We start from the raw sequence: 138878 nt of genomic DNA, 5'->3' as shown, positions 1-138878 counted from the left end.
GCACAGTTATCAGTTGCCACTGGCTGCCATAATAGTTTAAGACTATGTACAGTGCCTCTTTGTGCTGGATGTTAATTGTTCCTTACAGTCAAGAGGGACTGTCTCTCTCCAATACAAATTGATGTGGTGCTAGGTGAAATACACTAATTGCTTCTCAGTGTAAGGGCAGTTTGTTTTCTGATACCTGCTGGTTTTGGTGTTCAGAGAAAACAGCTTCTCTTTCTGAAAACTTTTCTCTACACAAATATTAGCAGCTACTTTCAGTCTGACTAGGGAATTTTAAATAGCCCAACAGCCATCCCAGTGATCTTTCCTCTCAAATCATACTTTGTGTTAGTCTTCAGAAAACCTGTTATAAATAACTAGAGACATAATTGAAAATCAAGCAATGAAGAACAATGTTGAGGTTGAATTTGATGGAACAAATGCTTGAAATAATGAAACATTGATGAAACACTTTCCTTGCCTCTGTAAAAGGATTATCAGAAATATTAAATGCTTTCAAGTATTACCTTGGATATTCCTTTGCCATCTTAATTTTTTATGCTGAAAGCCAACAGGGTTTGTGTAACAGCCTAATAACAAGCTGCCTTGGAGACAGGTGACCTTTAGTCTCTTGAAGCCTTTCCTATTTGACCTAATACGATCATAGAATCATAGAATAGTTAGGGTTGGAAAGGACCTTAAGATCATCCGTTCCAACCCCCCTGCCATGGGCAGGGACACCTCACACTAAACCAGGTCACCCAAGGCTCTGTCCAGCCTGGCCTTGAACACCGCCAAGGATGGAGCATTCACAACCTCCCTGGGCAACCCATTCCAGTGCCTCACCACCCTCACAGTAAAGAACTTATTCTTCTTTATATCAAATCTAAACTTCCCCTGTTTAAGTTTTAACCCATTACCCCTTGTCCTATCACTACTGTCCCTAATGAAGAATCCCTTCCCAGCATCCTTGTAGGCCCCCTTCAAATACTGGAAGGCTGCTATGAGGTCTCCACACAGCCTTCTCTTCTCCAGGCTGAACAGCCCCAACTTTCTCAGCCTGTCTTCATACGGGAGGTGCTCCACTCCCCTGATCATCCTCGTGACCTCCTCTGGACTTGTTCCAACAGTTCCATGTCCTTTTTATGTTGAGGACACCAGAACTGCACACAATGCTCCAAGTGAGGTCTCACGAGAGCAGAGCAGAGGGGCAGGATCACCTCCTTGGACCTGCTGGTCACGCTCCTTTTGATGCAGCCCAGGATACGGTTGCTTTCTGGGCTGCGAGCGCACACTGCAGCTGGCTCATGTTCATTTTCTCATCAGCCAACACCCCCAAGTCCTTCTCCGCAGGACTGCTCTGAATCTCTTCTCTGCCCAACCTGTAGCTGTGCCTGGGATTGCTCTGACCCAGGTGTAGGACCTTGCACTTGGCATGGTTAAACTTCATAAGGTGGGCTTCAGCCCACCTTACAAGTGTAATACGCATCCTTACCACATACTGATGTCTTTGGTTTACATTTAATGTCAGTTGAGGGTACAGATACATCTGCCACAGCCCACTGAGAGTGTAGCAAAGTTGCATTATAATTCCTGAAGGCAGCTGTCTTTTTGGATGAGTACTCCTAGAATGCTATTAGCTGAAACTAGGAGAGGAATCTTCTTCCTGCCTCCAGAACTTACGGGCAACTACAAAGAGGATGGAGGGTTTCTTTACAAGGGACAATGAGCACAAGTTGAATCAGGAAAGCTTCCAACTCAAGGTAAGAGAAACTTTTTTACTGTGAGAACAATCAGTCACAGGAACAAACACCCCAGGGATGTTGTAGGGTCCCCATCACTGGAGGTTTTAAAGATGTGATTGAACAGGGTGCTAGATAAATACCATCTATGTTCCTTTTACTATAAAAGTTGGACTAGATAATCTTTTGAGGTCCCTTCCAACCTGGGCTGTTCTGTGCTTCGATGAATTTGACTTGGCAAAAGTCTTGTTAAAGAATAAGGATATTTACTAGTGACACAAATCAGGTTGTGATAAGTTGACAAACCCGATGAGCAAAAGCAAATGCACAAGTCCACTATGTACATCTTAGTCTCAAAGCTGTGTTCAACCCTCCTTTTACAATAACAAATATCTCATAGGTTAATGTTTTCACTTGTACAAGTGGCTCATCATCTCCACAGAACTTGAATGGCTGTGAGTGACAGTTTGTGCCATCTACTTTTTTCCACTACACTGCTTAGTTAGTTTTCAGTGATCGATCTCAAGTGTGTAACAGTAAATAAACCTGCCTTGTTTATTCAAATTACAGCTCCCAGATAGTGCAGATACAAGTTCATGTATTCAAACAAAAGCTCTTCTAGATGAGGCAAAAGACCAATTGCGTGTGAAAGTATTACAGTAAGAGTGTTACCCACAGCCGTGGCTTCTTGCTAGAGTTTTCCATAACCTACATCATCCAATGGTGGATTTTGTTCAGCTCTTGGCTGTTAGTGAAAGGACTTCTGTGTCTTAAATTTGCATGTTTAAGTCATAAAAAATGTCAGTGGTTATGGTTAACTCACCCACCCCCCTCACCCCCCACCCCCCCGATGCAATAATGGTTCTTTGGGCTTTCATATATGATTTCCAGGACTTGAGCAATTAACTTTCCTGCATTATTTGTCTGCCAATATACTTCTGACCAGAGAAATATAAAAGCAGGCATTTCTCATCTTCTGTGCTGCTTTCTTATGCGCTTGAGGGCTGTATCTGCTTTCATAGTAATCACATTGAGCATGACCTCAAAGATCGTTTGAACTGCAGCCTCCCAAAATAGTTTCCCATGCTGTAAGTGCAGCCCATGCTTCTTGTTGCTACATGTGTCTGCAGCAATCCCAAGCTTTGCTCTTCTCAGACGACTTTTGTTCCAAACAGCTTGAGATTTTTCTCCCAGATAACTGGTGAAGAATATCCCCATGGGACTTGCAAGCATCACCAGGATTTACCAGTTAGACATACATTAACCAGGTACTTGTGCATTCTGTAAGAATGCTGTATGCTAGGGTAGGTAGTTGTACTGGTTCAAGCAAAAGGTAAACCCGGCCCAGGGACAAAAAGTGGATGGGTGGACAAGAATGTTAGATGAGTGCACGAAATAGTTCCTCCTTGTACCATTCTAGCTTGTATCCCTTTCCAGGTCCTGAAGAGATATGTTTTCTGTGTGTTAGTACTGCTCAGCACTCTTCAACATCCACAGTTATTCAGTCTTTCCCTGCTAGAAGTAAAAAGAAATCTGGCAAGAGCTGAAATAGTTCGGTGGCATGTTATAGGAAAAAACCTGCAACCTGTTCTATTTCATTGGATTCTCATTCCTGTCTGGTCTCATTCTGATGTACCTTTCTACATTATACAGTTCCTGTCCAATCTAGTTGTGATATATGTTTGGCATATTTACTTTTTTTTTCTTCAGATTGAAGAGGCCAGGCTTACCCAATGGTTCCTTATAGGGAAGCTCCTTCATACCTTCCATCTTTCTTGTTTTATTAATGTTTTACTGATCTACCTCTTTGAGATGCTGTTGTCAGAAGTGTGTAGTGTTCAAAGTGGGGAAGAGCTATGTATTTACACAGTGTCACGAGCTTGTTACTACTTCTCCTGATTTCTACCACATCTTTCACTTCTGTACTGCTCATGAGCAGTGAGCTGACTCCTGAATAGGATTAAGACTATCATAATCTCAAGATCTCTCCCCAGTGGTAATAACTTCAGTTAGCACTAGTGTCGTCTCATGTGTGATTTATACTGAGATAAATAAAATGCCAAATGAAACTTGGCGTGTTGAAGTCTCCCTCAGCAGTTCATCCTCAGCCATGCTAATAACTTGGTATTACCCGTAAGCTTTGCCACCAGTCTGCTTTCTTCCTTTTCGGATTGTTTATGAATATGGTGAACAGCACAAGCCCTGGTGTAGGCTTATATGACATGCCTTGTGAAACAGTAATTGCACTAAATCAATACAGCCTTCAATATTTTGACAAGCTTATTTGGTTTTTATTAAGAAGTAAGGTCATTTTGTGTAATGCCATGTTCATTGGCATTCATTTTGTATTCTATTTGAATCTTTATTGCTGATGGGGTTTCCAGTCTTCTAAGACTTAAATGCCTGAACACTGGAGCTCAAATTGCAGGCTAAGAGCTTCTTAGTCAGTCTCTTAGATCTTGTACAGAAATTATCTGTTTGTACAGACTTAACCTGGCTGCTGCAACCTCCTACCACCATTAGTGTTAACACAGAAAGAATATCATTGTCTCTAAAATATATTCTTAATTTCTTCCAAATACAGAACAGAAATAATTACAGAATATTTCTGGCTCTATTTGATTGCAGTGCTAAGCATTAAAACAAGAGATAGGACAAAAGCAAATCCTTATAAGATCATATATAAAGCTTTTATTCAAAATGCTGGTTTTACCATCTGTAACAGATGTTTTTAATGCAAAGACAGCTCCTGAAAACTGCACATCTTCAGAGTTCTCTTTGATAATATTGGGCTGCCTTTTACGCATTTAAAACCAGTATACTGAACCTTCTTTGGTAACTAGACCTTGCTAAGACAAACAAGATAAGTAAAGGGGAAGGAGGATTAAGTAGGAAAAGAATCTTTAACATGTGAAGGTTTCAATAGCTGTATATAATTTTCTGACCTATTTATTGGTTTGTTTCCCTCTACTGTGCATGAATGCAGTTTCCCAGCTCTCTTCCTTTGCTTTTAAAGAATCCCTGTGTTGGTGTGGGCTTGAGGGAGTCTCTAAGCGGCTGCTCTCAATTCCTGTTTACCTGACTGTTGCACATAAACAGTTGGAGGTAGGGAGTTTTGAGTGTTCTGGTGCTGGCCACTTGCTGGGCCTGAGAACCCTGGGCTGAGCCATTCCCATATATGAGCTCAGGGGAACATGTAGGAAGGCTTGGCCACAGCTGCTTACAGTAGGTTCCTCAAGTGTGAAGCATCTTCACTCACAGCCAGCAAATGTGATTGAAGCTGTGCTATCTCACTGCTGTAGTGTAGAGCAGAGCACCTGATGGCACTAAAGTGAAATGGGCTGTTGTGTCCTCAGCTGCCCGTGCTGGTGCACAAGGTGCATGTGCACCCCTCAAATGTGGCAGACCCTGAGCCTGAGGAAGGTAAGACTGTTTCTGCTGCAGATTCAGAAGAGTGGAAAACTGTGGAAGGAGTCTGTTAATCCTATTTTGCCATGAGATTAGTGGTTGTCATGTGCTATTGTAATTTTAATGCCATAATTCCTACCTCCTTAGGACACAGATGTCCTTCAGTCTGACTGGCTCTGTTCCAGGATTCTGTCTGGTTTGTCTTGCCCTACTAACCATGGCATTGCTAGAACATATGCCCCTTTCTTTGTAAGAACTTAAAACTGCAGAATGGAGGCACTGTTTTCCTTTCCTGATCTGGTGTTGCTTCTTTCTGGGAGAATCTGAGATGACATGCTTTCTGTTTGATACTGAGAAGTTATAATATTCTTCGTGCTAGAAAACCAAGAATTCTGAAGTGGAGTCAACAAGGATCATAAGGGCTTGTGTCTAGATGCAACTTCCTTTTGAAATACCAACTTGCTTTCACTCTATTCTGTGTAATGGAATGCCTTACTTGATTTGGAAACCTTAGGGTATAATGTGCAAAAGCAATCAGCTTTTCCTGATTTCTGGCTAGGGCGGATGTGCTGCTGCAGAGGATCCACACCAGATCCCTGTCCCACCTGTAATTTTTTTACTTTGTGCTTTATGCTACTGGCCTATATGAAGCATTAATGGAACAAATGAGTCAATTCCTGAATGTGAACTTTGGAAAACTAGGAGCACTACAAAGAAAATAAATTAGCTACCTGAAGACAGTTTCCTATTTTTATTTTAAACCAAATTAATGTTTTAACTATCATTTGTGGGGATTAATTTTTTTTTTTGGGGGGGGGAGGGTATGTTTTTTGTGTTATATAGACATTTTAAGGTGAGATGTTTTTCCTTTGCATCAGGTTGCAGCAGTCTGCCATAAACCACAGGTCATTGTTCAGTGGTTAGTTACCAAGGGGTAAAATCGTGCCTCACTTCTAGCTTGAATTTGTTTATTGTGCTTTCCAGCTACCATATTGCATTCTGCCTGTACCTACTAGGTCTGAGTTCTCTTCTGGAAGAAATCTTATTACCTGCAGCTGTCTTCTCACCTCATAAAGCATTCTGTTGTGTAAGCAGGCTAATTTTGGGTGGTTTGACCTCAAACAATGCTTGTAGCTGTGTCGGGATCTTTTCAGTTTTAGAATCTTGGAATCTGCCAGTCAAAATTTAAAACCCTAGACAAGATCAAAATAAAACAACCAACCCAACAACAAAATGGGGTGGTCTTTGTAATGACCACATCACTGATCACGGAGTTACTCTAATAGCCTGAAGTACACCCACAGCTAGCTCTGGACGCTGAGCTGAGCCCATGGTGCTGTTCTCAGCTGTGAAGTTACTGCTTCACAGTTGGCTGCTAGAATGTAACCAACATTACACAAGCCTGGTGTAAATTTCCTGCTCTTGTTTGTTTAGTCCAGTAGATAGATCAATGCTTTGGTACTAATCATGAGTTTCAGTTAACAAGTACTGTGTTTTCTCGCAGGTAATCTGTTCCTTGATAACAGTTACATGACATTCTGCTAAAAATATCTTGAACAAATATTGTTTCACCAGCTGTCAGTCTTTTAAAACTGATTTAGAGGGTTCCAGTATAAGCTAACAATCTTCTAGACTGTGTAACTGTTTTCTTTCTGCCTGACAATACAGATTGTCTGTCACAAACCTGTCCTTGGCTGCCTGAATGGGCTTCCCCACAGAACCAGGAGTCATAGTCCAGATCTTGACACTGGCTTCAGGATGGTTTATGACTTGAGTTCAGAGATAGGATTCCTCCTAAAACTGCAGGGTATAGCTTATGATAAACAACTCTCTGTAGCAGTGCTATGCTGCGTGCATGCAATCAGCACACATAGATGTGATTTCTTGGAGGCTAAGATCCTATGTGGTCCAGTGGTCACCACAAGCTCATTACTTGTTTTGTATGGAAGCGTTATTCTTTGACCTGCTGTCTCTAAATGGAGTACTATAGGCATGCATGTTCATTAAAGAAAAATGTTCATTGCAACCAAAGATTCCTGCTGTCTTGGGGGGAAATAGTAGGGAATGAGCTATCTGCTGCGGGGGGAGTGAGGCTCATTTGCTGCAGAGAGGCCATAAGACACTGCTGCAATGGGAAACCTAGCCAATCCAGGCACACCTCTCCTTTCTGTAGTCATCACTTAGGACTGGGTGTGTATGGGAAGCCTGCTAGCAAAGCTGTCAGCGCAGTGCTTGTGGGAGAACTCCTGATACAGATATAATTTAGAATAAAGCTTCACAAGCCAGACTGTTGATATAATTGTTTAATTAGAAACAAACTGCTATAATTATCTTCAACTCAAAATTAGTCTTTACACAAAGCACAAACTAATGCTTGATGAGGTTTTTCCTTTGTTTTCTGCATTTATCTCCACAGATAACTAACCTTTCAATTTTGTGAGCTCCTTAGATCAAAGCTGCTAGCATTGAGATAGCCACAGTCATGAATTCACTGGTAGCTTTTCTGAAGTTAGAACTTGCCCTACTAAATAATTAACTCTTGCTTCTAAAACAAGGCGTTGTAGTTAAATGTTGTGGGCAGTTCATGGAATTAAAGTTCTTGAAGTGTATATGAAGGCAAAGAGTAAAGAGCAAGTGGGTTTGTCCTGGAACAGTCTTTTGGACACTTCAAGGAAAGTGGAGGCAGTGTATTGTACTAAGCCTGTTCTGCTGTACTATCTTTCATACGTAGAGGTTTGAGGCTTCAGGATCTGTTTGAATGGGCCTTGAGAGTAGAGTAACCCTTTAATTATATGGAAAAAGAAAACAATGATTGGGGAATGGCTGGGCCTTTTTTCAGGATACAGTAAAAGTCTGTTTTGTTTTGTTTTCTTTAGTACTTTGTGTGGTAAATGTGAATAATTCAATGATTTTCAGTCCTTTGTTATATGGATTTAGTGGAATGAATTTTAATCCATTAAAACAGTAGGGGTTTTCGCCAGTGATATTGGTCTTTATCTGTAGAACTTTCCAGGACAGACAAGCTGGATGAGACTTAAATTTCTCATGGTTAAAGAGGAAGAGACAAGGGGGAGGAGGGGGGGGAATCCCTAAACAACTCAACAGGACAAGGCCATGTTTTTGTTTCAGATGACCCGTTCTCAGTAGTTTTACTCATACTTTCCTGAAGTAAGGCCTGTTCTGGGTTTTGTCTGCCTTTGCTTTTGACAGTAGCTAGTGTGGAAGTGGTTATGGCTATTCACAATGTTACTTTAGGGTAGGTGAATTGTCTGAGTTTGACCTAATCCTTCCTCTTTGCCTCTGAAACTTTACTGAGTACTCATGATTCTGCGGGAAAACCTGCAGTAGACAGTTTGACTCCTATAGAGAAAGTTCTCCTGGAATCACGGTTCCAAATATGGCATTTGTGTGCAGTTTTGTTCCTGTTTCGTGGAGATGAATAATTGAAAGTGGTTACTGATTTTCTCCCCTCCCCGCCCACCCCCCTCCTTCTCCTCTCCTCCATTTGTTTTTAATTTCTGCTTGCATCCCAGCTACATCCTTCCAAGAAATCATGTGCTGCAGTGCTGGTATCTTACAAGAGGGCATAAACCCAGGAGAGAATAGTGCCTAAAATGGATGTCCTATTTGATCAATGTCTAAAGAACATTTGACTATTTTCCATCTTTTCTGTTTCTTGACTAGTTGGTCTTGTAAGCAGGAAATGGCTGGTAACTGTAGCATTCAAAACATACAAGCAATTTACTAGCACTAGTTTGGAGGGACTAAGATTTTCTCTTTAAATTTAAAATATGCCTGGAAGAACAGTTCCTGTTCTGTGATCACAGCATTCGGTTATTCCTTGTGGTATCTTTGCAGGTAGCAGCAACTGGCTCCTGTGGCTGTTAGGTTTTCTTAGGTTTTTTACTTCAATTCATTGCGAGAGAAGCCCCCATACAATGCCAGTTAAACTGCATGAACCTGACAGGTTATGAGTTCTGCAGCTTCAAAAAATGTGGCACAACTGTTCTGCATTGCTTCCAGAAAAATTCCTGCAGTTCTACATCTTTATTTCCAATTCTGAATATCAAACTGAGGAGAAAAAAGAAGCAAGATTTGACTGAGTCACAGAAGCATGGCCCTGTAGTCAGAGTATTGTCAATGTAGTTTGTCTTAGAAATTTTACCTGTGCCAAAGCCAATTCTAAATCTTCCTCTACCCTCTCCTCAGCCTTCATTTTGGTTTGTCTGCCAGACTTAGCTCCCTGCCTTCCATTTGCATCATCTTCACAGTTGCCACTGATGCTTGTTACTCGTCTTGTAGGATCCCACTGTGATTTTCATCAGAACTGTCCTCTCTGTAAAGCAGCATGGCATCTGTAACCTGGATAACAGGGCATCTGGTGAATCTATGCCTCTGGACTGACACACTCTTCAGAAGGATGTTAGCAGCCTTTTTGCCTCTGTTCAGGTGCTGGAAACAGAGTTAAACCAGCAAGTTCCAGGCATCAGACCCTTCTTGGGGCAGCTGTTGCCTTTTAATAGAGATTCTTGGCTGGTTCAGAGCGAATGTGGTCTGAGGCAGCTTAACGTGTCTGACGTTAAAAAATACCCTTTGAAAGAAGAGGAATGTTGCACCATATTTTGGCTCTTGGAGCTTCACTCACATGGCCTTGGTTGCACTTCTTTCTTGCTTTCAGTGCTAGATCTGATTTGTACCTTCTCCTTCATTCTGTGTGTCTGTTGGGACATGTGGAAAGCTTTGCTGTGCCTCTGGCTGGAACAGTCCTGAGCGTGCTGATTGGGAACTAATGCTGGCAAAGGCATCTGAGCAGTGAAGTCAAGCGAATACTGTGGAAGGCACAGGTTTTTCTTCAGGGAGATGCATGCAGCTTGTTTGAAACACTTTTGGAGAAGTCTTTCATTGAACTCAGTGTTAGTTGTGTTAGGAAAATATGAGGATTTGATTCCAGCGTCAGTAAGAAATCACTAGCATTAGACCCTAGTCCCTCCTTCTTCTCTGCTGCATTAAGCCACCCCTTTGGGTGCTAAGGAGTCATGCTGCACTCATGCAGGGGACATGTGGCAGTTCTTGCTGTGCTCCAAAATTTGCCTCAATCCCTCTTGTCGTGTTCCTTTTGGTCTTTTAGTGCTGCTCATGTTTGCTCCAGTTTTGCAGCCTTGATTTATAAACCTCTTTGTCCTTTCCACCGAGAGTTCTAGACAGGTCATCTTCTGTCATTTTCCCTAAAGCTTTTGAGTTGCTGAGTTAAATTAGGATCATCGTTTTTAAAGCCTTATTTTCTGGGACAAGAGACCAGCGTTGCCACAGAAAACTTGCACCGTTCCTGAATTTGCTTAGAGTAGGAATTGGAAAAGAGGCTGGTAAGAGGTGCTGACAGCCTCTCTGCTCCTGCATTAACACAAAAATAAAACCTTACTTGGAGGTGATAAAGAGCTAAAGGGAATGGATGACTTGAGCTATCTACCTTATAAACCTGTCGAATATCACAGCAAGTTGAGAAGCTAATTCCTATTAGCTCAGATAATCACTCCTTTGTCCCTGTGGTATGAGAAAGATGAAAATATTATTCTCAATTTAAGGAGCAGAAGCCTAAATATGTAGTTGTGTTGGACCTGCAAACCAGCTGAAAGGATAAAATACTTAAGGCATCAAAGGTTCCTTGAAATAGAAATATACGTACAACTAATAAGGTGTCACTTCATTTCAGAAATGGTTGTTTAAAAAAGAAGGAAACTTGGAAAAAGTGAAAACCAAACATTTAGTCAGAATTTAACCAACCATAAAGAATAAAAATGGTAAAATATCTGTAAATAATAAAGGAGCTAGGAAGTAGGGAAGCCTTATTAAATAGTTGAACAGAAAGATGCACAAGTATTCAGCAAAACCAGGTATCCTTTAAAAACCTCCTAGTAAAGCTGTAGAAAAGAGTAAAAACTGCTGTATCTAGGTAGAATAGCCAAGAGGATTTTATAAGTAATTTGCCAAATACTTGAATGAGTAATCAGTTCTTTTGATTTACTGAAAGCAGATAGCCTGTGCAAGTCAGTAACTAGATAGTCAAAGAAAAGAAATCCATCCAAGAGGATGGATGCGAAGAAATCTCTGCACTTCTCTGCAGTCTTCTCTGCACAGCATGCCGTGATGACAGCCTGCTACCTCTTCTCTTGTAGTTACTATGAGGATTTTATGTGATGAGCTCTCACAAGCCTGGGGTGCTGCCTGCAGAGGTTAGAGTTCTGTGCATTGAAAACTCTGTATTTTTTCATGTAGAGATTTGGGGAAATATCTGTTCTTTCTCATATAACGATATCAGGACTGTAGCTGGGTCAGGCCATGGTTGCTCTGTCTTACCACTTTTCAGAAGCTAGTATACTGTCCATGAGAATGTTCTTGTTAAAGCCTTTGGTCGGTAATTGTGAAGAAAACGTAGTGTATTTGGGTGGAAGACAGTGGGCAACTCAGAGCTATTGTTCAGAGAAGCACAACCTCTAGACTCCAGATGTATTGCAAGTCCTATTCAGTATTCTGGTTTAGCTGTAGTTCTTGGAGGCCTTGTATTTCATAAAGAAAAGACCCACAGGCTTCACTTACATGAAAATGGTTTAAGTGTCATGGTAGAGAAAAGTATGGAGATGTGACCCTGGCTGCACCTTCAAGTTTGAAAACAGCAACTGACTTCTTAAAATGTTTTTCTGTGTTATTTCTGCAGGCCTGGGGCAATAGCCAGTCTGTGGTTTCTTAATGTTTATGGTCCAGAACATCCCAGTCAGTGTGATGCTGACTCAGGTGTGCAGTGATGAAGTAAGTGTTCACACTGCTAATAGTGTAATTCCATACCCTGTACCCAGGGAGCAGAATTCCTCAGCCAAAAGGCAAGATCTTTGTTTCAAACCACAGTGATCCAGTGACTGTTGTCTCTCTGACTAACTGGAGAAGTTTATCAGGTTAGCACAAGTGGGGAAAAACTCCACCTCTCTTCTTTAAGTCAGTAGTGGAAATAAATCTTTCCTTGCATCAGAGGATAATAGTGTATTTAAATATCAATGTTTGAGTGGTTCTTGGAATTGAACATTAATGAGCCTTTACCTCAAAACTAGGAAGAGTACTTTTTCTCTGGGGTATGGGTCTTCTGGTTTTTGCGGGGCGGGTTGTTGGTTTATGGAGGGCAAAGCATGACCGATACTGGGTTTGGTTTGGTTAATTTTTTTCCCCTCTTAAATTCTAAACCTCTGTATCTCCTGTTCCATGGTCCTGGGGCCTGATCTGTGCTGCCCTGTAACTGTCAGGTGAATCACCTGATTTCTTGAAGAACTGGAGAAATGAAAATGGTTTTGATCTTATCTCTGTAGGTCTTCCTGGCTTTAGAAAGTAGCACTTGGGAGCTAGAAGCTCAGTGCCCTCCCTTTAGGAAAACTGGGAGAGACTTAAAGCTCCGTAAGTGCTTCCCTCATCAGTGCCCCTTTTCTTCTGCTTTTGACACTTGTTTTTTAGTTTTTTTTTAGTTTTTTTTTCTTAAAAAGCTAAAAAGTTACCTGCAACTGATGACACAAAGGCAGGCAAGCTGCTCTGCAGGAGGCTTTTTAGGCCAGTTATTTAACTGGTGCATGGTAAAGGCAATAGCTGTTTTAAGGAGTTCTTCAGTTCTGAGTCTTGCTGGTTAAGCAGTACTTATATGCCAAAGAGCCGTGCTTTGTGAAACCACCCTGCCATTTACAAAGCACCAAGAGCTACGTTCCTGACTGCTGGGGCCTGAACATGTTTCCAAGGGCAGAAATTGAGAGGTAAAATAGGGGCGTTGGATGCGCCAGGCTTCAGCCTGCAACCTTCAGGCGCTGCCGGTGCCCGCGGCGCGGGAAGGGTTAACTCTGCCTCCGGCCCCCGACGGGCGGGGGGGGGGGGGGACCGGCGGCTCCTCCCCCGCTGTCGCCGCGCTCGCCGCAGCTCGGGCTGTGCCGGTGCCTCCGCGGCGCTCCCGGCGCCCTCCGACGGCTGCTGCTGCGCGGGCCGCCGTCAGCCGCGATGGTACGTGTGCGCTGTGGGGATGGGGGCTCTGGGGGTGCCGGTAGCGGACAGAGGTGCCGAGCCGCTGAGTTCAGCTCGGGGGCGGGTGCGGGACTGAGCCTTTAGCGCTGGCTTTGTCCTTGCCGGGATGCTCTTGGTGGCTTTGGAGAAAGCGGCTCCTTTTTGTGCGGGAGTGACTGTGAATTCCGGTACCCGGAGAGCGGGCGCAGCCCTGCTCGGGCTCTCCTGCTCTCCTCTGCCTTGTCTCAGGGGCTAGGGCTGCTCTGCCCTTGTGGGGAGCAGGTGAAGAAATCTGTGCGGAGCATTCTATGACAGATGCGGTTTTCTTTCCTTGGAATTTGATCCTGGGAAGGTGGGGGATTGTCATTGGTGTTTAGGGGAAAGGACCAGTGGCAAGAGGGAAAGGTGACTGCAGATGGAGTGTTTGGGTTGGTTTTTTTGTTTGTTTGTTGTTTTTTGGTTTTGTTTTTTTTCCTTCTTTCCTTTATGATCTGAGGACCTCGCCTCTTCTCAGCTGCTTGTGTCCCAAGTATAGGGACAGAATCCGAATTCCCTAGCTGCTCAGCTGTTTACTGCACTTGTGGTGTTAGCTCAAACAGGGGAAGGCTGTATTAAGGTGGGTCTAGAAAAGAATCTGGAGAAGATACTCTGCCTGCCAGGGACTTATGGAGTCCTGCAGCATTATGACTTATCCCAGTATGGCCTTTCCTGAAGGTGGTGTGCTCCTGGAGAAGGGAGGTGGTGGCATAAGGCGTTTCATGGATGCTCCTTTTGGGCAAGGCTTGGTGAAAGCAGCATTAATGTCTGTATCACTGCTCAGCTCTGCACTGATGCTGGAATGAGGCTAATGCCAGGCAGGAGGGGGGAGGGTTGTTAAGGATGACTGCTATTCTGCTGATTAGATGGGAGAGAGCCCCTTTCCAATTCCTTTTTCCTTTGGTGCTGCACACCCACACTGGATTAGTCTTGAACCAGCTGAAGTCTGGCTTTGAGCTGCTCAACACTACGTTCTTCTGTTACAGGAAGACAGAAAGTATCCAAATGTGTCCAGTTAATGGGGGAGGAAAAAGAGATGGTTCTTGTAAAGTGTGAGTGATGTAGCCTTTCTAGAGAAACAGAGAAGATGTGGCCAGGCTTGGAGCTGATTTGCATCGTAGTAGGCTTTAGGGAGGGATTTTGTGCTTTAGAAATGAGAGTAGCAAAGTGCTTTGTTTTTCCTAGCAGTGGTCCTTTGTCCCTGCTATATTTCTCATGCAGCACAGAGGTACGAGGGGCTAGCTTTTCCCTTGATGACTAGCCCTCCTGCATCAGAGTGGTCTAGTGTGGCGACAACACCTTTGCAGCCCGCAGACACACGGGGTTCTATTTTCATAGGGTATCTTTGGCATTCTTTAGTGTTGCCACCACCAAGCATGTTGTTGAGACTGTGAAATCGTCTGTACAGGAATACTAAAATGTATTGAAATGTTTCAAAATAGGGCCTTCTACCTCCAGGGTCCAGAGGAGCTGGAGCAGGGCTTGGCACGTTGCACAGACCAGGGTATGTGACCATGAATATCTGCTGGTTTGGGTAAAAGGGAGAAGGAGGAGAGGCAAACCTCATTGCCCAGGGAGGGAGCAATGAAAAGAAGTCAGTAGTGGTGCCAACAAACCCTCTCTTAATAGGGAAAAGAGGGGGCTGAGAGTGGTCAGACTGGGGCTGTAAGTGATGTGGGGAGGGGAGGAGGAGGGAGCTGAAAGGGAGGAGCATGGCTGCGCGCACACACACACACTGCGGCAAATTCTGCAGCTGGTGCCTGCTGGCTTATGACTGCAGAGGAAACAAGCTCTGCTTCAAACTCTGATCTCAGACAAGGCTGTTTCTGTTCCAAGTAGCTCTGGTTCCACTGTGAAAAGCCCTGCAGGCTGGGCACTATTCCAGTGTGATGGGGATTCCTCTTTCTTCTGATGGGGAAGGGGCTTTCTGCTGTATAGGGTCAGTACCCTCCCTGTCTCCTTGGTGGCTCCATACTGGTTGGCTGCATCCAGACTGCATGTCTGTCCTTACACTTTCTCCAGCAAGTAGCTATCACATCTAGGCCAGGAACCCTTTTTTAACTCTCCTTCCTCTCCTTTCCTGCAATCTGACAAGGTCAGGCTGTCACATCCTCCACGCTGCTCACATTCTGCAGACAGAGAAGTGTAGCTTTGCAGTAGTTTCTTTCATGACAAAACAATCCACGTCCTGTCATGTCTTTTTGCCACTCTTCCTCATGTCTGTGTTGCTGGCATACCTGAGTCACATCCTCAGCAGATATGGTGATAGATGGATGATGAACTTGAGCATGGGAGTATGGTGAGCAATAGCCAGGAGAGGCTGTCTTTGGTGAAAGCAAGGAAGCCATGTGTACGTGAATAGCAGGTGCAGTGTGTTTCATTCAAAGGAGCATGCCCAGACACTAGAGTAAGGATGGAAGAGGAGTTCCTCAGCATGAGCTTCTATGTGACATGGTCCTGTGTTTCCTGTTTGTGTTCATATTCAGCCCATTCCTAGGTAACTCCTGGGATGACTGCATCTCACAAACCAAGAAGAAACTGAGAGTCAAATAAGGATCCAGAAATATTTCTTTGTGATAGGTATGTGAGTATACAGATCCTTGTGGGTGCTACTTCTGGCCCCTTGGCTAGCACAGCCAGTGTACTGTGAGCATTATCACAAGCTGTCCACTACTAATTGATGGGAAGAAGTGAGAAACCTCCAGGCCTTTGAAAGAGATGCTATGGGAGACCAAAAAGGCCGGATTGTCTGGTTAGCCCACAGGGACCTGACAGTAGTAGCTAGCTCAAGATGAAGGGTGTCTCTACTAGCCTGTGAAATCTTCAATAGGCAGAAGTACGTGGGGAAGAAAGGGGGGTGGCAGAGCATATCCAGCAGCCCAGTAACCATGTATGAGGAAAGAGATAAGTTAAAGTTATGTATAAAGAAACAATGCAAAGTGCAAGGTCCTACACCTGGGCTGGGGCAACCCCAGGCACAGCTGCAGCAGGTTGGGCAGAGAAGAGATTCAGAGCAGCCTGAGGAGAAGGACTTTGGGATGTTGGTCAGTGAGAAACTGAACATGAGCCGATTCAGTGTGTGCTTGAGCCCAGAAACCACCTGAGTGCTGGACTGCATCAACAGGAGTGGGAGCACCAGGTCGAAGGAGGTGATCCTGCCCCTCTACTCTGACCTCAACTTGGAGCACTGTGTGCAGTTGCACTGTCCTCAACATAAGAAGGACATGGAACTGTTGGAGCAAGTCCAGAGCATGCCACGAGGATGATCAGGGGAGTGGAGCACCTCCCGTGTGGAGACAGGCTGAGAAAGTTGGGGCTGTTCAGCCTGGAGAAGAGAAGGCTGCATGGAGACCTCATAGCAGCCTTCCAGTATCTGAAGGGGGCCTACAAGGATGCTGGGGATGGACTGTTCATTAGGGACTGTAGTGATAGGACAAGGGGAAATGGGTTTAAACTTAGACAGGGGAAGTTCAGGTTGGATATAAGGAAGAAGTTCTTTACTGTGAGAGTGGTGAGGCACTGGCACAGGTTACCCAGAGAAGTGGTAAATGCTCCATTTCTGGCAGTGTTCAAGGCCAGGTTGGACAAAGCCATGGGCAAGTATGGTCTAGGGTGAGATGTCCCTGCCCATGGCGCTGGTTTGGAACTAGATGATCATAAGGTCCTTTCCAACCCTAACCATTCTGTGATAATTCCATAACTTGCTGTGCCTAAATTCTGTGCCTTGTTTTTACTTTTGCTTCATACTAGAGAAATGGAGATAAATTTCTACATGTGCTGACTGGTGACTATAGATCAGTTCTCCTCTTCTTGCACCTTCCTCTCCAGGATCTCAGGATTTAGTACTAATGGAACAACAAGTTGTGTATCCAGGTCTTCAGGAAACTTTGTCTGTCCGAGGTTTTATTCAGAGATGAACCTGAGCCTTGGTGTCCTGGGCCAGCAGGTTCTTGGTTCCCCTGAGACAGGCCTTTAAGTCTTGCTGAACTGATCCCTTAACTGTATAGGATAGCACTGGGTTGGCTTTTTATTTATTTATTTTTTTAATGGTCAATGCCATTTCAATTCATTTCTGTCTTTCTGAAGAGCAGCATCCCAGTTCCTGGGGTGTCTGGAAGAAAATGAGTGAGCCCTTTCTTTGGTTTTGGAAGTAAAGACTTGGATATTTCCTCTAAGAGAACAAAGGTTGAGGATCTCACAGGAAAGGAGGCATGTAAGTCACAGAGGGGGTAGGATTTAATATGCACATCTATCATCAGTATTTCCTACAGCGTAAATTGTGTGTCTCTGTGCACATGTTTCTGTCTTTCGTGAGCCTTCTTGTGAAGCACCAAAGTCTCTGGCAATTTACTAGAACCTGCCTCAGGGCCCTGGATTTCCCGATGTGTTGGTTCCTGTGTCTGGCATTCTGCAGAGCAAGAAGTCTTTTGTAAGTTTGTACTAACTTCTGAGATCCTGGAGAAGAAGGTGCGATGGGGAGAACTCATCTACAGTCGCCAGTCAGGCATGTGGAAATCTTATCTCCTTGTCTTTAGTGTGAAGCAAAGGTGAGAACAAATCAGAGCTTAGGCACAGCAAGACAGTTTCAGACCCCTCCTGTGGGAAAGGCTGAGCCTCTTCTGACTCTCCTGGTTGCCAGCGAGACGCCTCAGGCAGCAGTGGCTTAATAAACAGTTGTTATTGAAAATGTGCATAAAATACCTGACCTGAAACTCTTGTAGTTTTAACTCTTGTAGTTTTAAGGTTGGAAAGGAGGGTCCATTCCTGCCTCTGGGATACTGGACATGATAAGAGAATAAAAATACCAGCTGGCAGGACATGAGTGGTACAAGCTGCAGTCTTAGCTCTCACCTGGAGATGAGTCCAGAAGCTACACAGTACCACTGTATGGGTGTGCTGGCATTTGCCAGTTCTGCTTTGCATGTATTTTGGTAGTCTTGAGAAAAGTCCTTTTGGCAGTTTCCAAAGAGAAGATGCAAGCTTTAAAAGCTCAGCACTGTTTTTCACAGCGTTCTATAGCTACAAATATATTGTGCTAAAACACATGGCAGCATAACTGGCAAGTCACAGTATCACAGTATGTTAGAGATTGGAAGGGACCTCAATAGATCATCTAGTCCAATCCCCCTGCCGGAGCAGGAACACCTAGATGAGGTTACACAGGAATGTGTCCAGGCGGGTTTTGAATGTCTCCAGAGAAGGAGACTCCACAACCCCCCTGGGCAGCCTGTTCCAGTGTTCCGTCACCCTCACTGAGAAGAAGTTTCTTCTCAAGTTTAAGTGGAACCTCTTGTGTTCCAGTTTGTACCCATTACCCCTTGTCCTATCATAGTTTGCCATTGAGAAGAGCCTGGCTCCATCCTCATGACACTCCCCCTTTATATATTTATATACACTAATAAGGTCACCCCTCAGTCTCTTCTTCTCCAAACTATAGAGACCCAGCTCCCTCAGTCTTTCCTCGTAAGGGAGATGCTCCACTCACTTAATCATCTTAGTTGTGTCATTTGTTTCCATTATTGATTTTCAAGATAAGAGATTAAGTTAATTACTTTTGCACTTGCTGTAGCTAACCTTTATTTCACTGGGATCCAAGCATCTCACCTGTGCCACTCTCTGTTAAGCTCCAGTGCCAAATTCTTAAATAACTAAGGAGAAAAATGGAAGGAAAATGCCATTAGTATCTCTTTTCTGAATGTTGCCTAAGGAATATCAGTCAACAGGCACTGAAGCTGCTGATAGCTATCTTGGAGAAGTAAGCAAGAAGCCAGTGAGTTACCTAAAATGATTTGAAAGGGGTAAGTCCCAGTACTTGGACAGAAATGCGAACACTGCCCAGGCCATGTAAGATGTAAGTGGCTTCAAATAAATACGACTCCTTGCCACGAAGGAAAGCACTGGAGAGGGTGGTTCTCTGGCTTTGATCTGTGTGGCATCTCTTTGAAAAGGCAGCTTTCAGGCTGCGAGATGCGAGCCCAATGTGTTTTGGCCACTTCCTGGTTGCTAGAATTGCATGAGAGTTTTAATGGCTGTGGGGTTTGTTCTTGCTGTTGGTCCATATTTGAAGGCAAAGACAACTGTTAGGGGAGAAGGGGGCATGGGAGCATGGAGGAGTCCTGTGCCTGCATGGCTGTGAGGCAGCTGAACAAGTGAAAGGCCCTGAGACAAAAGTGTTAGTGGTGGTGGAGGCCTCTTCTCATCCTTTTTGTTTTCCCAAGTCAGTAAGTTCAGTCCCTGATTCCACTGTGCAATCTGCAAGCGACCTGGCTAGATTGGGCAGCATTAAGAAGCAGGGGCTCTTGTTACGAAGTGAGACTTCACTGCAAGGCAGACAGGTGGGAGGCAGTGGCTGAGTTGACTTATCAGCAGTACTGAGAGGAGGTGATTCCTCTCCTCTGCTAGAAACCTCCTTGGCTTCTCCCAAATGCTTCTCTTCAGTGCTGAACAGACAGGGCCTGCATTTGCTAGCAGAAGACACAGGAGGCCTTGAAGAACTTATAAATACTTTTCTGTATCACTGTCACTGTACCCCATGCTGTAAATCAAATCCCAGGAATCCAGACAATGCAGAGAATCTATTAAGTGGCAACTAGATCCAGGAGTGTAAAGCCAAAACACAGCGAAGGAAGATGTTGGCAGAGGTCAGCTGCTTTTTCTTAAGGGCTGGCAGAATAGAGTCATCCTGTGCTTTACTACTCCCAGGCACAGAGTCCATAGCTGGTTAATACCTGTATCTTAAATGGAGATGACGTTCAGCACATCATCTTCAAAACAAGCAGGTGAGAGGGAAGAAAAGCTGCTTAGAATGCGATTGCTATCAGTATGGAATAGGAAGGAGGTTGGAGGAGTCTAAATAGATGATAAAAACCAGAAGCAGGAGCTTCTTGCCAGAAATTTGGCATGTCAATAGGTGAACATGAGGAAAATGCAGAATCATTTCCTTATTTGTGGCAGACATCACTCTCTTGACACAGCTGAGTTCTGTCTGCCTCAGGCAGCCTCATTACACATTTCCTATCGATCAGTTGTCCAAAACAGCCCCCCAGAATAAAAAAACCCATCAGAACTAGGGCAAATGATGAACAGTACCTCCAAGTCAGTCAGCATTACCTAGAGACTTCAGAACTAGGAGAAATGCACAGTTTTCTTGAATCTGTGCTATGTCCTGGTTGTAAGAACATGTACCCTGTGATGCATATTCTTATTAAAATTGAGAAATTGGAAGCTCTCCAGCTCTGGAACAGGGCATCTGCCTCAATGCCAACAGAAACAGTTTTGCGGGAGCCTCTGTTGAGGAATGGGCAGCAAATCACAGCTGAAGTCCCACTGACAAGGAAAATGTGAAGCATTAATTTGGTTTCCAAAGGGACCATCTAGAAGTCTGCCAGGGGCTGCTGGAATGAGGGCGCCAGATAAGAGGGTATCTTAGGGTGGGTTAGGTTTCCTTTTGTGGGTTTAGCTGGAGACATTTAAGAAGTTACAGCTCCAGGTCTTCACAGCTGGAAATAGCACCTCTGTGCGGAGCTGCGTTCTTGGTCCGTGTGAGTGCCATATGCTGTTTCACAGCAAAAGGGTACAGGGCCAACTTGAGTCAACAAAGCTGCTGAAGGGAACAGAATCTCTCGTGACTGATTCTGCACCTGCCAAACTGGACAGAAGTGCTCATCTTGCCTGTTAATGTAGCTCAGTGGTGGTGTAACTTCCAGTTGAGGGGCATTTAATGAACAGTTAGGAACAGTAACTTCTGGAAATAGATACAGCTGTTTCCAAAGTGAATATCTGTGTCTTCAATTAGTGGTTCTAAAATGGCTGAGCTATCAAATTGCTCGTTAGCATAAAAGTGAGACAGTGTGTGCAGTTAGGAAACAATGAGATGGTTGCTATGGTTGGCACAGTATAGAAAGAAAAGTTGCGTGGGAGAGAAGCTGTAGATGGCATGAAAATATAACAGGGAGGAGGGAAGATGGGAAGACCCAGACAAATGGTTAGGAGGAGTATCCCTGGGGATGTGGCAAGTGCCCACAGCCTCCCGTATCTTAAAGAATGTTTCACCTCCTCCTGCCCTGCTGCGGGTTCACCTTTGTAGTACATGTCCAGGAGGTGGTCTGTCATTTTGCAGAGCCTGTTCTTATGTAGAAGCATTATTAGTTCTCCTGACAAGCAGTGACAGTATAGTAAGGTATGAAATATCTCCAGCTAGAGTCACAAAAGGAATCCTGAACATGCTGTCAGACACCTCAACCCTCTGTCCTGACAGACCCAGCAATGGTTCTGGAAACCAGACCTAGTTCACCATTCTGTGCCCACATGCTACTCATTTTGACTGTAATTAATAATCTGTTGTGCTTTCCCATATTCTTTAAAAGCTGCTGCTGTCTGGTGGTCCCAGAGAGAGTCTTTGACCATAGTGAGTGGTTACTGCTGTGTTTTTCCTTTCTCTGAGCTGCCTAGTGTTGTTCTCAATTTCACTCTGATTCTGCTGTTGAGAAACTTCTTTCCTTCTTGGAGTTGTCCTGCTGATACTGTCTTCTTCCTGTACCTTTTACACCATGTTGTCCACTTTCAGAGTTCTGCAGCTTCTAAGGCTTTTTTCTTTCTCTCTGAGCTATTCCAAAGTTAGTGCCTATTTTGTCCCAGATCATCTCCTCTCCTCTTTCCTGATCTTAGCACTTCACAGTTCCTTTTACACTGAGAGGGTTGGTTTATACCAGTATTTCCTGAAAGCACATCTGGGACCAGTTGTCCTGTTTGTCCTCCTGAAGAGAACTGAGTAGATGCACTGGTTGGAAAACTCTCCAGCTGGAGCCTTTGGAGGAGTACAGAACATCACCGGCTGTGCTCGGGCTCACCTAATGCTCTCCATGTGCTCTGTCATCTTCCGCTTGCTCCAATGTGTGCTGCATTGCCAAGTCAGGTTTGAGGCAATTCCTGTCACCCTTTTCTCCGTGTGCAGAGCCACACATCAGGAAACCCTTGAATTCTAAGGAGTTTAGTGCATGTGGTGGCATATTCCCAAGAGAGTGCTCTTCTACCTCTCTACCCAGTTTCAGTCTGAAATATAGTTAATAGTGGTAAGTATACCATGTGTGCCCAGAATTCCCATCATTCTGTGTCTGGCATGTTAAGTAAAGCTAAAACCACTACCTGGAGATTGGCCCTTGTTAACAGGCTGAAGTCAATGTGGGTATGTTTTCATGCCTACAGTCCCTAGGGGATGCTTTGCTTTGTAGAGGTGCTTTAATTACTTTCACTCACTCTGCACACTACTTTATGGTTTTGTATCCTTTGTAACTGTTCAGTTCCTTCAGATAACTTGTGTCTCCTATTGCATGTTCACAGGACTTTATTTCAGTGGTGCTATGCCCTTTGCTAGTATGCAGTGATTTTATCTTTCTTTAGCTAACAGAAAATCACTAAGGAGATAGATCTTTAGATTTAGTAATTAGTAAATATACTTATTTATTTCTGCAGTGTTTGAAGACCTAAAAATATGAAGTATATGAAATAAATCTTTACTGTAGACTTTTCAGACCATGAGAGGCAGAACACTTGCTGGTGGACCACAAAGCACTTTCTGAAGCCAATTCCTCATCATTCTCAGCCGTTGAATCACACTAGAAAGCTGTAACAATAGCACTTTCCTAACAACGTTTTAATTATAAGTAGTTGCTCTAGCTGTTGCATGTTGTGAATACGAGTTGGGGAACGAGGCTGTGGGACAGTGCTTTCGGCTGTAACGACCCCTTGAGCTGGCTGTGCTGTGCCCTTTGCTCATCTTGGGAAAAGAGCTGGAAGTGCTCAGAATTTCTGGGATTGCTGCATCACTTCAGGCACCCGAGTCCAGGCACTGGTTTGCACTGCAGCCGCCCACCCAGCACTCAAAATAACTCTTTAGTCTTTCCTGGGCAGTTTACATCAAGCTCCAGCATCACCCTCACCTGGCGAGTCTCCACTCATCTTGCATCTCATCTGGCACAACACTACCATTAACAAGCAGACAGCAATAGAGTGGGAAATGTCCTGTTGTTCTAGTAAGCACCTCCAAGTGTGTCCACTTGGAGATCATGTCCGAATTGCTGAGGTGGAAGCAGCACATAGATTTAGGACTGTGCCCAAGCAATGATGCCTCCCTAACCACAGGGTGCTGCCAGCCCGTGTGTCTCCTCCTGGGAGAGCCTTGCATAAATAACTAATTATTCCTTAGAGTTGCTGGGAGAGGGAGCAAAGACACTCACTGTACAGCCCTAGTGTTTGGGACACAGATGTGTGAAGATCCCATTCTCATCTCTGTGCTAGTGGGTGTTTCAACTGTACACAAAAGAGACAAGCTTCAGCTGGAGGGGTTGAGGGCAATGCTGCCCTGTCTCTGGCAGGAAGGGAGTCAGCAGTTACCCATCTCTCAAGAGATTGTGACAATGACCAGGCCACTGTGCCATCTTCATTTGGGTTCTCTGTCTTTCTCTGAGAAGGCTGTGACTGGATATAGGCTGCTAGCTTTCTGCATGGACTGCAAGTGAGGAGCTGCAAGACACAATCTCTTGTTTCTTGGAGTGCAGAAGTGATGCTGTAGAATTTGGGACCCAAGTTTTGCTTCTTGGCTGTTGGTTTTGTCCCACTGGTGGCTGGTCACTGCGCAGGGCCGAGCGTCCCAGGGAGCAGCTCTCAGATGAGCTCTGCCAGTCTCTTTAACACTCCTTCAAGCAGACCAGGGTTGGGATGTAAACAGCATGTTGATCCTAGGCATGAACAATAATGAATTGGTGTTTTAAACAGTCAAGATGAGTGAAAAATATACTCCTGAAAGCTCAGAGAGCAAAGTGGTCATGGCAAGAAAAAACAAAGAGATTTAAACTGAGCAAGTGCAGTGACCTTTTGTCTTCTCATCAAAACATGTACCGAACCCAATGCAGCCATTTTTGTCTGGAAGAAAAAAATAAAACAACCTGGGAGCCTGGAATTCTGTGTATGTACATCGAGTATCCTAAAAAGAATTTCCTCAAAGGGATAAGAAAAAGTAAAAAAAAACCAAGAAAAAAGTCTTGAATTTCTTCTATCAATAACTTCAGCTGTTATTTCACTCTACCAAAGATGTTCTGTTGCAATGTAAAAACCTTAATAATTTGCTTTGAAATCAAAACTGTTTTTCAAGGACAGTTCATTAGTAAACCCAAATACTGTTGTAGCTAAGATAAGCACTACATCAGCCTTGGAATCTAATTTACAGCCTGTGGAAACTAGTTGGGACCATGGGTTATCCTCTCTCTGGAGTCAGAGGAACTGACCAAGCTGCCTCCCATGTGTCTGGGTGACCTGGTTTGGATGTGGGCTGTAACTTGATGTGTGATGGTGACTGTCTCCTCGTGGAGGAGCTCCCAGGTGTGGGGATAGGCTTCTGCCCTTGGCCAGAGCAGAGACTGCTGCTGGTGTGTTCTAGACTTCATGGATCCTCTAAAGGTCAAGCCAGAGTGAGACATGGCAGCTTGCTTTGTGCTGTTTGTGGCAGTAGCTGCTACTGCTACTTGCACAGGGCCAGGCCCTGCTTGGATGCTCAAACCTCTGCCAAGAGAAGGAAATGACAGTTTTCTTTAGAACTGAATCTGGGCAGTCCTTCCTTTCTAGAACCCACCACAAATGCATTCATGCACTGTAGCACATTCCAGTTTATGCTGCTGGTGCTGTGGTTGTCCACAGGTTGCCCACACTTCTGCCCACAGCTGTGAAATTGCATAAGTATGTCTCAAGGGTTGATCTGTCCCTCTGACCTGTTGTAGCAGGTCAGGGCTGTTGCTCTCACAGAAATGCAAGGATCCCCAGGTACAGAGAAGCTAAGAGCTGATTCTGAGATGCATGAATGCGTGGATGAGGAGGAGCCGAGTGGTGAATCCACAGCTGCTGGCTGCCAAAGCAATCTTTGTGTTAATTTCTTTAATGCCCGAGCCCATGTGAGGGGCTGGTCCCGCCAGCTGTGCCCTGTCAGTGTGCCCAGTGAGCTGTGTGCCCCTCAGGTGCTGGTGCAGGACGCTGCTTCCAGCGAGTGCATCTGCTCCTCTCGCTAACAGCTCGCGGCTTTCCTGGTCTTGTGGAGGGCTGGGTCCATACTGCGGCAGGAGATAGGAAGGTGAATTTGCACAGGTGGGATAAGAGGCAAGACCCTGTTCAGAATTCTGTGCAGGACCTTTCCTTTGGCCCTTATATTCTCTGTCCCAAGGAGCTGTAGCTTGCTGTACTCGGTATAGTCCTGCAGTGTTTGTGCAATAATGCATTGTTTCAGTTTCTCTGAATGGACACCATCCGGGGCTGGATCCTTTTTCTCCCATTGGCCCAGAAGAAGCTGCAGTTGGAGTCTTTACAGCTGCGGAATGAAAGTCATTATCTCGGCATTGTGATGGCATTTCAAAGTAAAGGAAATGGCAGGCTTTCAGCTTGCACTAATTCATATTAGTTATGCAAAATTATATGCTCTGAGAACCCACATGCATAGTTTGACTGTCTTTAGGGGTGGTCTTTTCTCGATAGTCAGAAAGACCATGTTACACAATGCTCAGCTCTTCACTGAAGTGTAGCAAAAGTACTGAACCCTAGCAATGTCTAGGATCTTCTTGTAAGAAGAGTCTCTTCACAAGTGCCACTTTGAAGACATGTCCATAACACCATGCTTTGATCATCACTTACTCATAGAATCATAGAATCACAGAATAGTTAGGGTTGGAAAGGACCTTAAGACCATCCAGTTCCAATCCCCCTGCCATGGGCAGGGACACCTCACACTAAACCATGGCACCCAAGGCCTCATCCAACCTGGCCTTGAACACTGCCAGGGATGGAGCATTCACAACCTCCCTGGGCAACCCATTCCAGTGCCTCACCACTCGCACAGTAAAGAATTTCTTCCTTAGATCCAATCTAAACTTCCCCTGTTTAAGTTTGAACCCGTTACCCCTTGTCCTATCACTACAGTCCCTACATCCTAATCGTCATGGCAGAACTAGAAGAGTTTCAGGGATAGGTCACTGGATATGAGGGACTAGAGAAACTCTCATCTTCAGGAACTGATGGCAAAGACCAGAGGTCTTCTGCCTTGGTGGTGAGATGATGGATAGAAACGTTCGCTAGAAGCACACAGGCATTGTGATGACTGTGGTAACCAGAATGTGTATTCTGGTGCAAAGTGAAGACTTGTATGAAACAAAACATTCAATGCTAATGAACTTTGCTTGCATAGTTATTGGGGGAGAGAAGATTTCATTTCATGTAGCAGCTTGTGAGCATGATTTGAGAAGGCTGAGCAGGATCAGGGATTTGTGTCCAGAATGCACTTAGAAATCTGTGGTCAGAGAGGTATGTTCAGATTATTTGTTCCAGGCAAGTTGAAGACAGAATTTTTTGAGGGCTGAGAAGGATATTCCTTGTACGGGTGAACGTAATTAAGGAATTTTGCCATTTGGAGTGGTATTTCTGTGCATGCATTTTGCTGAGATAGGGCTCTAGTAAGGGCAAATATCTGGCAATGACCTGAACAGCGTGCTCTCAGTCCCTGTGCAGTGTCAGTCACACTGCTACTTGTTTCTGTTGCACGTAAGTTTTGTTTAGTAAGAAGAAGGATGTCCCAGTCTGTGTTTAAATCCTTTGTCTGCGCAGCTGCTTCTGCAGGCCTGTATAAAGGAAGCAGCCAGCAAAGGGCTCCTCAGGCTGGTGAGCACTTGGATTCAAAGAGACTTTGGGATGATGGGTATTCCTGAAGCTGGGCACAGCCTGGTGTTTGCTCTGTCACTTGCGATGGTGCTGCTGTCACTGAGCTGGCGTAGCAGCTGCTGACCATGAGCAGGGCTTGGGGCACTTACCCCTCACTCGGTTTGCATTTCAGCCTGGAGTTTGTGTGTTCTGCTTTATCTTGGAATTAAGTTGAAGAACAGTTTTGGGTTTCAGCACGTGTGAAGTGATTCAGTGTTCCTGGAAATGGGCTGTCTGTGTAGCTGTGCTCCTGTATTCTGAGAACCAACTGCTGCAGCTGAAGAAGGGGAGCCTGCCCAACAGCAGATCAGGAGCAAAGCTCAAGAGGGCTGCATTGCTTCAGAGAGTCACTGAATCGTAGATTGGAAGGGACCTCTTGAGATCGTCTATTCCCACCTGCTCAAGCAAGGTCAGCTAAAGCAGGTTTCCCAGGTCTGTCCAGTTGGGTTTTGAGTGTATCCCAGGATGGGTACTCCCTCAGCCTCTCTGTACAACCTATTCCAGTGTTCGACCACCCTCACGGTAGAAAAAAACCCTAAAAATGTTTTTTTGCATTCAGATGGAATCGCATGTGTCTTAAGTTGTGCCTTTTGCCTCTTGGCCTGTCACTGGGCACTGCAAAGAAGAGAGTCTGACTTCCTCTTCTTCCTTGCCTCCCATCAAGTGTTCACACATACTGATAGATCCCTCCCCAAGCCGTCTCCTTCCCAGCCTAAACAGTCTTGGGGTGCTCAGCCTCGCCTCATGTGAAAATGCTTCTATCCTTTAATCATCTTCACCAGACCCAGTACCTCACCATTCCTACCTTCCATCTGCCGGTAGCTTCTGGCCCCCCAGCTTGAACCCTTCTCTTTCTTTCCAGTGTGAAGGGGAGGCCCTGCGGGGGTGCAAGGACTGGGCAGAATGCGAACCAGCCACACTTTGTTCACCGCTCTCGGCAGTGGCAGCTCCACTGCTTCTGAGGTCTGAGCCTCTGAAATGGCAAAGAGCAGCAGTGCTTCCATGCGCATTCTCTCTGCGACAGATCCCTTGCCCTGTACAGCTGGCATGGTCCTGCAAGCGCTGCCCTGCCTGTCCTGCCTCTGCAGCACCTTGGTGCTGGGAAGGATGCCCACGTCTGGGCACCAGTGACTGCGCCGTGCCCAGAGCCCTCCTTTCCCATGGCGCAAGGAAGAGTCTGCTGGTGCTGGTTGTGCACACCAAGCTGTGTTCTCCAAGTGATGTGGGTATCGACTGCCAAAAAAGTCTTGTCTGGGATGTATAGGCAGCAAGGGGGCAGAAGTTGAAGCCTGAGCAATAGCACGGATTTCACTTTTTCCCAGACCTACTGTTGAAAAAAGGGAACAGATCACTTCTGTTTGCAATGCTCTGAGCTGTGTGTGAGTGGAGGTGTTTGGTGTGGGGTGAGCTGTGTGAAAACTGCATGATGCATCAGTAAGCAAGTGAGGTACTCCTTGTGTTTGCTGCTGGGATCTGAGCAATGCCTTTACAATTACTGTTACCTCAAGAATGAGTGGGTTTGTGCTGCTTTTGGCTGCAGTGCTCCAGAGCACTTCCTGGGCCCCCTCACACTGCTCCCTGTGGGCTTTCAGCATTACTTCTTTGAGCAGGAGCCTGGTTCCCAGCCTTTCCCATTCACACACCACATCCCACATCAGGTGGCAGAAATGCCACCGACATCCATGCAGGCATTTCCTTTGCAGAGTGATGATTTTGCTTTAGTCTGGAGGAACCATTTTTAGACAAACCGAAGGAACACAAGTTCAGAAAGCAGCTAGAGATGCAGACTATAAATAGTTCAGCTGTGAGCATACAGCCACTCTCATTTTGGGTTGAAAGTTGCCTTCTGGGCACATCTACCTAGTTTATACTTTATTGCTGGCAGCCAGGGTAAAACATCCCAGTAAACTGAGTTTGATTTAACTCAGTTTATTGTTTATGGAATTGCATGTGTCTTAAGTTGTGCCTTTTGAGTACTGGCCTTTCTCCGTCTTCTTTCTTTTTGTGTCATTCTGTTGGGTTTCTTTGAAATATAATTTTGATCAAGCTGGTAGAAGGATTGAGAGCTGCCTCGGAAGAGAGCTGCTGGGAGGCTGTGGAATAAAAAGGGTGGAAACAACAACATTTACAGAAAGCAGTGATTGTCTGGAAGATGAAAGCTAGAAATAGATGTCCATTTTCAGGGACGATCTGTGGCCTCCAGTCCACGGCTTAAAGCCTATGAAAGATTTAAACCCTACAAATTATACATTCCAACAGTTAAGTTCTAAGTGTCTGGCTTTCGAGTGGATATAATGCCCAGAGACAGGGATTTGCAAAGACCAGAATGCAAAAAGTCATGTGCTGCTTGCAGTGTGAAGGGAAAAGCTGCAGGAAGGTCCTGTACTTCGTCCTGCTTCACAGCACTGTTTGCTCTGGGTACACAACGGCAGTTCTAGTGCTCTCTTCAGGACAGCAGGCATTGCCACTCTTCTTCCTGATAATAAGGCCCAGGCATTATGTCAGTATTTTGCCAAATATCCATGCAATGCCTATGCCAAGGTGAGCACACGAACTGCTTTTTTGCACGGCCAGGGCCTTGCTTGCTCTTCTTTGGCTTTCTTTTTTGCTTAAATATATAGAGGGCAGAGTCCTGTCTGGGTGCCTGTTTGTGACTTCCTCAGCGGGGACAGGAGAATAAGCATTCTTACCAAGTAGGTGGTTCCCATAGCAGCAGTTTAGTTCTCGGAGTGCGCATCTGGATTAAAGAAAAATGCATCAGAAGAGAAAAAAACATTATTAGGAATGATGAGAGATTGGTTCTTGGTGCTGCATCACTCACTGAAGGGGGAGCTGGCATGCACCAGCTGGCTCACAGAGCCCTGTGGTGACTAAGGCTTGGACGGCATCCAGAGGCACCTCTCCATGGTAGCTGCAGTGAGGCGAGATGCTCCTGGCTGGAGGAGGCAACTGCGCTGTGCCAGCATTTATGGCACAGCTATGGCAGGGCTGCCTGGCACAGGCGCACAGCTTGGCATGGCTGGTGCTGTGCATTCAGAACACACTGGAGCTGAGCTGCAAATTGTGCTGATCCAGAACTAGGATTTTTTTTTTTTTTGTTCCTACTGAAAAGAGTTTGCTTTGTTCTACGAGACCCGGGCATTGGGTCTAGAATGCAAGTTGAAGCCTTGCGATCAAACCCATGCAAATACTGTCTCATCACGTTCTCCCATCCTGTTTAATCCTTTGCCTCTCCCCAGGCCAAAGAACCCTCCATCACCGGAGTGATACCCTGGAGACAGTGATCCTGGTAAATCCCAATGTGGACAGCATCGTGTCTGAGGTAAGGACCTGATGCCAGTGGGTTTTCTCCGTGTTAGCTCTCTCACACTTGCTAGACACAGAGGACACAATCATCACTTTGCACCTTCTGGAGCATTTGAGCATGCTGCTAGCCTGCTGCAAGGTGTGCAGAAGCAGAGAGGTGCTCTGGTCTCGTTAATAAGGTACACGCAGTAACCAGAATTCTGTGGCAGAATTTACAATTAGACAAAGAAAGATGTGAGAGTACACGGTTTCTTATGTGGTAGTCATTTAAGAATGAGCTGCTTCCTTGAAGAGTTAGTGCCTTAGCATTCCCTGATTTTAAGGATTTCTTGGGAGCTTGTGGAGTTTCCAAGCAAACAAGGTAGAGTGGCTTCTGAACCTTGAGCATTTTAGTTTGATGAGAGTCTAAATGTGGTGCCCTTTTGCACGGCAGTGTAACACCAAACATCTTCTCACGTTGGCCTGCTTTCTCAGTGTGAATTACGATGTGACATATGATGTGGAGCTGTGCTGGGCAGACAGTCGCAGTGTCTTCCCTCTTAAATAACCTGCTCTCTTGCATGTGGAAAACTTATTTTTTGGCTATTTGTGAATCACGCGTAAGTATTGTTTGTCCATGTGATTGGGTTTCTGGGTGCTGATGAGGAATACAGATAACTTTTTGGATGCAACACTTTGTCTAATGGCAACAGGTCCGCTCATTGGTGTGTGATTCATCAGCCCACAAACTACTGATCTTCTGCGGTCAGAGCTCAGATCAGGAAGGAGACTTGATCCTGCAGACGGGGACCTTCACTTACCAGAAGTTTGCTGAGATACTGTCAGACCCAGAGGTGAGTGTCAGCAGTAAGCCAGCACACCCCCTCCCGTTCCCAGGGTGCAGGACAGAGCAATGCAGCCTGCGCTGCTCCTTTGGGTGGTGGATCTGCTGAGGGATGGGCTTGAAACCCAGTGAAAATTTGCACTCCATAAATGACTGATGCTATGGCCTTGGGCATCTTGCTTGAACTCCCTGGCTTAAGTTTGATAAGGTGGCAGCAGGGGTGGTTCCACCTTTAAGTGCCTAGTTTGAAATAACCTTCCAGAGTGCCTGTGCAGAGGGCAGACACTCAACATTTCTTACAGCAGGTCTTAAAATATCTGTGGGAAGCTTCCAAGAAACATTAATCACAGGCCGTCACTGCCCTAGTAAATGTGGCTATTTCTCTTCATTTCACAGTCAGTTCAGTAAGCATAAGCTGTTCAGAAGGTCCAGAGTGTTCATTACAGGTGTCTGAAGATGATGAGGGGATTAACTAAATGCTGATTAAGTAACTACATGATGATTAGATGACTGCAAATGCTGTTATTTAATCACAGAACTGCAGAATCATTCAGGTTGGAAGGGCAGTTGAGAAGCCTGTAGCCCAGCCTCCTGCATAGAGCAAGGTCAGCACTGAATTTAGACAAGATTGCTCAGGGCTTTGTCCAGTAGGGTCTTGAAAACCTTAAAAGACATTTCTGAACCTCTGCTCTGATGCCGATGACCTTAGCTAGGTGTGCTATAGCTTTCTTCAAAGACTTTAAACACTCTCTCTGTTGGCACTTGTTGCCGATACAGGTATGCTGCTTCAGTTTTTGATAAGCCTGACTTCACTGATCACTGTGTGCCAGATGTTTAGAACATCTCTGATTGAATGTACAGTTGCTGCAGGAATGGCTGGGTGATATTTTGACAAGTGGTAATCATTGTTGCTGTAATTAAATCAGAAAATCTGCCCACTTTAATTTATTTTAGGCTGAGTGTTCTCATTTATTTCTGGTTCCTATTTGGATGCTAACTAGTTAATTAAGGGCAGTCTAAGAAGGAGAACACAGTGTAAAGCAGTGTAGTAATCTCATTCCAGATACTTAGGAAGTCTGAAGTTTAATGCTGCTTTGGTGGAGATACGTTCAGCATAGCTCTAAGGAGCCTTGGAAATTTTATTGACCTTAGTTCTACTCACTGGTCATGTAGCACGTCCCCAACCCTGTGCGTTACTGGAGACAGAGTCACAACTTTCAAAATAGGTCCCAGGGAAGCAAATGAGTCTGAATAAAAAAGAAAGTCCTATGGCACTGAAACTGCGCCAAGTGCTGTATGATCATTCACTAGCCAATGACCAAGGGTAAGTTCAGACAATGATTGAAAAGGGTATCTCAGGGTTAGAATTCACAACTCAAACAGAAACTTCCACTTTTGAGCCCAAGCCAGGCACTGATATCCCAGGTTACATAGGAAGAGGTAAGGAAAGAGGACAAGTTGGTTCCTGCTTTCCTTTTCTTTCCTGAGGTCTTGTCACTGTGCCCTCCCAACGGTCAGGAAGCGGAGCAGCCTGTCAACATTAAGAATTTCAAAGGAGGGCAGAACATGGCCCCATGCAACTATTTGCAAAGGGCTTTTGCTTTTGGACTGTTTAATCTATCCCCAGTGTTTCCTGTCAGCAAAGGGCTTGTGGTTTTTTTTTTTCTGAAGTGCCGAATTGGTCTCAGAGCTGTATTTGACCTTTGATTGCTTGTGTTTGTCTCATTAGGTCACCCAGATTCTCAGTGACACTGACTCAGATATCAAGGCCTCCCTTACTGTGTCGTGCTTGGGAGAAGGAGACTGGAGCAACCTTGGACATCCTCGATTTCAGGAAATCATTAATCTGAAACTGAATCCTGATCCAGTTCTGCCAGAAATGGATGGGGTGTCTGAGTTTGCAGAATATGTCTCTGAGACAGTTGACGTGCCATCTCCATTTGATCTCCTGGAGCCACCCACCTCAGGGGGCTTTCTGAAGCTTTCTAAGCCCTGCTGCTACATCTTCCCTGGGGGAAGAGGTGATTCTGCTCTCTTTGCTGTCAATGGGTTTAACATCCTTGTGGATGGCGGCTCTGACAGAAAATCCTGCTTCTGGAAGCTGGTGAGGCACCTGGATAGGATTGACTCAATCCTGCTCACCCACATCGGTGCAGACAACCTACCTGGCATCAATGGGCTGCTGCAGCGGAAAGTTGCTGAGCAAGAGGAGGAACAGTCCCAGGGCTCTACCAACTACAGTGACTGGATGAAGAACCTGATTTCTCCTGAGCTAGGGGTGGTTTTCTTTAATGTTCCTGAAAAACTGAAGATGCCTGAATCATCCATGAAAGTAAAGAGGAGCATCGAAGAAGCTTGTCTGACACTGCAGTATCTCAGCAGACTAGGCATTAAAGCAGAGCCTCTGTACAGGGTGTTGAGCAGTACCATTGAACCTATCACACTTTTCCATAAAATGGGAGTGGGTAAACTGGACATGTATATACTGAATCCTGTCAAGGACAGTAAAGAAATGCAGTTTCTAATGCAGAAATGGGCCGGTAACAGTAAAGCAAAGACTGGCGTAATTCTTGCAAGTGGGAAAGAAGGTGAAATTTCTGTTCCCTATCTCACATCCATCACAGCCCTGGTAGTGTGGCTTCCAGCCAGCCCAACAGAGAAAATTGTAAGGGTTTTGTTTCCTGGAAATGCTCCTCAAAATAAGATACTGGAAGGTCTTGAGAAACTCAAGCACCTGGATTTTCTGAGGTACCCAGTGGCTACTCAGAAGGATATCACTTCTGGAATACCTCCACCTGTGCTGAAGCAGACCAAAATTAAACAAAGAACTGACAGTAAAGAGAGTCTTAAGTCTTCTCCCAAGCCATCTGTGACAAAGCAAGCTAAGAAAGAAGAAGCAGTGGAGGAGGGGATTAAGGAGGTAAAACCAGAAGTCATAAAGGATGCTAAAATTGAGAAAAAGGTTAAAGAACACTCAGAGAAAATTCTTGAGAAACCTGTTAAACACGAAAAGATAAAGACAGAGACAAGTGATGCTCTGAAGGCTGAGAAAAGAAAACTGGCAAAAGACAAGGTTGGAAAAAAGCATCTCAAAGAGAAAGTATCCAAACTGGAGGAGAAGAAAGACAAAGAAAAGAAAGAGATTAAGAAGGAGAAAAAGGACTTAAAAAAAGATGATGGAAACAAAGAGTTAAAAAAGGATTCCAAGAAAGAGGATAAAAAGAAAGATACAAAACCAGAGCCCAAAAAAAATTCTAAACCAGACTTAAAACCATTTACCCCAGAAGTGAGAAAAACATTATACAAGGCAAAAGTTCCAGGCAGACTCAAAACTGAGAAGATCAAGATCAAACCTGAAAAGGAAATACCTGCTGACCTGAAGATGTCACCAATGGAGAAGGCACCTGTACAGGTGGAGCCAGAAGAGGCTTCCATAGCTGAACAGAGGTTAGTCCTATCTTCACCAGAAGATCTTACAAAGGACTTTGAGGAAATGAAGCATGAGGAGAAAGAGGCCTTGCAGGTGACGCAAGAAGGGTCTGATATTGAGGTCAGTGATAAGATCATGAGAATATCTGAAACTGAGATGAAAGACTCTGCTGACATGATTGCTCAGAGCTGCCTTGAAGTGGATCTGCTTTTGAAAACAAACATTTCCGATCAGGCACTGACTACCACTGATATGGAAAAAGCATCACCAGCAGAGGAAAAGACAGTCCCTCAGCTAGAATTGAGAGCAGGACTCGATGAAGAAATAGAGGATGAAAGAAGAGCAATAGATGAAAATCGTGACGTGAAGCACTGTGAGGCAAAGGCTGAGCAGGACAAGGAAGTTCAGCTGTTGGCAGACAAAGAACAGGTACCATCACAGACAGACCTCTTAGCAAAGGGTGTTCGATCATCAGTGCTCAGAGAGGAAGAAAAGAAGGAAGAGGAGAAAATCCCTTTGGACAGAAAGCAGAGGGAAACAGAAACAAAGACTTGTGAGGGGACAGAGGCACGGGAAGAGGGTGAGAAGGAAAAGAGAGAAGATGTGATAGAAAAGGCAGAACTGGAAGAAAAGGAAGAACACCCTGTGAAGGTAGAGGAGAAGGAAAAGAACAGAAACTTCTATGAGCCGAATCAGGAGGAGAGGGAGGATAAAATATTTACTACTACAGAAAAGGAAAAAGAATTTAGTGACATGGGTGAGAAAACCAAGTTACTTGGAAAGGACATAAGAAAGGAAGAGTCATATCTGAGCAGTCTGCCAGTCGCACCAGGGGCAACAGCAGAACATGTGTCATATATCCAAGATGAAACAATCCCAGGATACTCAGAAACAGAGCAGACCATTTCTGATGAAGAAATACATGATGAACAGGAAGAGAGGATCCCACACTTGAAGTACGATGTCAATGCCTATGACATTTCTGTTCCTGACCACCCAGGCTCTTTTGAAGTGATACATGGAATACAGGCCATGCCTACTGCTGACCTTTCAGCCAAGGGCTATGCTGGCCAGGAGTCTGAAATCCTGGCATATCCTACAAACATTGTGGCAGCACCTCTAGCTGAGGAGGAACATATATCCTCTGCTACCTCCATTACAGAATGTGATAAGCTTTCATCTTTTGCAACTTCAGTAGCAGAAGACCAATCTGTTGCATCTATAACAGCACCACAGACAGAAGAGACTGGGAAAAGCTCTCTACTTTTAGACACAGTAAACAGCATGCCCTCCTCTAGGACTGAAGCAACCCAAGGTCTCGACTATGTTCCCTCTGCTGGCACAATCTCTCCTACATCATCCTTGGAGGAAGACAAATATTTTAAATCTCCACCCCCTGAAGATTTCCAAGCGTTAGCAGAAGGAGAGAGAAAACTGGAAGCTCAAAAAAAGGATCGTCATGAAGAGGTAGAAGATGAAGAAGAACAAGAAGATGGGACTCCAAATATTGAAATGCCTGAGAAACTCAGGGGGCATTACAGTGCCCCCATGTTTGCTCACCAAGGATGTCCTGATAACATGTTAATCAACGATCCCACGCAAGTGATGCAAACTTCTGGTCTGCCACTATCCTCTGAAGAAACACCATTTCCCCAGGTTGATGCTGCAGAGGCTGAAGAACGATGCATGAGTCCTGACGACAGTACAGTCAAAATGGCCTCTCCCACCACTTCTGGCCCCACTAGTGCAGGACACACACCTTTCTACCAGTCTCCAGTGGAGGAAAAACTAGAAACAGTAGATTCAGATCTATTTGAAAAACAAAAAGATGATGCTGCCAAGAAATTGGAAGGCCAAACTTCTGCTGTGGTGGAGGGAACCAAGGGTGAAACTCTCGCAGAAGATGAGGTATCTGCAGCAAAATATAGACATGAAGAAGAATTGCCTGGACCTGTACAGCACAAGCTGGACCTGGGCAGTGACGTTCCAGTGTCTCCTGGAGAGGAGGTGCAGGAAGAACCCCTGGGGAAGGAGGAACTGCCCTGGCTCTCCTACCATAAGCAGGACACAGTGGTGATAGGGGAGAAGGAGGAGTGTCCTGTGTGGCTCCACCCCAGCACAGATACATTTCTGGAGCCAGAAAAAGAGCAAGGAACTAAATCTGTGACAGAAAGTTTAGTGGGATTTTCAGAGCACTTGTCCTTTGAGCCATTCTCTACCACAGAAACATCTCCGGGAAGCGTGGATCCTCCACAGTTCACAAGCCAAAGCAAATCTGAAAGTGACAAATCTTCACAGTTTTCACCAGATGACACCAAATCGCTTTCTTTTACAGAAGAAAGTATTGGTAAAGAAAAGTCCTCGGATATTTCTGTCAAGGGAGTGACTGCAGAAGAAGGAAAACTGCTGTATTTCATAGGAGACACCTCAGAAGAAGACAAATCTTCTCATGTCTCCATTAAAGACATTTCTCCAGAAGAGACTAAATCCATTTCTCTCACTGAGAGCCCCAGCAAGGAAATCTCTTCAGATGTTTTTGTTAAAGGAATTTCTTCAGAAGACATCAAATCTCTCAGTTTCACAGAAGAAAAAGCTATGTCTGGCTTTACTGCTAAATTCCATTCAGAAGCTGAAAAATCCCTGGATTTCACAGAGCGGAGCCCAGCTACATATGAAAAATCATTGAAAATTTTTGGCGAAGAACTCACAGAAGAAGTGTCAAAATCTTTTCCTTGCCCAGAAAGTAGCTCAGTTAAAGACACATCACTCAGAGATAGCTCAACTGAAGATATGTCTCCAGATGACAGCAGTTTATTTTCTGCATCAGAAAAGGGTCCATTTAGGGGAAGAACTGCAGGCTTGGACTCTCAGGAAGTATCTCCAGATGCAAAGGGCTTACACTTCACAGAATGTAGCCCAACTGAGGATAAAACATCCTCACACATTTCTGCTGAAGGTGTAAAACCTTGCAGGTTCAACGAAGCTCAAGAAGAAAAATCTCCGGAAATGGAAGACTTTTACATGAAAGATTTAAGTTGTGAGAAGAAAGTGTGGTTCCCAGAAGAGGTAGAGGAGAAACCTGTTCAGGGAAGGAGGCAGAGGTACGATAAAGAGCGAGAGAGCACATTCTTGGACGAGGTACCAGCATATGAAACAAAATCCTCTCCTAAAATGCGAGAGAAGGAGATCCTGTCTCCTAAAGTGCCTGCCAGTCACACCTGGAGGGGAGCAGAAAGGGAAATATGGGGCTCTGCATATGGGTATCTGCAGGAAGGAAGAGATGCTGGAAGACGAGGGCAGTTACCCAAGGAAGAGGATGAGAATCTCTGCCATGCTGAAGACAAACCTGTGCTACAGCAAGCAGAAACAGCATGTTTAAAGATAGAAGCATGTGATTACAAAGAAGACACACAGAAGAGTGCCAAACCTTCATCAGAAACAAAGAAAGAGGAAACAGTTCCTACTGACATCACGCTCCCAGAAAGAACACAAATGGAAAGTTCTCCTCTGTCTTCTCGATACGTCTTTGGTGAGGAAAATCAGGCCAAAACATCAGCTGGAAACAAACAAAGGCAAGAACTGCTCTTGACATCTAAACAAGATTACTCCTACTTAGATGATGATGAGAAAGCTGCCCTAGATATCTACGCAAAGTCACTAGACCAAGCACTGACAGCATCTCCCCTGTCTGTAATAGCTACCACTCAGGAAAAGGAGATTGACACACCACCAGAAACAGAGAGGCCTTACCAGTTAGATCAGTGCAAGCCACTTTTACAGGAGGAAGTCCCACTGAAGAAGAAATCAGTGAAATCAGACATCAGTGGTTTGTATCAGGAAATAGACTGTAAATACAAGTCAGAGAGAAAACAAGAGGATGACTGTAAATCCACTAAAGGTCTCTATGACTCTACAGGAAGAAAAGAGCAGATGGCAGCAGCATCTACTCTGTTGCAATCTACAAGACCAGCAGAATATGAATATATAGCAGCATCCCCAGAAGGAAGTGCTCCAGGGTCAGGGCAGCATGCACACCCCCTCCTAGGACAAGGCCCTTGTCAAAAAAGCAGTGCTGCCGTGGGCCATGCTGAGGCTGCAGGTTCTGCCAGCCGAGTGACATATCCTCCAGAGACCTATTCCATGAGCTCCCCTGAGCCTTATTCCTATGACGAAGGAGTCTGCAGACCCAGAGGTGATGACAGTTTTACAGGACAAGAGCAAGAAGAAAGAGAACCAACTCCCTACCCTGATGAAAGAAGTTTCAAGTATGCTGACATCTATGAGAAGATGATTGTGTCTGGCATTGGGTCCTCCCCATTCAAACCCAAGGGTGCAGACAGCCCGGTTCACACTGACAAGATGCCAGCAACAGCACTGATTTCTCAAAAAGGTCAAAGCTTTTATGTCTCTGCAAAGGAAGAGGAGTCCTGCCTTTATACCTCTGCTGAGAAGGAATTGTCATCTCCAGCATCCCCTAAAGATAAAGCAGATTCAGCCTTTGACTATACAGACATCCATGAAAGATACTTGCCCTTGTCTGAAAGAGATAAGCCTAGGATATCTGCAGGGCAGGAAAAATTGCAGGTGTCTTCTGCTTTGCCAGAAGAATTGGACTCTGAACTGCACCCATCATCTGCAAGCACAGCATTTGCCTCTCTCACAGACATGACTGATAGATTTTATCAACAAAAATCAGCTGCTTATGTTGATGCTGCTTGTCCAGATGAGAACATCCTTTTGTCCAGCCAGGAGCAGGTATCTCTGTTCCTGAAATCTGAAAGATCAAATCCCAAAGGCACATACTATGAGAAAGCAGGTCAAGGAGAAGAAAGCACGAGTGACTCAGAGTTAGAAAAAGGTGCTAAGGAGAAATCTGAGAAGGAGTCTAAACTGCACAGCCCTGCTGAAGGTACAGGCACAGTCTATGCACACATCTCAGAGATGGACAAGTTTCATGTACCAGAACCCCTTCTGCAAAGCACGCGTCAGGAGTCCATTTCACCCAGTTCTACTGCCTCGTCACCCTCTGATCCAGCGTGGAAAGAGGAATATGGAAGTAGGAAAACTGCATCAGCCACTGTTGTGGGGACAGGCGTTGCTGGTTACAGGGACCTGCCAGACATAGGCAGAGTTCAGCAGACTTTAGAAGTGTGCCAGCTAAGACAAGATTCTTCACAAAAGGGAGGAGTTGCTGAACATTCCACAAAAGAATCACATTTTTGTGTAACAGATTATCCAAGTGCAGCAGCAGCCTCAGAGAGCCAGCACCAAGCCATAGACTTGACATCTGCTTCTGGAAAACAGGAAGAGGCATTCAAAAAGAGCCCAACAGCAGAGGGCACGGCGACACACAGCCGTGCGGGATTTCAATGCTCCCTGCTAGGGAAGAGTGAAACATCCAGTATGCTCAGACATAAGCAAACCTCGGCAAGCCATTCTGGGGATATCTCTCCTCCTTTAAAGGCTGCTTGTGCTTTGCTGTCAGATCAGGGGAAGAAAGATGAGTGCTTGGAGGTTCCTGAGAAAATCGGCAGCCTTGACTCGTCTTTTGCCAAATTCTCACCACTGAGTCCATATGAAGAAGATAAGTTGTTCTCCAAAGCTGTGGAAAGGGAGGCTGTGCCCCAACATCAGCTGAAAGATGAATCTTCCAGCCTGTCAGAGGAACCTTCATCTGAAGCTACCACTCCTGTGATACCGACTAAAGCAGAAAGTTTCTACTCCCATATGCTTTCCACATACACAGGTGCAGGAGAGGAACCAGGTACCAGGAGTCATTGGGATGTGCCTCCACAGATTCCAGATAGTGCTGTGAAAACACATACAGCTGAAACCAAAGACTTTGTGTTTGCTAAAGAACACGATTCTCCATTCACCAGTGGCATGGGTGACAGCATTTCATCAAGCAGAAAGGAGTGGCAGAGCTCAGACCCCACACCATTCCCTGCAGAGAAACAACAGCAACCCTGTGTAAGCAGCCCAGAGCAGAAGACACCATTTGCAGAACACCCGATGACACTGACATCTCTCCCTGATGTCCTGACATCATTTCCTCATCATCAGCACAAAGATGAACCCACAGCCAAAGATGAAACCACAGCCAATGGTCCAACAGAGGTGAGCACCAGTCTGCAAGCTTTCCAAAGTACATACCATGCAGCACAAGCAAAAGATGAAAAGCCATGTGCCGATTCTGACAGCAGTTTTTCTCCATGTGCGAGCAAAGCGGACACAGAGAGGCAGAGCCGTCCTTCCTCTCTGATGTCCCCTGCACACAGTTTCCAGCCCTTTTTCCCAGATGTCCAGAGGGGTGGAAAAACAGAGGACCATGGAAATGCTTCCCATGAGATGGAGCCACATTTAAGGAGCAGTTCTGATTGTGGACAGAAATTCTCCTCATGTGAATACAAGCACAGAAAAGGAGAACTCTCTCCCTCATTCATCAACCCGAGCCCTCATGAGCTCTCTGAGGATAGTGACCTCTCACAAGAGGATGGTCATCCTTCAGTGCAAGGAAGACCACCCCACACTGGTAGTAGCCCCATGCAAAGTGCCACAGTGGAGGAAACTCCTCCAACATCAGTGAGTGATTCTGGAACCTCTCAGTCAGACTCGGATGTCCCACCTGAGACAGAGGAATGTCCGTCCATCACAGCAGATGCCAACATGGACTCGGACGAAGATGCCGATTTCCTCCCAGTGGACAAAGCTGTTGGGAATGCTCACCACACCAGTTCTAGGTCGAGCCATGATCCTCAGCCCGTTCCAATGGTAGATCCCCATCCCCACCCTCCTCACCCTGATGTCTGCATGGTAGACCCTGATATGTTGGTAAATGAGCAAAGCATGAGCAGAACTGATAAAATCTCCAAGAAAGACATTAAAGAGAAGAACAAAGGTGTGAGGAAGCCTTTGAGCAAGACCAAGTCTTCCTCACCTGCCCGTAAAATAGATGTGAAAGGGAAACGGTCCCCCACTCCTGTGAAACAGCCATCGGACAAATCTCCAAAATCTGTCACTGCCAAGAAAGAAAGAGATGGTGGAGAAAAGCCCAAACCACGCGGTGGAATGGTGCAGCCAGAGGATGAGTTATCCCGGAGCAGCCACAGCAACCCTGGCAAGAGCCTTGTTAATGGCATCAAAACAAACCCTGGTAAGAAATTCTTCCTTAAGCATGCATGTCCGTAGAATCAGAGAATCCCAGACTGGTTTGGGTGGGAAGGGACCTTAAAGCTCCTCCAGCTCCAGCCCCTGCCACGGGCAGGGACCCCTTCCACTGGAGCAGCTTGCTCCAAGCCCCTGTGTCCAACCTGGCCTTGAACACTGCCAGGGATGGGGCAGCCACAGCTTCTCTGGGCACCCTAAAGAATGGAGAAAATTGTAAACCAGCTGATGTCTGCGGTCTTAGCGGCTGCCCATTGCAGACACTGCGGCAAAGAGAGGGTGTAATAGAAGTGGGGGAAGGTTTGCAGGGGCGCTACAGGAAGCTCCTCTCACATGAGAACAGCTGAAGGGAAAGACAAGAAGAGAGCCCTTGTGCTTGTGTGTTGCAAATACAGCTCAGGAGAGGCAAACTGGTGTCACTGACAGATGGTGCCACTGGCAGCAGTGGTGATGGGCAAACCACATGGTTGATGAAGGGGCTGCTCATTGTAGTGGGGAGTGAGAGGAAAGTAGCGGCCAGAGCAGTGAAGTGGTCACAGTGCTAGGCCCAGGAGGGCTCTGCAAAGGAATGTGGACTGAACTGACAGCTGAGAGAGCTGATGCTCATGATCAACTGATAAGCACATAGGCTGCAGTCAAGAGAGAGCCTGCATCAGGGTATTAACAGAGTGCCTGTACAGAACAGTCATATCTTGGAGGTGCTGCACAGAAGAACTGGCAAGTTGCAGTGCCTGGATATGTGAGTCTGAAGGAAGGGTTGAGACAAAGTTATAGGATGTAGAGGCTGTGCGTGGAGCAGTGCTGTGAGTTGCCCAAAGCAAACTTGGGGCAAGGAGTCGGCATCCGTAAGACTGTCTGGGAAAGGAAGGGATTCTTTGTATAGCAGCCAGGCAGCACAATGAGGTGTCCATCCTTGTAGTTAGTGGCTTTTTGCTCACAGAAGAGACTACCCAGAGACCATAATATATGGAAGGAAAAAGAGGACAGAGGCCTCTGTGATTCCACAGAGAGCAGGAGGGAGAGGAGGGACAGTCCTTCTATGGGTTGTGTGTGTGTATATATGCGCATATATTGCCGAGTATAACAGCTCTTGTTTGACCATCCCTCATCTCATAAATGTAAGCAGCAGCAAATGAAGAAAAGAGGTACGAAAGGTTGGTAGGAAAGAGCAATGGAGTCCTTGGAATGGCAGCAATTCACAGGGATGGCAGAAAGCCAGTGTGGAGCATCCAGAAGGCTACTGTAATACCTTAGGATAGCATATAAAGTCCATCACAGTGGGTTTCTTTAGCAAAAAAACAACAAAATTCAGTACTAAATATTGATTGGAACGACAACTCTGCAAAAGCTAATAATGGAGATTTTTGTTTCCGTTCTTCAGGAAAAGCTTCTGAGCCTAAACACTTCCAGTCTCTCCCCACAGAACAGCAGAACTCCCTTTCCCTTCAAAGAGCTGTGACAGCAGTGGTCCAGAAATACACCCAAGTCACCTCTGAGCAGCAGATAAAGGGATAAATCTTAACTTTGTTGCTGCAGCTGCTGGGCAAATGCAGCTTTCTGGAATGCAAGTCCTTCAGTGTTAATTTGAGTGTTTGTCCTTTCCAGAAGGGTTTTGATAGCCTTTCTTTTCTTTTTTCTTTTTTTTTCTGAAGCTTCCAATAGTCCTAAGAGCAGTTTGCCTGTGCCCATGGGTCCACCTGTCTATGTGGACTTGGCATACGTCCCCAACCATTGCAGTGGAAAGAACACGGATCCAGAGTTCTTCAAGCGGGTTCGAGCATCATATTATGTTGTGAGTGGGAATGATGCAGCCAATGGAGAACCAAGCCGTGCAGTGTTGGATGCCCTCCTGGAGGGGAAGTCTCAGTGGGGGGAGAACCTGCAGGTAGGTCACGGGAATGCCAAGGAGTGTGTGTGATGCTACTTGTGTCGCAAGTGCTGGGAAGGAGGTGTGTGTCACAGAGATACCCAGAGGGAGTACATGAGGACATACTGAGAGGAAGCAAATGGTGCTGGGGAAGTATTGCTCTGCAATCTCAGAAGAGTAACTGTTTGTACCCATGATGAGGACACCCCCAAAGTGGTGTGAGTGGAAGCAGGTAAGTCCTCCTTTCCTTCTGAGGGGAGGAAGCATTTAGTGGTCATACAGTCCTCCTTGTCTTCCTCAAGCAAGAACAAGCACCATCACAGTCTGTATTTTCATCACAGCTTCCCACACTCAGTGGCATTTGTTGCTCACTGACGATCTTTCTGAATAGCAACTTTTTATTAGTGCTTTCAAACCAGAGTGTTCTTACCCATAGTTCTTCCTCAGTTCAGTTTGCAGGACATTCCGGGTAGGCACTCTTTCTGAAGCCAGGTACAAGAAAGTGTGTCTGTTCTTTCAGATCAAGCAACCTCAGATTTCAAGGTCCTAAAGTTGCACGTTGGGTCAGTAGGCACATAAAGCCTACTGTCAGGCCATTAACAGTGACACTTTCAGAATTGTTCATTTTCACACTGAGGGATCTTTCTAAGGATGTTTCAGGAGCTCCACAGGGTGATGCTTTCCCCTGCACTGCAGCTGTTTTCATCATTAAGATCTTAGTCTTGCCAGTTTGCAGCCATTGTGCTGGTAGTGCATAAAATAAAGCAAGCACCAGCTCTGCCTTAGAGAGCCTGACCTCTGAAAGACATTAAATAGAACAAGAAGTACCAAGGGTACAGTGTTCCAAAATGAAAGGGAAATTTTAGCCTCAGCTCCTGTGGGCATTGTTTGTCACTGCAGGTGTTCTCAGACAACCATTTCTGCTGTTTTCTTTTCCCAGGTGACATTGATTCCAACACATGATACTGAAGTCACACGAGAATGGTACCAACAGACCCATGAGAAACAGCAGGAGCTAAACATCATGGTACTGGCAAGCAGCAGCACTGTTGTGATGCAGGATGAATCTTTTCCAGCCTGTAAGATCGAATTCTAAATCTTCCACACTTTGCGTTCATCCATTGACTCTCCAATCACCGATGCAACATCAGAGACACCATCTAATCACAGTCCAGTCCTTCTCTGGTTTAGTCCTCTACATGGTTCCCATTTGTCAGGCAATTGGGTATCCATCTAGCTCAGCACTGGATGCCATGAGAAAGAAGTGTAGGGCTCTAATATTCTGGACTGAGCTGAGAATTTGTGCAAGAGCAGTTGCAGGCCAGGGGCACTTTCATTTTCCCTGCTTTATTTGGCTGCCTGTACCGTTTCTGTAGACTGTTTTGGCTGCCTTGCTGCTGTGAGAGCTTGTTCTACTCTCTTCCTGGCTGCCTTGCCATTTAACTTGTAGCACCACAAACCTCATCTTTCTGGTGAGGGCTGAAGTGCTGCGGCTGCATGTAGACAGTGCATGGGGGGTAGGGGGACAGAGAAGAAAACTAATCTGCAAAGAAAATGCACCTAGGAAATGAGGGAAGGCAAAACCCTCCAGCTGTAAAGTAACAGTGAAGGTAATTCTTTCATCTCTCATCCTGAACATACAGGTGGTGTTCTGAGCAAGGGTCCTGTACTCCTGCTTGCCAGCTCTCTCTGCGGGTTTCTGTCCCAAGTGTTTGGTTGTAGCATCCTGCTTCACCTGCTGGCTATGATCAAGGAACTGGGATGAAAGACAGTTTTGGGGACGTAGGTGGGAGGAGAGGGTTCAACCTGTTCTTTGCTACGACGAGCACATTCCTAACCTGCTAACTTGAGCTTTGCACTCACAGAGTGGCCGACTTACTCCTGCACATCAGCAGTGTGACAGTAGGAGGCACAGAGGGGCTGTTGCCTGAGGAGTCACACAAAGAGAGTATCCAAACGCACAACTACAGCCCCCTCTGAAGTAGAAGGGCTGAAACAACCCCGGCCACCGTTTGCCTAAGATGTATGGGAAACCTCCCTGTCCTTGTAAACCAAAGGCTTGCTTGAGGACTGTGGTGAGGCAGCTGAGGAACCCACCTGATAGAGGCTCCTGTCTGGCAGGTGTAGCTGGCATGTGACAGCTCTGCAGCAGCAGCAGGTCCCTTGCTGCCTGTATGCTACTGGCCCGACCTCTTAGCTGTGTTCAAGCTTTGTGTTGTCCCCCCACGTGTCCACGATGCAGGGAACAGAACCTGTGGTGTAAGGAAAGAGAACGCCTTCCAAAAACACTTGGGGTGAGTAGTTTAGCAAGTGTAGCTGCTCTCAGCCCTCCACACCAGAGGCAGGGACAAGCAGAGTCCTGTTGCCAGCGTAGCAGAGGTGCTGTCACACAGCGCTGTGTGCATCGCGCAGCCCGCTGCTGGCACACCTACTGTGGGTGTTGCTCGCTGGCCATCCTGGCACGAGCATCATGCCCCGAGTGCATCATTGCTACTAACAGTCACCCAGAGCCTCCTTAGTCTTCAGACCCTCCCCAGCTGTGGAGCTCCTGCAAGGAGAGCAGCAGGAATGTTAGAATCTGAGAGCATTGCAAGAAGGACTTATCACAAAGATGGCATTTGTCTTTCTGTAAGACAAAGAGTGGCAGTAGGGTGTGCTCTGGGGAAGGAGGGATGAGCTAGACAGCAATACTGCAAGGCTTGACATACAGCTCAAAGGTATTTCCATCTGCTGTGTCACCCACTGCGCTTGGCCCGGCGCCGAGGTCTGACTTCATAATAAACATCCAGGACCCTGTGTTGTGCTTGCCTGGGACCCATTCGTCTCAGTGCTTCTTTTCTGGCAGCTGACACAAAGAAAACGCTGCTTAGAAACTTGCTCCTAGGATTAAAATGGAGTTTCTAGGGAAATTGTTTATTTTGCATTTAATTTATATATTTATTTTTTGATGTTAAGCTGAGTTTTGTGTGGATTTAATGTTTTAATTTATATATGTTGACATGACACCATGTGCTCTTAGTTCAGAGGTTTCTCAGTGCAAATATTTAGGTGCTGCAATTTGAACAGCAACATACGAAGGCCACAGAGAACCTGCTGGCAGCAGCAGGGCTCTGCCGGCAGCCGGCGCGGCCACGTCTGAACCGCAGCGGCTGCAGCGCAAGGCTGAGGCTGGCTGCAGCCAGCCGTTCAGCAAAGCCCTTGTTAGGAGCATGTCAGCTCGCTCGGGGACTTAGCAAATCCCTGCCCTGTGCTGTACTCATTTTAACCATGGAATCACAGTGTGTCTGCCAGAAGAATAAATGTCATTCTCTGTAACCCAATGGGGTCAGTGCCCATGAGTGCTGGTTATGGCAAGCGACTGCAGGTGGTACCACAGCTGCTCCTGCTGCCCCTGGACACTGCTGGGGAGGGGGGGGAAGCTCTTGGCTCACCTGCAGTGGGCTGCTGCCAGCAGTGCAGGAACGAATGTGCCCCTCATTGACTGGATCCCGAAGCGTGGCTAGGTGTAAAAGCTAATGCACTAACTTTAGATAGACCCACACATGAATGTTTCTCAGTTTTAAACTTGAAGCAATTGTGACTAAGCAGCAGTACTAGTGAGGCTTTGCAAGGTGCCTGCGTCCTCCAGGCAGGAGTGTGGTCACTGGCACGTGTTCCAGTGAAAACCATGTGCTTGGTGCTGCTGCTCGCTGCAGCCGTGCTGCTTGGACACCTTTATCCTGCACCAGTTTGCTTCCGCCTCGAGGCGCCACACTTTTTGTTCAGTCCTTTGCGTCCGCCTTTTCTCCCTTCAACTTCCCTCCTTCCCCTCCCTCTCCTCACCTGCCCCTCCCCCCCTCCATCTTAAAAGACTACGGGGAAAAAAAACCTTGTAAAAATGCCAATTTGTAAAGATTCTGCCCCTGCTGAGCCTGCAGGAGCCAGCAGAACCCATCCAGAGCCAGAGGTAATACAAAACTATAGAGAGAAAGAGTTAAACTCTGCTTTTGCTTGTTTCTGCATGTGGGCAACAACGCGTAATCTTCCTGTATGTAATAGGTACAAAATACTATTTTAAACCTATAATTAAAGAAGTGAACGTCTTAACTGTATTGAAATGGCAACCTGTGCTCCTAGCTTCTTCTACGCTAAACGTCTTAAGAACAGAGCCCTGATTCTTTTCTTCAGCATCATGTTTCTTTTTGAATTCAGTTCCTCAAGTTCTGTCCTTTTGCTCATTTCCGTGTGAAACACTCTGTAACTAACTGCTGCCGAGAGAGGAGCCCAACACATTCATAATAAAGCCACATTAACTGCGAACAAGAACACTTCCAGTGGTTTCAAACTGTTCTTTGAGTGAGTCCCTGCAGGGACACAGGGATGCTGCTGCCTTCCCTCCCCTCCACCATCTGAGGTGAGCCCTGGCTTTGCCACTGACACCCCACCTGCACTGACAGAGGGGCATGGAGCCCACCTGGGACCCCCACCTCCTTCCCTGCCTCCCCCCCCACCAAGCCAAGGGCCCAGCCAAGGACGCAGCCCCCGGTGCTCCGGTGCGGAGCCCGGCACGACCCGTCCTGCGCTGCAGCTCCTGCTCACACCCTCCATGGTGGGCCTCTGCCGGGCCCTGCGCTCCTGACCAGCGCTGCCAGCATTCCTTGGACCGGACACAACTCTGGTCCTGGGGAAGGCAGGAGGGACTTGGCTCACGGCCTGTGGGCACTGATGGGGCATCCCATGCTGCCAATGCCCATTGCACCTCTGCAGCCCTCCAAACCGATCGCTGGAGCGGGAGGCACTTGATTTCAGCTCTTTAGCTATTGAGCAGCAAGCGAGGGCAGCGGCCCTGTGCTCTGCCGGTGCTGGAGCGCTGCTGCCTGCTCAGCTCTGCTCCTGCCTGGGCGTCCTCAGGAGGAGACACAATGGCACAGCTGAATGCAAGGGAAAATGAAAGCAGGTACTGGGCCATGGCCCTCAGAAGAGAGGACATCGTGGCCACGGAGCATGGCACAGCTTGTGCAGCATGTGATGGAGAGTGAGCTCAGGGCAGCTGCCAAAACTGCTGCTGACAGGGGAGGAACCACAAACCACTACCCTAAACCAGGAACTATTTCCACAGCTGCTTTCCAGCTAAGCAAGCATATGGACATGGCCATGCTCCTGCTCACTGAGAGGCTGTGACTGTACATGCCTTTCCAGAGGTGTACAGTGGCGGGAGCTTAAGGACCCTCCTGCAGAGCAACTTGAAGAGGCAAGCCGCGATCCTTCAAGCTCCTGGGCCTATTGTCCCCCCTGTGGCCAGCAACAGAGCAGCCATCCGCTGAGCAGCACTGGACCCAACAGTCCTGGGGCACAGGGGGAGAGGGCACATAGGACCCTCACACCAAGGGCAGATACCAGTGTCCTCTGTTGGTTATCTGTGTCTGTCACCTGCTGTGCAGGACCTGGGGAGGGAGATCAGGATTAGTAATTTGTGGGGAAGGGGCATGGCTCTGAGAAACCAGAAGAACAGATAATTGAAGGTCAGGTCCCAGTAAGACAATGACACGGCCCTCCCTTAATCAGCTCCTTCAGTATTTGCCAACTGGTGCACCAGAGGAGTGTCCAAGGCAAAAGCAGCAATATTGAGTTTGGCCTTTTTCAACACTCAGGGCTGCCTGGACCTTGAAACACCAAAGCCCAAACCCTGCACACGCTGCACAGCCCGACCCTTCCTGCAGCTCTAAGGACTGGTTGAGAGAAAGCCTGCCACTTTCCACAGCGCACAGGCCATCGCTGTACTCTGGCTACTTGGTACAGACAGTTGCTATTTGCTGCCGCATGGCCTGGGCCATGTCTCTGTACTGTTTTCCTGCTGCACACCCTGCCAACAACTCAGAAAAAGAGTTTTACCTAGTTACATCTGCCAGGGATTTGACAAGCCTGATCCGAACTACCCCAATCACTGCAGGCAAAGTTTGTGGCTACACCCAGCCGGAGACACAGGACCATGCAGCAGCCACTTGTGCACATCACTACTTATGCAGCCCAAAGGCATTTGGAAGTGCACCTTAAGCTGCATTAGCATAGATTTGAGGAGCAGGAACTAGCTTTGGCAAGATTAAGCCAAAATTACCAGCTTCTGCTGCTGTGCTCAGAAACTGCAACCATCCTTTTCTCCCCCCACCCCTCCTTTGTGAGTCACAGCCCTTCCTTACACCACCCTTCTGTTTGGAAAGGGCTTTGTGGATTAATCACTCCTGCTGCTAAGCCAAGAAAACATGGTAATGACACTGCTAAGAAAAAATGGTCAGTGCTCAGATTTCACAACACATTGCAGATGTGCATTTGAAGCATTAGAGCATCATGAAAGACCATTCTCAACACAGGCAGCCAATAAGCAGCTCTTAAAATAAAGGGTACCATCCCTTCTTGGCCTCTCTATGCAAGAGAGCAGACACAGCCCAGAGCCCCACTCCTGCACCACTGTGGGCAGCCCAGCTTTCTTCTCAGCTGCCTGTAGGACAATACCTGCCCTTGAGTTCAGGACTTCTGCTCCCACAGCACAAGGACCACCAGCCACAAGTCACCAGCCTGTCTCCCTGTTACCCTCTGATCCTACAAACATCACAGTATTGTCACTATGCAAAGTACCAATGCAGCTAATTTCTGGCTAGAGGACTCCAGCAACCAAAAGATATAGTTAGAAGCTGAAATTAGACACCAATTAGAATTTATAGAAATCCTTTAAATTTAGGGATATGAAGATTTGTATTTTTCATCACAAAACCCCTCTGGCCTCTCTCTTGGGCCCAATCTCCCACTGAGCTGCAGAGTCACAGCAGAGCTGTGCCTGTGAGGTGCTTCCCTTTGTCATTCCCAGCATTACTGACTCGGGGGTACGGGATCTGGTGCTGCTCTGCCTCCCGTGCTCCCGCTGCCAGCTCGCAGGGCAGGGGCCTGCGGCCTCAAGTCCCCAACACCACCCAAGGCCTCTGTTCCTCCAGGTCTTTAATGCAGGGTTGCCAATGAAAGCCTGGGTGCTTCCCTACAGCGGGTCCCCTTCTCCCATAGCCCCGCAGGAGAGGGCAGCCAGGCCTGCCCCTCGCACAGTCCTGCATCCCAGGCACTGTTCAGCTACTGTACTGCAAGTGCAAGTGAATGTGACCTTCCTGAAATGCCCGGCCTGGCAGGTAGGGGTTATCAGGTCTGAGGAAGAGGACACTGGCCGCAGGGTGTGCTTGCTAATGACAGTGAGCTGTGGACTAGAACAAAGGAGCTGAGCATGCTGACCGGGTGTTTCTGTTCTACCATAAACCACCCTGGGACCGGGGAGCCAGCACCGCTCCCCCCAGGATGACCCGCTCTTTCGTGGAGGAAAAGAGATATGTGGCCTTCTTGAGCACAGCCCCATGCCTATGCACTCACTTCAGTGGTGACTTCAGCCACAGTTCCTCCTCCGGGACAGCAGAGAACAAGCAGGGCTTGCTCCCGCACATGCACTGCTGCCCAAGTCGGCATCAGAGACAGAGACGTTGGAGCCACAGCATCAATTTACTGTGAACACACGTCATCATCACAATACAGCGTGGATATCTTTGGGCACAGCTTCACAGAAACAAAGGTCCTAGCTACAGACAAACACAGACTTGTCCACAAACACAGGAGGCGCAGGAGGCACAGCCCTGGCCTACACTCAGGAGGCGGCAGGGACACCCGTATCAACCTTGCCTTCAGGCTTGTGCTCACAAGTCATTTACATAAATATGTATTAAATACTTTTCCTTTTATATATACTACAGATATCTCCTTATTGGTTTCTAATAATCCTGATTTGTTCAAATAGCAGGTTTTTTTTAAATTTCTGTCACCAAGACTTCAGAGCTGTGCCCTGCCTGACCCTTGGGGACTAGAAAAAACCCGTGTGTGTCCTCCCTGCCTACCTCTCTTAGGCTGGATGCCCGGGCTCCCACCTGCCTGCCCCAGCCCAGCAGGAAAACATCAAAGTCTACACCAAAGAGATGCTTTCTTGCAAGTGGCAGTCTTGCACCTCATCCCCTCACTACTCTCCACACTCAGAATGCTTTCTGCTTCTCCTAGTCTTCCTGCTACGGACTCTCTGGACCTGTTCTTGGTGGCCAGTGATGGGAACTGAGAGAGGAAGAAGGAAGGAACAGAGAGGAGGTTGGTGGTTGTGATGGATCTGATTGCTCTGGGCCCAGACTGCCTTTCTCTGTAGCCTATGGGCCAAAAAATCTCAAGGGATCACCTGTCTCCTTTGGACTTACCACCCCAAAAGCCTTGGCTGTACCCATCCTTTAACTTTGCTGTCCCAGCAGGCATACAGCCCTTGGGACACCAGTGCAGCCCCATGTCCCTGTTCCATGGAGGTGCCATGCGTTTGTTGTTCACTTAACAAGGCAGAGGGGCATTGTCTCGTGCCAAATGGCAAAGAGCTGGCTTGTGGAGGAGCAGAGCAGACTCTTTCAAACCCCAAAGTCCTGTGGCCTTCGGACATGGCTTGTTCTGTGCTGTAGACAGCTGGCTGCATGAGGTGCTGGGAGGGAAACTGGGCTGCCTCCAGGCTAGAAGCGCTTGTAGTTTGCTATCCAGTGAACCGCTAATCTTGCTGATTCCCCCGACACTGCAGCTGCAGCTCCTCCACACTTCTCTCAGGAGGTAGGGGCTGCCCCTGGCCTGGCACAGCACTGTTCCCCAGCGGCTCCTTGCCCACATGCTCTGGGTCCAGAACCTTTCCCAGCAGGTCCTCTTCACAGGGCACCAAGCCCTTCTTAGACAGCCCTGACTGATCCAGGCCAGTCACTCCCCCTACACACCCCTCACCTGACTTCACTCCCTCCCCAGCCAGCCTTACATCAGACCCTGCACCACACTCTAGGTTCCCTGTGTTACTTGGCTCTAACATTTCCCCAGCTGATTCTTCTTCATCCAGCTCCACCATGCTCTTCTCTGGGTTAGAGTCCTCCTCCGCCAGCTCCTTCTCGCACAGCTCCAGGACCCTGCCTGGCTCTGGGCCCTTATTCCAGGTGAGGGTCCCTGGGGCACTTGGCTCCAACAACCCAGACACCTCCACCTCCAGGTCAAGGCTGCTGCCTCGCGGCTGTCCCTCTTCCTGCTCAGGGGACTGGCTATTCAGCTGCTCCTCACTTTTTGGGGGACTGACGGAAAGTTTCTCAGTGAAGCTGAAGCGAGCGCAGTTGTCCACAGAGGTTGGGGAGGATGGGCCTGCACTGGAAACTGTGCTGGAGGGGCCACTGCTGTCTGCAAAGAGGAAGAAAAATCATCCAAAATTAGCTGACATTTCCCCAGCCCAAAGCCTGGGCAGACCCAAGCTGTTGCAGTCCCACAGTGCTATAGCAAGTAGGTGAGGGTAGTCAATGTGCCACGCAACCTGGCCGGGGCCTGCAGCTGCCCCTGCCTGTACTTCTGGCAGCTCAGCTGAGGAAAACCCAAGCACATAACCCCTGAATGTTAAGCTCGAGTCACCACTGGAAGAAGAAGTACGGATTCTCCACCAACGCTTATTCTTGCTTTATACTGTACAATGAGCAAAACTAGAGAACAGATCTAGATTGTATTTAATCCAATAAAGGGAGGACGATTAAACAACTGTGTCCAGTCAGATCAGTTCCCTGACCTTGCTGCCTACACAAACACTCTACTCCTGGCACAGAGAGTGCACAGCCAGGAGAAGAGTAGGATTGTTCCTTCAGTGGCAACCTTGACTTGTGTTATTAAGACATTCACTGTGCAACTGCTGGCTAATCCTTTACCATTTGAGATCCAGTCAGATCTGCAAACTCTCTGTCAGAGCTAACAACAGTCACCAGCTCTGCTGAGACTGTGACACATGAGGCGCAGGGGCTGCAGAAAACCTTGTAAGTGAAGAGCTAAATGATCGGCTGTCCTGCATGGAGCTCTGGGTGAGGCATGGATGTGGCTGGTTATGAAAAGGTATTTCCATGTGCCCACACTGAGCTGGCCATATGCCACTGAGTATCACAAAACTGGAGACGAAAATGAGGTGCATTCAGGCTTTCCATGTCCTAGTGCACAAAGCAGAGGATGTCTGGAGAGACAGCATCCATCCAACAGCACGTCCCCAGGATATACAATACTACAAAGAGTCCCTTTTTGCATCTTTCTTTGGAAAGTATGACTACTTTCCCTTTTACCTATTTCCCTTCTCTGTCTCTGTTCCTTCAAGGGCAGAGCATAGAAACTCTGAGCATGAATATTTGGCTTCCACCATTTGGTACCCTTTACTTCCCTCCCTCACCATCATATTGACCCGTGATGAAGAAAGGAACACTCACACCAAGGGGGCTTATCCGAACGCTGGCGCAATGGCAAAGAGGATGATGACAGGATTCGCTGGGACATAAAGGGGTCTCCTGGTATCTGGCTGCCAATCATTGAATCAAACAAAGCTTCAAGAAAAGAAATACACAGATCAGTAATATTCAGACAGACATAAAGGAATGGCTTGTAGCCCAGCAGCCATAAGCAGGCACTCCCGGAAGGGCTCAAGAACAGTGCAGATTCAGAGCCATGCCTGTCCATCAGCTCGTGGGAATCTGAGGCAAAGATTTCCAAAGCTGGAGTTTGCATTCATGTCACCGAACTTGTCAGCTACAGACAGACCTGACCGACTACTTGGCTCTCAAGTAAGTGGCCTCGGATGGCTGTGAGCTGGATCCCACAGCTCACTCCTGGGCTAGAACACCCTAGAACAGGTTGGTTTGTTTTGCTGCCAGTCCTGTCAGGCTGATCTGTCCCATTAATGCAGAAGACCAAATACTCTCCTTGCCTCAGCTCTGTTCTGGCTCACCCAGAGACAAGCCCACCTCACCAGTACCTGCAGTAGACTGGACATGCGACTCACTGCAGCTCCTGCACACAGCTGTCAGGAACTCGTTGACCTGTCGCAAAGAGAGGGAGTTGTGCAGGGTCTCCAGGGGATAAATGGTGGGAACCATGGAACAGCCTTCAAAACCTGGAAAGAAACCCAATCAGAAAATGAATAGTGCAAACAGCAACCTAAATCCATGCAGGACCACTCATAGCTGAAGGAGCTGGGCAGTCTGTGAATCAAACAGGCACACTCAGGCCTAAGGGCACCTCTTCCAGGCTGAGAAAATCACCGCTAGGCAACCACATGCAGTAACAGACCTGAAAGCAAGCGTCCAGGCACACGCAGAAGGAGAGGGAAGAGGAAGAAATGTATCTTAGCAGCAGCCGTGTTTGCTGCAAAGCCTGTGACCCTTTTGCTAAACTATATGGTTATGCTGGAGAACTTAGCACAGTGCCCATGCTTTGCAGAAGCTAAACAGGTTTTGAGAGAAGTCAACAGAACATCCACAGAAGGACCCACCACCTTGGCCCAGCCTCTCTCGTCCCATCAGCAAGGCAGCGCACGCTCCTACAGACACAGGGAGCAGCAGAGCCTCCACTCGCACCTCACAGCCTGCATGCCCAGAAAGGGATGGGCAATGTTTGAAGTATTTGTCCCCTTAACAAGACTTTACTGTCAGCAAACCCAGAATTAGTAGAAATATGTATCTCAACATTTAAGACACTTGCTCAGAGCTATGCTGCATCACAGCCATGCGCAGCAAATTCTTTGCTGCTCAAGCCAGTGGAGTATTATCGCAAAGCATCTTCCTCTTCATCCAAGCTTCTTGGCAAGGTTTTGTGGAACCAAGCCAATCTGAAAGTGTCAGAGGAGCAAGGAAGAAATGAATGAGTCTCTGAGAATATTGGAATGAGGCCTCCTCCTGCTCTGCAGCTCTTGAGTTTAAAGGCCTGTAAACTTAGCTTAGGCTCCCCATTCTGTAACTTCCTAGCTCAACTGAGGAGCTCAGAAAGACCCTGGGAAGGAATTGGGTCTCCTACAGAGAAGGAAAATTACTGTGAAATGCAAGAAGTACAACAGCTCTTGATGCTCTACTGTGTCAGGATTGCTGCCCAGCACACTGGCAGTCTATAATTCATCTCTACAGCGTGACAGCACCTAAGGGGAAGACCTAAACTAGCCTAGATTATCTGCTAAGTGTAGTCACTGTTCCAACCACCTCCAGGAAAGTCTCTGCTCCAATCTGCTCATCTAACCCAGTTCTGCAAGAGGCAAGGAGCATAAGCCAGCAGATGAGCAAAGCCACATGCACTATGAGGAGGCTGCAGACCAGATCACCACCAGGTTGCAGTGCTGCAGAGACACTGCTGTAACAGCTACTGGAGATAAAGAACCCTCCAGGCAGTCCAGAGAGGTTACCTATGCCACAAAGGGCCAACAAACATCAATTTAAGGCATGAAGGGTAACAAATCCTTGGCTAGGATGTAGTAATATAAGACACAGGGAAAATACCATACTCTTTTGTCTCTTGCTGAGAGTCCTTAGAGTGCATGTGCTGAAAAAGGAAGAGTATCTGTTCATTATTTTCTCCTGGGCGTTCTGGGAGAGGGAAATAAAGGACAAGACTTAACACCTTGCTGTGTGGAGATGGTTGTGGAGCACCACAGTATGAGGCTGATGTCATTTCACAACAAAATCTGTTTTAAGAGGGACCAAAGTTGGCTCAGCTGTTGGGGTCTCCAGAGGAAAAGGGAAGGAGCTTGACTATAACACAGGGCAAAGCAACATAGGTGGAAGATACACTGGAGGCACTGATGGGGATCCAGGTGATTGGGCACTCCTTTAGTAAAAAGAGGAAAAAGCAAACATGTGACACTGACAACACTGCTGATGTGAAGGGCTATACCTGTATCCTGAGGGGACGATGCCTGCTGGCACAGCTCAGCACTGTGGCACTTAACTGGTCTGAAGCAACTGGAGGAAAAAGCAAAAGTTTTCCTTCTCGAGGTGAAGCATTATTATTTTTGAGGAACCCCTCTTATTTGTGCATGGCAGCCCACTTCCCTGCACACCTTCCTTACCTGCCTAGCTGCTGGGAGAGGCAGCATCCTGCACCACAGCAGAGCCACAGTGGAAGTTACCACTACAGACCGTAATCCTTACATGCATCACAGCAGCTCTGGCTACTGCTGCACCACACATGATTAACAAAGAACCCACATCTTTGGGAAGGGCAACAAAAATAAAGCACAAGTGCAAACCACAGAAGCCTTTCCAGCTGGGCAGGTCCCCAGTGCCAACTGCCTGGCTACCGTGGATGCTTCCCAAAGCCTTTTCCTGGGGCCTCCAGGGCAGGAGTCTGTGATGCTGACAACAGCATAAGAAATCAGACAGAATTCCATTCATTTTGTACCAAAGTCATACAGCAGCCCACAGAGGAATGAGTGTCATTTTTCATTTTGTTCAGGTTTGACTATACTAACTGCTTTAAAATGCAGAGGGCATTCTGCTCCCTTCAGAGTGAGGTCTGCCCTGGAGGGGGAGGCATGTGGCACAGATCTGCTGACCAGAGTAGGTAAAAATGAATCCCAAAGTCCACTGTAATCTTCTCCAGGTGAGGAGCACAGCATGGTTATGTCCCCAAAACTTTTGTTCAGTAAAATAGGAAGAAATCATCTGTTAGACTAAAGAAAACAAGACTTGGTTATGGGAAAAACCTTAAGCTAGACCAGGCAGAGGAGTCTGCTAAGTATGTTATCTTGGATGTCCAAGGCGACCGCGTGTGATGTGGGGGAGCAGCTATGGGAGACTCTCCACCCTGAATCGATAGTGCAGCAGCATCCTGACACAGCAGCAGAGAGAAGGGTACTGCCGGAAGAGCCACCCGGCAGGCAGGAGCACCAGGGGTACAACTCCGCGTGGGGACTGCAAGTCCTGTTTGGACTCTCCCAGGCACACTGATGCCAAAGCTGAAGGCCCTTCTCAGGTTATGGCCGAGTTAACTGCGCTCCAGTTTGAACTCTTCGCCTCAGACATTCATGCTCGTGGCAAGTGCACGCTTTACCGCACACTGTCACAAAGTCTACTTAGTGTAATCACGGCTCATGAAGTCTTCCAGAGGCTCAAGGACCCAGTGACTTTCCCCTTACAGTAACATTGTTTCAGAGCTGCCTAGTACCAACACACAGCACTTCATGAGGGCAGTAAGAAGGTGATTTGGGTACAAGAACCCTCATGCAGCAATCATCTAGCACGCTATACTTTATAAAGCAAATGGAGACCTGCACCAGCCTCACATCTTCCATCAAAACCAGGCAATCCTAGATTTCTAGGAGACCCCAGCAGGCAGTGACTCTTCCTCCCAAGCAATCCCCCAAACCCCATCGACCTGTGGCTCGGAATTGCTCTGAACCTGATGTGCCTTTTCCATATTCTCTGGTCTCCCCTTGAACTCAGCTAAGCTCCTGACACCCCCATGTACCATGGTGAGGAGTTTCAACTCTGTGTGAGAAAAACCACTTCTGCCTGAAGTTGCTCCTACTCAATTCATTAGAAACCTCCCGGCCCCTGCACTGGAGCAGACACTGAACTCGGATCCCCACCACCCCTCTCCAGAGCACTCCGACCACTATCACAAACACCTTGCCCAGACTGCAAATTTCTACCTTTTCCACATCATCCCAAGTGGTGATGGTCAGACCAGAGCCCTCAGCTTTATATCTGAACTTGGGGCTGTTCCCCTTTGTCATGTGCTTTTATTTACATGGAACATCACCGGGTAGTTTACTGCCTGCTCACTATCACAGGGCCGTCCTCTGCTCCTCCACAGCTGACCTTTGGCTTCGGTAGCATTGTAATTCATTACCCACAGGGACTTACTTCATACTCTTCTGTTTCCTACATAGAAAAGCACAGGTTTCCAGAGAGATTGCTTCAGAGCTCTACTGTTGATCTTTCCAACTATGGATGCCAACTGGTACCATTAACTTCCACATTCTGTCTTTAAATTAATGCTTGCTTTGTGTGGATAGAAGTACAGTTGAAAGCTAAGAAAGAATGGTTAGGAGTAGGCAGTTTTCACAAGGAGGGCAAGTTGGGCTGTCAGCTACAGAGACCAGAGAAACCCCTGGTCTGAGGGGAGCCCCAGCAGGAATCCCAAGCATTCTAATTAGCTGTGAGCTTGATGAGACTGAGAGAACAGCAAGAAGGAACTGGCTGATTGCAGAGATCAGATTCCCACACAGGAAGGCTGCTATGCTGAGGTACTCAACCTGGGCATTTGGCTGCACTGGGGCACGCTGCACAACCCAGCACCATGCTCAGTACGTGGCAGATTGCTGCCCAAAGCCCCGAGCCCAATTTCTTCTCCCACCAGAGCTCACAAGAGAAGCTCAGCTTTGGCTTTGAAGCAGTCTGCTGTGTCCCAGCATCTCTCCCCTTGAAGCAACTTTGCTTCTCTTTAGTATTTGTTGCTAGGAGACCAAGGATTTGTCCCAATTATGTATGAAAAGCAACTGCCATTTCCAAATTGTCAACTTGACAGAAAGGGCCATATTGAGAGAAAAACAGACTGTGTAAGAAAAAAAATCTCCTTTTTCAGGCTTTGAAAACACTTGATCCTGCTGCTTCACTTATGGAAAGCTGCACTGCCTCTGCCCCTTACACCTATGGGTCTGAATGAAAAAGGAGGTCCATGCATCACATCACACAGCGCAGCAAGCCACATGCACCAAGCAGGTTTTATGGTGCCAGGTAAATGTTAACAGCCAGCCTTAGGCAGCTGCCTCTCTGAGACAGGAATCTTCCTGCTTGTCTTAGAAGCACTGAGACCTCAATGCATCAGACTTCCCATCCGTGCCAGAGGCTGAAAAACACCAGAGAAACAGCAGCAAGCTGTGATCTGAAACAGCTAGATTCAATGCTGAAATTGCCTACCTCTTCCCACCAGAGACACGACACACTGCGAAGTTCCTACCAGGCAGAACAGATGCCATGCAATGCAGCCACACAGAAGCTCAGTTGCTACCCTCTCTTCACTCCGTTTGTCTAGAAACAACACAATCCCACAAGCACTCACTTCCCCAAAATTTCCACAGCAAGTTCACTCTGCATGTGACCAGCTGCAGCACCTCCTAGAGCTTCTTCCTCCCCATAGTCCTACTATTCACTTTGGTTCCTCTGCTAATAATGGGGCACCTTGTGGCACCCCACCGAGACCTGCGCAGAGCTATCATGTCAGCCTGGCATCGCACCAGTACTTGCTCAGTGTCTAACCTGAAGAAAGCTGAAGGGCTTACCATGGCTAAAGGAAGAAGGCAACGAACAATTGCCAGAGATGGAAAGAACAGAGTTTACAGCCACACAAAGAGCACTGGCTCCGTGTGGAAAGGCTACTGCCTAAGGCTCCAAAACTGCCAGGTACAACAGCCCACACAGCTTGCTGCAGCAGCAGCCCAGAGATGTAAGGGATGCAGTGAGGGAAATGCTTTCCTTTTTTAGAAGCAAAGCATACTTTGCATTCTCAAGCAGTGGTCCCCGCTCAGCTACAAGAGCATGGGACCATGGCAGCTGCAAGCGTGCAGTACCGTAAAGACACTCCAAGTCCTCCTGCCCTGAGATCAGCCAGCTCCTGAAGAGGCGCAGGTGGTAGGAGCAGTGCTGGAGGTGATGGGCTAGAGCGGCATCCAGGGAGATGTTCCGGCTCGTGGCACAGTCAGAGGAAAAACGGCGCAGCAACTGGGCAACGTGGAGGTGCTCAAATGTATCTGGAGGAAAGGGGCCATAGAGAGTGAGAGGGGACAGAGAAACTGCAGAGCTGTGGGCATGGGGCTGCCAGCACCAGGGCTGCGGGGTGGGAACGACCCGCACCACACACTGCAGCCCAGTCCCTCCCGCAGCAAGCAGGCCAGGAAGACCCTTGGATCTACATACCCCCAGTCACACTGCAGCAGGCCAGGCTCCTGCCTGGCCCGTGCTTTGCCACATGCAGCTCCAGCGCTGGGGCAGGCCCTGAGCAGCGAGGTGTCATCTTTGGAAGTGGCAGTCTGACAAGCGAATACATTTTAGGACAGGTTCCAAAACCAACACAGCTCAGGTTTGGCTACATAAGAAGGTCAGGCCCATGCTCACCCTCCCCCAGCTGAGACAACAAATCCAAACTGCAAACAGTGTTCCAGTCCTGCATCCAAACGCAACCTCAGCACATGAAGAGAGCAAACGGCCCAGGGTTTGATTGAAAGCAGAGTGCTCAGAGTGTGTTAGAACAGGAGGGGCACAGAAGTGCTGACCTCCCCGCTCCAGACTCTCAGAACAGCCCCGTGGAATCTTCTGTGCTATCTTTGCATGGCAGACAAGACACTAGCATGCAGGCATGTCTCCTCCATGAACACAGCCCAGGTCACGCTCCCAAGACTCACAAGACAAGAGCACAAACCATCTGGCCCTGACACTGTGACATCTTGGCCTCTGCTGTGGTTCACCCGTCCCATTTCACCACACAGAGGCAGCTCTTCAGAAAACAAAATCCAGAGTCAGAGCTGTGAATAGCTTTTGCATCTTCAGGCGTATGGTTCATGTGGCTAAACACCCTTCCTGCTAAAACCAGTGCCAAGCCTAGACCAAATATGACAAATATGCCTTCAAGCTCACACCTGCTGGATCTCTGCCTTTGCTTTCTTGATTACAGAGCACGTTGCCACTTGGGCAAAACCTCATGTTCAGTTTCACTTTATCCTGTTTGGGGTGGGGGCATTTGCTGTACAGTGTGGCTTAGGAAAGACTGGTGCCTAGGACAAGTTTTGCCGGCAAGATAGAACAACACATCCTGCTGACACATATCACATGAGCCCAGATGGTATCCAGACATACAAACAAATTGAGCAGTTGGCCAATCTGGGATAAACAAAACCAAGCAAACACAGAAAATAGATTCCCTTCAGTTATTCGAAACGATGAAGCCACATTTAGCCATCCCTTCCCCTTTCATCTTTCCCAAAATTTTGGTCTTTGTAACAGTCTTCTGAACTTCTTCCATCTTCCAGATCATGCAGAGCAGAATATCTTCATATTTACTAAGCAACAAGATTGCAGAAGCAGCCTCGATCGCATAAGACAGAAATACTTAACCTGGCATCTTTCTGTGATCTGCTTTGATTCAACAGTGGAAGCCATGAAGTAGGAGTGGTGCTCTGAAGCAAACCTTGTCAAGAGTTTCTGTGCAAGACTCAGATGGCAAACACTAGTGCAAGACATCTGCTACAACAGAGCTAGTGGTCTTTAACCTCAAAAGGCTCACAGTTCAGGTGTTGGGTTAGTAGCAATATGAAGCAGAGACAGTGAGTCAACAGAAGCACTGTCAGACATCCTTTACCAAGCCTTTCCACAGCTACCAGCATGCCAGGAGTGCAGCAGGTTGCCTCTCCCGGTGGCATGAAGCCCATCTCCTCCTACCTCAGGAAGGCGTCAGGCCCAACTCAGCACTGTCCACCAACAGCAGACAAGTGAATGCTCTGGAAAGACACCATTCCCAGGATAGCATCTGCAGGAAAGGTGAGCCTACTCCCACCAACATCACCACGACTGGAGTGACCAAGGGACCACCCGAACAGATACGTTTGCAGATAGGAGGCCATGAGGTTACCAGTATGACTGTGCTGAGGAGCACTATGCACTGGGGAAGGCTGTCAGCACTTCCTTCTCCCCCACCCTAGGCTGCACTCTTCTGGGTGACACATAAGTAGCCTCAGGCTATCCTTGTTTTGGTTCTGCAAATCTGCAGTGTAAAAAAGGAGGACCCAAGTTACTGAAGCTTTTAGGATATGGAGCGGATATTCCCCCCTCCCACCAAATCCAATGGCATCCCACCCCGACCCCCACCCCACCGAAAGGGAGCATGGAAGAAGGCCTTAATGTCAGCAGTGGAACTAAGGGCTGCTTTAGGAGTCCATTCTCAGAGCCACTGCACTTGCTTTTTCACTGGGTACACAAATGCCTTGGGGGACAGCAGAGGAACCACTGAGCCGTCACAGAGGATGAATGAACACGTTAGTCACAGCAAGACAATGGGGGAAGGTAAAGCGTGTTCGGACACCAGATACAGACACAATAAAACCACAAGAGCGCTGAGAGGAGACTATGTGCAGACAGAATGTAATGTGAGTGTGGGGTTAGGAGTGTGAGGGAACGTCAAATCAAGGAAGCAAACGTACCATTAGTCGGATGCTTTGCAAACGACACAGAAAATCGTTTTACGGCTGGCATAGACAAGAGCTCTGAGGAAATAAAAACAGATCATCTCAGTTAACAGCCTGCTTCTAAGGATTCCCAAACCTTCATATACTTGCAACTACCCTTTCAGGTTGACCTGCTGCTTGACCCCCACAATGTGCTCCCATTGGCACTGCTGTGGCACCCCAGGCACTCTTGAGCTGCAGATCTGACTGAACCTCTTGGCTTCCTTGTGCTCTGCCAGCTCCCCACTGACCTTACACTGCCCCACAGGGTCCCCCTTGACACCACACTCTCTCCATCACAGACAGCACCTCACACCTATCCACTCCATCTGCAGCCATCCTGAGAGCAACCCAGGCTCAGGCCAGGGTGAGATGCAGTGAGGCCATGCTCACAGCCACTGGAGCACATGGCCAAGCAAGCAGCAACACAGGAGGACAGCTCTCAGGATTCACCTCTGCCCAAGGAATATGACAATCATTCTGCAAAGGAACTGAAGAGCTCTGGCATAGCCAAGTGCAGCTCAAACACCCTTGCAATATAAGCTAATAGAGCTATTCATGCCTTCACAGGTAAATCAACCAACCAATTAGGGAACAAAGAGAAAACCCCTGAAGACATGCCTCTACAGTTCTGCTGCTCAAAGCATTTCAGTACAAAGAGGATTAGGGATACACTGTTTGAGTGGTCCTCAGGCTTCTCCTGGCCATATTCCAGGCTAGGCCAAGCTCTCTCATAGAAATCACCCATCAGAAAGACAGTGCAAGGACAGATTCTATGCAGCTAATGGGATGCAACAGATGAGCTTTATAAGACATGGATTAGTCTCCATATGCACCAAAAAAAAAAAAAAACAAACCAAAACACAGACAACTTCAGTTTATTCCCACTTTGGAAATTCCTCAGCTATCATGGGAAAAAGAATGCCCTAGGTCAGACCCTCTGGATGTAGGATTTGACGAGACCCCAGCCAGTCACATCTTTTGCTGCTATTTGGGAACTTGTAGGAAATATTTGAAAATGCTTTGATTTCTCTTTCATGTTCCATGTGTCCATTCCACCTAGTCAATAGGGTCCTTACACCTATCCCTGCACACATTCCTAAAGATACACAAATCAATTTATGCTCCACACCCACATTGTGATTCTCTAGCTACATCCACTGACTTTGCCAAATAATGTACTTAAACCAACTCTCAAACTTCCAATTTCCTTTGCCAGTATAACAGCCATGAAACTGTTTTTCCCTCTTCAAACTCAACAAACAGAGCATGGCAATCTTCTCTACACATGCAGTCCCTTAGAAGTACCCTAGTCCTGGAGCTGCAGCAGCCAGCTGCTAACCACCGCCATCCTACCCCACATCTCCCCCTTGCCTTTACAGCACATCAATTTAAATGGTACTGCAACACAGCATACTGGATCCCTGCCTTCAGATGAGTCAGCTTCAAATCACAAACACCAGCTGAGGCTGGGACACAACTTTCCACTGAAGTGTTCCTTAGCCCTCTTCCAGACCCCAGTAAAAAAGACTTCAGACATAAGGAGCATGTTAACTTCACTTGAGCATGTCTTTGATGAAGTGCTATAAGCCATGCACCACGCCTTGAAGCATCACAGCCATGGGAAAAAAATACCATGCAAAGATGTGCTCCAGAATTTTAAACATTACTAGCCTGATGATTGAAAAAGGCCTTGATACAAGTGTGCTCCTGGAATAGCTGCTATGTCACTGTATTCAGCTCTAGTGATGTTCAGTTTAAATGCCATTGTTCAGCATTTCATTGGTGTTCATTTAAGCAGGAACATGCAGACGGAGGCCTTTTCCACATTCCAAACTACCTTCTCTGGAAGCTAAATACCCTTTTGCCTCCTACTTGGTTTTTGAAGCCACCTGCTCCTTCCTCACAATTGCTCTTACTGCAGCAAAGCGCTGCTAGCACAGGGTGCCACAGCACACTAACAAACATGAAGAAAGAAGTGTAACATCCAGATGAGTAACTCTGGGCTGTGTTAGCCACACACTAGCTAAATCAGTCTGCCCGTTAAGTACTGGAAGGTGCAACTGTGTCCTGGCATGCACAGACCTTGGCACTGAATTCAGGCTAATGCAGCAGGACTCTGCTCTGGACCTTAAACACGAGTAGCCAGCTGCGGGTACGCTCCTACTGCACAGCCTACAGAGAAAGGCAGCATGGCACCAGGACAGAACAGGATCTGCTGTTCCCAGCTGGGGACAAAGCAAGCAGTCTTTGACGCTCATCCCTGAGAATCAGAGCTGCCTTGGATTCACGCTGCTTGCAGTTATGGAAGGAAAGCAGTCAGAGCCCTCGCTGGCCTTTTCAGCAGCTCTCCTGGTATTCACACCCTGGTCTTGTGCCAAACACCATGAGCTTATTCTGGGACCTCTGAGCCAGCACTTACTGCCTTGAGCAGCTCTGACTGGTACAGCAGGGTTTAAAACCCTCCCAGTTTACCCTTCCTGTCTCTATCACTCCCAGCCTGGTGTGTGCTAGGGAGCTCCATGAAAAGGAGAGAAGCAACACAGTTTTTTCTTACACAGTGAAAAGCTGCAAACAAAGCCAGTATATGTAATGGTCTCAATACAACAGCATTTATGAGCTTCCAATAGCTCTGAGATTGGACAGCAGCTTTCTGCCCTGATCACCTAGGCCCATTTTTCTTCCCTCAAAGCTGGACAAAAATCCAAACGAACCAATCTGCTTTTTCCAAAGGCTCCAAATTAATAATCTTCCCAACCTTGTAATCCACCAGTGCCAGTGCTTGTTATAATTCCAGTAAGAAAGGCACTCAGACTCTGTAAAGTACTGACTACAATACCATTTGTTAGAACTAACACAAAGAATAAGAGGGGACAGACAATTTCACATCCATTCAGATGCTGGGAACCCTGAGTTATAATACCGTACATCAGCATAAAACTCCTCACAAAATAACAGCTCCTGTCTTGTCCTACCAAGAATCACAGTTTCTTGGGATATGATAAAACGCATTACTGTAGATGTGATGAATATGCATGTTCTACTGTCATTCTTCAAAGACAGACGTCTTTGCCCCAGTAGCATCCTGAGACACCAAAGTCCACAGATTAACTGCTGCTGCACAGGGACACACATACCGTCTTTGTATGGCAGGCTGCTGGCAAACTTTTTGCCATGGCTGCGAGCGTAGTCCTGGAGGTTGGGGGCACTGGAGGAGCCTCCCAGCACAGTGGTGCTAAACAGGCCGGTGCATTGTGACCCTGGAAAGGCATGGAAGGTGTTAGTATTGTATCTCCACTGCATGCAACTTCAGAAAAGCAGGGTTAGTCAAAGAATAAGGAATGAACTGGCCACTTCAACCTCAGGAAAAAAAAATTATGCCAGGGAGCATAGCAAGGCAGTATTTCCCATTCTAAATTCAACAGTGCCAAATGCACCACAGGTAGCCCAATACTCAGCACCAGGAATGTTCCTGTCTCCATCCAGGGGTTTATTTCCATTTGGCTTTCTTGCCCTGCCCTAGGAGAAACACCTTGACACCCTCCAATCAGCAAATCTACATACTCATGTCAGAAAAGCCAGGATGCCAAATCAGTGATGTCCATGTCACAAGGCTTCATGTTTCTGCTCCTCTGCCCCTTCTCTTTCGAAAGCTCCTTTTTCTGCAGGACACCGAGAGGAAGAAAGGACTGCCTGATCTGTTAATCAGCAAATGTGGATTAATCACGCTGTCAAGCAGTAAGGAAAGCAGTGTGAGCAGAGAGCTTGCATTCACTAATGGCTGCCCAGATGATATTTCATATCCATCTGGTCATGTCTTGCTACTCCAGAGAGGACCTAATTGATCCATGAACTGCCCTTGCAAAGCACCAGGTGCACACACAGCATGGAACTTTGCCTACCCTATAGTGAAGAATATGGCATGCAAGATGCTCTCATGCATAGGAGGGCAACCTAATACCACTAGCTTTGGCAACTGCTGGTGTTTGCTTCTCCAAAGCACAGTATTCTGTAGAGTGACTGACATTACGTGACATTTAAGGGAACATCAAGCAATTGAAACATTATCAACTGAGGAAGGCAACTGTGAGTGAGACAAAACCTTATTATATGCCAGACAAACCCACTATAAATTCTCTGCTAAACCATCTTGATGCTGCCTTCTGAACTGAGAATACCAACTACAAAAAACAACCTTACTCCCACATATAAAAGGCTTCCAGAAACAAGCAGGTTGATCTTGTTCCACCTTGTCTGCCAAGGCAAAAAAAATGAGATACTGCCTATTAGCATTTAACTGGAACAGTACAACTGTTACTACTGTTAAAAAGATCCTGCCTATACTGATTTGTCTTCTCTGTAACCTCCCATTTAGGTGGATGAATAGCATAAAGGTTTCCACTCCCCAGACCTTCTGAGCTGAACAAGCCCTGCTCTCCCACCTTCTCCTCCAAGGTTGGGTACTCCAGACCTCATCCTCCTCCACTGCCCCATTATGATCGTATACCCACCACATCCACACTTTCTTGCAGTAAGAAGCCCAAGACAAGACAGCAGAACTTCAGATGCAGTCTCACAAGAGGTGAATGAGGGGAAGAACTATCACACAGCTACTCACAGCTCTAAGCTAAAGACATCTGCTCCTGGGAGCAGTGGGGATGACCTAAAGGGTTCTCATATGCACTGAACTTCAGCTATTCCACTACTGTGACACTGCTGGTAGCTTTCCTCAGCACACACTAGCACATATGTGTCCTTGGACAAACAGGCGACAAACTCTTGCCCGCAGGGTGACTGATACACAAGTCTTAGAAAATTTCCTCCTCATGGCTGGAATTGAAGCCCAGTGCTGGCTCAGCACAAACTGGAGTCTCTCAGAATGCAAAAGAAGCTTTGTCAAGCAGCAGCCAGGATGATGCTCCCAATCATCCTTCCACCACTTAAAAGCAAACCAGCAACAAAAATGACCTCAACAGATAAAAATGGAGCAGAGGAGTTTTGTGATTTTCTATCTTGAGCAACCTTGTGCCACTAATCCTTAAGCTACGGATACCCCACTATAGACACAGGCATCTTGACAGCACCCTTAAGCCAAAAGAGAATTTACAGAGATGACTCTATGGACAACACAAACTGTCTACAGTGAACTCCAGGAGCCCACTCTAGCCAAAGTAAAGAAACACACACACACATCCTAAAGAACATAGAATCATAGAATAGGGTTGGAAAGGACCTTAAGATCATCCAGTTCCAACCCCCCTGCCATGGGCAGGGACACCTCACACTAAACCATGTCACCCAAGGCTCTGTCCAACCTGGCCTTGAACACTGCCAGGGATGGAGCATTCACAGCTTCCTTGGTCAATCCATTCCAGTGCCTCACCACCCTAACAGTAAAGAACTTCTTCTATATATCTAACCTAAACATATGAGAGCCACTTTGACTCAAGATGTAGTAACATTTGCTAGAAATTCCTGTATGTGGTAGATCTTTTTTGTATATTTGTTTTTCAGATGTACCTTCAGTATTTCAGATATTTAACAAATGGACATCTCTTATTTCCCTATGGGAGTCTCAGCACAAAGCTTCATGCCCATTGGCAATACAACACCTCTATTACTCAAACAGCAAGGAGTGTTTTCACCCCATTTTGAAGTGCTCTTGGAAGCAAAGAAAGGCACTGAAACCTTCCCAGGCTTCTCAAGCTAGAAGCATACACATCATGGCAGACAATCCACAGTAATGCACTTGCTCCTGCCCAAAAAAACGTGTCATCCTCCAAAGCATCACTTTGCATAGACAAAGCAAGCTGCAGGCCACCCCTTTTCCAAAGAGACATTCCAAGGCTTTAAATTACAGGAAGGACACCATTCTGGCAGGTATGGCAGCAGAGTTATTATAGGAGCTCTGTCCTGCTTCCCATTCCTGCATGCCTAAACACAGGAGGTTAGACCTGAACAGATATTCTCCCAGAGAATCTGTTCTCCCAGAGAGACTGACAGCCTGCCACTGCCAGAAAAGCTCAGGGGCAGCAAGTAGTACCTGAATGAACCCCTCATAGCACAACTGCTGAGACAAGCATTAAAGGCAAAGTTCAAGTTCCTATGAGTTCTGTATTATTTCTAGAGAGCACATTTCAGATCCTAAAAGCAGAAAAAACTAGATTTCTGCAAAGCAAACAGGAAAGGAATCAGAATGATTCCCTGAAGAGCTTGACTTCTACCAGTAGAGGCATCATCCTTCTTAACAGTTCTCAGGTTAAGAGAAATTCACATGAAACACAGATATCCTAAGAACCAGGGATTGTGCAATCTGGGGTCTCTCTTCTGGGCCTGCAGCTGCAATACTCCATGGAGAAGGGTCATGGCTGGGCTGAGTATCCAGCTAGAGGTCTACTGTCGCAGATCAGGTCTATCAATTCCTACTCAGTGTTTTGTCTCTGCAAAGCTTCACAGTTGGGAGAGTGACAAGCACAGGCTTCCCAGCAAGGCAAGTCAGGTAAGAACCTGGGATTAAACCTGCTGGGATCACATTTCAAATTCTGCTGTCAAGGAAAAGCAGTACTAAACAAGGGCTCAGCAGAGCAGTAGTCTTCTCTACTGCCAAACAGACATTCTTCAGAAACCTGGAAAAGGTTGTGGTAAGTAGACTGTAATATCTGCTTTCCAGAGCACATGCCTTCTGGTACTCAGACATACCAACAGTAAAGATAATTTGTACGTAGCATTTGATGTATTCAGTAATCTTCCAAGCAGCTGCCTGTGCAACACCTCAGAAATGCTTGTATTGATTCACATGGATTCACAGAATAGCCACAGGTATCTTCAAGCCTAAGCAAGGCAGTTTGTTACAGCTACTATATCCTGCAGGTGGTCTGTGAAAAGCAGAAGTAGATGCATCACATGAAACAGCACATTCAAAACCCACTATGGCCAAGGCTATTGTGCCTTCACGAAAATAATATGCATCAGCATTCCTTCTTAGATTTTTCCAACTGGCTGGGAGTGTAGCTGGCAGACTCCAGTAATATTTCCTAACCACTCTGGAGAAAATTCCCTTTACTTGGTAAGAACCAGCTTCCAAAGAAGGCGTTCATACATCCAGTGCAACAGAGATCGATCAGGCTTTTTCAGGCCTCTTGGCTGCAGGATGTCCACATAACAGAATAAGGATCTGATGAATCAGAAATGCTGCAAATCTAGAACCATGCCAGAAGGCTAAAACAGGTTTAAAGGAAAAAAGTGGGCATAACTTGGGCATTTCCACCTCCTGGTGCTTATTAGTCATTTGCAAGATCTAGCTTTCACCGCTGTCTTTGAACCTCGTGACACAAAGACAGCTTTTTAGTTTCCAAATAGATCTTGCTTTAGTAAAAATATTTCAGGAAGAATTTCAACTACTAAGCCATAGTTCAGGTTAGGATGACAGGGAGTGGTATTCTGAAGGACCAGCAGAAAACACCAAGTACCTCAAAATATTCTCTTCTGCTGGCTACCATGCAAAGAATGGCTAACCAGGGATTCCAGCTCAATTACAGAGCTGTCAAACACCATTGAAGATGACAGATCTGTTCCATAGAAGAGATTTTTATGAAGCTGTCCTGGTTCAGCAGTAGCAGTAATATTTTCTCCTTCTTAGTAGCTGGTGCAGCGCTGTGGTTTTGACTTTCGGCCTGGGAACAGTGCTGATAACACCGATGTTTGGTCTGACCAAGGACTTTGTGAGTTTCATGCTCTGCCAGGGAGGACGGGAAGCCAGGAGGAAGCAGAGGCAGGACACCTGACCCAAACTAGCCAAAGAGGTATTCCATACCACAGCACGTCATGCCCAGGATGTAACTGAGAGTTACCCGGAAGGACTGGATCACTGCTGGGTGGGGGCGAGGTATCGGTCAGCAGGTGGTGAGGTGTTGTATTCTCTTCGCTTACTATTTCCTTTATCACTATTATTATTGGTGGTAGCAGTAGTGATTTGTGTTATACCTTAGTTACTACAATGTTCTTATCTCAACCCGTGGGAGTTGCATTCTTTCGATTCTCCTCCCCGTCCCACCAGGAGCGGGGGGAAAAAAGGGTGGGTGGGGAAGTAGACTGCGTGGTTCTAATTTACGGCCTGGGCTTAAACCACGACAGAAGCAAAGGCAGAAATATAATAATCTTACATGAAGAACACCTTTGCATATAAACTACTGTTTTGCAGAACAGAAAGCACACCAGTTCTCCTGTAAAATTATCTCTTCCTACTAAGTTCAGAAATGGTAGAACAAATGATAGCAATGTGAAACCAGAAGGCAACCTGCAAGTATGCAGCCTGCTCTGTTGCTCATACTATAAGGGATGAAAAGTGCATCTTCTGTTGCTAGAAGCTGAAGGAGAAGATCATTCACAAAAGGAAATACAAGATAGTCTCTACAGTGGTCTAAACAGTAACACTAAAAGAAAACATGAAACATATAGAGAGACATACAAGGAACTTAAGCCACATGTGTATGTGGAGAGACAGACATGCCCACAGAAATGCAGAGGTCTAGGTGAGCAGGCTGGTTACAGATCAAGTACAGTACCTAAGCCACTTTGCTTCATCTCAGAAGACTGTCTCGAGTAACTGCTGAAGAGGCGATAACCTCCTGATTTGGAAGAAGATTCAGACAGCACCTGCAAAGACAGAGTATCATCAGTGTCATACTCATTGGTCTCAAAAGCCTTTATACACCAACTGAAGGGAAAGAAAAGTATGCCTCTTCCTTAAAATCACAATTTGCAACAAGCATAAAAGCACTCATATGCCAAGAGTGTGACAGTGCACGCTGCATTTTAATTTCAAGTTTGAGTTGGGTTGTGGAACAGTGGGAGTATGAAGGGACTCAGGTACTGAGCTCCTTGTCTCTTGAGTCTCTTGCTGGGATCAGTAGGGCTTCCTTCTTTAGTAGCAGGGAAGTATATCCCCTTTGACTTAGTATGGGCCTTTACAAAGAGCCCGACTGCTGCATGCAAATATTACATTGTAAGTGAGACAGAGATGGAAGCCCAGCTAACAAATACCTTGAGCCCTGATTCTGTGCTTTCACTAGTTCAGAAAAGATACAGCAAAAATGCCTGTGAAGTTCCTCCAAAAGGAGGGGCAACTCTAGAGCATTTTGAAGGTGCCAGCTGCCTGCTGACTGTGCAGCTAGCTCTATGACATGTAACAGCCCTGAAGGAGAGAAGTAAGAACAGTAAAATTGATCTTTGTTACTTCTGCAGATCAGTGAATGGGACAGTTCTAAACCCTGGCAGTTCAAACCCTCTGTAGTAAATCCACCAGTTGGCAGGGACCTCTGGTCTGCGCGAGATCTTAGATGGGAGACAGCAATAAGAAATGTGAAGCTGAACTGTGAGAGGTGAAGGGCCTAAGGGAAGGCAAAGATGTCACCACAGCTAGGTGAAGAGATTGCATACAGGCTTGCAGCTGGTTACCCTGATGCCTCTACAGAGCACATAATCTAAATAATACCTGTGGATTTAAGCATTTCCTTACTTGCTTTTCCTCACCAGCTCCTCTGACCTGTGTTCCCTGTCCTTCCTGAATGAGGAGGGGTCTGGGAGGCCTGTTTTCCAAAATATCCCTCTTTAACATCTGCAGATCTCTTCCCAGAATTAATTCAAACTCTAGGTCACTAAAAGGAATGCCAGGAAACCAAACCAAGCAAAAGACCTTCATTAGAACAACCAGGCATGCCCGAGGCATCGTTACCTCCATTGAGCCAGTCTTGCGGTTCCTGATCAGCGGTGACCTTCGCTGAATGCTGACCGGCTCAGAAAGCTGCGGAGACCTTTGCTGCATGCGGTCTGGCTCATCCATGCTTTTATCCTTGGAGAGATCCTCCAGGCTGCCTTGGTCTGCTTTCTTGTCCTCATTCTGCAGTACGGAAACATTGACTCTACAGGCACATGGCTCTGCAAGTGCTCCCCAGGCACTGCCCAGCCCTGGATCTCCAGCTCTGGGCAGCTCAGGAGGACAGCAGGATGCTCAGACTGCCCTGGTGAGCCCTGGGGGTCAGCAGGGAGTGCAGCTCACTAGCGGCACACAGCAAAGCTCAGAGGAACATCTGCTGCTGGAGACTGGCAGGGCAGCCAGAGCCAGGCAGCATGCTCACCTCTGCAGAGGCAGGGCGAAAGCCAAACCCTGTGGGCACGTTTCTGTCTTCCTCACAGCCTTTCACACCAGGGCTGAAATGCAGCTCCACATGGAAACGCTCTTCTGAAGATGGGTCCTGTGAACGTGAGGCACAGGGAACAGGTAAATAAATAACCATTAGTGCCACTGTCAGCACAGACCATGGCCTGGATCTGGCCATCCCACCATGCTGGTGCAGCGTGCATCCCACGTGCATCCTTTTGGAAGGAAAGCGGAAGCAACAAGAAACCATGAACATAATGGCTCTAGGTTTGTCTCATCCAAAAGGACAGCCTATATTGGCACAAAGCTGAGGCATTCAAATTGTTGTTATTTTGTGACAACAGCCACCAGAGGACCAAAATGGTCCTCTGAGGAATCGGGCTGTATGTATATATCTCTATAGACAAGTCTAAAACATAGCCCCTTCTGATCCATGCCTGCTGCAAAACCAGCACACTGGGGCAGGGAGGGACTGGTTCCCTCCTGGATCTTTAATCAGGCTGTTCCAAGATTTAAGTAACTGTCTCTAACATGAATTTTTGGGGTTTTTTTTAAGGAAGCCGGAGCTTTTACAGTATCTGGCTCTAATGATGTAAACCCAAAAGTTTCACCATCTCTACTTACTAACAGATTTACACCACTCCTGAGAGCTCTATACAGACCTTCTTTATTTTCTTTTACAAACAGCACTAGGAAATATTTCACTTCTACCATGAGAACTTCACATCAGCTCTGTGAATACAAAATTCTAACTTGATGGTATATGAAGGAAAGCGACTGCATCCTCACACACTACAGCCTCCTGCAGTACAGGAGCGGGGATTCAACCTGCTTGTGGTCATCACCATCAGCTTGCACATTCCAGATGTTTTTTAAATTATCCTCTTTACTACCTGAAGGTATCAGTATATAAGTCCATGACTATAGCAGTGTATTTGTTGAATAAAACAAAGTTCATGAATGCAGAATTTCTGGATATTTTCTAGAAATATTTGGAAAAAAAGCCAAATATAATTTTTTTAATTTATTTTTTCCTACTGCTCCTTTTTAATTAATATTAAAAAACTGCAAATTCTTTTGCACCAGGAAATGCTTTAAAATAGACAGTATTGGTTACTTGAGTTTGGTATTACTGCTCAGGGTGGCATCTGCTGTCACGCAACAAGCATTAACTGGATCATTGCCTCCCACCTAAAAATAAAACCTAGCAGTTGTGCTACCGATCCGTCCGTCTCTACCCACAAGTGGAGAGAGCTCAGGCTACAGACTTCTCTGCTGAACTCATCTCTCAGGGACTGGGCCTTGCACCGTGGCAGGAAATATTTTAACCTACAGCTACATCCCTCACCTTGTTGTTGTCCTCGTAGAGCATGATAACAATCTGGGTCATGTAGTTCAGCTCTGAGATAGCACTCAAATAGTCCATGGCTCTCTTCCACTGCTGGTCTTTGTTTTCCTGATATACACACATAAACAGTCGCATGGAATAAGCAACAGCAGACACCTTGCAGCATTCAGTGAAATGGGTCTCAGGGAGTTTGTCTCCCCACAAGATAACAACACTGTCAGGACAAAAACTGCCTTGCTTAACTTGCATGGAGAGGTGACCTTGCAATGAGGGCAGGGGGTGGTTACAGGAAGGAGCAACTGCATAGAGGGACACTACAGCCCCCCACGCAATTCACGTGCAGACCTGAGCACAGCCAGCTGCAAGCCCCCTGTGCCACGCTGACTAGAGAAAAGCATAACCCACAGCAGGTTCCCAGACACAGTCATCCCCAAATAGTGGCTACAGAAATCTCAAAAAATAAAAGCACAAGGAAAGGAAATTGTGCTGCATAAGGGACAAAGGTAAGCTGCTTTTATGTGATGCCGAATGAAAAGGCTAGAGGGCCACGCAGGACTTTGGGCTCCAGGCGGCAGGGCAGCCCACCCTGCACTGCTTCTCAACGCAGTCAGGGAATGGCTGTACCTGAAATGCTACTCCTGCTGCTGTGGGACATCTCACCACCTTGATGGATATGAAGTAAACCCCACGGGGACAAATGAACCCAGATGCAGCCTAATATCCTTGTGCTGGCAACCCAGCATCCTCTGACACTCAAGACGGAGAATCAAGTGACATCTTACCCAGTGAGCAATTCAGAGGTACTTGCATGATCAGTGCCTACAGATACGCTGAGCTTCCACAGACATCAGAAATCACACCTGCTAAGCAAGCCCAAACTCTCAAGGCATTTCAGAACACCATGCTTTAAAATGGGAAGACAAATCTGAGAGCCTCTCGAGGAGTCTAAAGCAAAGCTTTTCTCAGGGTCTGCATGCCAATTCCTTCAGGAAGCAGGCTACGTGAACAAGTGAAGGTTGGACTGGATGAGTTAGTCCCCTAAAAATGTGCAATTTGTCCCTCTGGTAGAGAGCAGCCCCTATGCATTTGAAACCCAAAGTCAAACTGATCTATTGACTTAGAATTGACAGAAAGTCACTAAATAACAGGGTCAAGCTCTTGAAATAAGGGCTTGCAGGAAGCAGGAAGAGAGAAATTCCCTCATCCCATTGCCTCATACTGCTATCCTCCTACACAGGTAGGACTCTATTCATCTGAAACCAGCCAGACAGCTCTTGGAGAAAACATGCCTCTGTACAAGCAAGGCAGGCAGTGTTAGGACTGAGGAAGAACAATCCTTCTACATGCTGGAAAGGCAGGAACCTGCAACATGCAAACACAGCACAGATGGAGCTCGCTGGAGGCCACTAATGCACGTCATTACGGGGGAAGCTGGCTAGAGAGGCAACCTACAAGCATACACTGTCCACCTCGGAAAGGGCCACTGAGAAAAAGCAGGGAGGCTTACTCTGTGAGCATTGCTGGGACACTTACATCCAGGAGCCCCCCATAGCGGAAGATACTGAGCAGAGAGTGCACATGGCTCTCACTGGTGAAGTAGAGCCGTGTCCGAACGTGGCGACCTGGTGACAGAACTCCTCTTGAGTACCTAAACCAAAACCAGCCCAGCGTTACTCACAGTCTGCCAATGAATTGCCATCTCTCATACAGCAGCATTTCTGTACACCTACTGGAACAACATAACCCCACAATGTCAAAGAGCAGCAGGATCAGAACAAACAGTGAGAGCATCAGGCACAGAAGCAGCAAGTTTTATGTTATCCTAATGGAGACTCATGGTGGGGCAGAGGTGGCCTCGTCATACTAGCACTTGCCCCTTGCTGAAACAAGGATGAAGGCACAGCTATTCAACTACAGTGGGCTTTAGCTCCTGTGGCACTGTGTTCCCACTCAGCAGTCTCAAGGTGCCTTTCCATTTCTCTTCTGTTCTAGAAGCACCACCATGCCTCCCTCTTGGTGGGTCCTCCAGTGTATGTTGAGTGTCTCCTTCCACACCAGTACACTCTTCTGGCATGGTTCCCACACATTGCTCCAAAGCTGCCCTCCCTGCCACCAGCAGCACAGTCCTTACAAGGGATGTAGTTTGTTGACAGACTCATCTTCATGGGTTCTTTGTAGGTCCAACTGGATCTTTTTAATGAGAGGAAGACAAAAGCCAATGGCAATCTCCAGTTTCTCCTCCTTATTAATCCCATATTCCTGCAGGAACAAAACAATAGACACCCTTAAGCCCTGGTTCTTTGCTACATTCACATGAAAGGAGGCTGGACATCAACAATCCTTTCCGAAATCACCACTACAGTTAAGCAAGGACAGAAAGGGAAATGTCACGCAAAATCCTTCTCTATTCTTTTTCCCATACTGCAGAGGGTAACAGGGGACAGAGACTCCTCCCACTGTCTATACGTGACTGTCACTATTCTTCCAGCAGCTGAGAGGCACAAGTACCATCAAGGAACCCCTTTTATGACACACAAACTTATACTCTGGCCTGGCATGAGCATTAATGCAACAACTGCTATCTGCAGAAATGAAACTTGAAGTGCTTTGCTGGAAACAGCCAAACTGCATCTTGTCAGGAACACTGTGAAGAAGTTTAGAAGGCCAGCTCTGGGCACAAGCACAACTGGACCTTGCTGGTAGAAGCTCATCCCATCTACATGAAGCATTTCTGCCAGAAGTGGAACAGAACAATGGTCAATACAGAGATTCACTGCATGTGGCCCTCCCTTCCCCTCCCATGTTCATGGGCATAAACTTTGTGAGAAACAAGTCAACTTTGCCAACTGAACAAGTTCTAGTTTGACAAGAATAACAAACTTGCCAGAACAAGCCTTGACTTTAAGACAGAAATCTCTTTTGCTCTGTTCGGTCTTGTACGTGGAGAATAGGAAGTTGCTATGGCACACACGCAGTTTGCAGCCGTGCTATAATGCGCTACAGCAAACATAGAAATGCTGCTGCATCATCTGTTTATTATTCTGATGCTGTCAGAATCCCCATCCAGGAAGCCAGCTCTGCCACACCTTAAGCCACAAATGGTTTTGGCCTCATACGAGCACTTTTGAGATATAGCTGAGGAACACCTGTGATATGCTGCCGTGAGAGTTAAAGTGCAAGACAGCCAAGAAAAAAAGACAGGGAAAGGGTGGGAAACTGACACCACAGGCATTGTCACATGCACAAGACGGGCTGTACCTGGGGTATGATCACGTCTGCCAGGGCTTTGGAGAGTTTGAAGAGTTCAGCTGTGCCTTCCAGTTTGAGTGCACAGTTGTGCTGCACATCGTACTTGATGCAGTCATAGATATCGGGAATCTTGCTGATGTCGTAGCGCCCGTTCTTCATGCGGAAATCTCGCTCCAGCTTGCTCCAGCGCTGCAGCATCAGTTCTAAAGTCTCGCTGTGGTACAGCTGCAGGTCTAAACACAGAGAACATCCAACCACATTCACATCCTCACTGCTTTCGTGTAGAGCTCAAGTGACAGCTATGACTCCCTTCTCCCAGCACAGAAGGGCTCTGATCATATGGCACCCACAGGGATCCTAGACTGGAAAAGCCACTGGACCTGGTGCATGGAGTTTTAACCTGCAGCAACAAGCTACTTCCAAAATACTTGAGAAAAGTGAAGCTACTTGCCTGTTGGCTCATATCTGCTGTAAACTGTATGAAATGTCCCACAGATGCCTCTTAAAAACCTCTGCATTGTTACTAGGAAAGTTCTTAGAGATGAGCAAATCATGACTGATAAATTTACTGTTTATAGTCCTGAGCTCCCTACAGGAAATGCCTGAAAAAGTCAGACCTCCCTCTCCAGGCTATACTGCTGCTGTTCACATTCACTTCAAACCCAAGATGCACATATCATTCCCTATGCATCACAGCTCTCTTTAACTGTAGTTGAAAGCGAAATAGGAGCCTTCTACGTCAATAGCACATACAGCATTTTGCTTTAGAATTTCTTTGCTACAAACATAAACCACAGTGGTGTTTGGGAGCTCTGAAGATGTAACAACAAAGAATCTGCTCCAGACTCTTTCCAGTTCTGATGCTCACCTGCAGATTTTGGGTCTTCCAGACGTTTTCGTATCTGGGAGGTGAGATTCTCAATCAGGCTGAACACCTGGTTGCAGACCTCAACTGGGTTCTGGATAAACGTCATGGAGTTGAGCAGAGAAGCACTGCCTGTAGGTGCTAGCTGAGAGAAGATACCAGTAGAGATTAGTTAGTATCCTCACACACTGGAAACACATAGTGTCTGCCTTTTGCAGCTCTACTGCTTTCTGATCCGTACAGAAGTGGCCCCAGCAGAGTGCAAGAAGCTGGCCTATTCCTAGGGGTACTTAGGCATGTTTCAAAACTTTCTCAGGAACAAACTCAGAGGGAGCAAACAACTGCTCCTATCAGATCAGACCTCCCTCCACCTACAATATCCACTCTTGTCTAACTTTGTTTCTCTGTTTCAGCAGACGGGTTTCACAGAAGTTTTAAATAGTTCTTTGAGATGGTAAATCTGTTCCTTATTGGTGATGGATTTCAGCCCAGTAACCAGATCTCAGCCTGGGAAAAACAGTGGTTTGGGGACTTGCTGGAGAAACGGATGTAGTGCTTTTATTGGTTGCTGTGCTGGATGTAGCCCATGCTCTCTCCTCTGCACTTATCAGACACCGATAGGAACACAAAAGGGTTTGTATCCAAACAATGTGCTCACACATGCACAGAGCACAGATCTGGGATGCGGCGAGGTGCATTGCCTGTCCACAGCAACTGGGCAGCATGCAGCAAACCATGAGAACCTTCTTTTAGCACACACGTAAGAATAAAATGCCCTGGGACTTCTAATAGGAGAAGAAGGTACCAGGTGATTCTTGAAGGGGACAGTGGAGCAACACTGAGGATTATCACCTGGAGAAGGGCAGGGGCCTGCCCTTTCCCTTCTTAAATTCAGTTTATATCCTGCCATTTTGAACTGATCTCAGAATAACCAACTACTGTTCACATACCAGCAGGCTTCATGTCAAACCACCGTTCTCCTTCCACATACAGGAAGCAATAAAGCCCCATAGGTGCTTTACCTTTTCATAATCCTCTTCACAGAACTCAGCATCCTTCTGCATGATCTCATGCAGTCGTGCCTTCACTCTGTGTTGACAGCTGCTAAGGGAATCACTGTCACTGTCCAGGAGACCATTCATGTTGGCACTTTTCACCATTTGCACCAGGATGGGTGTCAGCTCTCCTTCCAGGGCCAGCAGACCCTAACGCAACACCAAACAAGATTTCAGCTACGTGCAACCCAAGCAAAAAGCATTTTTGGTAGTTTCATGGCCAGCCTCCAGTCAACTTAAGTGAAATCCCAACTGTCCTTAAGGAGCAGTTATACAGCAACAGTACCTACAGTCACCAGTGACTCTAGAATGCTCCTAGAGCTACTCGACACAAAAGGTCAGCACAGCCTGCACAGCCCAGATCTGTAGAGGCAATTGTTGAGCAGCCAACTCAGTCTGCAGGAAAATCCTGATACAGCAGAGGCTCTGAAGACCAGATAAGGTCACCCTTGGCTCAAGCTTTAACTGCAGATGAACCTGTTTTCCCCCCACCTCACACTGCACCGAAGACATTTCATTCCCATTTTAAATCCAGCAGTCAAGGAATAACTGCTCTGGCTGGGCAGTCATCCAAGAAACACTCATTTTGGAGGCAATTAATACTCAGCAACAGGTTTGAAGTGCTCTGACATCAAATACTCCATAAATAACCCCTTCCCCAGCCAGAGTCCTATCCTCGACAGGATACTAAACATAGTATACATATGCAGCTACACTAGATTTCCAGTACTGCCCCATACACTTGCTATTTAGTGTACCACCATCCTCCCAACAGAGAGGCAGAAGCTTCTAGGACAGCTCTTTATTTATCACCAGAGGTTTTCCTTTAGAACTGGCATATTCTGAGACTAATGTAGCAGAGCTAACAGACGCCTAAAAGGGAGGAATAACCTTTGCAAAAGCTGCTGCTGTCATCTGAACTCGTCCCTCATCTGAGGCATAGATCTTGAGATCATGACGGTAGGTGCTGTGCAGTCTGAGCAAACCACATCCAGGGAAACCAGCATAGTCACCTGGAACAGAGAACAAACTCAAAATGGATATTCTGACACCTGCAAAACTATCAGCTGAATATACTGCTTTAGACAACAGACTCCACTGCAGTAACAAAGTTATGCAGAGAATGAATCACTTCCATAGCCAGCATTTATTTAGGCTTCTCCAAACAAGACCGTTCTGGCTGTCGACGATGACTGCAGTGGGATTCAGACTTCACTTAACTTGGGAAAGCTCATTTTGAGAAAAAAAGGAAAAAAAAGCAAACATCCACCAGTGAAATCTGACGCTGCCCAAATTCTGCAGCAGCCCTCCCTGAGCAGTCCATGACTGCTCTGCTTGCCTGAATAGCTCAAGATGCACAAACCCCTATCTCCTTTGATGTGTGTCTGCCATCAGAACTGCAGGCAGAGCTGCTCAGCAGCAAGGCTCCTGGCTCCCAAAGCACATCTCGCAGCACGAACTGATGGTTTGTTTATGATGGCTGAATCAACCACAGGAGTCAGATCAGGAATGGCAGAAAGCAGCCCATGCAGCTCGAGTGAGACCCTCCAAAGACAGTGCAGTGGTGACTAACTTCCTGCTGCCTGGAATCCCATGATGATTTTGCACAGTACCCAGTCACACTGCATGAGAAGATACGAAAACTGCTCCCAGCTCTGAGCTCACAACTCAGAGAAACACCCTGCTAGACAAGGACAGACATCAGCCACAAGTCAGCTATCTATCTGGACAAAGCTGCCATGTACCATCTGCTACCCAGGAACACAGCATCTCACAGCAAAATAAGATCTCTCCTTCTCCATGAGTGACTGTGTGAAGCAGAAATCTCCAAAGCCATGACTCAGAAGGACTGAAGTCACCTTGTACATGCTCACACTGAGCAATACTGTGAGCAACAGGGAAGCCACTCTGCTCACCAGACACAGAGCAGTTAGTTCAGAAATGGCATAGACTAACACCTTAGGGCTCAGCCCAGCTTGCTGGTAACTGCACTCCACTTGACCAGAGCTCTGCAAACAGATCTCCTGTCAGGTTTTGGGTCATTCCACTGCAATCTAGTCCCTGTGCTTCAACTGGAATTGCCTCTCCTGCACCCTGTCTTCTTGTCTCCCCAATCTCTTGTCCAAGTCAATGGCTGATCCTCTCAGCTCCGGGCTTCAGAGATCCACAACAGGCCTGGGAAGTCCCCAGCCTTTCTAACTCACCATTCCCATGTTCAAGAATGGCACACAGGCCTTGTCATGAAGGCAGGATTAGCTGCTCTATAACCACCCCACAGACTGCAAGGCTGACCAGCCTCCTCTGGTCCTCTTCTTGTCATTTTTGAAGCTAGAAGTGACATTTCCCCTCCCCCAGCCCTCAGGCACACCCCCAGTCCCCACCATCTTTTGAAGATCATCTAGAGTGGCCTTAGAGTAACATCTGCAAGCTCCCTCAGCATTCAAGGGTGATCCTGCAGGGCCCATGGACTTACTATGTCCAGTTTGCTTAAGCATTCCCTGACGCAATCCTCTTCCACTGAGGGTAACTCTTCCTTATTCCAGAAGGAAATTTATTTCATTTAAATTACCTTAATTACTTTCAAATTTAATTACTCAAATTTAATTAATCAGGCGTACAAGTACAGGAGAAGTGGCATCCAATACTGGTCTCATCAGATCAATACAGCAGCAGTGTATGACTTCTGACTCTTTACTTGGATAAAAAAAGGCAATCTCAGCCTTTTTCCCTCTAAGCTCTTGCTGAGCTGCCTGTGTACTAAATGATTTTCAGAGTGAGAATTATGGCAGAGAAAATATGGAGAAATTACCTTCCTATTCTCCTGGCTCAAGGCAGAATTACCTGTGTTCCAAGGTAAGATTTCCTGTTTTCTACCTCTGACCTGAATTCCTTGTTAATCATATGGAAATTCATATTTGCTGCATCAGAACATACCTTACTTGAATGGCTCCTCTTTTGTGAATACTGGCATGTTAGCTGGAATAATGCTAATAATGCTCTAAGACATGCTAGAGTTTACCCGCTGCAGCAGACTTCTCTACCCAGCTTAGGGAGCTTTGGGTGCAAAACCCACTGGAATTGTTTATCCTATCCTAGCCAAAAGCACAAAACCAGTAAAGACCCGAGTCACACAGGCTGCACACAGCACACAGATGTCTGAGCACCCTGCACGCTGGTGACTGCTGGGCTGGGCAGTCTAGCACAGTCACAGGACAGGACCAGACACATGGGCAAAGCTCACCTTGGCCACCAGGGTACATACAGCGGAAGGCTCGGCCCAGCTCTTCTGCCTGGACTCTTCCTGCTGGTGTCAGCTCCCCACCCCACTTGAGCACTAGGAGAAGGGATGGGGAAGACTCTCGTCGAGCTTCTAGGAGACAAACAGGTACTCACTACATCAGATCTCACAGCTGAGCTTGCAGAGGGAGAGGAGGGGAGGAAGAGGAGCTTGTCATCAGCATCTTGTAGAGCGTTATCAACACAAGCCTGACCCAAAATCCCCAGGAGCCAAAACAGCAAGTATGAAATTAAGAGACACTATTTTTTGAAGGCACAGGCCAACATTCATTAAATTCGAAGCATAAGCCCTGTGGCACCATCATGGTATATCGGAACATGACATTATGCATCACTCCAACCCCCATATGTTGTGAGCAAAGGTAAGATACGGGTCACTAATTTTGCTTGCATGTCCAGAGGCCAGGTTTCTTTACCTTCATCTTCACTTGCAGCTTTTGGATGTCCATGTGGCAGATAGGTCAACTGAACCTTACGGTTAATGCCAGAAAAATGTCCATACCTGTCACAAGGAGAGGGAGGGAAACAATTTAAACAAATCAACTCCACTCACCTTTTGCCCAGAGGTCTCCAGGCAGCACACAGCAAAAATACAGCACAGGCAAGAGACTTCATGCTGCAACACCAATTGCAACGCAACACGAACATTTTTGCCATCTACCTGTGACCCAACATGCAGCCACAAAACCAAACAACTCCCCCAAATTCAAGTCAAAGATCCACTCACTTGTTCGCCCTTCAGCTGACAGCTCTCTGTGCTCTCATACCTCAGTGGGGCTTTAATCAACCTTAGTTCATTTCTAGCTACATCTTTAACAAGTGAATCAAAGAAAAAAAGCCTAGACTGCCAGCACCCCAAGGACAACCACATCCCTAGTGAGCAGAGAGAGCAGGGGAAGGAATCACAGCACAAAATCGTCCTCTGAGCTCCACAGACACAGCCTGAGCACAGACACTGCCTATGTATGCCACAGTGAGCAATGGTCCTGAGAGAAACCCTTTCTTTGCTTCTGTGATGCCAACACCAGACCCACAGCTCTAAGTCAAACTCACAGTGCCCTGAGATACGAGCCCTTACATCTCCAAGACGCTCTTTAGCTGTTCCAGTTTGGATTTCCTCTCCTCAATCTCACAGTCACTGTGGGTTCCCAGGTCCACCACAAGCTGCCGTGCAATGTCCAGCACTTCCTGTTGGGGAGCAGACAGTCTCAAGCATTCAGCAACTCTCCCTCGGACTCACCACTGTACTCCTGCGAGGCCTCTAGATGGCTTCACCCAGCATCAGGTTCACACAAACATGCACCAGGGACATGTCACTTCACAAGACACAGCTCAGGCAGGACAAATGTCATGCTGCAGTTTGGCTCATCCCCACCCTGTGCTCCAGCCCTGTTCAGAACCAAGCAGGTGCCTCCAACTACCCCACTCCCTCACCTCGACCCATATTTCACCAGAGGCTTCCACAGCAGATGGGCAAGTCCCCATCCTATAGTCTTTGTATCAGCCAGGAACAGTTTCCATTCCACTCTCGGAATGGAACTGCTCTCACACAGCTGAGGGTGCACACAGTGAGGAATAAGAAAGGGAGTGTTTGTGCATGACACTGTTGCTCTTTTGAAGGTTTCCACCCTCCCAAAGAATTGCCTCACACTGGGATCTGGTTTACCTGCACATTCCACACAGTAGCCCCAGAGAGGACCCACCTGTAGCTGCTCTGGTCTCTTCAGCTTCAACTTCCCTGTCTTGTAGCCATCATATTTCTCAAATAATTCAAAGAACCTGAGCAGACAACAAAGAGCCTTGATCCAGTTTCTACTGTTTTAGTGCTACAAAACCTGTCATCCCTACATAGGCATTCATGCTCTATTCTTCAGGGAGAACAAGTAGACCCACTGGCTGTGGGTCTACATTTTCTGTGCTTCAGAAATTCTTATAAAAACAAGTGTTTCCAGCTTCAGGTACAAAAAGGAAGCAGCCACCAGCTTCCCATTTAGTGGGGTTGCCCTGGGTTCAGCTCTAACAGCTATTTTTCTCCTTTCTAGTATCTGGTGCAGTGCTGGGGTTTGGCTTTAGTCTGGGGATAACGCTGGTAACACACCGATGGTTTAGCTGTTGCTCAGCAGCACTTACCCTGACAAAGAACTTTTCAGTCTCATGCTCTGCCAGTGAGGAGGGACACGGGAAGCCGGGAGGAAGCAGAGACAGGACACCTGACCCCAACTAGCCAAAGGGGTATTCCATACCACAGCACGTCATGCCCAGGATAGAAACTGGGAAGAGCTATCCGGAAGGCCCAGATCGCTGCTGGGGTTGGGTATCAGTCGGCAGGTGGTGAGCAGTTGTATTGAGCATCACTTGTGTTTGTTGATGGAGTTTTTTTTCCCCCTTTCCTTTTTAGTTTTATAGTCTCTCCCCTTGTTATTCCCCTTATCACTATTATTATTGGTGGTAGCAGTAGTTTTGTGTTATACCTTAGTTACTGGACTGTTCTTATCTCAACCCATGGGAGTTACATTCTTTCCATTCTCCTCCCCATCCCACTGGGAGCTGGAGGGAAGAAAGGAGGAAGTGAGCGAGCGGCTGCATGGTGCCAAGTTGTTGGCTGTGCTTAAACCACAACAGGGGCACTTCCCTTTACAGCACCTAGCAGAACTTCACTTTTTCTTGCAGCTCACACAGAGGATGCCAGATCCTTATGGGGAAAGGGGAATCTCCCAACTGGGCAGAAAGCATTTGCTTGAACAGAGCCAGGAAAAAGCACTGCCTCCCATGCACTCAGCCCTTGTGCTCCTCCTCTTGGGTCAGGAAGTGGGCCTTCCTCACTTCTCAGCAGCACAGCATCTTGTTGCCTTGACTCTTACCGGGGATGCTTCACTTCCATTTTCATCTTCTGCTTTGGGGTGCGATCTCCATGCCGGATGACTGCAATAACACAACGAAGCTCCATCCTGAAGAAACACAATATACACCTGACAAATGTGCCCCTACACTCCAGGATTGCCACCAGAAAGCAATTTCCCATTGTTCCTTCAGTTCTATCCTTTTGACAGCTGCTTTTCTCATCAGTGGCAGAACTCCCATATGAAGCCAAGCACAAGGCTATAAAAGCAGACAAAGTACTGCAGACACTACCAGGTCATCTGATTTGCTATAGTAGCACCTACTTGTTCACTTCTTCCAAGCATGCAGGTGTGCTGAGGATCATAAAGAAACTTCTGCCTTTGATCTTTTAGCCTCACACGGTGGACAGTAAAGTGAGGGTCTGCAAGTGTACAGGTAATGTGAGCACTTCAGCTGACTGTTTTCCACCCTTTCCACTGGCAGCTCCACACGCCTCTTCCCTAGGCAAGCAGCCTGCTGAACACTGAGCCAGCTGCAGTGATGCCCTCATCAGCTTCCTGTGCAGACCAAGAACTTGGGCCTTTTGAAAGCCATGTGAGCAGTTCCTGCAATTCCTGCAATGGCTGCTTGTCTGCATTTGCCAAACTTACGACTTGTTTACCATTCATCACCCCTTTCATGTGCATGGCTAAGCCTTTCCACAGGCATTTCAGGATTGCAACCAACACAGCAGCTGACAACGTCATGCTGCTGGATGGTCTGTCCCTGGGACACGGTTTGCACTTTGTTCCTCATCTAGCCATCACCAGCATTCTTTTGAGAAGATGCAGGTACTCACATCGTGCCTGAAGTTGTGGGGACGATGGGAATGTCTTCTGCCTCTGTTGGGATGGACCAGGGAATATGAAACTGGGGAGCCAATTCCCGCATGATTATATTTCTGGAAGAGATTACAATACAAATCTCACGAGAAATTCCATTCCCTTGGTTCTCCACCTTCTCCTTAGTGGTCCAAGCTGGAAGATTTGGAGAGCCACAGAATTTCTCTTCATCTTCCTTGCAGAGGCATCTACCACACCACGGGCTGGCTAGTCAGGGCACCCTAAAGGGACACCAGTTTTCCCTTACATCACCAGTACTGCAGCTGGACTTAGCACCCAATGGAAAGTCCTGTAAGATACATCTAGCTGTAGACTAGACAGCTAATGCCAACACAGGCAGGAGCTCCAGGGGCTAAAAGTAATTAACCCACTTCTCCCAGAACCAAGCTCTCACCTGCTGAACAAGCATCCCTGCATGAACCACCTGCAGACCTTCCCAGTGTACTGATCAGTGATCCATATTCAGTTTACTTTGATACGAGTTACTTTACCTGCTATCAAAACTCTAATTTTACATACCCAAGGATTTTGGCACAGTCATCGTAATACTTCATGGAGTTCTTCACAAAGCTGAAGCCGTTCACATCGCAGACGAAGGAGTGGCCGTTTGCCCGCAGGAGGTCGAACCCACACACTGTTTGCTGCATGAGGAAGGAGAGGACGCAGGACTTAGGTACACTGTGAGGGAGTGCAGGAGGGGACAGCAGCCCTGGCACACATAAAGCAGCCAGTGCACACTGCCCACTGCTGCTCTGCTGGTACTGCAGCCATTCTCCATGTTCTCCACTCCATGCCTGCCCCATGAGCCTTGAAGAAGTGTGAAAATACAGCCACCAGCCAGCAGGAACAGGCCCCTTAGAGGAGCCTTTACACCCTCACAGCTGTATCAAAAGCTCAACCCATGAGCCCCCAGATTAAGCTGTCAGAGCCACCCCCCACCTCCCAGAGCCCTGAAAGCTTTAGACAAGAGCAGCTCCTGGCTCTCCTGCTCTTGCCTCTAAATCCAACAATTCTGAATAGATGGACAGATGGACAGACAGTAAGCAGTGCAGGCAAAGACATCCTTCACTAGGTGGAAAGGTGGGCTACAAGGTAGAACAAGCCCAAAGCTGTATGAGCACAACTGCATGGGTTGCAGATAGCGGTAGGGGTAGAAGCAGAAGCCAAGTGCTTCTGCTGTTGCCATTGCTGAACATGTCATGTAACCATACCTAGACTCACACACTCACTCTACCAACCTATAAAATACAACACAAATATGCACAAAAGACATACTAAAAATAGAAGAAAGCAGAAGAAAAGAAGACGACCAAGTTTTGCACATAAGTACAACTAGGAAACAGTAAAGATGGGATGAGCACAGGTTAGATGGACAGAAACATGCTCAGAACCTGATATCAAATACTCAGATGTATGCTGGACACCAGCCACCTGCGAGCAGAGAGGGCATCTGCTGCAGGCCCTCCTGCCTTCCCCGTCATCTCTGATCAGCAGTCTGCCATGGCCAGCAGGACCAGCTGCACCCAGCCAGCAGAGACAGCAACTGCCATCAGGCGCCCAAGACTGCAGCACCGGACACACATTGGGGTAACAGAGCTCAGACTTTAACACTGACTGATTTGGATCAGACATTTGCAGAGTATCCTGCTTGCACTGGAGAGAAAACACAGACCTTAAAGGCTACACAGACTTTCCGAGCAACTAGTTTCTCCATGGCAGTCAGCATGACCGGGTAACGGATTTCTTTCCCTTCACTATCCCGTTCAACTTTTCCATCCAAAGCAGGGGATTTGCGAGCCTCAGCGTGGGCATAGTCCGGCCCCACAGTGTATACCTGGGAAGAGAAATAGGTGAATCTGACATAACCAGCTATACTGACTGCAGCTTCCAGAAGGTGTTTCTACTGCAGACGTAGAGAGAAGAACAACAAATGGTCTCATACTCCTCCTGTTACAACTTACAGAACACCTGCTCCCCACTTTGGGATCCAGGCTGCACAGTCAGCACCTCACAAACACTCCAGAATCTAAGTAGGACTAAGCAGGACTGCCCAGCTTTCAGGAATTCCAGGCCTGCTGAAGGATGGAGCTAACCTAGACTCTTCCTTACCTTCACATCAGTGCCATCCGTAGGCATAAATTCCTCATAAATGTATGAGCCTGTCTTCCTCACACTGCTCTCTGGGGAATACACGCTACTCCGGCTGCCAATCTGAAAGTACAGAATAAACACCTCAAGGAAGAGCATGGAGCTCCTTTTCTTAGATGGAAGAACAAAAAGAGTAAGTTTCATTGCACATGCCAAGAGTTAGCAGAATGCCTCTCAGAACCCCCACCTATTCCAGCACACTTATTTATATAGGACAAAAGAGACTCCAAAACTCAGCCTCTTCCAGGCTTTAAAGACAAGAAAAGTTATTACAGACCATTAGGTCGACTCCAATCACTACAAGGATATGGAACAAAAAACAGTGGCTAAGGACCTAGAAAGAAAGACACCAAGCTAATAATCAAATGAGAATAAAGGATGATGGGCAATAATCAGAGCAATTTAACTTCCTTCTCAGACAGTTGACTGATCTTATGGGTACAGGGTGATATTGTTTTCATTTTTAGTAAAGCTTTGGATACAACCTCAAGTGGCATGTCTGCACATTACCTAAGGAAACAAGCCATTTATTAATAGCAGATACATAACTGATTGGAGAAAAGATACACCACAGCTATTAGCTGTGTGCTGGCAAAGTGGAAGTGGCTAAGGGCAGATGCCCTGTGCAATCTATGAATGAATACCTCATTTAACATGCTTTCAAGCTACACTAAGCTGAGAAGGGCAACAATGATGCTAGAGGACAGGAACATAAATTTAAAAAAAATTATCTCCATAAACTGAGGAAGTGATTTGGAAAAAACAGCTCAAAAAAAAAACCAGAACACAGCTCTGTGACTGCTAGACAGGACACAGGTCAAACAGGGGAAGGCAAAGTCAGCACTACCACTAAAATATGTCCTTCTGCAATTCCCAGATAGATGGGGTTGAACTAGAAGTTCTAAGGTGTAGATCTCCCCAGCACAAACCTTTCCTTTCCCCTCCACCTGCCCCAACACTCCTTCCTGAAGCCACATGCGTTTCAGAGCCACGTATCTGTTGGTTCCAGCACCAAACCTGGAGTGCCCCTCCTCACCTTCCGAAAGAGCCGCTGGCTGCCCCCACCCGCTGACGTCGGGTAGTAAATATACACATTATGGTCTTCAGCACTGACAGGCTTCTCTACAAATGGCTTTGGGAAAACAGCTCCATTTACCTCCACGTGGTCCTCTCCTTCCACCAAGTTGCACTCTGGAGACAAAGCACAGCAGCAGCACTTCAGGAAAGGGTGCAACAGCCCCAGTGCAGAGCTGAAGCCCTTCAGTCCTGGCCCGGCAGGCAGTTCTGCTGTTGGGATCTTTGTTCACAAAAAACAACAGACTTGTGAATCAGGCCTCTCCAAACTGATTGTCAGTAACTGTTCCCTGCAGAGTGTCTCAAATAGCGCAGTACACGACAATGGCTTTCGGTAGAGCCTGGACACTGACCTTCTGGTCTATCAGGATCTCGATTGAGCACAGCATAGCGGGGCAAGTCTATTCCCTCTTCTTGAAGGATCCGATACACTTCACGCCTGTAGAGGACAGAAACGGATAGTCTAGAATGTCCTCAGTACGTGCCAAGGGAAAGGCTTTATTCCCACAGATGAAGAACAAAGTCAAATGAACACAAAAAATCCTCAAGGTCCCCTTCCTTCCCATCTCACTCATTTGCTTGTGGCCAGGAAGACAAAGTTTGCACAGCATGCTGAGGAGAAGAATCACACAAAGGAAGAGCGAAGGTGCTTTAGTGAATCACACACACCTACCTGTCCTGGATATAATACTGCATGTCAAGGTCATTAATCAAAAACGGCTTGCACAGCTTGGCATAAGCAACTGCTTTATCCAGAGGGAATCCTGAAATACAAAGGCAGGGAGTGGAAAATGAGTGGAAGGTCCCTTGCCCAGATCTCAAGTATGCTAAAGCCTGCCATGGACTTTTTACCTTTGGAATGGAAGGATATAAGGCAGTCACAAGAGGGCCAGTTCTCCACCGGTTCATTCAGGATAACATCTTCCCCCATGATCACCACTGTGATATACTCAAACTTGCACAGACGCTCCAGAATCTGTGTCATGGGCTTTGATTTGGACTTTTTGGTCATGGCACAGATTCCAACCACAATCTGACGTTCAGGTGGCTAAAGGAAGACAGAGATCAGTTTAGTACTAAGGCACTAAATTTTTAGGACTAAGTACTAAATTCAATAAATTTACTTTAAAAAAAGTACTAAATTTCAATAAATTGAATTTAAACTATAACAATATAGAAATTCAGAACAAACATAGAATGCATGACATCCTTGTCTCTAAATTGGAGAGACATCAATTTGATAGGTGGACCACTTGGTGGATAAAGAACTGGCTGGACGGCTGCATGCAAAGAGTTGTGGTCAATGGCTCAATGTCCAGCTTGAGACCAGTAATGAGTGATGTCCCTCAGGGATCGGTGTTGGGACCGGTCTTGTTGAACACCTTTGTTGGTGACATGGACAGTGGGATTGAGTGTGCCCTCAGCAAGTTTGCCGATGACACCAAGCTGTGTGGTTCGGTTGATACGCTGGAGGGAAGGGATGCCATCCAGAGGGACCTTGACACACTTCTGAGGTGGGCTGATGCCAACCTTATGAAGTTTAACTATGCCAAGTGCAAGGTCCTACACCTGGGTCAGAGCAATCCCAGGCACAGCTACAGGTTGGGCAGAGAAGAGATTCAGAGCAGCCCTGCGGAGAAGGACTTGGGGGTGCTGGTCAATGAGAAAATGAACATGAGCCGGCTTCAGTGTGTGCTCGCAGCCCAGAAAGCAACCGTATCCTGGGCTGCATCAAGAGGAGCGTGACCAGCAGGTCGAAGGAGGTGATCCTGCTCCTCTACTCTGCTCTCGTGAGACCTCACTTGGAGTACTGTGTGCAGTTCTGGTGTCCTCAACATAAAAAGGACATGGAACTGTTGGAACAAGTCCAGAGGAGGCCACGAGGATGATCAGGGGCTGGAGCACCTCCCGTATGAAGATAGGCTGAGAAAGTTGGGGCTGTTCAGCCTGGAGCAGAGAAGGCTGCGTGGAGACCTCATAGCAGCCTTCCAGTATCTGAAGGGGGCCTACAAGGATGCTGGGGAGGGACCCTTCACTGGGAACTGTAGTGATAGGACAAGGGGTAATGGGTTAAAACTTAAAACAGGAGAAGTTTAGATTGGATATAAAGAATAAGTTCTTTACTGTGAGGGTGGTGAGGCACTGGAATGGGTTGCCCAAGGAAATTGTGAATGCTCCATCCCTGGCAGTGTTCAAGGCCAGGTTGGACAGAGCCTTGGGTGACCTGGTTTAGTGTGAGGTGTCCCTGCCCATGGCAGGGGGGTTAGAACTGGATGATCTTAAGGTCCTTTCCAACCCTAACTATTCTATGATTCTATGATTCTATGACTGCGGGTTACCCATCACAAAACCATGGCTTCAAACCATAAGCTGAGACACTGGAAGTTACTGCACTGACTTGCAAAGTCAAGTCTCCACAGCAAAAACATCTAGGAAATGAAAGGGTTTCCAAATCCTTCACCGCACCTGATAAATAGCTCCACTGAGTATGAAGGTACACAACACTGCATGGGTTTGAACAACCCACTTGCAACGGAGACTCTGGGTACAGAGGCAACAGAAATGACACTGCACTGGTGTATTGTCCCAGCAATTTGTACAGCCAGCAGCAACGTCCCTGCTGCATGCAGGTCTCATACAGAACACCAAATGTAACATTTAACATGATGCTAAATAGGGGCCAAAAGCAGTCAAGAGATGGAGATCATTCTCCTTTCTGCATCCTGTTCCTAGAGATTATAGAAAAGAATAAATGCTTCCTTTCTGCAGACACAGCTCTGCCCTTTTGACAATTTCCAGAACTTGTCTCAGAAATTTCCCTGGTGATACAGGAAGGTTTATGGGAGCGTCAAGGTTAAGTTGCTAGGGCAAAGATATCTGCTGTTGCACCTGAAAAAGACCTGCAAGCAAAGAGGCTGGGATTGCTGCAGCATGAGGAGTGAGCACAGCAGCACAGTGATGCCACACAGCCTGTGCCACATCCCCAGGAGTCCCAACTGCCCCCAGCTTCAGCAGCAACCACACAAACCCTGGCTGAGACCCAGGAGTCGTGCACAGACCCTCCAACCCAGAATACCAGCACCTCCTTACCGACTCCTCCTCTTCATCATCTTCAAAGAAATCTGTTTCATTTGTCTTCATGTTTGATCCCAGAAAGTCCGTTTCATCATAACTGGAACCGACAACAAACCTGGGAATGGAGTTTTCTCCCTCACTGGAGGTCGTCAGGGACGACATTGCAGCTCCGGTGGCCAACCATTCCGCTCTGGAATCCCAGCATGCAGAAAAGGAGAGAGAAGGTCAGAGGCAGGGTGAGCCAGGGCCAGCCGTGCTACTGGAAGCAGTGATGGTGGGGAGAGCAGGGACTTGTCTGGCTTGAGTCAGCCCAGGGATGTGTTGCCCAGCACAAAGGGGAGGAGCAGGAAGAGACCCTCGGGGGGGAGGGGATCAGTATTCAGGATCATTTTAGATGGGCAGCTCCATTGTGCAGTTAACCCCTTTACACTGACGGGCAAAGGGACAGTGTCACCGCCAGTGCTGAAATCACATCAAACTTACAATTATGCATGCTCCAAGCCACTGTCTAAATCATGGAAGCGGACAGTGGACACTCTCACAGGCTCGTACACCCAAAGACATCAACTGGGACTCCACAAGTTAGGAAAAAGCTTAGGGCAGTGACGGTGACTTCCCAATTGCCAATTTTCATCCTTTCAGCTCAAGAAGACCTACAGTAACAGAAAGATTCGTTTGAGAGGCGCATGAGTATGCAGGGAGGAGGGAAAGAGCCAACTCTTTGGGAGGGAAAGAGGACACAAGAGAAAGCATCAGCAACAGTCTGGGTTGCAGGTCAGGGCTCCTGAGTTTGCAAACTGGCTCCGGTTTACTCTATGACCACAGAAGCTGATTAGCGGGATACAAACACCAGGAAAAAAAGGAGAGTACCTTGCAGTGTGACCTACAGCAGCAGCACTGCCTGCCACAGCAGCAGCCAGGTTTGAATACACCATATGCATGCCCTGCACACACCAAGGACACAGCTGCTCACCTCTGACCATAGCTGCACACACATAATGTCACACTGTTGCCCTTCACTGTGTTTTCCCCAACTGGAAAGTGGCAAAAAGCATTCCTCCCATGCAAGTGCAATCTTGAGAAGAGGGCATTGTGAGCACCTCATGTTATTACATACTTCCAAAAAATGGGCATGAGACACTATCACTGCTTCTCATGCTCTCATATGCCTTCCAGCATCCCCCAGACCAAGTCCCTGAGTTTCCCCCCCTGTTGAGCATGGTTCCCTTTGCTGCCAGCACACAGCAGGAGGCTGCACTGCCACGTACAGTTGTGAGCTCCCAGTGCTCTGGCAGCTCCTCTCCCCTGAGCAGGGCCACCGCCTGCCAGCAGCATGGGTTTATGGTAGGCAAGAATCCCTTCGCCAGGAACACGGGTGGGATGGGCAGGAGAAACACAGAGCAATCCAGCCGCTTGTGAAATTGCCTTGGAAATAAGGGACAGAAGAAAGCATGCCTGCACCCAGAAAGGCTGCACACGCTCCCCAAATGGACAAATGCGACAGGTAAGCACTCAGAGAGAGCTGGAGCAGAAGCAAACCCTATGTCCCACAGCTGCGCTCCCAGGCACTGGCTTGCCAGCAAGCCTGTCCGTTATCACACTGGATCTGCTGGAGGAGCCGACACCAACCCAACAAGAACCAGAGGTGACAGAGCGAGCCCGGACTTTGCACCTAGGCAAGGCCGCCCGGGTCCGCCTGGCTCTAGCACACGTTGGTGCTCAGTGCCACCCGCTCCTGCACAGGCCTTGGGCACCGCCAGCATGCAGAGAACGCTGTAATTCACCACAAGTACTCTGCCAGCGGGAGCAGCAGCTCTGGCCCGTCAGAGCACACAGGCACCTTATGTGTGCTCCACACAGCTCTGCTTTCACATGAGGACATGAACAGGATTCCTGACATGCTCAGGAACCATTTCCACTCCTGTGCCCTGCTGCCAGTGCAGAATAAGCCCTTAGCAGCTCAACGGCTGATGATTTAATGAAGTAAACCTGCAAGGAGAGGAGGAGGGTTGTTTTCTCCAACCCCTTATGGCCCTCCCTCCTGGAAAAAACAGATCAAGCAGCAGGAAAACCTTTGCCCTAAGAAATCGTTGAGTTCTCTACATCCCTGCTCCTAGCCCAGAAAAACCCCTCTGCCTTATCTGTAGCTATTTCTAGAGACCATGACACACCACACTCAAACCAGGCAAAAATCTGGAGTCTTGCTGAAGCCAACAGCCACTGATGCATAAGGCATGTGCCTGGTGTTAACAGGGAAAGCCTCATGAGCTCAGGTAGCCTCTAGTGTGAGGAAAGGGAGAGGGTATAATGAAAACCTTTTAAAGTTTCTCTTTAAAGTAGAACCCTTACCTGACTAGATTCATTGCAAGATTGACCACAGACTCTTGATGAAACAGAGTTTTTATCTACAGGCATAACCAAGGCAGGTAAAATTCAGACAGCCTGTTGCTGTTAAAGGGAAGCAGGCAAATGGAGGTCTATCCTGAGCTACAAAGCTTTTGGCCATTACCAAAGGCCAGTAACATGAGGCGTTGTCCCCATGCCTGATTCAGCTCCAGTGCTGGGTGCCAAGAGAGTCCAACTTCCCTCACAGCAACGGCAGCAGCGAGTTCCTGCAGGGTGCTCAGCCCACACCACCACCACCATTACCTCCTTTCTTCAAACCTAGAGCTATGAGAGGCAATGACAGCTTGTGATGCTGACAGCTCTGCACCATCCTCACTGCTTCCTGAGCTAACTGCTCCTAGAGGTCATACATCCAGTCCAGTGCCTACTTGCAGAGAGTGCTATAGGTCTTACCTTTCACTAATCACAGCAAGCAAATTAAGTGTTAATAGCGCTGGCTGTATAGTCCAAGAGAGACATTTACATGGCTCTGACACACACACACATAAAGGTAAAGAAGGAATATTCAGGCTTGCTGGTCCCATCGCAGCTACACAAGGAAGTACACACCAGTGGCTGCAGTTAAAGACATTCTTGAACTTCCTTCCCAGAAGGGCAGCTATGATCTGCACAATCATACTGAAGGCTACTATAACCACCTATAGCAGCCAGAAGCTGCTGACCCACAACCTGGAACTGAGACATAGACCTTGCCTCTTTGTGTCCTGGGACTAATTCAGCTCCTTAGACCACCCTGTATTAGTGATAACAAATTAAGTTTAGTGAGCTGTTTTCTGGTTCCCCAGCAGTTCATTCTGGCACTGTTCAGATGAGGATGTTCACGGAGTAGAGAGACTTGTTCTGTGTGCCCCACTTCTGAGGTACCAGACGTGAGAGAGAAGGTGACATGACCAGGTCTCGTATAACTCTGTACTCAGTGTGGCACTGGCCACTAAAAAGAGTGTGCTTGGGCTGTCTTTTGTTTCATTTAGTTTTCAAACGCCTGATTTCAAGGCGCAGTCCCCACAGAGGGGGCTGGAGGATGAGGACTGCAGCAGCTGAAGGAGGCTCAGCAAGTGGCTGACAGCCACCGGCGGGACAAGAGGCAGCTCTAGGAGCAGAGGCCAGGCCTTTGCTCCCCAGGGAGCACTGGGAGGGAGGCCCCAGGAGTACAGGTACCACCTGCAGATAACAACCAACCTGAAAGGCTGGTCAGCGAAACACCTTTGCCCAAAGTGACTCCCACAGCCACAAGGGCTGTTTGTAGTAAGGGCAATTACATACTTACTTACAAAAGGTAAAAGCTGTACTCTTATCATACACACTTAATTGCTTCAGAAGAAAAAGAACACCTATTCCAGAGTTAATAATTAAAAACTCTTTGGAGGTGGTGTGTGAAAGCAAGCTCTCTCTGTTCTGTTAACAGAGGTTCAGCATGTTCACAACCAGGAAGCTGAAGTCCAGCTTCTAATCGTAAGTTCTGGCCATTCGAGCAGCACTTCTGGGAACTCCCAGTCCGTGGACATCTCCAGGACCAGCCCGCGATGGTGGAAGCACTGTGGCTGCCTGGCCAGGAGCTGCTCTGCTACACAATACCCTGCAAGCTCACAACACCTTTATTGCTTCTGCGCCGGAGTGAGCGCTGTGCTGCTCACAGCACCTGCGGCGCTTCTTGTCTTATGAGGTCGTTTCTAATGAGGTTTTTTAATGAGATCGTTAAGTGTGAAACTTCACAGCATCACAATGTACCTGAGACATAACGAAGGTTCATCCGCCCGTGCCTCCCGGGCCTTCCCTCGCCCCAAGTGCGATGCAGACACAGCCCTGACCTGCCCGCTCGGGGAGAGGGAGGCCGAGGCAGTGACTGCTTCCCCAGGGCCGCTCCTTCAGCCGGGCGGCACTGACATGGTCACGGTCATGCCAACCCGGAGGCCGCCCGTTCCCCGTGACACCGCCCGGAAGGGGCTGCCGGGCCCGCTCAGCCACCGCCCCACGGGCCCTCCTGGCCAGAAACGGCGGACGCTGGGCCCGAGAGCCGCGGCCGGGCCGGGCCAACCGGGTGGGCCTGTGGGCGGCAGGCCTGCGGGAGCCGCCGATGCCACCTACCCTGCACCCCCCGGCAGTCACCGACGAGCAAGGCCCAGCAGCTCTGCGGCCGGATCCCCCCCCTTTTCCCTTCCCTGGCCCAGCGGCCCCGGGCCCGGCGCAGCTTGGACGCCCCAGCACCCCGCGGACGCCCCAGCACCCCTCGGCGACAGCAGGGGGCGCGACGGCGGGAGCCGCCATTTCCCTCCGCTCACCTGCGGCCTCCGAGCGCACCCTGCGCCGCCGGCGCTGCCGCCGGCCAATCACGACCTGCTGACGGCCGAAACCAGCCAATGGGCGGGCAGAAGGGCGCGGCCTGCCGAACGCCGACAGAGGGTGGTGTGGCGGCCCCTGGCGGCGGCGGTCGGCGCTACGCGGCCGGGTGTGCCGCGCGCACGTGGGGCGCGAGCCCAGCGCCGGGCACCGGGTCCCGCGTTACCACGGCAACCGCGCCGCGTGCACCGCCCCCGCTGCCGTTCCCGTACCGCGGGGTCCGCAGCGCTCCCTGCCCCGCCCCTGTGAACCCGCTGGTGCCTCGGGGCCGCCCTCCCTACCCCGGCGTGTGGGTCCCGAGGAGGGAGCGCCCGGCACCGAGCAGCGGCACAGAGCGCGGTGGGGTGGGGGTGCCGGTGACCGCCGCCCGCGCCAGACCGGGCCTCCAGGAACCGTCCGCCGGCCCCGCGACACATCCCGGGCCGCATCCCACGCGTGGCTCCAGGCCGTCCGGAAGCCGCGTCCGCCGCGCCCGGCTTCAAGTGCGCGGACTTTCCTTGGCCTCCCCTCCGCCGCCGCGAGCCGCTCTGTGCCGCTCCGAGCCCGACCCGGGGCGCGCGGGTGTCCGGGGCTCGGTGCGCGGCCCGGCGCGGGCTCGGGCGCAGCCGCCCCCCGGCGCTGTCCGTCTCGCGGTGCTGAAGGCGGCGGCGGCCCCGGGGAGGGGCGGGGCGGGGCCCGCGGCAAGCAGGTGGCGGTGCCTCGCGCCCCCCCGTGCCCGGCCGCTCTCCGCCTCCGCGCACCCTCCCGCTGCCGCCGTTCTCATTCCAGCTCCCGTTCCCATTCCCATCACGTCCCGCTCCCTGCCGCGCCGCTTCGCGATGGCCGGCACCTTCGCTCGCGCGCTGTCCACCCGCCGCTCCGCCGGCCTCCTGGCAATGGTGGGCGCCGGCTCTGTCGCCGCCGGCTTCCTGCTCGCCCGGGACCCGGTCAGCGCCGGACACCGGCAGCGGCGGCGTTACCCGCCCAGGTACTTGCGGGAGGGCGGCGGGCAGGGGCCGGTCCCTGCGGCACCGACGCCGGGGAGGGCGCGGGGCTGTCCCCTAGAGGGGGGGTCCCGGGTGCGGCGGGGCGGGGGCTCTGCTCGTCCGGGGGATGGGGGTGACCGGCACGTCCCGGGGCCCCGGCCGCCGGCGGCGGGGGCTCGGCCGTTTTGGACGGAGCCGCCCAAGGGCACCGGTGCCGCCGCGGAGAGGCCTCCGCGCCCTCCCCGAGAGCTGGGCCGCCCCAACCACCGCCCCAACCACCGCGACCCGCACGGGACCCGCCCTGAGCCGGGGCCGCGGGGCCTCCGCCAGCGCATCCCCCTGCCCACCGCCCGGCTCCCCGGCACCGTCCCAGCGCTGCCGGCAGCACCGGGACAAGCCGCTGCCCCGCAGCATGGGGCGGGAGGGAGCGGGGGGCAGCAAGGGCTTGCCAGTGGGGCTGGTGTCCGAGGGACTCTGTGAGCTGCTGGGGCAAGGGACGACAAAGACCAGGCTTGACGCCGTTGTGGCAGGAGCCAGGGGACACTTGCCAGCGTCCTGGTGGGAACAGGATGGAGCAGAAAGACTCATTCTCTCCTCCTGGCCAAGCACCTGGGAGCTCCGCCTGCAGGAGCCGGTGTCAGGACAGAGCTGGAGGCTCCTGGGCAGCCCCCCGGGGGCTGGCAGCAGCTCCTGGCCTGGCCTCATCTGGCTGTACCAGCCTTCCAAGCGCCAGCCTTGGGGATAGGGACTTCTCTATTCAACAGAAAGGTTTCCTGGCAGGTCCTCACTCTTCCGTCTCGGGCAGTTTGTAAAGGGAGAAGTGGAGGTGCCCGCAAGGGCTGACCAGGCAGCCCCCAGCCTGCGGGCAGATTTTGGATACAGATGAGCCCTGGGATGTGTGATCAGGACCTGTGGGATGTGGGCATGGAGCCAAGCTGGGCCAGGCAGGTGCCTGCAGGGCCACGGCCTGGCTTAAGCATGCTTTTGAGGGTAATGCTGGCTCTCCAAGAGCCCTTGCCCTAATTACAGAACCTATGCCTGATCTCTTAAGCCAGATAAGTGTCACAGCTGCAGAGCAGAGCCAAGGTTCAAGCACCAGCACAGAAGGCCTTGTGTTACTCCCCCTTTGAATCACTCTTGTGAAGGGCTGCCCAGGGACCCTGGCTGGGCCACCAGCACATGGGGTGCTTTGGGGCTGGAGGCTGAAGAGGTGCTGGCGGGTCCTGCTCACTGCCCAGCCCTGAAGAGCATGGGGGGCCAAGGCGTAGGATGAGACTGAAGGCAGGAGCTGCCTGCACCTCACAGGCCCTGAGCAGGGGAGGAACAGGGCCAGAATGGGAGAGGGACATGATGGCCACCAGCTGGTTCTTCCTTCTTGCCCCAGCACTGGCTGCTCAGTCTGGCACAGCTCAGTCAGGTCAGGAAAGCGAGGAGTGGGATTTCCTCCTCATCTTGATGCCGGTGGAGGTGGTGCACAGGGAAGAAGCAGAGTGGGGAAGGAGGCAGCACATTACTGCTCCAAACACATGCAGCCGCTGCAATCCCTGCACCAAACACTGTGCAGTCGGAGAGCGGTGAGGCGCTGCATTGCAGGCTGAGAGCCATGCTCGTGCAGAAGCTATGTGGTGAGAGCAGTGCTGAGGCTCAGAAAGGAGGGGACAGAAATGGAGCCAGTTGGAAGAGTGATGAAGGCTGGATATTACTGTTTATTCGCCTCCAAAGAGGTGAATAAGCAGTGGGGAAGGAGGGGCTTGGGTGAGTCTGGAGGAGGGGGTGAAATCAAGGTAGGGAATGTCTCTGAGAAGCTCTAAAATGAGCTTCCTGGGAGGGTCTGTTCAACTGGGCATGGTTTTTTAAGGGTGCTGACAATGGAAAAGAGCTTGGACAGAGCCCCAGGAACGAGCCACAGCATCCACTCTGCAGGGTTCAGTCACCCACGGTGATTGTGCTCCTCTGCTCTTTTAGTTAGACAACAGGAGACACTGGCAACAGCCTTAAGGGATCAGAGCATCGCTGCTTGTCATTTCACTGCTTCTCACTGCACTGCGGTGCCAATGGCCACCCTGGGAGGCTCGGGCGCTCCCCCCGGGAGAGATGTGGGCACGGAGGTGCCAGCTGCAGTCCCACACGGTGCCTCGTTTGGACGGCAACGCCGGCGCTCCTGCCAGAGTGTCTCCACACAAAGCTCAAGCACCGTCCTCCTGCAGAGCACAGCGTGGGCTGCAGTGCCTGCAGCAGCCTGAGCACCACGCACCGCGCACACCCCACACAGACCCCATGCACCCCACACACCCCACGCACACCTCCCATGCTCCCACACACACACACACACCCCCCATGCACCTCACACACCCCACACCATCAGCGTGAGCCTCCACAGAGCTGCTGACGCCAGGGAGGGCACTGGGGGCTATGGATCATGGTGCAGAGCCTCGGGGGAGATGCAGGGGGCTCCACTCCCGGGGAGGCTGCTCCTGGGGAATCACCTCCTCGTGCAAGGACAGGGAGGGCAGAGGCTCCGGGCATTGCCCTGCTCATCCTGACCCCCTCCAGCTTAGCTTAAGAGCTCTAAGGAAGGCTGAAGAGAAACTCCCCAGATTTGCCGGCTGTGATTCAGGGATGTTCTGGGGAACATGCATCCGGAGCGGGAGCAAAATGAGCACTGCAGCAGGCACAGACCCTGCAGGCAGGGATGGAGTGTCAGGGTTTTGGACTCCGATACCGCGGTGACAGTTGGGACTGCCCGTAGCAGACAGCATGTATAAACCTGCTGCAGTCTCCTGCTCACTGGGAGTGAGCTTGCTTCCCTTAGCAACCTTTGCTGGCTTTCTGGACATAGTCTGCTGCCACCAGGGTGGAAAGTGCAGCAGGCTGTGCTCCCGGCAGCACTGGCTGTGCTGCAGGCAGAGGAGGAACTTGGCCAAGTGTCCCATTCTGAGCAACAAATGCTTTTTATGAGAGTGTGTCTCCCCGGGGAGACATGGGTCCACAGCCAGCCGGCAGCAGGGGCAGAAGCAGGGGGGAGGCTGGGCAGGCTGTGTCCACTATCAGATGAGTCAGCTTCTGAACTGGAGCATCTCTACATGGCATAGATGTGGGTGGGCTGGGGGAGCAGCCCTTGGCCTGCACGGCTTGGGATGAGTTCCAGCCTGGAGCAAATGCCTCCTTGCGCTGGTCCAGGCTACAGCTGCCAGCGCTTTCCTACGCAGAGCAGACCCAAGCCCTACCTCCCTTTCTTTCTGCAAGACGCAGGAAGCCACGAGCAGCAAGAGCCGTAGGCGAGGGGCCAACGCACATTCCTGGTCCTGCAGACGCAGCAAGGAGGCATCAGCGCTCGGCTCCGCAGCACCAGGACCCAGAGCAGGACCTGAGCACCGCGGGGTGCCAGAACTTGCTGCTGTGATGGCAGCCGGCTGCTGCTCCCACCGGCCCAGCCCCACACCAGCCCCGTTACCTCCTCTTGCACAGGGGTGACCCGTGCCCAAGCTGCGCCTCCCCCAGGGCAGTGCCCCTCCAGGCACAGGCCACCAGCCAGGACTCCTGGGCTGACACGGGCCAGTCCTGACCCACTATGGCAACAGAGGCACCACCTCCAGCAGGAGGGATTTGGCCAAGGAGAGCACTGTCGGGTCCTGCCCTGCCAGCCCCACATGAATGCAGAACAAGCCCAAAGCCCAGCTAAAGTGGGAATGAGGTCAGGGGATGGCCTCCCACTAAGCTGATTAGAGGAAAGCATACCCCTAATACAATAAACTGCGCCGGAGCAGTGCGGCTCCCACCGGCTGCAGATTGGGGTCAGCCAATCTCCTGCCCCACAGCATCCAGGCTGTGGGGAATGGGGCCCGGGGCCTGGCCAGTGATTGAGCACGCAGGGCCCCACCTGCTTCTGCCTCCCAAACCCAGTGCACACACAGCCCCAGTGCTGGGCAGCACCATGGAGGAGAAGGGGATGAGACCCCCGGCAGCTCTGCACTGCCTCCTGCTAGCCCCGGCTGGAGCTGGGGCTGGGGCTGGCGTGGGCACCACTTGCCCAGCAAGAGCATTCCCAGTGCCAGGCCCTGGTACATGGCTGATAAGGAGCCGCACCCAAACAACCAGCCCAGATTTGTTCATGGACTCTTGTCCTTGTGGCATTGTCAGCCCTCGCCTAGGCTGCTCCCTGCCCATGCTGCGCAGTGCCTCTAGCTGCTTTTCCTTGGCCTTTCCTGGTGTGCACAAGCAGAGAAGCTCAGCCTCCCTGCCCAGAGCTCCTCACTCCTGCCCTGAGTCTCTATGTCCTCCAGCCCCAGAGGACTCATCAGTCTCTCCTCCTGCAGTGCTGAGTACCCCGACCTGAGGAAGCACAATAACTGCATGGCCAGCAACCTGACACCAGCCATCTACAGCAGGCTCTGTGACAAAGCAACCTCAAATGGCTGGACCTTGGACCAGTGCATCCAGACGGGCGTTGACAACCCTGGCCACCCCTTTATCAAGACTGTGGGCATAGTAGCTGGTGATGAAGAAAGCTATGAGGTGAGTGGCAACTCTGCCTGCGGCAGCCTGGTACCTGTGGTACATCCAGCAGCCAGGATATCAGTGCCCATCTCCTGCTGCCCAGACCGGGCAGCTGCAGAGGCCCCTTGGCCAGCCCCAGTGTGTCTCTGCAGGACACGGGGCTCCTTCAGAGCAGCTGCCCTGGAGCCCTGCATCATCCTCCTCCTCCTTGCTGGGGCAGCAGCGGCCCCATGGATTGCTATTGCATTGGATGGCAAGACCCACCATGGCCCCAGCCACCCTCTGTAGCTCCCCTGCTGCCACATCCCCCATGCTGGCAGCAGGGCCATGTCTGTGGGGCGCAGGGTCTGCATGGTGCCCATCATCCTGCTCGCTTCCAGGTGTTTGCTGACATATTCGACCCCGTGATCCAGGAGCGGCACAATGGCTTCAACCCACGCACCATGAAGCACTTCACAGACCTGGACGCCACAAAGGTGAAGGAGCTGGGCACAGGGAGCCCTCCCTGGGCCTCGGGGACAGGGTCCCTGCCAGCACCAGTGTCCTCCCATAAGTGCCCCATGGCTCTTGTCTGTTCCAGATCAAGTTTGGCCACTTCGATGAGCGCTATGTCCTCTCATCCCGGGTCCGGACCGGGCGCAGCATCCGCGGGCTGAGCCTGCCGCCAGCCTGCACCCGTGCCGAGCGGCGGGAGGTGGAGAAGGTGACTGTGGAGGCACTGAATGGCCTCACGGGAGACCTGTCGGGCCGGTACTACCGCCTCAGCGAGATGACAGAGAAGGAGCAGCAGCAGCTCATTGATGTGAGTCAGTGCAGCTCCTGGACGGCCAACCCAGAGCCCATGAAGCAGGACCCCTTCCCTGGTGTTGCTCCTCTGGGAGGCCATATCCTCCCTTCCCAGTCCCATTGCCCTATGGGACCAGGACCCCTTCCCAGTGAGGCTGCTCCTTGGTGCAGGGAGTGTTCATGTGCTGCTCAGCCCTCCCATGCCAGGGAGGATGGAGCTCATTGAACACCACCTCAGTAGCTCACAGCCCCTCCAGCTCTTGCCCCATGTCCCTGCCCATGCCCAGGGGAAGGCAGGCTTGTGGTACATGGCTGGTGCCCTACCGGCCCCTGGAACAGGGTGGGCTGTGCACCAGCAGTCTTGTGCCTCCCTGGCCAGGAAGGCAGGGACCACTGCCCACAGATAGGGACAGCAAGTGAGCTCTCCCTGCCTGGGACAGCTGTGGTGCAGTGGGACAGGGTGCCCTGGCACTAGCTGTGCAGCCCTGGCAAGCCCGCGCACTCTGCCTCCCTCCAGGACCACTTCCTCTTCGACAAACCAGTGTCCCCGCTCCTGACAGCAGCAGGAATGGCCCGGGACTGGCCCGACGCCCGAGGGATCTGGTGAGGATCTGCCCTGGCACCAGGCAGTCATCAGGGCAGAAAGGCTAGGGCGATGCTGCTGCTCCATCAGGCTGCCCCAGCCCCGCCACCACGTTTCCCACACCAGCCACACCGCAGACCCAAGCACACACAGCACCAGTGCTCACCCACGGCTCTGAGCCAGACCTGGGAGCCCCTCGTGAGCTGCAGTCAGCAGCCACCCACTCCATGCACAAACCAGACCATCCTCCTGAAAGTGGAGCTTAGGAGCCAGCCACTGCTGTCGGTGCTGTCCATTCTCACCATCCTGTAGTGTCTTGCACTCTAGGCTGCCAAAACCCTGTAACTGCCTTCTGCTGCCCAGGCAATCCCCAGTGCTCCTTCTGTCCCCAAACTTATCCTGCCATGATGTCATCTTACTGCTCGCCCCAGCATCTATCTCTGCACAGCCATGCAGCATCCATCACTCACCTGAGGTGACAGCCAGCTCTCACCCTCGCTGGCACAGCACCTTTATAGCAGCTTCATGGAGAACAGTTCCACAGCACACATGGTCCCCAGCTCCAGCCACCCCTTAATCCAACATCCCAATGTGCACCCCACACCTCAGAGCCCCCTCCCGCTGCCTGCATGGTGCAGGAGCCATGTTGCTGTCCCCTGTTCAGACAGGGTTGCCACCACTCTGGCACCAAACTGCACCTCCCAAGCAGCGCTTGCCTGTACACATGGCACTCGAGCCAGCACCCATCCCCTGCAGCGGTGCATGTGGATGAACACTGGCCTGTCTCCAGGAGCATCTCCTGGCTGGCTGCCTTGCTGCTGGGCTGTGCTGTGACAATGCGCTCCCAGCCATGAGCACAGGAAGGACTGGGGGACAGCACTGGCACCATGGTCACAGGGGCAGAAGGGGCACAGCTGGGCCTGGCACGGGTGGCTGGGTGGGCAAGAGGCCTCTGCAAGCCACCAGCGCAGCCAAACACTGCCCCATTCCTAGGCACAACAATGAGAAAACCTTCCTGATCTGGATCAACGAGGAGGACCACACACGCGTCATCTCCATGGAGAAGGGTGGCAACATGAAACGTGTCTTTGAGCGGTTCTGTCGTGGCCTGAAGGAGGTGAGTGCCCGGTGGCCCCACAGCGCCCGGCCCTTGACAGGCAGCTCAGCTGGGGCTGAGCAGTGCTGCCATGCCTGGGGCTGAGCTGTGCCAAGCACTGGGCTCCCTGTGGCTGGGACTGAGTGGCCACTTGTGCCTCTATCCCAGGTGGAGCGGTTAATCCAGGAGCGAGGCTGGGAGTTCATGTGGAACGAGCGGCTGGGCTACATCCTGACCTGCCCCTCCAACCTGGGCACTGGACTGCGAGCGGGTGTCCACATCAAGCTGCCGCTGCTCAGCAAGGTATTACTATGGCCAAGTCTGTGAGGAGCCAGGCCAGGGCTGTGGGAGGTGCACGACTGCCCGGGACCCAGGAGCTCATTTCAGGTTCCCCCTGGGTCTGCTCAGGGCAGGGCTCCCCATGGGAGTTATGAGCCGCTGGCAGGGTCCTGTGAGTGGCGGGAGGGCTGCTCTGGGGAGCAGGTGGCAGCTGAGGGTCCCACTGAGCACTGACACTTTCTCTGGGCACCAGGACAGCCGCTTCCCTAAAATCCTGGAGAACCTCCGGCTGCAGAAGCGTGGGACAGGCGGTGTGGACACCGCAGCCACTGGCAGCATCTTTGACATCTCTAACCTGGACCGGCTGGGGAAGTCAGAGGTGAGTGCGAGGCAGGGCTGCTTTTGGGGAGGGAAGTTCTGGACGGCCCAATGTGCCCCAGCAGCTCAGGGGCCATGTGCCGGGGCTGGCACACGGGTGCAGTGGTGGCACCGCCTGCGCTTGGCGCCAGTGGGGCCAGCCGGAGCCTGGCTGCCCTGGCGTCCCAAGACAGCCCTCGAGTCCCAGCATGTGCTGCTGATGCAGGTGGAGCTGGTGCAGCTGGTGATAGATGGAGTGAACTACCTGATTGACTGTGAGCGCCGGCTGGAGAAGGGGCAGGACATCCGCATCCCTGCCCCATTGCCGTATGTCCGGCAGTGAGCTGGACCAAGGCAGCGCCAGCCCTGTGGGACCCATCTCCCCTCATCCCCATAGCTTTTGTTACCCCTGTGCCCAGCATGTTGCTGTATCCCGTTACCCACAACGCACCAGATCCCATAAATGTGCGCTGCGTTAGCCGTGGCTCGGTCTCCTCTTCACGCCAGCACCCTGTGCCCTGCAGAAGGGCTTGCACTCAGTTCTGGGTTCCCTGCACTGTGGAGAGCTGCTGGGGCAGACAAGGCCAGGCAGGGAAAGGTGCTCTCGGGCCACGTGCTGCTGCGGGGAGGAAGCAGAGCTCATCACTTGTGCCCATCACAGTTTATTCCTGGGATGCTCACAAAAATCATTGGGGCAGGCAGTGTAGGAGAGCCAAGGTGAAGGGCTCGGCTCTGCTCCTACCTGCAGGAGAGAAAGCACTATCAGAGCTGAGCATGCCAGCCCCAGCACTGCATGGAGGAGCTCACGTCTGCTGCTGCCTGTGCTCCAAGTGCAGTTCTGGGCAGGGGCAGCACCATCTGCCCCAGGGTAGCACAGGGCTGGGCTGGGGTCTCTGCAGGCAGTGACAATGCAGGGTGCAGTCTGGGGCTGGCCACACCACATGTATAGCAACCTGAGCACCCAGTGCTGCTGGCCAGGAGGGCCATGGACACCGCCACGAAGGGGATGAACTGTGACAGGCTGGCAAAGAGCTGGGGGTGAGACAGGATGATTTGCGGAGCAGCAGCACGGCCACAACTGCAGAACCTGCTCCCCAGACATGGGTGACGGCACGTGCAAAGCTGCGTGAGCCCCAGCTCTGGCAAGACACGGCCCCAAGCATTCAGCACAGGTCCAGTGCCACCCAGCAGTGTCCTGGGTGAGCACCCCCGTGCATGGGCTCTGCAACCGTTCACATGTTGGACCTCTGAACTCCAGCAAGTGCCTGCCATGTGCAGGGTCTACACTCCTGTGTATGGGCCGTACCCCCACATGCTGTGCACCCCCATCACACAAGCTCTGCAACCACCGCATGCAGGTTCTGAACACTCTGCCCCGTCCCAGCCCCTCTGACCCCGGTGCTGCAGGACCAGGAAGTGCTGCAGTGCTTCTGCATCACCACCAGCAACAGCCCCTGGAAGCTCCCCACTGGCACCTGCAGATAGTCCTGCGGGGCAGCTGCAGCTCAGTGCAGCTGGCAGCAGGGCCCCGGCACAGCCCTGTGCTTCGCAGCATCCCACAGATGCACCAAGGTCTCCAAGGCAGGAGCACCCTCACTCTCTTGGAGCAGGTCCCAGAGCACAGCCTGCAGAGGAGAGCAAGACTGCGCTTCGTGTCCCAGCTCAGAGCTCCTCGCCCAGTGCCTCACAGCGAGTATGGGGCAGCTTCTCCACAAGGAAGCTGACCCAGGGGCAAGGGGAGGCCTTACCCCGAGCTACAGTCCTGACACCCCAATCCAGGGCTGGCCATTAAGCAGAGCACGTGAACTGGTCCTGCTCCCACCACGCTTGCCCCGGCAGCTTCCAGATGCCAGCAGCGCTGCCCACGAAGCCTGGTTCCAGACTCCGCGGCTCCCAACCCTCCTCCGACAGACGCAGCTCCGAAGACCTCACGGACAGCCGGAACAGAGCCGTGCCGCAGGCCCTGATGCCTGCCCAGACCCAGCCCTTGCCCCTGGCCCTGCCCTGCTCCAGGCCCTGCCAGCTCACGTCGCTTCTGCCTCGCGGAGCTGCCTCCCGCATGTCTCGGCTCGGGCTGGAACCGGCTCCGCTGACGGTGCCGAGCTGTTGTGTTACTGATGCCGGGAATCCGGCGGAGGCGGTGGCAGCCGGGGCTGCGGGCATCGACCCGCCGGACTCCGAGTTTCCACCCCGCGGCGGTCCCGGAGCCGTCGGCCGCGCCCCCTGCTGGACCGGGGAGCGTGTGCGCGGTGTAACGGATCTTAAGAAAGAATTGCCGGGAGAGCTCCAGCCTCTCTGCGCTAATTCGTTCTTACAGACCCCGCTCATCCCTCCCGAGGAAAAGCTGTCCAGGGGCCGGTACACCGAGCCCGTAATCCACGGCGTTCCCAGAGCCAGGCCTCCCGGTGCCTGGTGGGAGCCGGTGTCCCAAGGCCACTGCTGCTGCTGCTGCTGCTGCTGCGGGGCAGACGCTCCCGCAAGCTGCCCTCAAGCTGCCGGTGGAGGATCCAGTGAGGGAGCCCAGGGGCGCCTCGATGCAGTTTCTCTGGGTGGTGGGGTCTTGCTGCGGTTGATGTTGAAATAGAGCAGAAACCTTCCTGTGCTTCCAGAGACCTGTGTAGAGACCAAGCAGCTCCTGAGGCTCTGCCTTCTCCTCTGCCTGTAGGGGTGGGAGCACAGCCTGGGGGGCGCTGAACACCGAACGAGACCTATCCAGGCAGCGCCCTCCAGACATCAGCAGATGGGACACTGCGGCAGGAAGAGGGGGAAAGCCAACTTTGCCGGCTGGTTTAGGAAGCAGTGACACTCAGCTAGGACCAGGCTGGGCTGTGAACGTGCTTAAATCCAGTCACGCGTGGCCTTCAGCGGTGGCCAGGGCCGGGCTGGACGGGGCTTTGAGCAACCCTCAGCATCGCGGCCCGTTGTAGCTCACACTAGCGGTGCGCTCCCTGGCCGCGGAACGGTTTTTAACGAAGAGCGGTCAATGGACAAAACCCCTTGGAGAATGAAGCCCGGGACTACCGCCCCGAGGCTCGGCAGGAGCCGACCCCGCACTCGACGGGACCTGCAGCTGGACGCTGGGCCGGGGACGGGCGGCGGGAGGGAGGAGGGAGCCCGAGGCCGAGCCCTGAGCGCGGCGCTGCACAGCACGGGCGGGGCGGTAACGCCCGGTGCCGGCGCAGCGCCCGTCGTTGCCCGGGTAAGCTGCTCCCACCCCCCCCAGGTCCCGCCGGCCGGGACGGAGGCAGAGGTGGGGTCGCAGCAGCTGGCCCCGCCCAGCCGTGTCATCAGCCCATTGGCAGGGGCCGGCGTGACGCGCGCAACGGCACCCAACGGGGAGCTGCCACACGGCAGATCCGGCTCGGGGGGCGGGATTTCCGGCCTGCGGCCCCCGGCGTCTGTTCAGCCGCCGCCGCCGAGGAGGGAGCTACCGCCGCGCGCTGCCGCCATGTCCGCGCCCGGGCCGCGGCCGCTGCCAGCCGCGCTGCTGCTGCCGCTCCTCGCGCTCGCCATCCGCGCCTCCGACGTGGTGGAGCTCAGCGACGCCGACTTCGAGAGCGGCCTGGCCGAGCGCCCGGGGCTCGTGCTCGTGGAGTTTTTCGCGCCCTGGTGAGGGGCCGCCTGGGGCGGGCGGGGGACGGGAGCTGCGGGGTGGGCCGGGCGGGGTGCCGGGCGGGGCGGGGGCCGGGGCCGAGGCGCTCTCGCCCGGCCTAACCCCCCGCCATCGTCTCAGGTGCGGGCACTGCAAGCGGCTGGCGCCGGAGTACGAGTCGGCAGCGACCAGGCTGAAGGGGATCGTGCCCCTCGTGAAGGTGAGGACGGGGAGCGCCGGCTTCTAGCGGGGCGCTGCTGGCCCGGTGGGGCTGTGCGGGTACCCTGGGGTCAAAGCAAAGCTTTGCTGTTGCGGTGCGGTCCCGTCGCCTGCTGGCGTGTGCTCGAGCTGTGCCGAGCTTCGTCCCTTTGAAGGCGCAGACAGCAGGGAAGGATCTGGAAGCTGAGTTCTGCAGAGCTGCCGCCACTGCTTTGTGCAGAGCGTGACGTGGGTGTGTACAGGCATGTAAAACGAGGCTTGCCTGAAGGGAAGGAAGAAGCCTTCTGTGGGCTGTGTAACCCAGTGTGACACTGGTCTGTGCTGTACTTCATGGTGGTGTCTGTTGGTCTGTAAAGTGAAGGATGCTGTCCAAGAGCCTGCTTTTCCACCAGAAATCCTGTGCAGTTTTCTCAAATCGGGGTCTTCCTCTTCTTTTATGGGGAGAGGTGTGGACTCCTGACACTAGGGCCTCCTTGCCAGTTGAGCTCAGCCTGTTCAGGCATGGTATGAACTTCAGGACTGATACAGTGCTGAGAACAGTGGATTCCTCTGAAGCTTGTCATTGACTGCAAGAATCTACCCCTCTAGTTTGTTTTCTTTGTGTGCTCTGGCAAACGCACAACTCCATCATCTCTTTGTCATCTCTCCAGTATTTCATTAGATATTTTCTCATGCCTGTCACTACACCCCTGCTGCCTCCTCCCCTGGTCTTAACTCTGCAGAAACAGGCTCTGTGTAAGGGTACCCCCAAGCCTCTCAGTTGGCTGTGTCAGACTTGGCTTTTTGGGTCTTGTAGATGCTTTGTGGGTCCTTGTGCTTCATGTGAAAGGAATCCAGCTTTGGCTAAAGACATGAGAGCTTTCAGAACCTGTGGACTTATATGTGATAATGTGGGCAATGGCAGAGCTGCTGTCTTGTGTGTTGGGTGCTTGGCAATGCTTCTCTTCCTTCAGGTTGACTGTACAGCAAACTCAAACACCTGCAATAAGTACGGAGTCAGTGGATATCCCACCTTAAAGATTTTTCGAGACGGAGAAGAGGCAGGAACCTATGATGGGCCCAGGACAGCAGGTGAGAGCTCATCAGCAAGCATCTGGCTTCCCAAAGAGATGCTGGAAGGAAGGGCCCACATATAATAGACTTGTGTCAGGGGTTCTGCATCTGTTGAGGAATACAAAGAAGGTCCCCACATACACACACCCCCTCCTTGCCCTTTCCAGGACTCCGTGTGCTGGCAGAGCCCTGGATGTTTATTATATAAAGCTTTCCTGTAAAGGTGAAGATTTCCTCACTATCTTTAACTCCTGGTGTCTTCGGTGTGCAGTACCTGGGAGATGCTAGAAAATGTGAAGTTGGTAGTAGTGCTCCTTAAATTCACGTTATTCATTGTATGGGAGGGGTGTATGGATTCTGCAGAAAGAACTTTGTTTTTCTCAAGCTTGAGTAATGTCTTGTGGAAGTGTGTATTGATACTTTTAATTGTCGAACTCTTCAGATGGGATTGTCAGTCATCTCAAGAAACAGGCAGGACCTGCTTCGGTGGCTCTCAGTTCTGTAGCTGAATTTGAGAAATTCATTGGTGATAAAGATGCTTCTGTAGTGGGTGAGTAGCTGCAGTGCAGCACTGAACTGAGGGGACACTTGGCTCTGGGACGTGCTTGGGGATTACACTGTGGAAGGGTGAGAGGTGGTATCACTACCTGTAGCACGAAACATTCCAGACAGACCCAAGGAAAAAGGTTTTTCATCATGAGACTAAAGCCCTGGAACGTGCATGTGCCCAGAGGGATTTTGAGACATTCACAGTCAGGCTGGGAGCGTTTTTAAAAACTCAGGTGGACAAAGCTCTGAGCAACCTGATCTGACTTGGAAGCTGGTGCAGCTTTGGGTGGGAGGTTGGACTCTGTGACCTCTGGGGCTTCCTTCCAGCCTTTTCTTCTTTTTGCTGTGGTTCTGCCTCCCTTCCAGACCTCCTGGCACTAGAGGGGCTGGTTTTGAAGTTTGTGGCTTTTTTGGCTGGTTGACAACAAGCAGCTTTGCATTGCTAGAAAGTGCCTTCAGGTGCTGTCCTGTGACACCAGTAGACTGTGTGCATCATGGCCATTGTTTGCAAGGAGTGATGGCAGCTTTCCTTCGGGCAGTTCAGGTGCCATCTTATGAATGTAACTGGGTGGGTATTAATCAGCGTTTCCAAACTTACTTTTATGAAGTCCTGTTGGCAGTTGTTATCAGTAGTAGCGCACGTGGCTACAAATGGATGTCTTAGTACAAATAAATGTCTTAGTGCTCACAAGACAACTACCTTTGGCTCAGTGACTAAGCTGGGCAGACTCTCAAGTAACTTTCTGCTGGTGGAAGGGAGAGAGTATAGAAAGGTTCCAGAAAAATAGGAGAGAAGCTCCCTAAGATGAAGCTTTGAAGATGCATTGGGGGACTTGATTCAGAAGGGATCTTTCAGTGCCCTGTAGAGATAAACGTTGAGGGCTGCACAGTGACTGCTATTGGGTCGGTTGGGGGTCACCCTCTGTCTTTCTGCTCCAGGCTTCTTTGGAGATGGATCTAGTGATGCTTACTCAGAATTCATGAAAGCTGCCAACAACCTAAGGGATAACTACCGTTTTGCACACACCAGTGAGGACCAGTTGGTGCAGAAGTATGAGGAAGATGGAGAGTAAGTTGCTTAACACAAAGATTTCTTGTTATTGACACATCTGGAAAGAACTCATTTGTTATCTGGATTCACTTTCTGAACATAGCTTCCCCATTGCTTGTTATGGTGGTTTTTTTGTTTCTCACTGTAGCCTGTCTGAATAATGGGAAGGATCTGACAGGTAGGCCTAAACTAATTCATTCTACCTGCCTCCCCTCAGGGGTATAGTCTTATTCCGTCCTCCACGCCTGGCAAACAAGTTTGAGGACAGTTCCATCAAGTACACAGAAGACAAAATCACCACTGGAAAGATTAAGAAATTCATCCAGGAGAACATGTGAGTGATTTCTAACTAGAGAATGTGGTAGACTGGACCCAGTTAGCTTTGGTCCTGTCAGAACTTCTTTTCTCTAGCAGGCACTGCTACCACTTCCTGCTCGGTGTCCAGAAGAGCTGTCTGGCCCACACTGTTCCCTTTGGGAACCACCTTGCTGGAAATCCTGGCATGGCTATTAGCATTTACTGTCCATATTCTAACCACCACACGTCTGTTTAGAACCTGAACTTCCTGAGAAGTACGCCAGCTTTGGCCTTACTGAGGTCAGATACAGCCATTGAGGTTGTGGCTATAGATGGAGATTTGACTTAGAATAACATAGTACATGAACGAGCACAGTGTTTCATCCTTAGCTCTTACTGATTACTGGCATTTAATGTTTTTGGGTGCAGAAACAAGAGTGGGTTGCATCAAGGCTGTTGCTGGAGGTAATGGGTTCTGAGCAGTGAAACTGAAGCTGCTAACCTCTGTTTCATTTGATAGCTTTGGCATCTGCCCACACATGACTGAAGACAACAAAGACTTGATCCAGGGCAAGGACTTGTTGGTGGCTTACTATGATGTGGACTATGAGAAGAACGCAAAGGGCTCCAACTACTGGCGGAACAGGTAGTGGCAGAGGGTTACTCGGCCTCACTTGTTCTGTAGCTCAGCTGACAGCTCCTCCCGTTGTCCCAGGAAGCTTCCAGCTGAGTTTCTGATCAGAATCATTGGGGTGGCTGCTGCCTGCAATATGTGTATCATTTGAACCCCCTCCTGCTTGCTTTTGAATCCTTAGCCCTTAGACCTCAAAATTCCTTACTGGTGCTGTGTGGGATTCTATTCTTTGCGTTCCCCAGTGTCTGTGACCCTGGTGGAGGATGAAAGCAGGCCCCGTTCAGTACAGACATAGGCTTAGTTCTCTGCTTGTGTACACCATTTCTATAGTACTTGCCTATGCAAAGCACATCATGTAACTGAATTCCTTGTCCATTTTGCACTTCAATTTGAAGGGTCGTATGTCATGTGAAGAAAATGGTCCAAGGAATAATTCTGTGGTTTGTGGGTTTTTTTTCTCCTCAGAGTTATGATGATTGCAAAGAAGTTCTTAGATGCTGGCCACAAACTGTCCTTTGCTGTTGCCAGTCGTAAAACCTTCAGCCATGAGCTGTCCGAGTTCGGCCTGGACAGCAGCACAGGGGATGCGCCGGTTGTCGCCATCAGGACCGCCAAAGGAGAGAAATATGTCATGCAGGAAGAGTTCTCGTAAGGCTTGAGCTGAGAGTTGCCTCTTGCTTGGTGCACTTTGGTCTGAAGTTCTCTGACCAGGCCAGACATGTTAGCTGGGAAGAAATGGGAAAGCTGGATGTTCCAGCTGGAAGAAGTGATTGCCGGATCAAAATGGGTCCTCTCATATGTTTTCCTGTCCTTTAGAGATCTGGCAGCCCCTCCTGTTGTATAAAGATAGAATTTAACTTGATGTTTATGCGTCTGGTTAGTAACTGAGATGCAGAGGGAATAGGTACACCTTTCTTCTTGAAAAAACAAATTTAAAGCTACTCAAAGGCCTAAAACTTCAAATGGTATGAGTACCTAGCCTCTTGCCAAAACTCTTAAGGGCATCTTTGCACTTGTTCTGGGGTCTTCCAAGCCAGCCCCAGGCTGGTGCTGCTGGAGATGCAGGTGACATATGTTCTGTGGGTGGAAGGAGCTTAAATCATTAAATCAGCCTTGAAAGCTTTCCCCTCGTGTGTGTGTGCTGATGGCTGTAAAATGTCACTTCACTTTCAGCCGTGATGGAAAGGCTCTGGAGAGATTCCTGCAAGATTACTTCGATGGAAATTTGAAAAAGTATCTGAAATCAGAGCCAGTCCCTGAAAGCAATGATGGCCCAGTGAAGGTGAGTGCTGCATCAGACGTAGCAAAGCTCCTACCAGTGGCTGTAGAAGCACTGTTCAGCAGCAGCTTCTAGTCATATGCCAGTGTATCCGATGCTGCAGGTACTGTGCGTGGCACCTTGGGAAGTGCCTGCTGTGCTAGATGGAGGAAGACTTTGCTCCCTTGTTGTATTGCAGTTTTCTGAGCCAAGGGAGAAATGCAGCTTGCAGTTTTGATTCCATTTTGTTCTCTCAGTGTAGTAACTGCTGTTTGATCACACTAGTGATGTGCTCTACAAGTGCAGGATCATCCAGATTTACAGGGATTATGCCAGGGCTTGCTGTCTAGGCTTGTGCTCCCTCATGGCACAGCCTCAAGTTGGTCGTGACTGCACTATTTCTAAGGAGTTACATGTTCATCTCATTACTGGGGAACTGTGTAACTCCTACTTTTCATTTGTCACGTAAATTTTGCCCTGAATGGAAGCATTCTATGGCCTGGGCTTCTGATGAGGGCCTTAATCGGGGAGGTGGAAGTCACTGCTTGTCTTTGTGTGGGGAGAGATGGACTCAGCCAGTCTTTGCAGACTGGAATTTGCTGGGATTAAAAAGAAATTATTTTGTCCTCCTCTTGGAGGATACCAGATGCAAGCCTCACTTGCAAGTGGTGTTGATGCTTTGTGACAAGTTTTTACCTGCAAGTTGGGGATGTTGCAGTTTGGTGAAAAGATGTGTTTGGTCGTTTTGCTGCCTGCTGTGTAGGTGCAGCCTGACTTGTCCTGTGGGAGGGCCAGGCTTTCTTGGCAGAGGGTAGGTAGCATGTCCTGTTACAGCCTCAATTTTGACTTGGAAGAAACCTTAACTTGTGTGATCAAATGTTACCAGGTGGTGGTTGCTGAAAACTTTGATGAAATTGTTAATGCAGAAGACAAAGATGTCCTGATAGAGTTTTATGCACCCTGGTGTGGCCATTGCAAGAATCTGGAGCCCAAATACAAAGAACTAGGGGAGAAGGTAAGTCTGGGGCTCTGTTGCAAGCACAGAAGAGAGGTTTGCAGCACTAAACAATCCTGCAGGTTCTGTCTGTCTACCATTTATGTAATGGGGCATAGTTGTGCTTTCCTGAGGACTCTGAGTTTGGGCATCTCCTGTGGGTGCAGAAGTACATTGGCAGGATCTGGAGCATGGTAGCAACCACACTAGTAGGTTTAGCCAGTGCCCTTTGCTGTGGCACAGAAATATTCATTGATTCAGTGAATGTCCTTGACTGCCAAAGATCCTTTTTGGGTCTTTTCCCTCTTCATGATTCACAGTCTCCCATCTGGTGAAGGATAACACTGCCCTGCACACTTGCATGATTGAAGTGAGTAAATTGTTCTCCCAGATCTGACCAGCTTTTTGGTATCTGTCTGCCAGGCACCCTTCTTCCTGAGCTCTGCACATCCTCACAGCTGCCCTGCAGCATGAAGGGAGCAATTGCTCTGGGGTTCTCCAGAAGTTGTAGCAGCCCAGTTCAGCAAGGAGTACTGGGACATGTGTGCTGCATCCAGCTGGCTGAGGAGGGACTTTATTCCCTCTACTCCTGTTGAGGCAGAAGTAATAAACTGCTCAGTAGAAATCTGCTCACCCCTTAGCATGCTGTGTGCACTGTTTTCTGACACAGCTATCTCAGGTGATGCTGGTTGGCGAGTTCCTGGTGTTAACTGCTATGGATTTTGGTTACTGATAAGCTTTCTCTACCAACAGCTCAGCAAAGACCCCAATATTGTCATTGCCAAAATGGATGCTACAGCCAATGATGTGCCTTCTCCCTATGAAGTCAGAGGGTAGGTCTTACTGTTGCTACACCATGTCAGTGAATGTCTTCACGCTTCTGTCTCTGACCCGCAACCTCCAACAGAGGAGCTGAAGGAGTCTCGGGAGGATGGGGGGGTGGGCAATGGGCATGCAATTGCAAGGTGTGAAGAAACACAGAGTGAAAACAAAGGACATCCATCCCTCTGCTTCTCTGGGATTGTTCTGGTGTCCTGGCTGTGCCTGGAGGGCTGTCTTGCTGCTTTTCAGTCTGCTGTGATTCTGTACTTGGCAGTCTAAAAACGATGCTGGGCTGGGTTTCCTGGAAACAGTTTAGGTAGCAGACATGGACAGGGCTGAGCTCAGCCTGTTCTGCAGCCATGGCCAGCCTCTTGGAGGCCACACTGCTGGATATAGTGCTGAGCTGTTAAACCAGGGGAGTGCAGGGGATGAGTCCCTGCTGTGGGGGGGCTTGCCCACTGATCTGAAGGAAAACAGAGCATGTCAAGGGGCTCAAGTGTCTTTTCTCTCTCCCCAGCTTCCCCACCATCTATTTTGCTCCAGCTGGCAAGAAGCAGAATCCAAAGAAGTATGAGGTGAGTGTTTCGCTGCTTTGTGAAGAAGTGAAATAGCATCCAGGTGCTGAGGTGATGCTGGGCCTTTCTGGAGCTGCGGGTGCCACTCTGCAGCCAGCAGCACCTCCTTGTGGTGCTTGCTGCAGACCTACAGGAGAGCTCTCCTGGCATCTCTTCCCTCTCCTCCCTGCACCTGCACTCTCCTGCAGCAAAGGAGAAGCCCCCGGGGAGTCCAGCTTCTGCCTCATTGTCTTCTGCTTTCTGCAGGGTGGCAGAGAAGTGAGTGACTTCATTAGCTACTTGAAGCGGGAGGCAACCAACACTCCTGTGCTGCAGGAGGAAGAGAAAACCAAGAAATCCAAGAAGAAGGCGAAGGAGGATTTGTAAAGTACCCACTCGCCATCTTGTTGGGATGAGCTCTGTGTGAATTGGGGAAGCACTGGGCAGACTGGGGCCAGTTCTGGGTTGTGGAGAGTCAGTGACCATGTGGGCCCAGGGGCCCCAGCTGCTGTATCTAGTTCTGTTCAAGTTCCTGCCGTCTCTTAGCTGCGTGGCTGCAGGGCTCCCAGCCTGGGCTGTGTTGTGGTTTGGGAGGGGGTGGGGGGGAGGGTTATTTTCTAATTTTTTTTTGTACATTTGGAGAAGTGGAACAATAAAATGACCCCCTTAAGACCAAGTGTCGCTGTCCCACGGAGCCCTGCCACACCTAAACCAGGATTCTGCTCCTCGTGCAGCAGCCTCCTCCTGTGTGTCTTGTTTCCTTCACTGAGCCTTTAGAAGTCTGCTTCTGAATATGCAGTTCTGCCTTTAGTTTGTTCTTCCTCAGCTAACATAAGTCCTTCCAGAACGTAGTAGCAGCAGCAGTTGTCCCATTGTGCTGTGCTTCAGGTGCTGTGTTTACACAGATTTTGGGCTTGGGGGCTCTGCTCACAAAGGCTTTTGCTGGCTGGCTGCTGCCCCAGAAGGTTGAGAGGTGTGTTGGATGCAGGCATATGGAGTGATCTGGTACAGGGCTTGCTCAGCACTGCACGTGCAGCAGCAGCAACAAATCAGCTTTTAAGCTGGTGTGAAAGTAGCAGATTGTAGTGGAGGGATGCTACTAAATACTTATTCTACCCAAGTGCAGGTAGGGCCAGGGCTGAGGGTATTTCTCACAGCCAGTGGGTTGTGTGTGGTTAGGAGTAGTTAATTACAGGATCACTGCTTCTCTTGGTAGTGCAGGCTGGTAACTGGCACTCTCCAGGAGGGACAGGACTCAGATGCTCTGCTGCAGTCTGGTGTGGGCTGTGACTGGCCATCGCGGGGTACACACAGTGCTTGGTTCTTCCCACCCAGGATGTGCTGACTGAGCGGTGGGTGAGCAGTGAGGGGCTGTTCTCGCTCCATCTGGTGCTGTGTGTGAGTTGAAGTGAGGATCAGCAGCCTCACAGAGCCCTGCTGTGCTGCAGCAGTTACCATGGGAAGAGCCAGTGCTTGCTTCCTCTGGGCATTCCTCCCCCACAGCTCCAAAGGCTGTGTACCAGTTAGTGCTGCTGGAATTCTCCAGGTACAGTAGATCCTACAGTGCTTAACACACGGTTCTGTCTACAACAGCTCTGCAGTACAAGGATTTTTTTCACAGCTACATCTGTATTTCTGCTGTTGCTTGTAAGTGCTCTGTCCCAGAACCATGTGCTGCAGTTAAACTGAAGCTAACTGGGTGTCAGTTGAGGAGAAATGGGCATCTAAGGTAGCATTCGTAGCTTATCTCAGCAAACGTGATCACTTTTGGCAAGATATGTATGTGAAAAGCTGCCCCATGCCTGTCAGAGGTTGAAGTAACACATCCATGAGGCTCAGGCCTCAGCAGAGGGCCTCCGGTGCCTGGCTCTGCCTCTCCTCTGCAGCCAAGGTCTCCTGTAGGGATCAAGAAGGGAGCTGTCCCCGAGGGACACAGCAGCAGGCAGCTGGGGCAGCGCAGATTGCAGCAGGGACCCCCTAAACCTCATCCTTTATGTGCCCTCTGGGATCTGCTTCCTCCCCCTCTGGAAGGCCAGGTCCTGGTCTTCCACCAGGGGTTTGGCTGGGAGCTCCCATTGCCTTCACACTGCAGAATCGGGCTGTGTGACAGTGATGTGACAATTGATGTGACAGCTTCTGGTGGAGGGATTCACAGTGCTGCTTCTGCTGGGAGCCAGGGGAAGTCTGGAGGGGAAAAGATACATAGGGAGCAGCTCTGGGAGGGAACCGAGTCCTGCCCCACCTTGAGGTGACTGCAGCTTCAAGTACCTGAAACCCAAAACGGGTGGGTGAGCAGAACCAGAGCCTCAGCTCACCTCGCATCCGAGCAGGCCCTGCAGCCTTACCTCCTGCAGCTCGTGCTTGCCATAGGTCTGCAGGGCCTGAGGGTGGACCAGCTCTGAAGGGAAGCCCTGGGGGTTGGCTGCTCCAGGCCTGTGGCTCCTGCTCTTGGGGACGTGGCAGCCAGAGCCCTTCCGTGTCAGGACAGTCACACCAGCCTTTGCAGGAGTCCAGACACCTTTGCCTGCAGACACAACAGGACAGCACGGGATCAGTCCCTGCTGACGGGACAGGGGCATGGCAGCTGCCCCAGTGCTGTTGCTGCCTCCTGCTCACTGGAACACCTAGAGACACCCAGATGTACAGAGCTGCTGCCCTGGCCGTGGTGAGCAGTGGCCATCACATCTTGGGGCCAGCTGGTCCTGGAGGAAGCAACGCTGTGGTCCCAGGGGTAGAGCAGTGCCCTGCAGACATCAAACCCCGGCCTGGCAGGGAGCAGAGGCTCGGCAGCCCCTGTCACTCAGGCTGGTGCCACCCACAGCACCCCACTAACAGGTACAGCTGAGGCAGGCTCAACAACCGCTCTGCTGCGGGGCTCCTTCACTGGGACAGTGTGTACTCGCCCAGCAGAGGCTGTGATCTCCTGGATGCTGCCCAGGGTGTTCAGCTGGCCCTGACCTGGGGGAAGATGCTGCCTCCAGCCAGGCTGGCCCAGCCCTCCTATCTCCCCTGGCCCCCAGTGTGCTCATCCCTGGCCTTCCCTGGTTTCCCTGTACCTGGGTTTCCCCGGGTTCCTGGATCCCCTGCACCATGTCACCCCTGGGCTCTCCGATCCTTGCCTGTCTCCCCACTTACCCCGTGGCTGCCCTGGAAGGCGATCACGAGCCCCGGTGGCCCCTACAACGGCACCGAGCACTAATGAGTCCCGCCTGCAGGCGGTTCTCCGCTCCTCCCGCCAGGTCCCACCCGCATCCACCGCCGAGAGCTGCACGTGCAGAAGGCTGAGCCGGGGCCCGGGCCCGCAGTCGCGCCATGGCCCGGTGTGCGGGACCGCGGCGGGAGGGGCGGCGGCGCCGGCAGCCTCGCGGCGGGGCTCGGCCTGAGCCGGCTATTTTTGCCGCCAGCCCGGGCTAATCCCTTGAGCCGCTTCCCAGCGTTAAGTAATTCCGAGGAGGGATGCGCTCGGCGGCGGCCCCGGCCTGGGCGGCCCCGTGCATTCGCCGTGTGACGGGGCCGGCGGCGACGCGCCCGGTGGGGGCTGAGGGCCACAGGCACCGGCCGCCGAGCCCTGGGGCGGCACGGTCCGAGGCCGGCTGGTAGAGGCGGGCGGATCGGAGGGCAGGGATGCCGGGACCCTCTCCCGGCGGCTCATCGGAGAGGGAGGTGAGGACCGGCGGGCGGCAGCGGGGGACCGGCCGGGGCAGGCGGGTGCGGTTCCGGCTGCCCCCCACCGCCATCGCGCTGCCGTCGGTGCGCGAGGAGGAGCAGGTTTTCTACCGGCGGCTGGAGGCTCTGGCGGCCCCGGGCCCCGGCGGCTTCGGGCCGCTCTTCGCGGCCGACGGCTGGAGCGACTTGACGGGTAGGCGCCCTGGGACCCGGGGAAAGCCGGGCCGGGGGTGCCGGCCCCGGGAGTCTCGGGGCGGGTCTCAGGGCCACCGCCGCCGCCCGCAGAGGACCGGCTGCTGCGGAAACGCGTGGTGAAGGATGGGCAGGACGGGCTGCGGCCGCGGCCAGGGCAGGAGGTGTCGGTGAAAGTACTGGGCGCGCTGGAGGACGGCGGGCTGGTGGAGCGGGACCCACGGCTCACCTTCGTGCCGGGCTACGGCGATGTCGTGCAGGTCAGCCCCGGCCAGGGCGCGGTGCGGGCCGAGCGCTGCCCCGTGGCGCGCCCGGCCAGCTCCGCCGTGCCTGCGTCCGCAGGCCCTAGAGCTGGGCGTCCCCACCATGCAGCCCGGGGAAGTTGCCTTCTTCCTCGCCGCCTTCCCTTACGGCTACGGCCGCCCTGGCAGGTAGGACGGGAGGGGTAGGGGGACCCGGCAGGCAGAGCTGGGGCGGGCAGCAGTACGGGAAGGGCGGTAGGATCGGGGCGAGCAGGGCCTGGGCACGGGCAGCCGGCGCTGTACCCGCAGGGAGCCGGACGTGCCGCCCGAGGCTCCGCTGCTGTTCGAGGTGACATTGCTGGAGGTGCGGGAAGGCCTCGACCCGCAGTCGCTGCCACCCGCTGCCCGCCTCCGCCTGGGAGCGCAGCGGAGGGAACGGGGCAACTTCCACTTCACGCGAGGCGACTTCTCGGCGGCGCTGCGCTCCTACCGACTGGCGCTGCGCGCCCTGGACGGCCCCGCCGCCGGTGAGACCGGGCGGGAAGAGGGGTGTAAACCAGGGGTGCGTGGCCGACGGGCGCTGAGCCCCTTCTCTCCCCGCAGCCCCGCCAGGGCCGCAGGAGGAAGAGGAGCTGCGGGAGCAGCGCGTCAAGTGCTTCAACAACTGTGCGGCCGCGGAGATGAAACTGCAGCGGGTGGAGGAGGCGCTGGTGGCCTGCGAGGCGGCGCTGAGCATCAGCCCGGACAACGGCCGGGCGCTGCTCCGGCGAGGGCAGGTGGGCCCTGGGCCGCCGCCCGTCGACCCCGTGCCTGGCCGCCCGCTATCGCCCGCTCCTCTCCTCGCAGCTGCTGGCGCAGCAGGGCCGGGACGCGGAGGCCGCGCTTGTTCTGAGGAGAGCCCTGGAGCTGGACCCTGCCAGCGAGGTCTGTCGCGGCGGGGAGCGCGGCTCGGGGGGCGCACCGGGACCGCCGGGGGTCCCGCCGCAGCTCCTCCCGCCGCAGCCGCCCCGCCGCCCGCAGGTTGTTCACACCGAGCTGTCGCGGCTGGTGAAGCGTCGGAGCGCCCCGGACCCCGCCGCCCCACAGGAGCCGCCCCACGGCCCAATTCCGCCGTCGAGTTCCGGGTGCGCGGTCGCGCAGTTGGATCGGGTAGCCCGCGGTGGGGTCGGGGCCGGTGCCCACTTGGCGCGATGGCGCTCACGGCTGTCTCTCCCCGCAGAGACCCGGCACCGACCACGCCGGAAGGAGCAGCCTGAGCAGAGTCTGCCCAGAGGAGCCGCCCCGCCAGGAGCGGAGGAGAGACAGCGGCGGAGAACCGGGGCCGCGGGCGACAGAGCGAGCAGAGCGGAGCCGAGCGGACAGAGCCCGCCCCCGTCCCGTCCCGCTCCGCCCCGTCCCGCCCCGCCCCGCCCCTCCCCTCCCGCCTCGGCTCCCGAGGCCACGCCCTCTCCCTTGCGCCACGACGGGGCGTGTCCCCTCATGCACCGCCCACTGGCGCGTGGGCGCGGCTCCGGCGCCTGCGCTCCAGCTTCCGGCTTTTTCGCCCCCGACGGCAGACTGGCAGCCGTAGCCCGCGGCCAATCAGGCGGGGCCTGGCTGGAGTCACCCGCCAATAGAACGGAGGAGGGGGCGGGCTCAGCGTGGCTATTGGCTGTGCTGCGCCTTTAAAGAGGGAAGCGGGGTGGGGCGTGGGGGGGTTGGTGCGGGACGTGGCGGCGGAGCGGCGGGCGGGAGGCAGCGGAGCAATGACCCGTGAGTGCGGGACGGGCAGGGCCGGGGCTGCGCAGCCGGGAGCTAACCTGCTGGCCGGGACCGCCCTGGGGGACAAGGGGGAGGGCGGTACCGTGGCCCGTGCGCGGGGCCGGGGCGCGGGCTGGGCCGTGGGGCCGGAGGTAGGCCCTGGGGCGGGGCCGGGCCGGGCCGCGCTGAGGCGGCCGCGCCGTCGCAGGCGGGAACCAGCGCGAACTGGCGCGGCAGAAGAACCTGAAGAAGCAGAGCGACTCGGGCAAGGGCAAGCGGCGGGACGACGGGCTCTCGGCCGCCGCCCGCAAGCAGAGGTGAGCGCTGGGACGGCCGCGCCGCACTCTCCCCGGTACCCCGGCCCCTTCCCGGGGGTGGTGCCGGTACCGCTACCAGCCGCGTAACGTGCTCTCCCGCAGGGACTCGGAGATCATGCAGCAGAAGCAGAAGAAGGCCGACGAGAAGAAGGAGGGCGCCAAGTAGCCCGCGGCCGGGCCGCCAGCCGGCAGGATGCCCAGCGCAGCCCCGGGGCCGCGCCGCCCCGGCAGCGCCCTGCGCCCACCTTGGGCCTGCCTCCTATTAAAGTAGCTCGTGGAGCCCTGCAGGTCCCGTTTCCTCCCTCCATGTGCCCGGGGGGGGGGGCTGGGAGCGGGAGGGGTCACCGCTGCGGCCCCCCCCTCACCCGGAGGGAGCGTTCGCGCTGGTGAGGAGCGGGGATGGACCAGGCGCGGCCGCTGTGGCGCGGAGCAGCTGCATCTTCGTGGTGAGGAACAAAGATGGGGCTGGGCCTAGCCTGGGAGAGCTCCGGGCATCACCCGGGGGGGGCAGAGCAGCCGGTATGTGGGGGCAGAGGGAGGTAGGGGAATGGAACCAGGGCAGGATTGTGCTGCAGAGGATGTGTTGTGGTGGAGAAAGAGGCGCAGGGTGATGTGGGGCTGGGGCCAGGGAGGTGACAGCTGAGCCTGGTACAAGGGGAGCTGCGTGCTCCACAGAGCTCTGCAGGCACAGTCGGAGCAGGGATTGTCCATGAGGGGGTACAAAGCCAGCAGCCAGCCCATCTCCTGTGCAGCTGCAGTGTGGAGCTGCCTCGAGGGGGATGCTGAGGTTCAGTGCAGTGCTGTGGACCTTGGTCTGCTCTGCCATCCTCTTCACTTCCCTGCAGGAACAGGAGCAGCAGCAGCAGCAGCAAATGCAGTTTGTTCCCCATCCACCGGCAGCTGCTTTATCTGGAAGCCCACCTCTACCAGGAGGGACACTCAGAAGCTGCTCCTGTGCCTCTGCATTGGCTGGGGCATGAGAGTGCTGGGGTCGGATACTGAGGGTGCTCAAGATGTCTCCTCTGACCTGGTTCTCGCAGAGGTGCAGCAGGGAGCTGGACTGCCAGTGCCCTGCCAGCACCATGGGACAGGGGGATGCGGGTTTCTCCTTCTTCCCGCACCCCTGGTGAGACAAGAGGTGATGGGGTGCCCCTGCCCCCCAGCCTAGCCCTTTGTACCGGATGGGGAGTTACCGGTTACCTCCAGTGCAAGGGCAGGAAGCTTCCTCCTGCCGAAGCAGCTGACAGAGCTGCAGGGTCCCTCTGCCTCATCTCTTGGGTGGCTGGGGCCCTGCTGGGTGATAGATGCCATGTGAGGAGCCCAAGGGCAGGAGCTGCCAGCAAGCAGAACTGTGTCCATCTCCCCAGCCCAGGTGCAGATCCCTCACCTGGCTGCCCTGGGAGTCCTGTGCTGCCAAGCAAGGAGGCTGTGTCCATGCTGGTGCCACTGCAGCCCAGGCTTCCATCCTCCCAGGTGCTGTGTCTGGAGTGAGTGGTGAGGAGCCTTCCCCCTCCATGTCTTGTCCTGAGGGTAGTGCTCAGATGGGGGTGGCTGCAGCTGAGGCTGCCTCTGCACCCCCCATCCCTCACTTGTGGCCAGTGCCCTCTGCATAGGTAGCGAGGGGCTGTGGGTTCTCCTCAGCCATCTCTGCAGGGCCTGATGCTCTTTGCAGGGACAAAGCAGCCCCTGGGGATGTGTCCCCTTGGCTGGCACAGGGGATGCATTGGTCTCCCTGCCTGCCATCTGTTCCTGAGCCTGTGTGGGTCCCAGCACCTCCTGGGCAGGGAGATGGTCAGGGTGCAAGTGGCAGCCCCCACTGCTCCACTCGTGGACCCCACGGTGTCTGCACCAGCACCAAACTGGACCTGAACATTTTCCTCCCCCATTTGTGATGTCCTCACCTCCCACAGGACTGTATCTGCTGGCTGCCGCAGGCCAGTGGGCTCGGGGCTGGTGCGAGCCCTGGCTGCAGGTGTTAGTGCCCATCCTGCACCAGCCTACACTGCAGTGCAGGGCTCATTGGGTGATACTGGTTCCCATGGAGCCACCGCACTGTATTTGCCACATGGGCCTGGGGCTGGTACTGCACCCTCTGGCTGGGCTCCCCTGATGCCCCAGCTCGTTCTGGTACCTGAACCAGTACCCTCAGCATTCCCAGCTCCTCCACACCCTGGATTGTCCTCCCCTCCAGTAGAACTGCCCCAAAGGTGCCTTGGCTGCTGTTGCTGCATGGGCAGGGCTGGTGCTAGGGGAGGGCAGATGGCACAGACTCAGCTCAGTTTTATATCAAAATGTACTCGACGAGCACACTGCTGGTGGGGGAGCAGGGACGTGGAGCTGGCCAGGGCAGAGCCCAAGGTCAGGGCAGCTGCTGCAGCAGGAGCTGCCCCTGCCCAGATGGAGCCCAGCAGCGCCCGGTCTGAGCACCCACCACCAGCTCGCTTGGGCCAGTGCAGTGCAGGACCTGTGTCCCTGGGAGCAGCCACCTCCCGTGTCCCCTTGGCCTCCCAGATGCCGCTGTCTCCTGGGCCAGCGGGTTGTGAGGGACCCAGGGGGGCTCAGGCACAGGGCACGGCAGGGACCCCGGGACTGGGCACAGTCCATCCCAGCAGGGGCTACGTGGAGACGCTGATGCGCTGTGGAGCACGGCGTCGCCGCAGGATGCGCAGGGCCGGGCTGCTGTGCCGCTGCTGGCAGGGGCTGAAGAGGCAGAGGGGGCTCAACAGCAGCCACAGGTAGAGCAGGATGCAGGCCCAGCACGAGGACACCTTCACCCAGAAGGTCGACCAGCTGCCATGCGTGAAGGTGGTCTCCAGCACCGCATTCTCGTAGCTGGTGGGACAGTGCGGGCGTTGGGAGCCAGACGGACACCGACACGGGGCTCCCAGTGCCACTGCAGCCACTGGGTCACCCTGTGTCCCTACAGCCACATGGCTCTGGGCACGTCCCACCTGCCTGGAGACCCCCTGGCCCCACAGACCCCAGCCCGACTCCCTGCAGCGCACAGCTGCTGTTGTTTGAAGTGGTGCTGGTCTGTGGGTGCAGAGCTGGGTGCTTCCCAGCGGCCACTGGCTTGGTGATGGCACGACCCGGAGCAGAGGGATGGTGAGGAGCGAACCCTTGCAGCCTGAGCCCATATGGGTGTGGGTCAGAGCTGGCAGGGTGATGGCACTGCAGGGTGATGATGCTGGGGGTGACAGTGCTGGCAGGGCTGCATGAGCAAGAGGGGAGGGGAGTAAGAGCAAGAAGAGCTGGGCAGAAGCAGGGGGATGTACCTGAACCAGTTGGTGAGGGTCATCATGACGTAGAGCGAGGCGAGGAAGAAGACAAAGTGGAAGGCTGAGTAGCTGTAGACCACCTTGTCCCTCTCATCCTGGATGATGCACTGTTCCCTGGCAGGCTCCTCTGCTTGCTCACATGTCTGCTCGGTGCCTGGGAGAGCACCAGGCCACGGTGGCTCCTGCAGCCCCTTGTCACAGGCTCTGCCCTCCCACCAGCAACCCCTGCACCCACCTCTCAGCTCCTCCTCCATCTTCTCAGGGCAGCAGAAGCAACAGGAGGGTTTCTGCAGAGAGTGCAGTGTGGTGGCAGCCGCTGCTGAGCTGTGCCAGTGGATTAGCCCTGCCTAGCACTGGGGCTGCCGGTGAGGTGCTGGTGCAGGCAGGGATGCACCATGGGCACCCCCATGCTTGGCTGGACAAACCTGGCCCAGGGCTGTGACGGGGGCTTGTGGCGGCGGGAGCACACAGGGCACAGCTGGGGGGCAGCATCCCACTTTACTCACTTTAAACTCGAAGCTGTAGACTTTGACCATCCAGAGGGGTCCGAAGACCTCAGCAAGGTAGGAGGCTTCATTACTGTGCCCAGGAGACAGGCAGAAATCATAACATGATGCACTCACCACCCTGTGCAAGGCCCCCAGCCTGCCGCATGGATCTGACACGGCTGCAGGAGACCTGTGCCTGTTGTGAGCGCACCACGGGCACACGCACCATGCAAAGAGCACACAGGCGTACATGATGGCAGCCCCCAGGATGGCAACTGTGGTGTCCTCCGTCTGCAGCTCATCCTGCTGCAGGCCCGGGAAGCAGACGGTGAGGTTCTGCCCCTTGTAGAGCACTGTGGGGAGGCAGAGGTGAGATGGGCGCTCACCCAGCACTGGGTTGCCACAGCAGGCAGGACCACTCACCTCTCTCCGGGGGACGGCTGGACAGCGCGGAGAAGGTGAGGTACATCACGTAGCAGCTGATGATTGAGGACTGCAGCAGCCCTGAACGTGGCTGCTCTGCAAGGATGGGGTCAGGGTGTCACCGGAGTGCCATGAGCTGTAGGATGGGCTCCACGTGGAGCCCGGGAGCCCCTGCATCAAGGCGCATGAGAGGAGCTGTGTCCTCCCCAGGCGCCCAAGCGCTGGCCCTGAGCTGGGAGCCCACAGCCATCCCCACAAGCACAGGGTGCAGCCAGGCCTACCATGCCATGCCATACTCACTGAGCCGCACACAGGGCGTGATGGAGATGAAGGACATGATGCCACAGAGGCTGCCATTGATGGTGAGCAGCGCCTTGTTGAGGTGGCAGGCGGCCGGGTGCGTGTAGTACTTGTAGAGGAAGGAGAAGGCGGCGGAGGCGAGGGTGTAGAAGGCAGCCGTGGCCAGCAGCACGGCCAGGTACCAGCGCTTGTCCTGCGCGGCGCCCGTCAGCCTGCGGGACAGTGGGTGAGAGGCAGCAGCGGTCCCACGCCCACCCAGCGCCCGGCACTCACCAGTTCTTATTCCAGGTGTGCGCAAAGGCGGTGATCAGCACCAACTGGATGAGGATGAAGGCAAAACCCCCGCAGACGCCAGTGTAGTGCCAGGCTGGGGGCAGAGGGCAGAGCTGGGCTAGCATAGGGCCCCTGCACAGGGCATGGGTTGTCAGCTTGGGCGCAGGGTGGAACGCACCTCGGATGAAGCCGTCCTCAGGGATGAAGAAGCTGGCAGCACAGAGCCCCAGCAGCACCAGCATCTTCAGCAGCCAGAACCTGCAGGCAGCGAGGGTCAGGGACACGGGGAGCCCGGCAGCACCCGGCCCCTGCTCTGTGCCCCGTACCCATTGTGGAGCCGCGCGCGGCAGCCGGCACTGGAGCGCACGTTGAGCAGCAGGGCGGCCTGCGCCAGGTGGAAGCAGGCGGTGCCAAAGCAGACTCGGTACACGGCCGAGGAGCCCACCAGCTGCTCGCAGTCCGTGCCCCCAGGCAGGTGTTGGCACAGCACCACCGCGAAGGGCACCTGCAGGCACAGGACAGGGAGGCTGTCAGGACTGGCACCCCCCGGCACCCATCCAGCATCGTGGACTGACATCCCCAGCGTTACCAATACCTTCTCCATCCCCAGTACCTCTTGGGACCTGTCACCTCCACCACGCTGCACAAGTCGTGCATCTTCAGTAACCCTGGCACCCCTTCCCCTTGGCGCTCCCAGCAGCCCCATTACTCCCAATGTTCCCAATATCCCAGCACTCCTGGCTCCCCTGGCACCCCCAGTGCTCCCGAGGCCCTATGTGCCCCTGGGGTACCTGGTATCCCAGAATCCCTGGCACCCCTGGGACCCCCAGCACCCCGGGTGTCATCCCAGCCCCAGCTGTCACCTTCTCCCTGACAGCCTGGGCCACGGTGCGGGACAGCATGAGGCAGCACACGGCAGAGGCCAGGACGTGCAGGAGCGTGTAGAGGATGCGGGTGCTCGTGGACACACGGAGCCCGTGGCAGGGGCTGCAGCCACAACCACAGCACAGCTGGGGGGGGCATGGTCAGTGGGGATCCCAGAGCAGCGCCCTCGGCCCGGCACCACCCCCCCGGCCCAGCCCCGACCGTCCCCTTGTCCCACCTGGCAGAGCAGCGAGTGCAAGAGGCGCCCGTGTGCCCGTGTGCCCGCCATGGCCGGGCTCGGCTCTGCTTGGCCCCCCGCTGCCCTCACGGGATTAAGAGGATTGTCGGCTCGGCCCGCCCCGCCATCTGCTTGCTGCTGCCGCCGGGCAGCCACTGCTGGGCGCTCCGTGCCGAGCCCGGCCAGCGCCCACTGTGACCCCTGCCCATGGGGACCCTGGCCTCTTCACCGAGCAGCGCGGGGCCCGGGCATGGCTGCGGGGGTCTGCGGGGCGCTGCGGCTGCAGCATCCAGGCTCTTCCTCTGCCCACTCTGTCCGCAGGGAGGAGGCTGGAAGGGACGGGACGGCGCCGGGAGAGCTGCCCCCGAGGCCAAAGGGGCGGTCCATGACACAGCGCTTTCCTCGGCCGTGAGGCTGGAGGCAAAGGAAGGGTTTTGCCTCCCAGAGTGGCTGTTGCTTGGAGGCTGGCCGGGCACTCGTCTCCCGGTAGGAGATGATGAGCGACTGCCCCTACAGCACCGGCGCCCGTTGCACTTTCCCCCTTTACTTCACGGTTAAAGTGTCCTTATTTCAACACGAGGGTTTTTGCTTTTGCTCCTCCCGGTCTCTCCCTATCCCACGCACGGGAGTGTGAGTGGTTCTGTGAGCGCTCGGTGCCGCTCGGGGTCAGCCCCTGCGATCCCAGGGCATATCTCGGTGGGCTCGTCCCCACACGCGTCCCTGCTCTGAGGGCAGCAAGAGCGGCTTCGGGGCAGGCTCGCCAGGCGCGGCCGGGCTCAGCCCGGGCGGTGGGGCCGGGGCCTGCGCTCCAGCTGCCGGGGAGCAGTGTCCGCAGCAAGGTGCGGCGATGGCGGATCCCGCTCCTCCAGCCGCTGGCCCCTTCCGCTGCCAGGTGACCCCGGCCCGGCTCCGCCGCCACCGCTGTCCTTCCATGGCGGGAGCCAGAATCGGACTCCGTAACCCCCTTACCCGGCTTAGCACCGCCCGGCCGCGGGCACCCCGAGGCAGCGGAACGGCCGCGCCCCCCCCGGGCCGGCGCTGCGGCACCGACCGCCACCACCCCCCCCCCGAGCCCCGGAGCCGCGCCCCCCCCCAGCCCCCCCCCGGAGCTGGAGGACAGCGGGGGGCGGAGCGGAGGAACTCCATGGCCACCACCCACTGCTTCCGGCGGCTGCACGTGACCGGAAACAGGTTCCCGGCGTCGTCGTCACGTGAGCGGAAGGGGGCCGGCGGCATGGCGGCGGAGGGCGATGTGGAGCTGGAGCTGGAGACGGAGCCGAACGGCGGCGGCGGCGTCGGCGATGGGGCGGGCGGGCGCGCGGCGGAGAAGCCGCGGAAGCACGACAGCGGCGCGGCCGACCTGGAGCGCGTCACGGACTACGCGGAGGAGAAGGAGATCCAAAGCTCCAACCTGGAGACGGTGCGGGCGGAGGGGGCCGGGACCGGGGTGGGGCGCGGGACGATCCAGGCCCTGAGCGCGGCCGCCGCGGAGCCCGCTCCGGTGCCCGTCCCGCTGCCTGTCACGGTGGGCGCGGCGTGACCCGCCCGGTGTTGCACAGGCCGGTGACTGTGCTCGTCCTGACAGGCCATGTCGGTGATCGGAGACCGGAGGTCCCGGGAGCAGAAAGCGAAACAGGAGAGGTAACCGCGTGCCCTCACTCGTGGGTGCAGCCGCTCCGTGCCCGGCTTGCACCGGGTCACCCCTTGGTCACCGGTGGGAGCTGTCGGTCACCGAGAGTTTGTCTGTTTCTTGCCGCAGGGAGAAGGAACTGGCAAAAGTGACCATCAAGAAGGAGGATCTGGAGCTGATTGTGAGTGGGGGGCAGTGTCCCAGCCCGTGGGGATAGTTCGGTGGCCACACGCCGGCTGCACTTGCAGCCGGTGCACGAGTGATGGCCCTGTCCCAACGCCATGACTGGCTCTGCTGCCGCTGTCCCTGCAGATGACGGAGATGGAGATCTCGCGGGCAGCCGCAGAGCGCAGCCTTCGGGAGCACATGGGGAACGTGGTGGAGGCTCTCGTCACTCTCACCAACTGAGTGCCAGGTGCAGTGCCGGCGGCAGCTGGATTCTGTGTCCCTAAACAATAAAGGTGCCGTTGGGAGCAGGTGTCACTGTGGTCTATGTGGCCAGGCGCCTGACTTGTGAGTCCCATAGGGCACATGGTGCTGATACATGGGGCCCAGCATTGTGCTGGTAGCCTGGAGCAGGATGAGGTGACCTGCAACTTGCCTGAGCACTGAGACTCACTGCTCTTCCTGCCTGTAACCTTGCCCCTCTTGGGGCAAGGGCGCTGTTATGATCAGGGTGCAGTGACAGCCACCCATGTGCCCTGCCTGGTGCCTCCCTGGCTGCACCAGTCCATCCTGGCTTGCAGGAAGGTACAGAACAGGATGGCCACATTCGCAGACAACAGCCAGAACGTGTAAGAAAATGATGACTTTAATCAAACCCACCCCCCTGTATGGGTAGAAAAGCCAAGCCCTGCACAACCAGGGAGAAGAAAAGGAGTCACCAAAACAGGGCCTGAACTGACAACAGAGAAAGTACAAGCCACAGGGACCAGACAGGTATAAAGTCTATTCATCCCTCCAGAAGCGGGTGCACTGGAGTTGCCGTGCTCCCGCACAGCGCCGCTGGGCACTGGTGAGGCTCCTGGGGTGGCTTCCGGTGGGATGCTGGTGGGACCGCGGGCCTGGCCAGCACAGACAGGCCATTGTCCTGCACGGCACCGGGGTAGGGAGCCCACCAGGCTGCAGCAGCACAGGGAGCGGGGAACTGTGGCAGAGGAAGGGTTTGTCACCACACAAGTCCCGGCACAGCTCTGTGTCCTTCCCGTCCTTGCCTGGGCTCCCTCTGCATCAAGTGGTTTTTCGCTTCTTGGCTGAGGGTCTCTCGAAGACGTCCCGAACACCTGCCGCTTTCTGCTTGAAGAACTTGGTGTTCTGCGCACTCTCCTGGCCCCAGGCAGAGTCAAAGGAGGTGGTGTCCTGGTCCACCAAGTGCGTGTACTTTGTCCGCCCTGAGCGCCCGAAGTTCTTGACCTGGGGAGCAGCAGAGCTAATGAGAAGCTGTTCAGGGAGGACGTGGGGACCCACTGCTCCCTCCTGCCCCTTGAGGAACTGTGACCCCAGCCAGCTCACCCACCTGCATGACTTTGGGCAGGATCGTCTTGTTGAAGTGGTCCTCGAGGGTTGGGGCACTGAAGTCCCTCTTGTACACCTCCTCGTCCTCATCCTGTGGGGCAAGCACACACCTGCTCAGCTCGCATGTCCCCCAGCAAGTGACAGCAATAGTCAAGGAGAGCCCCTGTGCCACCAGAAGGGCACCCCCATCCCCATGGCACTGCAGGGGGAAGTTGTCCCCATGGTCTCACAGCCCCAACCTCCAGCACAGCCGTGCCCAGGGAACACTCACCATGAAGAAGGCGCCGCGGTGGTAGTACTTCTGCAGGAACTTGTACTTGCCCTTCACCGCCTTGTTGGTGATGACCTTGCCATTGGCCCGCAGCTCGGCCCGGCGCTCCTCCTCCGTCAGGTTCCGCATGCGCTCAATCTCTGCCTTCTCCTTCTCCATGCTGGGCAGAAGAGAACCCCCTGAGAGCCGCATCCCACAGCACCCGCAGGGATGGCTGCTGCTGCCATTCATGGGGTTACACATCGGGGGCCTCTGCAGGGGCACAAAGGTGCCCCGCGGGCAGCAGGAGGGGCTCTGGGCGCTTGGTCCAGCCAAGACCATGCCGCTGAAGGGAAGCCCAGGGAATAGCTGCCTCCACTGCCCATGGGACCTGGGCTGCAGGCTTCCCACCTCATGCCTATGCAGACAATACTTACGCTTCTCGTTCTTCTCGGTCCCGTTTGATGCGCTTCAGCTCACGTACTTTCCAGGCCTCATACTCCTCCTCATCATTCTCATCATCTGTATCAAGTGCATCCAGTGCTGCCAGTGAGCGCTTGTTCTCCTCCAGCTCCTTCTTCGCTTCCTCCTCTACAATCTGTAGCAAGGAGCAAGATAAGCTCACTGCAGCAGCTGCCCCCCAGCAACCCACAGTCTGCCCCATGGCACCTTGAGCGTGTACTTGCGCCTCTCCTCTGCCAGCCTCTTTGCCTCCTGCTCCAGCTCCTTCTGCTTCAGGGCCTCTGCTTCTCGCTCTTGGACTGTGATTCTGTCCTTCCTGCAGGCAGGGACCCCAACCACCTTCAGCCTTGCCACAGCCCAGTGCAGCCACCCAGCTCCTTGCAGGCTTCTCCCACTCCTGCACCACAGCTGCTTCCAGCCTTCACCCTCTCCCATGACAGGCGGAGACACAGAGCCCTCAACCCCTTCCAGTGTCACCCATGCCGGGGCTGCTGCACCATTCCCCTATGGCTACCAGCACGCACACAAGCAATGGGAGAGCAAACCACCAGCTGTGGGGCTCAGCCCACTGACAGCTTCTGTTTGCCACCATATGGCACTTGCCCAAGGCTTCCAGTCAGACCCTGCTGCGACTTCAACCTGCAGCAACCTGACAAAGGGCAGGGATCACCCCATACTCCTCAGCTTTGCCCTGCCCTGCCGGGATCTGACCATCACGCTCCCCTGGGGAGGAAGAGGAGGCCACAGAAGTGGGGTCTCCATGGCCCTGGCTCCCGTGACCTCTCCCAGGGTGACCCACACGGCTGCAGCACCCACTTGCGGATGAAGACAGGTTTGAGACGCGGCTCCATTTCGTCCTCACTATCTGTGTACTCCTCGTACTCAGACTCTGACTCGGACTCTTCTCCAGACCGACCCTCATCTTCCAACTCCATCACTTCCATCTCCTCAGTTTTCCTCTCCTGTGCTCGCTGACGCATCATCCCGCGCCGGCGCTCAATCTCCTGCAGAGACAGACACAGAGCAGTGGAGAGCGGCCCCGCTGCCACTGCCCTCGCACTCCTCTGTCAAACATATGCAGTGTTTGGATTGCTGATGACAAGACAATATACCTGTCCTGTGTGAGAGGACAGTGTCCCACCAGCTAAGTCACAGCCAGCTGTGACATTCGTCCGGCTACACCAGACATGCCTGTGCAAATGGCAGGTCCAGCCTGTGCCCTTCAGGGGTCTCCCATGGCCATTATTCAGCTCTACAAGCTCACCTCATCATCAATCTCCTCCTCTTCCTCCTCGCTGGTGTCCTCCCGCTCCAGGCGCCAGGCTTCCCCCTCCACCTCTGAGTCGCTTTCTCCAACCACTTCAGGCTCCACGATTTTACGGTGTCTCGCCAGCCTGCAAGAGACCAGTTAAACAACAGCCAATGTAAAGAGCCTGCAAGAGGCTGCCTACTCGAGGCTTGTCCCCAGCGAGGCCACGAAAAACGCTGGAGCTGCTGAGTGTGGGCAGAACCCAACACGTTCTCTCCTGGGGCTGGAGTGGCTGGGCACCAGCAGCTGCTCCCTGGCCATGCTCTGAGCAGGAGCAGAGCTCCAAGCTGCAAGTCCCTCAGTTACCAGAACCAAAGAGAGCAGCAGCTCCAGGGGAGGTGGCAAATGAGCATACTTCACATGATGCCATCCCTTCCCACTCCCCTGAGCCTCTGCACACCACATTAATGGAGATTTTGGAGCCTGTTTCCACTTACACCCCCCCAGCTGCACCCAGACGTGGGTCTGTGCCCTGGGAGATGGGGACTCCCGGTCAGAAGGGCTGCTCCTGGCACAGCTGGGGCCTGAGGCACAGACGTGAGAGGAATCAGAAGCTCTTTTGCACTGCCTGCAAACGTTCTCAGCTCCTGCCTGGTGTCCCTGCGGCTCCTCCCCGCGTGCGGTAGCACGGGGTCTGCACTCCCCAACCCCTGCAGAGACGATCCCGCAGCGGGACATGGCGCTGGCCCCGCACTCACCGCTCCTCCACATCTTCAGCGATGCGGTTCTGGAGGCGGCGCAGGCGGGGGTCGTTGGCGAGCTCCTCCTCCTGCTCCTCGGGCTCCACCTCCTGCTCCTTCGCCTTCTTGATGAACTGGAACTCCTCGTCCTCCTCCTCCGAGGACTCCATGGGCGCGTAGTCAGGCCGCTTCCCCGATACATACCGCTTCACCTTCACCTTCTCCATGGACAGCTCGCCTAAGGGGGCTCGGGCCATCACCAGCGGCCCCTCGACCCCGAGCCCGCCCCGCCGACGGGACCCGGCCGCGCCCCCCCCACTTACCCTTCTCATTGCGGACGGGCACGGCGCCCGCCGTGGACTGGATCGGTGGTTGCTTCATGAGGGCGCTGGGGACCGCCATGGTGCCGCGGGGCCTGGCTGATCGGCGCCCGCTGCACCGGCTCCGAGCCGCCGCTCACAGGAACCTGTACAGCAGCCCGCTTCCGGCGGAAGTGACGATCAGCGCGGGGTCACTTCCGTGGGTCGCTGGTGTCTGCTGGGGCTGGGCGTCGCGGGTGGCGGCGGCGGCGGAAGTGGAGCGCCCCGGGGGTCCGGGCTCGGCTCTGCCCTGCCGCCGTCCCGCGGCACGCAGCGGCAGCACCGGGGCAGGGTCGCTCACGGCCTGGGGCCTCCCGCCGTGCCAGGCCGGGGTCTTGGTGACCGGCGGCGCTGGCTTTAGGGCCCTGCCACTCTCCTGGGTACGGAGCTGCGTTGCGCGGGGCTGAGCCGGGCAGGACACCGCGGTTCGGCTCCCGGGACACCGAGTGCTCGGCGTCACCGTGACTCCCGCGGGGCCGGTGGCGAAGCCGAGCTCCACCGCTCCTGACCAGCTCCACCAAGCCCCAGGGCAGCCCCGGGCACAGCCGGCACCGAAAGGCAGCGCTGTTTCAGGTGCACAGGAGCCTCTGGCTGTGCTGCAGGGTTGGGGCAGCCTCTGCACTTCCCGGTGGCACCGGTGAGGTGGCGGCAGTGGCCTCTTGCCTGGAAGGGCAGCGGCTGTGGCAGCTCCGCTCCGAGCGGGGTTTTCCTGCCGGACGCGTCAGCAGACGAGGGCTGTGGGGCCTCGCGGGGCACGGCTGGGGCGGACCCTGCTCCAGGTCCCACCCGCAGGAGATGGGGCGTCTTGTGAAGTGCACCAAAACTGTCACAAAGCATCGCAGCCGCGGCTGCTGTCCTGCGCCACTTCCGCCACAGAGAGGAAGCTGGTTCCCCTTCTGGGAAGTCCGCTGGCTCCCTGTGAGGGGGAATTTGGGACACAGGGGCCAGAGCCGTGCTTTAACCTGCCGCTGCTGCTTCAGGTCCGCACCAGTCTGCCTCTGGTGCCCCCCCGGCTTCAGCACATCCCTGCAGCAGCCAGAGGGGCTGGGACAGCCTGGAGCTGTGCGGGGAGGAGGGACAGTGGTGCCATGGGGTGTGCAGGGCTCCCTGGTACCCCACAGTTTGTGGACTGAGGCAATAATAGCTATAACCCTACAGCAGCCCATGTCCTCCCCAGCCTTGCCCAGGTGTAAGCAAGAGCTCATTCCTCTGCCTCTGGCCCTTGTACCCAGATGCCAATTGGAGCTCCTGCTCTGTGTGAGGATTGTCAGTGTGTTCCCACCTCGTGAGTCCTGAGCCGCCATGGCAAGGAGCAAGTGTCGGCACAGGACTCGTAGGCACATCAGTTAAAGGGAGGATTGAGAGCTGCACACAAAGCACATGATGTCCCGTTCAGGTGAAGGCGAACTAAAGACCTGGGCAAACAGGGAAATGGTTTGAGGGCCTGGTTGAGTCCTGCGACCGCGGGCATTGGAGGCTGTGGCGAGAGGTGGCGAGAGGTGGCCCTCGGCCTGTGATGTGTCTGCTCTGCCAGAGCTGGAGAAGCCAAATGGCACATTGTCCCGGGCTCCCGGCTCCATCGTGGCACTGGAGTGTCATGGAGTTGACCTGCCCTTACCAGGTGCCTGGGGACGTGGTGGGAGCCCTTCTCCCCAGCGCAGCACGGCTGCCATGTCCCAGAGCAGGGGATAAGGTCACAGAAGTGCCTGAGCTGTGGGTGTTTGTGTCTGCAGCTGCACCACAGCACAAGGTCAGGGCTCTCAGTCCCTGCGGTGATGTTGTGTCTGGGAGCTTGGCCATGGGCAGAACCTCCTGAGCCACAGGGCCCTGTGGAGTGCAGCTTCTGGTGGAGCTGCGACAGTGCCAGCTCCATGGAACAGGGACCTTCCAGGAGCCTGCTCATAGCATCCAGTGGTGAGGAGAGGGTGGGGGCTCCCAAGAAAGTGGCCTCAGCTTTGAGGAACAGCACAGGCAAGGGCAGGGAGCGGAGCTGGGAAGTGTTTGCAGCATGGGCATGGGGGACAGAGTGGGTTGCTGTGCTCCAGCTAAACATCCAGGTACTGGTCTGGTCCCTCTGGGTGTTCCCTGCCTGCCCTGTGCCCATTGCTTGGGTTTCTCCACTGTTCATGAGGACCTTCTGCCCTTCCTCCACGGATTCCCCAGTCTGTCTTCTGGGTGGTGGGGGCTCTGCAGGCAGGGCTGCAGCCCCAGTGCTGCTCTGCTCTGGGGTAGATGGGCAGTTGCATCACTGTGGGAGCTTGTGCAACACTGCAGCCCAAAAGCCAAAAATTGACCTGTTTTTTCCATGGAAGTAGGTTTGCATTGATTGGGCTGCTGCTGGGCCACACCATGGTGTGCTTGGCATGGAGGAGCATGGGGGATCTTCCTCCAGCCCTGGTGAGCAGTTTGCCCTCTGTGCTTGTGTGGGCTCCTGGGGATGCTGCGGGAATCACCTGGCAGGCAGACCTTGCACAGAGCTGTCTGTGAGCTGGGAGTCACTGCACAGAGTGCTGATGCCTCCAAGCGAGGTCAGTCAAGTGTCCAAGAGGAGGGTTCATGCTGTGGTAGCCACGTAGACACAGTTGAGAGAGATGGGAGCAGCCACTGCTCAGATTCAGCCCAGTGGCCCTGGGAGGTTGCTGGGGAAGCAGATCCCATCCATACTGTGGCTTTGTGACAGGCTGAGAGAGATGGGCTGGTTCAGCCTGGAGAAGAGAAGGCTCCTGAAGGGAAGACCTGAGAGCAGCTCCAGTGCCTAAAGGGGCTGCAGGAAACCTGGAGAGGGGCTTGGGACAAGGGCCTGTAGGGACAGGCCAAGGGGAATGGCTTTAACCTGCCTGAGGGGAGACTGAGCTGAGCTCTTAGGCAGAAGCTCTTCCCTGTGAGGGTGCTGAGGCGCTGGCCCAGGGTGCCCAGAGAAGCTGTGGCTGCCCCATCCCTGGCAGTGTTCAAGGCCAGGTTGGACACAGGGCTTGGAGCAAGCTGCTCCAGTGGAAGGGGTCCCTGCCTGCGGCAGGGGTTGGAGCTGGATGGGCTTTAAGGTTCCTCACAACTCAAACCAGGCTGGGATTCTAGGATTAGTACCATGGCCCAGCGCTCCCCAGCTACAGGTGTTGTCTCTGGCAGGGCTGTCGGGTCAGCAGTGGGTCCAAAGCTGGTTTATGTAAGAGAGGTTCTTCCTGCCTGCCCGCCCCATGGCACCAAGATAAGCCCCGCAGGTACAAGGGCCCTTTGTCAGCTCCTCTCTGCAGTGACATGTCACCGGCAGGCGCAGCGGCTGTCACCTGCCTGGGCACAGCCAGCGCCTAATCCGGGCATCCGGTGGTGGGTGTGGGGAGGGTGCAGGGGTGCAGCTCACCCACCTACCACCCCCCTGCCAGTGGGACCGGCCCCTGACACATGAAGCCCCATATAACTCTGTGGGGCACTCTGGGGTCAGCTGCACATCCAGGAGCCAGCCTGGGCTCTCCAGCTGACCAGGGTGGTGAGTGCTGTATGTCCATGGGGTGCCAGGTTTCCCCCTGGGCTGCCTGGCGGGGTCCTAGAGGCTGGGCCTGGGGTACTGTGACCCCCGTGGCCAGTGGTCTTGGGGCCATACAGTGGGGTCGGCCCATGCTGAGTCGCTGCCTCAGCGCAAGGCCGCTGCCAGATTAAACACAGGCAGGTTTTGCAAAGAAATCTGCCCTGTGCCAGATTTTCTGGGCTGTTCTCAGCATCTCAGTTACCAAGGTGACTGTTTCCTGTGCGA

The 138878-nt window shown here is 51.6% G+C and overlaps 8 protein-coding genes across 8 annotated transcripts; 5 read left to right on the top strand and 3 right to left on the bottom strand.

The window, feature by feature from the left end:
* Positions 1-32920: 32920 nt before the first annotated feature.
* On the top strand, positions 32921-44613 carry MAP1A (microtubule associated protein 1A; the record flags this gene model as incomplete). The annotated part of the gene is made up of 3 exons (XM_080626495.1): positions 32921-41639; positions 43303-43535; positions 44458-44613. Exons 1-3 carry the CDS (start codon positions 32936-32938, stop codon positions 44611-44613), a joined length of 9093 nt encoding a protein of 3030 aa, XP_080482621.1. The 5' UTR covers positions 32921-32935.
* Positions 44614-51835: 7222 nt separating this feature from the next.
* On the bottom strand, positions 51836-92737 carry PPIP5K1 (diphosphoinositol pentakisphosphate kinase 1; the record flags this gene model as incomplete). The annotated part of the gene is made up of 30 exons (XM_080626245.1): positions 51836-52757; positions 53813-53926; positions 54355-54492; positions 59938-60117; positions 62560-62622; positions 65721-65843; positions 71148-71238; positions 72317-72481; positions 72720-72836; positions 74091-74198; positions 75624-75738; positions 76222-76349; positions 77349-77572; positions 78208-78349; positions 79227-79409; positions 80151-80272; positions 82501-82629; positions 82973-83058; positions 83635-83744; positions 84260-84335; positions 85418-85504; positions 86236-86337; positions 86798-86919; positions 87951-88112; positions 88388-88489; positions 89463-89617; positions 89854-89939; positions 90174-90264; positions 90353-90548; positions 92591-92737. The coding sequence occupies 30 exons, from the start codon at positions 92735-92737 to the stop codon at positions 52096-52098; spliced, it is 4326 nt and encodes a 1441-aa protein (XP_080482371.1). The 3' UTR covers positions 51836-52095.
* Positions 92738-98136: 5399 nt separating this feature from the next.
* LOC308225699 (creatine kinase U-type, mitochondrial) lies at positions 98137-108465 on the top strand (the record flags this gene model as incomplete). Its single annotated transcript, XM_080626783.1, has 10 exons — positions 98137-98285; positions 102600-102798; positions 103161-103256; positions 103361-103582; positions 104084-104169; positions 105143-105266; positions 105414-105548; positions 105778-105903; positions 106108-106220; positions 107721-108465. 10 exons carry the CDS (start codon positions 98137-98139, stop codon positions 108463-108465), a joined length of 1995 nt encoding a protein of 664 aa, XP_080482909.1.
* A 795-nt stretch (positions 108466-109260) lies between these two features.
* PDIA3 (protein disulfide isomerase family A member 3) lies at positions 109261-117484 on the top strand. Its single transcript, XM_080626115.1, has 13 exons — positions 109261-109490; positions 109615-109693; positions 110646-110763; positions 111188-111295; positions 112234-112363; positions 112563-112679; positions 113163-113288; positions 113742-113924; positions 114450-114558; positions 115421-115549; positions 116282-116361; positions 116868-116925; positions 117172-117484. Exons 1-13 carry the CDS (start codon positions 109330-109332, stop codon positions 117289-117291), a joined length of 1518 nt encoding a protein of 505 aa, XP_080482241.1. The 5' UTR covers positions 109261-109329; the 3' UTR covers positions 117292-117484.
* A 5221-nt stretch (positions 117485-122705) lies between these two features.
* SERF2 (small EDRK-rich factor 2) lies at positions 122706-123349 on the top strand. Its single transcript, XM_080626171.1, has 3 exons — positions 122706-122756; positions 122953-123061; positions 123164-123349. The coding sequence occupies exons 1-3, from the start codon at positions 122750-122752 to the stop codon at positions 123225-123227; spliced, it is 180 nt and encodes a 59-aa protein (XP_080482297.1). The 5' UTR covers positions 122706-122749; the 3' UTR covers positions 123228-123349.
* A 274-nt stretch (positions 123350-123623) lies between these two features.
* SERINC4 (serine incorporator 4) lies at positions 123624-129452 on the bottom strand. The gene is made up of 8 exons (XM_080626782.1): positions 128533-129452; positions 128150-128491; positions 127824-128081; positions 127551-127762; positions 127251-127346; positions 126846-127180; positions 126337-126626; positions 123624-125893 (listed from the first exon to the last, which is right to left on the bottom strand). Exons 1-8 carry the CDS (start codon positions 128844-128846, stop codon positions 125677-125679), a joined length of 2064 nt encoding a protein of 687 aa, XP_080482908.1. The 5' UTR covers positions 128847-129452; the 3' UTR covers positions 123624-125676.
* Positions 129453-129640: 188 nt separating this feature from the next.
* HYPK (huntingtin interacting protein K) lies at positions 129641-131028 on the top strand. Its single transcript, XM_080626170.1, has 4 exons — positions 129641-130345; positions 130511-130566; positions 130685-130736; positions 130868-131028. The coding sequence occupies exons 1-4, from the start codon at positions 129773-129775 to the stop codon at positions 130961-130963; spliced, it is 777 nt and encodes a 258-aa protein (XP_080482296.1). The 5' UTR covers positions 129641-129772; the 3' UTR covers positions 130964-131028.
* A 320-nt stretch (positions 131029-131348) lies between these two features.
* On the bottom strand, positions 131349-135861 carry MFAP1 (microfibril associated protein 1). The gene is made up of 9 exons (XM_080626169.1): positions 135095-135861; positions 134790-135009; positions 134047-134176; positions 133599-133786; positions 132990-133098; positions 132758-132918; positions 132342-132501; positions 132072-132161; positions 131349-131968 (listed from the first exon to the last, which is right to left on the bottom strand). Exons 1-9 carry the CDS (start codon positions 135171-135173, stop codon positions 131786-131788), a joined length of 1320 nt encoding a protein of 439 aa, XP_080482295.1. The 5' UTR covers positions 135174-135861; the 3' UTR covers positions 131349-131785.
* Between the last annotated feature and the right edge of the window lie 3017 nt (positions 135862-138878).

The sequence above is a fragment of the Psittacula echo genome (assembly GCF_963264785.1).
Source record: "Psittacula echo genome assembly, chromosome: 10".
Taxonomy (NCBI): Eukaryota; Metazoa; Chordata; class Aves; order Psittaciformes; family Psittacidae; genus Psittacula; species Psittacula echo.
Note: the sequence above shows the minus strand (reverse complement) of the source record. Positions and strands in the feature narration are given on the sequence as shown.

What these genes read in the sequence shown, in the direction of transcription:
- HYPK (XM_080626170.1), top strand. Translation starts at nt 129,773, where the DNA reads ATGGCGGATCCCGCTCCTCCAGCCGCTGGCCCCTTCCGCTGCCAGGTG. An exon ending in CAGAAAGCGAAACAGGAGAG is followed by an intron (nt 130,567 to 130,684) that starts GTAACCGCGTGC and finishes TTCTTGCCGCAG; the next exon opens with GGAGAAGGAACTGGCAAAAG. An exon ending in AGGAGGATCTGGAGCTGATT is followed by an intron (nt 130,737 to 130,867) that starts GTGAGTGGGGGG and finishes CTGTCCCTGCAG; the next exon opens with ATGACGGAGATGGAGATCTC.
- PDIA3 (XM_080626115.1), top strand. Translation starts at nt 109,330, where the DNA reads ATGTCCGCGCCCGGGCCGCGGCCGCTGCCAGCCGCGCTGCTGCTGCCG. An exon ending in ACAAAGAACTAGGGGAGAAG is followed by an intron (nt 115,550 to 116,281) that starts GTAAGTCTGGGG and finishes CTCTACCAACAG; the next exon opens with CTCAGCAAAGACCCCAATAT. An exon ending in TCTCCCTATGAAGTCAGAGG is followed by an intron (nt 116,362 to 116,867) that starts GTAGGTCTTACT and finishes CTCTCTCCCCAG; the next exon opens with CTTCCCCACCATCTATTTTG.
- SERF2 (XM_080626171.1), top strand. An exon ending in GCCGCCGCCCGCAAGCAGAG is followed by an intron (nt 123,062 to 123,163) that starts GTGAGCGCTGGG and finishes GCTCTCCCGCAG; the next exon opens with GGACTCGGAGATCATGCAGC.
- SERINC4 (XM_080626782.1), bottom strand. Translation starts at nt 128,846, where the DNA reads ATGCCCCCCCCAGCTGTGCTGTGGTTGTGGCTGCAGCCCCTGCCACGG. An exon ending in GGATATTGGGAACATTGGGA is followed by an intron (nt 128,492 to 128,532) that starts GTAATGGGGCTG and finishes AAGGGGTGCCAG; the next exon opens with GGTTACTGAAGATGCACGAC. An exon ending in CAGCCGTCCCCCGGAGAGAG is followed by an intron (nt 127,181 to 127,250) that starts GTGAGTGGTCCT and finishes GCCTCCCCACAG; the next exon opens with TGCTCTACAAGGGGCAGAAC.
- MFAP1 (XM_080626169.1), bottom strand. Translation starts at nt 135,173, where the DNA reads ATGGCGGTCCCCAGCGCCCTCATGAAGCAACCACCGATCCAGTCCACG. An exon ending in GCCCGTCCGCAATGAGAAGG is followed by an intron (nt 135,010 to 135,094) that starts GTAAGTGGGGGG and finishes GAGCCCCCTTAG; the next exon opens with GCGAGCTGTCCATGGAGAAG. An exon ending in ACCGCGGCGCCTTCTTCATG is followed by an intron (nt 132,162 to 132,341) that starts GTGAGTGTTCCC and finishes CTTGCCCCACAG; the next exon opens with GATGAGGACGAGGAGGTGTA.